The 137,348-nt window shown below is 43.2% G+C and overlaps 2 protein-coding genes and 2 non-coding genes across 6 annotated transcripts; 3 read left to right on the forward strand and 1 right to left on the reverse strand.

Annotated features, from left to right (window-relative positions):
* Positions 1–1,594: 1,594 nt before the first annotated feature.
* On the forward strand, positions 1,595–40,548 carry LOC143987868 (A-kinase anchor protein 7-like). 3 transcript variants are annotated; one of them, XM_077487016.1, is made up of 7 exons: positions 1,595–1,809; positions 4,380–4,503; positions 6,830–6,888; positions 10,254–10,414; positions 17,527–17,639; positions 31,092–31,236; positions 39,830–40,548. In XM_077487016.1, exons 1-7 carry the CDS (start codon positions 1,610–1,612, stop codon positions 39,853–39,855), a joined length of 828 nt encoding a protein of 275 aa, XP_077343142.1. In that variant the 5' UTR covers positions 1,595–1,609; the 3' UTR covers positions 39,856–40,548. The 3 variants fall into 3 exon arrangements, with proteins under 3 accessions (XP_077343142.1, XP_077343140.1, XP_077343141.1); XM_077487014.1 differs by lacking the exon at positions 6,830–6,888 and adding an exon at positions 8,192–8,328; XM_077487015.1 differs by lacking the exons at positions 6,830–6,888; positions 39,830–40,548 and adding exons at positions 8,192–8,328; positions 31,483–31,903.
* A 1,166-nt stretch (positions 40,549–41,714) lies between these two features.
* On the reverse strand, positions 41,715–112,713 carry SMPDL3A (sphingomyelin phosphodiesterase acid like 3A). The gene is made up of 8 exons (XM_077487013.1): positions 112,453–112,713; positions 98,609–98,822; positions 80,676–80,820; positions 69,315–69,411; positions 64,566–64,744; positions 54,327–54,507; positions 50,525–50,649; positions 41,715–45,308 (listed from the first exon to the last, which is right to left on the reverse strand). The coding sequence occupies exons 1-8, from the start codon at positions 112,547–112,549 to the stop codon at positions 44,982–44,984; spliced, it is 1,365 nt and encodes a 454-aa protein (XP_077343139.1). The 5' UTR covers positions 112,550–112,713; the 3' UTR covers positions 41,715–44,981.
* A 7,934-nt stretch (positions 112,714–120,647) lies between these two features.
* Positions 120,648–120,766, forward strand: LOC143990744 (5S ribosomal RNA). The gene has a single exon (XR_013277449.1). It is a non-coding gene; the product is annotated as a 5S ribosomal RNA (ribosomal RNA).
* Positions 120,767–121,298: 532 nt separating this feature from the next.
* On the forward strand, positions 121,299–121,439 carry LOC143990671 (U4 spliceosomal RNA). The gene has a single exon (XR_013277398.1). It is a non-coding gene; the product is annotated as a U4 spliceosomal RNA (small nuclear RNA).
* Positions 121,440–137,348: the final 15,909 nt, after the last annotated feature.

The following is a 137,348-nucleotide window of genomic DNA, read 5'->3' on the forward strand; positions in this document are numbered from 1 at the left end:
TTTTTTTCACTTTAATCGTCATTAAAATCAGTGCTCCCGCCAAAACTGTAGTTTTTAAAACTTTTTTTTGCAGTGACCCATGTCCCCTGAGGCAGGAGGCAGGTCGCCAAACCCTTTTTAGCACACTATCTTGCATATTAGCCGTTAAAATTAGCATTTTCCAATTCGAACGTTCGAGTCCCATAGACTTCAATGGGGTTCTAACGTTCGTACCGAACGCGGGGGTCGTTCGCAAGTTCTGGTGCGAACCGAACCGGGGGGTGTTCGGCTCATCCCTACTAAGCAGCAATAGCCTCCTGCATCCTAGCTACAGTATACACTAAGCAATAGCCCCCTGCATCCTAGCTACAGTATACACTAAGCAATAGCCTCCTGCATCCTAGCTACAGAATACACTAAGCAGCAATAGCCTCCTGCATCCTAGCTACAGTATACACTAAGCAGCAATAGCCTCCTGCATCCTAGCTATAGTATACACTAAGTAGCAATAGCCTCCTGCATCCTAGCTACAGTATACACTAAGAGGTAATAGACAGGTTAATGCGGTTGGTAAGCGGACTGGTTGGTGAGTTGAGCTAGGAATTTCTCTTGTTTTGCCTTGCATGCGTTGCCCTTCCACGTGCTCCTTGCTGTGAATGCCAGGTATAGGGGCCATTTTGTTTGTTAGCAATATTCCCTTGCCTCCTAGCTTCAGAATTCATTAGGCTTCCTGTATCCCAGCTACAGAATACAATAAGCAGCAATAGCCTCCTGTGTTCTAGCTACAGAATACACTAAGCAACACTAACATCCTGTGTCCTTGCTACTGAATATAACAAGTGGCAATAACATCCTGCGTCCTAGTTACAGAATTTAGTAGGCGCCAATAGCCTCCTGTGTCCTAGTTACAGAATTTAGTAGGCGGCAATAGCCTCCTGCGTCCTAGTTACAGAATTTAGTAGGCGGCAATAGCCTCCTGTGTCCTAGTTACAGAATTTTTTAGGCGGCAATAGCCTCCTGCGTCCTAGTTACAGAATTTAGTAGGCGACAATAGCCTCCTGCTTCCTAGTTACAGAATTTAGTAGGCGGCAATAGCCTCCTGCGTCCTAGTTATAGAATTTAGTAGGCGGCAATAGCCTCCTGCGTCCTAGTTACAGAATTTAGTAGGTGCCAATAGCCTCCTGCGTCCTAGTTACATAGGCGGCAATAGCCTCCTGTGTCCTAGTTACAGAATTTTTTAGGCGGCAATAGCCTCCTGCGTCCTAGTTACAGAATTTAACGGGCGGCAATAGCCTCCTGCGTCCTAGTTACAGAATTTAGTAGGCGGCAATAGCCTCCTGCGTCCTAGTTACAGAATTTAGTAGGCGCCAATAGCCTCCTGCATCCTAGTTACAGAATTTATTAGCGGCAATAGCCTCCTGCGTGCTAGTTGCAGAATACAATACGCTGCACTAGCCCGTGTGTGTGTTTTAATGCATGTTCTTATTGCCAGCAACATCCTGTATTGATGATACCTTGCCCATATGCCCCAAGGGTCTCATTAGTAAAATCCTAATCGATTTCCAAGCTGGAATATAACATAATCAGGAATATTTCATTTCAGAATGTCTCTTTATAGAGCATAGATTTGATGAACACAAGCCATATTGTACACAGAGATATGAGATATCCGATCCCATTCATTTCTGTCACTATCACACTCTTCTCTCTACTTCAGTCTCTGCTCTCGCCCTGTCGCCCACCGCCTGCTTGTACTGCGCATGTGCAGTGCACTAGAACCCGTTCGGAGAGGAAGTTGTCATCTTGCTGTCACCGCAGCTCGGGCGTTCGGTAAGTAGAGCGCTGTACATTAATGCATGCTAGACAGGTCAGCTTTCATCAGTGTCAACAGCACTGTCTGCTAACTTTACTCTCCAGCTCTATTCTGCCAATTCTGATTGGTTCAAGCTTTAGCCCCGCCTACCTACCATCTGCTCCTGACAGTGCTTTGTTTGGTAATAATTGTATCGTCATCGTGTCATCATTGTGTCATCATCGTGTCTCTGATGATGAAAAGGGATACTTGTGTAAGGAGCTAGACAGTCTACATGTAGTGAATGTCTATATACAAATAGACATTGATGGGTGAAGAATGAATGTAGCACATAATATAATGTAATGTACGTCATAGGCTGTGTGCTAGGGCTGGATCACACAAAGCAATGACAGGCTCTTCTCTTGTATCTGTACATCAAGCCGTTACCTGTCGTGAGAGACAACATTAGACGCAGATTGCATTGTTGCATGAGAGCATCTATGGGAACAGCCGTGACACCTATGGAAACATCCGTGGCGTCTATGAGAACAGCCATGGTACTAGCCCTGCATTCTGGAGTGGAAACCTGGATACCCCATTTAAACCCTGTAAAGGGAAAAAGCACATCCAGCCAAACACGAAAGTGTGAGGCATATACAGCGGGTGAGTGTAATCACATAAGGGGAAAGGAGTCACATCTAGAGCGGTGTGGTGGAGGAGTGTAGATGTAATCTGCTGTTTATTCAAGAGACACTGGTTAAACGTTTTTTTCACTATTCCATTATTTGGATTATGATCTGAAGATTCAACGTATGGACTATGATTTTACTGGGATACATTATATTCTCAGGAGCTTTTCACAGTGGTGTTGGTAACAATGTTCTTGGGAAGTGGACATTGTTTGATAGAACTTGAAACAATTCATTTGATTCTCGTTACTTGTTTATTTATTTTTAGTGTTGAATAATATTTAGTCACAGGATATTTTTTTCAACAGATCGTATATATTTGTTATCACTATTCATCTGGTGATATGCACTATATAATAATTTGTGTTAATTAATTTTGATACAAACTATTAATTAATTTTTTCTATTTTCTGTATGCTCGGGGCAGGGCTTGCACAGTGTAGTAACATTTAGTAATTCATGTTCACTGGATTGGGTCTATTATCTTTAATATTTTTGAATTCACTGGTGTGGATTTATATTCACCGCCGCTTTTTCTACTGTTTAGATAAGGAATACTGTACACATTTTGTTTTTTTAAAGTGGCGGCTTAGTGTATAGGGTTTTGTTTAGCGCAGTGGTGATACACAATAGATGTACTGTGACCTACTGAAGCAAAGCATGATCCCCTCCCTTCAGAGACTGGGCCGCAGGGCAGTATTCCAACATAACAACCCCAAACACACCTCCAAGACGACCACTGCCATGGTAAAGAAGAAAAAGGTAAAGGTGATGGACTGGCCAAGCATGTCTCCAGACCTAAACCCTACTGAGCATCTGTGGGGCATCCTCAAACGGAAGGTGGAGGAGCGCAAGGTCTCCAACATCCACCAGCTCTGTGATGTCGTCATGGAGGAGTGGAAGAGGACTCCAGTGGCAACCTGTGAAGCTCTGGTGAACTCCATGCCCAAGAGGGTTAAGTCAGTGCTGGAAAATAATGGTGTCCACAAAAAATATTGACACTTTGGGCCCAATTTGGACATTTTCACTTAGGGTTGTACTCACTTTTGTTGCCAGCGGTTTAGATATTAATGGCTGTGTGTTGAGTTATTTTGAAAGGACAGCAAATTTACACTGTTATACAAGATGTACACTCACTACTTTACATTGTAGAAAAGTGTCATTTGTTCAGTATTGTCACATGAAAAGATATAATAAAATATTTACAAAAGTGTGAGGGGTGTACTCACTTTTGTGATATACTGTAGCTCCGGCTCCCTAGGCTCTTTCTCCAGTTCTGGTCTGTACCAAGTTATGGACCTTTCGGCTGCAGAGCTGGAGGAAGTAGCAATGAACTAGGACTACAGTCTTACCAGCGATTAAGGCAGGTGCAAAGGGTAGCGACAGTGCCTTTTCTTCAATGTTGTCACATGAAAAGATATAATAATAATAATAATTTACAAAAATGTGAGGGGCGTACTCACTTTTGTGAGATACTGTACATTGGAACAAGTGCAGTTTGCCCTCATTCCTCAGCAGCTCTGACGGTGAATTTTCAATCTTGGCACAGGCTCTCTTCTGTCCCCTGCAGGCTGGAGGGAGGAGAAAACGGAATCCTCTTTGCAGTAGAAACTGGTCTCTGCTCCTTCTGACAGGAGTGATGCTACAGTCACTCCTGTCAGTGCGGAGCAGCCAGGGCACTTACCCTGGGATAAAGGTTTTACAAGAATAATCATTGTGGGCACCCCTGTCAGTGCTAAATTATTTGTCCAACCCTCTTAACTGATACATTTGCAGGACAGCGTGTTCTGTTGAAAAACAACAGACTTGCTGGCCAGATCACCCGAGGAACAAAGGGTCTGTTCAACAAGCATGGTTCCTTATGATACTTTTTTTATGCTGTATCTTACACTAAAATGAAACTTCTTTTTATTTAGGATCAAAAAAGAGAACAAGGAAACAAATCACAACATGTTTTCGAATCAAGAAGGAAAAAAAAAAAAAAAAAAGAAACGCTTAGTTGCCAATTATTTTGTGTCTCTTCCGATTACAAATGAAAAGGTATATCTTCAACAGTGAATGTATAATATAGCACTTCTGTTCAAAGTGATGTATAAGTCAACAAGATGGATGCAGTTATAATCACTACTCTGTTGACAATAAACACAAGACAGATTGCACACTCACAGTACACATCTGAGACTTTTTATTTTAAAATCATATGCTGTATGTGTTAAGGATCAGTGCAGGAATAACCTTGTGCAGTGTAATGAAGGTGGGTGCTGTTTTTTCCAGTTCTTCATTGATGGCATAATGGGGTTGATCCAATGGTGTTTATTGAGTAGAGCATATTTGCTTGCATTTTTACTTTGCATGGCAATTTTCACTTAGCTTAGTTATATTCCACAACTTTCTAAAATTATAAAAGGGGACACCTTTAGTACACCTTTAGTACACCTTTAGTACACGGGACACATCCCTGCCATGGCCCTGGTTTTGCAGACCACAAAGATCTAATATGCAGAAAATGATGGGCTGAACCACACAAATGCTGTTTTGACCTCTATTTTTCCCTAATGCCGCGTACGTACGGGCGGACTTTTTTCGACAGCAAAGTTCCGACAGAACGAATCCGTCGGACAATTCGATCCTGTGTGGGCTTAATCGGACCTTTGCTGTTGAAAAATCAGACAGACTTTAGATTTAGAACATGTTTCAAATCTTTCCGACAGACTCGAGTCTGGTTGAAAAAAACATTTGTCTGTATGCCAGTCCGACGGACGCATACCGACGCTAGGGCAGCTATTGGCTGCTGGCTATGAACTTCCTTATTGTAGTCCGGTCGTACGTCATCACGGTCGAATCCGTCAAACTTTGGTGTGATTGTGTGTGTCAAAGTCCGTCGGGAAGACCGTCAGACCTAGTCTGTCGGAAAGTCCGGTTGCATGTACACGGCATAATATTGACTTCTCAAAATAGCAAAAAAAGATGTATAGTCCTCCAAATGAGAGAACGTTGGTAGCTATGGCTTAGTGAATGTGGTGAGAATTCACTATGCACAAAATACTCAATCAATGGTAAAAAGTGAAACATTCAGGTTGGGTTCACACTGTGTGCAGCCCATGACACAGCAGGGGTTCCAGTGCATCCCTGTTCTCAGTTTCAGGTCCAGATTTTTGGGCGAATTCAGACCTGAAACTGAGCCAAAGGACTCTTCTGTGCGCTCCGTGGCCACCCCGGAGATGTGTGAACCATTGAGAGCCAGTCACACTCTCCTGTCATGTGAATTGAATGGGGAATCTCCAATAAATAAGCAAATGCGTGGCTCCCCTCAAAATCCATGCCCAACCATTAATCCAAGCATGCAACCCCCCTTTTCTCCCGAACAATACCAAATCACTTGCACCATGAAGGGGGTGCCACCCCCCCCGCATGTGAATGAGTAAGGGCTACAAAAAAGACTTAATCTAGAAATAAAGATACCCAAATGTTTTACGAGACCATATTAAAGAAAATAAAGACCAAAACAAGTCCCTCATTGTGGCTAAATTTAGGCATTGAGGTAACCCCTCCACTACTTACATAGCCATGTAAATGGACCAAGTGATATAAGTGGTTGGTAAGGATGCGGAGGGTGCAAGTACCCGCTGCTTCCTTAGCAACCAATGACAATTGGAATCTGTCACACTCATCTGTGCTGAACACCCAAAACATTCGGTGTTCAGACAAACATCTGAACAGCCAGTGTTCTGACTGAACTTGTGTTTGGGCTCAACACTGAGTTCATCCCTTCTTGCAAATGATTGGATGGTGGAAGTCAGCACAGTTTCACCTCATTCTCTTGCAAAGCAGATGGTTGCTTTGCTAAGTGAACAGCCTAGATACTCTTTTAGTAAACCAACCCCAATGATTGCTACCCCATGTTTGTAGAAAATATAGTACCATGATCACAGCCTAATGTTTTATAATCTTTGGATATTTCTCTAACAGTTGCAAAAAAAATGCAATATATTTAAAGCCTAAGTTGAATTAAAAAATATTATGGCAGTTGGGATAGGAGGGGCGGGGCTCGGTGGAGAAAGAATTTTATCAAAACCAAGAGACACATCATACAGATAGTACGTAAAATCGCTTATGCTGTTTTTTTGGTTTATTTTATCTAAACTTAGGCTTTAAGGCCCTTCATTTTATAAGGCTGATTTCCCCCAAGTGGGAAAAGTGATTTGAGCAGCACAGGTTACAGGTATATTGGGATAGATTTTACCAAATACGCGTATTGAGTAGAGAGACAGCCATGGAGATTATAAATGTCCAAAAAAATCTGGAAACTGTTTTTTGAAGCCCAAACCTGGCCAAAGATTATGCTACTTTTTACCTTGCAATGCAGGTATTAGATGCGTCCAAAGGCGTGTCAAAAAGGGTCTCCTCCAGTAGTGAGATACAAGGGTGGGTTGCAAAGTAATGTCCACAGTTTTCTGTGGACATTAATTTCATTAATTTATTTATTTTATATTTGCCTGTTGATCCTTTATTATATTTTTTTGGGTGTTGCATAGCTTGATTTACTTTAAAGCTTCACTTTTACTATTTCCCTTATTTTGTATAATTTGCATGGACATTAATTTTTTATATACGTATATATAGTTTCATGTGGTCACTCAACATAAATGGTCCAGATAGGACGTAGTATATTTTAGCACCTATAGGGTTCGCAGGCACAAATTGCACTTTATCACTGGGCACCTTGCTACTATTATGTTGCACTTTACTATAAAATATTTTATTATAAAACAACATTTATATTTTATCCACCCTAATTATTCATTATACACAATTGTATATCACTGACCCTCTTTTTATATATGTGACTATTGTGATACAGACCTAGTATAGGTATATGAAGGGAGTATATTGCATCATAATAAACAGATGATTCTTTTAGACCCTTAATTACAGTGTGGTTTTTCTAAAAAAAATTATAACTTAATACGTAGAACTACTTATGAGGTATATATTAATCTCTTGCAGAAACTCCTCTGGGGGTTTTTTCATTGGGGAGGCTGCAACCAATTTTGTGTGACCTAAGCGCGGCTTTATATAATACTAAAATCGTTGCAAATTAATGCCCCGTACACACGATAGAATTTTCGGATGGCAAAAATGTTCGATGGGAGCTTGTTGTCGGAAATTAGGACTGTGTGTAGGATCCATTGGACATTTTCCATCGGAAATTTCCAACACACAAAATTTGAGATCTGGATCCCAAATTTTCCAACAACAAAATGTGTACACAATTTCGACGCACAAAGTTCCACGCATGCTCGGAATCAAGCAGAAAAGCCACACTGGCTATTAAACTTAATTTTTCTCGGCTCGTTGTATGTGTTGTATGTCACTGCGATCTTGATGTTCGGAATTTCCGACAAGATTTGTGTGACCGTGTGTATGCAAGACAAGTTTGAGCCAACATCCGTCGGAAAAAAAAACATGTATTTTCATGTCGTGTGTACAGGGCATAAGAGGGTTTTTTTTTCCAATGACAGGTAAACTATGGAGGAGTTTCCTGTGACATCACTGCTCATATTTCATGTTGGCCAGTATATTCTCTGAGTGGAAGCAGACCTGCCTTTCTACATGTGGTTATTTGGAGAAAAAAAAATTGCAAATTTATTTCCAGATAGAAAAATGCAATTTTAGTTACATAGATTTCAAGTGAGAGAGAGAACTGTCACTTTATTTTCATGCTTAGATTCTTGAAAATATCCAGATTTTTCAAGACCATGTTGTACAAAAGGATGACCGCTTTTCTTCAGTGATGAAAAACAAGGGCTCGTATCACCTTACTCTCTGCCTGATGCAAATCAACAGAGAAGAAGATGTGAGCACGTAAGGATTCTGTAGTCAAATAAGCTGTTATGGTTATTTATTTTTCTCTTTCCAAAGAAAACTGATACCATATAAAAAAATTAAAGCTTTATATTAATAATAATAAAGGACTACATACATGTTAACTTGAGATGTGAAAGCAGATGGGTCCCCTTTGTTATTGAATGGTAACAAATGGGGTTCATGTATAAAGGAACCTGCAATAAAATCAGTGTATGTTGCCTAGAGCAATGGTCATCAACCCTGTCCTCAGGGCCCACTAACAGGCCAGGTTTGCAAGATAACTGAAATACATTGCAGGTGATATCATTTGCTGCTCAGTGATTGTAGTATTCTAGTCTGCATCTCCCCAAGATAATACATAAAACCTGGCCTGTTTGTGGGCCCTGAGGACAGGGTTGATGACCACTGGCCTACAGGGACTCGTTTCTCCCTTTCTTTTTGAAACCTACATTGAAACCAGAAGGAATATGTTTGCTTTGAGCAACACATAGTAACATAGTTCAGTGGAAAAAATACACACATTTATGGAGTTCGGGCAATAACAGAAAACCTCTATATACAGAACACTATACCCACCATTCATCCAGAGGAAGGCAAAAAAAAAAACCTGTCCACCATGACCATGGTCCAACTTGCTGCAACAATAAAAAAAAAAAGCTTCCCATTAGCCTATAGAAACTCAGTATTCCCTAGATTAACAAACCCTAGTGTTATTACTTATATATGGTAATATCCCATTATAGTTTGTGCATTTAGGAACACATCCATCTCTTTTTAAAAACAATATACTGAACTGGCCAGAACTAGTTCCTGAAGGAATGGCTCTTAGCCCTTGTACACACGGTTGGAAATTCCGAAGGAAAATGTCCGATCGTACCGCGTTGTCAGATAATCCGACCGTGTGTGGGCTCCATCTGACTTTTTCCGTCAGAATGTCCGACCAACAAAGTTTGAGAGCTGGATATAAAATTTTCCGGCAACATGATCCGATTGGACTTTATCCAATCGTTTTAAGAGAATTCCGATCGGACAAAGTGCCACGCATGTTCAGATCAAATTACGAGACCAAAGCTATTGGCTACTAGCCTGAATGTAGCCCCGTCGTAATGCCCGAACGTCATCACGTTCCGTACGATCGGATTTTCCGGCAACTTTGTCCGACCATGCGTATGCAACACCAGTTTCGGACAAAATCTGTCTGAAAAAATCTGCCGGATTTGTCCGACCGTGTGTACAAGGGCTTACTGTAAAGAAGACGTTTAGTATGTGAAGGTTAAGCCTGCTTTGCCCCCATGTCCTCTGTGAACAACACTTTCTCCAGTCCCCCATATCGTTTTTGAGAACTGGTGCCCAAAACTGAACTGTATATTCCAGATGGTGTCTTACTAATGATTTGTACAGGGGCAAAATGATATCTCTCCCACATTTTTTATTTCAAACATGAGGGGAAAATCAATAGGTTCACATACGGGCCTGTGTGGATGATAAGGCTGCCACCTCTTTTGTGAAAACAATACTGGACTTAATATCTTTTGCCTTTTAATTACTTTGCAGTCCAGTCATATTTTTACCATCTTGGCCAGAAAAATACCAACCAGGTGGGAACCCAAATCAATAGGCTTTTGTTCACATGGGAATTGCCCTTCTCCTCATACAAGTCTATGAAAGTGCAAAAGCAGCTTAAAGCTGGTTAAATACCAGTCAGCTGTTTTCTCAACAGGGCCAGGAGGATCCGTTCATAGCGTCTGTATCAATCTCAGAAAGCCAATTTACAAACGCCAGTGTTGTCATGAAAGGAACCATCAAATTTTTTTTTCTGTGCTCCCCTGTGGTGAATAGTGTGGCCAGGGAGTAAACGGAAGGTAAGTATACATCTGTTGAGTTGCACTCACATGCATTTTATCTATTTTTTTTTTTCCTAGAGCAATTGATGCACTTTTGGAGAGTAAGGTGAAGATTGAGAACATTCTGCAGGGAAAAAATTTGGTCCTTCAGTTTCTTGGTGTATCTGATTTTTTTAATCAAGTTGTCTTTGCAAAGATAGCTGAGGATTCTTCAAAAGCTAAGCTTAAAGAAATTACTGGTAAGAGTAGACCACAAAAAAAAAAAAATCAGTAAATAGTGATAATTTAGGTTTCGTGTTTAATGTAGCACCTGTTGATATGTTGCACCCCTTTCATATTTCCATTTTTATTTAGAAAATAGTATTCCATGGGACATCACTAATAGGGCTGCTTCTTCTTTACATAAATACTGGGTGTTATTTTTTTAACCACTTGCTTACTGGGCACTTAAACCCCCCTCCTATCCAGACCAATTTTCAGCTTTCAGCGCTGATGCACTTTGAATGACAATTGCGCGGTCATACAACACTGTACCCAAATTACATTTTTATAATTTTTTTCCCCCAAATAGAGCTTTCTTTTGGTGGTGTTTTATAGGGGTGTAACGGATCGTCACCGATCCGTGATCCGAACGGGTCAACCCGCTCGGATCGGCACATGCCGCGATCCGCCGTCTCGGCCTTAGGACAGGCCACGGCTTCGGCCTAGCTCCGAAGCGGCGGCCATCTTTCTACACCCAGGCTGTTTACACTGATCGCTCCGATGGATGTCATGACGCCGGTTCCTCTCTCCCCTCTCTGTACTAACCTGTACAGTGGAGGGGAGAGATCCTGAGATGGAAGCAGCCATCCCTCCATACCCTGCAGTACCCTGCCAATACTCTAGCAATACTCTGCAGTACCCCAATACTCTGCAGTACCCCAATACTCTAGCAATACTCTAGCAATACCCCAATACTCTTGCAATACTCTGCGATACCCTGCCAATACTCTAGCGATACCCTGCCAATACCCTGCCAATACTCTGCGATACCCTGCCAATACTCTAGCAATACTCTGCGATACCCAGCCAATACTCTAGCGATACCCAGCCAATACTCTAGCGATACCCAGCCAATACTCTAGCGATACCCAGCCGTGCCCAGCCTTACTCAGCCATGCCCAGCCTTACTCAGCCGTGCCCAGCCATACACAGCCGTGCCCAGCCATACTCAGCCATACCCAGCTATGCTCAGCCGTACCCAGCCAATATTACAGTGGGGGAGATTGTGGATATTATAGTGGGGACTATATGGTGGTGGAATTTTCACAGGTTTTTGCAAATTAAATTATTATTTGCTGATCTGAGGAACGATCCGATCCGTGAGTTTTTTGATCCGTTGCACCCCTAGTGTTTTATCACCTGTGCGATAAAAAAAAAAAAGTAAAAATACAGGTTAAAATAAATAAATAAATATATATATATATATATATATATATATATATATATATATATATATATATATAATTTATTATTTTGTTCTAAAATTTTAAAGCGGGTGATTTTTGTCCGTCATTGTACGCTGATGAGGTGGCAGTGATGGGCATTGATGGGTGGCAGTGATCGGCACTGATCGGTTATACTGATAGGCAGCACTTCTATGGGGCACTAATTGGCACCACTGGTGGGCATTGATAAGTGGCACTTGTGGGCATTGATAGGTGGCACTTGTGGGCACTGTCAGATGGCATAAATGAGGAAGACCTCTTCCCTTTGGGACCGATGTCCCATTAAGATGAGCCAGTGATCAGCGTTTTTTTTTCTCCTCTGCTGTCAGCGTGAGGAGAAAAATTTAATGATCACGAGCTTTTGTTTTGATCATGTGATCAGCTGTCATTGGCTGACAGCTGATCACATGGTAAGGGACCGGGAATGGCCCCTTACTTGGATCAGTGAACACCCGAGTCTCAGTGACTCGGTGATCACAGCGTGCTCCGTGTGCACCCTGTAGGGCGTGCACAGGGAGCGTGCACAGGAGAGGCCGTCATATGATGGGCGCTATGGCCGTCATTCGGCCATAGCGCAGATGTCAAGTGGTTAAATTAGGAAGTGTATAAACTAGAACTTCACTAACTGAAAAATAGTGATAGGGGAACCTTTGTAGCCAGCATATACCTGATAACTATTGCTTTCTGGTCAGCAGTCCTTTAAAAAACACATTCACATTCCTAAAATAATCTTTTTCCTGCTGTCCCTCACCCTTCTGAATCGAATACCTTATAATGATTCCCCAAGCTTTGTACACATCCTTCTTGGCAATACTATTTCCCTAATGGCCATGCTTGCTCAGTTGCATCCCATAAAGATGAATGGCGTTATCCCCCATACGGGCCTCAGCGCAAGTGTGAATGAGGCATAATAATAAACTAGATCGCTAAAGACGGCAAACACAGCAGCTGAAGGAAGATACATGTTTTTATCCATACCGTTTTGTAAGAAGCCAAAAATGTGTTTTACATATCATTTTGTATATACAAAGGCACAAGACTAGACAGCATAAGGACATCTAGTGCCCAAAGAACAGCTACAATCATTTAAAAAGCAATATGAGATACATTGTTCTGAGGCCACCTAGTGTTCATTTTATGTAGTTGCATAAATGTACAAACAAAAGGCAAAGTTATAGCTTTATAATATAAAAAGAGAAGGGCACTTTCTGTTTGCTTTCATCAGTATTGGAGGATTCTTGCATAAATGTAGTGCTACACCATTCAGATGCATGCACTACCTGTGTCTAAACTCTATTGCTCACTATTACACTCCTTCTCTTACTGCTCTGCTTTGCAGTGTTACCCTTCCAATGTGAGCCTTTTTTCTGTTCCTCTGCTCTCATTTTTAGCATAGATCCGACTGTCACTTGTAAGCACAGAAGCATTCTATGTTTACAATGACAGCTTTCCTCTCAGCGGCTCTCACAGATCCCTGCCTGCCCTGCACTCATGACAGGTACAAGGAAGATGCAGGTGCAGTGTGGTCATAGGTGGAGTGGGGCATCATGTGGTAGGCTGTACTGTGATCCTCATCTGTGCCAGGTGCACAGATGCCAACCAATGATCTTGCTGCAAGTCGGAGAAAGGCAGAGCCGCCTACACTGCAGAGAGGTACTAGAGCCGGGTCGGATAATTTTTGACAAGGAGAGATGTGAGGAAGCTTTGAGATGGGAAAGATGAGGGCTGTGGAGGATGGTGTGTGCAGAAGTGGGGGATGGGGGTGCAGAGGTCAGAACTGAGGAAGGGTGGAAATGAGATGTGGACAGCCTGTAAAAGAGAGCTGAAATCTGCACACTATGCAGAGCACACCTCTAAACCCTGCACTCCTTAACCCTAAACTTTTGTATATAGTACACCCCCCAACTCTCCAGCCTGTACGTAGCACAACCCTGAGCTCTGCACTCTGTACATAGGGCGCCCCGAAACTGCTCTCTGTACATAGTGCATCCCTGAACTCTGTACACAGTGCACCCCTGAACTCTGCACTCTGTACATAGTGCACCCCTTAACTATGCATTCTGTATATAGCGCACCCCTGAACCCTGCACTCTATATATATCACACCCCACGATCTCTGCACTCTGTACATAGCGCACCCCTGAATTCTGCACTCTGTACATAGCGCACCCCTGAACTCTTCACTCTGTACATAGCGCACCCCTGAACTCTGCACTCTGTACATAGCGCACCCCTGAACTCTGCACTCTGTACATAGCGCACCCCTGAACTCTGCACTCTGTACATAGCGCACCCCTGAACTCTGCACTATGTATTTAGCGCACCCCTGAACGCTTCACTATGTATTTAGCGCATCCCTGAACGCTGCACTCTGTGCATAGAGAACCCCTGAACTCTGCACTCTGTATATAGCGCACCCCTGAACCCTGCACCCTCTACGTAGTGCACCTCTGAACCCCACACATAATGCTCACCTGGTATTCATTGTCCATTTAAGATCCTTCCACTGTTAGTGCAATTTGACCACACCTGCCATTTGATGCAGTTCAGTGTGGGGGTATTGTGGTTGAGTTTGAGAAAAAAAAAAGCTCTGGATACATTTATATAGTCTTATGCCACGTACACACGATCAGACTATCCGCCCGTGTGTGGGCTCCGGCTGACTTTTTTCCCCCAAAAGTCTGGCGGACTTAGAAAGTAGTTTTGACTCAAAAATTGTCCGCTGGACTATGAATCCGGCGGACAATCCGGCCGTGTGTGTGCTAGTCCGCCGGACTTTTGAAATGAACGGACTTTCCCGCAATGGAGAAAAGTCCGTTCATTTTGAACACAGCTCTAGGTAGCCGGGACTAGCGAAGGAAGTGAGTGTTGCCGCCTTCAGCGGCGAGATTGACACGTCGCTGTCCCCGTCACCTGGTATGGACTTAAAGGGGAAGCCCTACACTGAAAAAATGCCCCCCCCCCCGTCCATATAAGACCCTTATCCAAGCACTCAGCCCGGAAGGTCAGGAAAGGGGGTGGGGACGAACGAGCGCCCCCCCCCCCTCCTGAGCTGTACCAGGCCACGTGCCCTCAACATGGGGGGGTGCTTTGGGGAAGGGAGGGCCCTGTGCCCCCCCACCCCAAAGCACCTTGTCCCCATGTTGATGAGGACAAGGGCCTCTTCCCGACAACCCTGGCCGTTGGTTGTCGGGGTCTGTGGGACGGGGGGCTTATCAGAATCCGGGAGCCCCCTTTAATAAGAAGACCGGGCCACCGCCAGTAAAAGAGCTGGAAGAAGGAGCGAAGGCCCGGCAAGAAGAACCGAAGAGGGGGATAAGACCCCCGAAGTCGGAAGAAGAGGCGGCGGCGGCAATAGAAGACCGGGCCACCGCTAGTAAAAGAGCTAAAGGAAGAAAGCAGAGGCCCTGCAAGAAGAACCGAAGAGGGGGACAAGACCCCCGAAGAGGGGAACAAGACCCCCGAAGTCGGAAGAAGAGCCGGTGGCAACAGAAGACTGGGCCACCGCTAGTAAAAGAGCTAAAGGAAGAAAGCGGAGGCCCGGCAAGAAGAACCGAAGAGGGGGACAAGACCCCCGAAGTCGAAAAAAGACCCCCGGAGCTGTGCAATAAATAATTTTAAACCCTTGTGTGGTGTTTTTTTTTTTTTTTTACCAGGTGAATGGGTAGGGGTACATTGTACCCCATACTCATTCACATAGGGTGGGGGGCTGGTATCTGAGGGCCCCCTTATTAAAGGGGGCTCCCGGATTCCGATAAGCCCCCCGCCCGCAGACCCCGACAACCAACGGCCAGGGTCGTCAGGAAGAGGCCCTTGTCCTCATCAACATGGGGACAAGGTGCTTTGGGGTGGGGGGTCTGCAGGGCCCCCCTTCCCCAAAGCACCCCCCCCCCATTTCGAGGGCATGCGGCCTGGTACGGCTCAGGGGGGGGGGGGGGGGCGCTTGCTCGTCCCCACCCCCTTTCCTGACCAGCCGGGCTACGTGCTCGGATAAGGGTCTTATATGGACCTTGGGGGGGACCCCCACGCCGTTTTTTCGGCGTAGGGCTTTCCCTTTAAGTCCATACCAGGTGACGGAGCCAGCGACGTGTCAATCTCCCCGCCTAAGGTGGCGACATTGACTTCCTTCGCTAGTCCCGGCTACCTGGAGCCGCGTTCAAAATGAACGGACTTTCCTCCGTGTGTGGAGGTCCGTTCATTTTCAAAAGTACGGTGGACTCCCGCAAAAGTCCGGTTGTGTGTGGGCAGGTCCACTTGTTTGGAAAGTCCGGCGGACTTTCCGGCAGTTTCTCCGCCAGACTAAGTCCGCCGGATAGTCTGATCGTGTGTACGTGCCATTACAGATACAACTGGCCCTTTGAGGGCAACCATAATGCTATTGCGGCCCACGATAAGTTTGAGTTTGACACCCCTGTTTTACAGGGTGACAATGTTGTAAAATTCACTGTAGTGTTGTCACCCTGAGAGGCACTGTACCTGTTTGGACTACAGGGCTGCTCTTCTAAGCATGCTGAAGAGCAGGGTTATTAGCATTGCACCTTCACTGCAAACAAGCATTTGTCCAGTGGCCTACCCTGCATTCAAAGGAAGTGACACCATGTGCTCTGTTAGCCCTTGTACACGCGGTCAGAGATTCCGTCGGAATGTGTCCTATTGGACTGTTTTGTCGGATATTCTGACTGTGTGTGGTCTGCATCGGACTGTTTCCGTCGGAGTATCCAAGTTTTCCAACTTGCCGGTAAAATTTTCCGACAAAATGCTCCTATCGGACATACTCCGATCATATGTAGCCTACTCCGACGGACAAAGTGCCACGCATGCTCAGATCAAATTCCTAGACGAAAGCTATTGGCTACTAGCCTGTACGTAGTCCCGTCTAACAAAATAACGTCATCATTATGTACAATCGGATTTTCCGTCAATTTAGTCCGACTGTGTGTATGCAACATCACTTCCGGACCTCTTCCGGAATTAATCCATCGGAATTACTCCGACGGATTTGGTTGTCGGAATCTCCGACCGTGTGTACAAGGGCTTAGTTCCCTCCTGCTGAATCTAGCAGTGAGAGGACATTGACAAAGTCACAAATTTATAGACAAGTAAAAAACAACGTTGGGCCACATAGGAATTTACATTTGATTACTGTCCAATCCTAACTCATAACCCATTATAAATGACCCCCAGTGGTATCTTCTTTTTTATTTGTGAAGCCATCAATTCAATACCTATGTTTTCAAAGCCTTCCTAAGAACACTGAATACTACCTAAAAACATAACTAATGACATTTACTCTTCAATAAAATAACACACCAGTATAAGTTGACATCCTAACCAGCATGTGCAACTAGTTCTCACGATCGGAATTCCCGTCAGGAAAAAGCTCTGATGGTTTTCCCGACGGAATTCTGCTCAAGCTTTCTTGCCTACACACGGTCACACCAAATTTAGTTTAGAATGCGGTGACGTACGACGGGACTAGAAATAGGAAGTTCAATAGCCAGTAGCCAATAGCTTCTGTCTCGTAGTTGAATCTGAGCATGCGTGAGTATTGGCATGTCGGAATTGCATACACACGATCAGAATTTCCGATAGAAAGTTTTTCCATCAGGAAAATTGAGAACATGCAATCAATTTTTGGCTGGTGGAAATTCGGACAGCTAAATTCCGATGGAGCATTCACACGGTCACATTTTCTGATGAAAAGCTCTCATCGGTCTTTTTCTGGTCGGAATTCTGATCGTGTGTACGCGGCATTAGGGGGCATTTTCCTTATTTTTTCAAATGTTTTGTGCTAAGAATGGATACTTTAAAAATATAGTTGCACAGTTTGTTTTTTAACGCTGTTTTCTTTCTGTAACGTGCAGATACTGTAAAAAATACATTCAAAGAAAAAGAGCTTTTTAAAGTGGTAAATAAAAGTTCTATACCACATTTGACACTTATGAAGATGGAAAGTGCACCAGACTTACAAGAGCAGGTGAGTCTTTTAAAGGGGGGTTCTAGAGGTTTTTTTTCACTATCATCTTATCACTTAGTTTCATAGTAAGGTTGAATAAAGACACCAGGTTCAACCTGAGTGAGTGTCTACAATTGTCCCTATCCCTGTACATTGCACACCCACATTGGTCCCTACCCTCAAGGAGCCCACAATCCAAGGTCCCCATTCATATACTAGGGCCAATTTTGGACAGAAGCCAATTAGCCTTCCTGCATGTCTCTGGATTGTGGGAGGAAACTGGAGTACCCAGAGGAAACCCACACAGGCACAGGGAGAACATGCAAACTTCAGGCATGTAGTGACATGGTTAAGATTCAAACCAGCGACCTTTCTTACTGCTAGGTGAGAGTGCTGAACACTACACCACTGTGCCACCCTTCTTCCACATTCATCTGCCTTTCTCCTGTCCACCAACCCTAGAACTATAAAACTATAACAGCAACTCCAAGGCAAGATATTGATGGATTCCTGGGTAGTGCAATGTCATATATTTGCTGCATTAAAACTTTTGGTGCTGCTCAGGGAGGGAGGGCTCAGAATGGTCATGGCAGCTGGGCTAAAGCTACCTGCCCACCAAGAATCCTTGTCATAGCTGGTATTTAATATAATAATATAATATATATATAATAATATATAATATGAAATAAGCCATTTAATCTGCGCTTATTTTAATTTTGCTATGGAAAAGTAAACTAAATATTGTTTACTGGAGGTACGAAGCATGCTAATTAAAATTACCTTCTTTTCTATATTGAAAATATTATCTACTACGAAGGGGGCATTTGCTTAGAGCTTTTCTTTGCCTATAAACAAAAAGTGCATTGGGGGTTATTTATGAAAGGCAAATCCACTTTGCACTGAAAGTGCAGTTAGAAGTGCAGTCGGTGTAAATCTAAGCCCTTGTACACACGGTCGGAGATTCCGTCGGAATGTTTCCTATCGGACCGTTTTGTCGGATATTTCGACTGTGTGTGGTCTCCAGTGGACTGTTTCCATCGGAATATCCGACGGACCAAGTTTTCCAACTTGCCAGTAAAATTTTCCGACAAAATGCTCCTATCGGACATACTCCGATCATGTGTAGCCTACTCCAACGGACAAAGTGCCACGCATGCTCAGATCAAATTCCTAGGCCAAAGCTATTGGCTACTAGCCTGAACGTAGTCCCGTCTTAACGAAATAACGTCATCACGTTATGTACAATCGGATTTTCCGACAACATAGTCCGACCGCATGTATGCAACATTACTTCCGGACCTCTTCGGGAATTAATCCGTTGGAATTACTCCAACGGATTTGGTTGTCGGAATCTCAGACCGTGTGTACAAGGGCTAATGGGTAGATCTGAAATGAGTGGAAGCTCTGCTGATTTTATCATCCAATCATGTGCAGGCTAAAATGCTGTTTTTTATTTTCCTCGCATGTCCCCCTCGGATCTACAGCGAATTTACTTCCAAGTGCTCTTGCAGTGCAAAGTGGAGTTTCCTTTAGTAAATAACATTGAAACATGCTACCAAAAAGTGGTGGCTGAAGTGGTTGGTATGTGAGTCTGAATCTAGGACAGAGGAAGGGATTGTTTTCATGTGTTCTTATGCCCCGTACACACGATCATATTTTCCGACAACAAATGTTGGGTGTGAGCTTGTTGGCGGAAAGTGCGATCGTGTGTGTGCTCCATCGAACATTTGTTGTCTGACTTTTTGACAACAAATGTTGGCTAGCAAGTTCTCAAATTTTCTCAAAACGAATGTTTATTGTCAGACTTTCCGATCGTGTGTACATCGGACAAAAGTCCATGCATGCTCAGCATCAAGTACGAGATGGAGATATAACTAGCGTTCGTAATGGAGATATCACATATGTCTTGGACATCACTACGTTTGTAAATGTTGGCCAACATTTGTGTGACCGTGTTTATGCAAGACAAATTGAAGCCAACATCCCTTGAACAAAAATCCACGGTTTTGTTGTCGGAAAGTCTGATCGTGTGTACGGAGCATTACTCTGTGTTTAGTTTTCTCCTACAAGTATACAGTATCCAAAACCAAAGCTTGCTTTTTCATTTTGTATTGCATAGTGAGGGTTAGAACGTGTTTCTTTCTTTTTCTTTTTTTGTCATCCGTTGCCCTTTCCGATGTGTGAGTTTCTTCCTAGACAGTTGTCACAGAATTGGTGTCAGTCTTTTTAAGATTTCCCCTCTAATTTTGTTCATTCCTGGTTATATTGGTAATAAGGACAAGGGAATGAATCTCCCCAACAGGGTGGATTTGATTTAAATCAAGTCTACTTAAATCGCAATTTAAATCATGATTTAAGTCATTAGCAAAAAGGCTTGATTTAAATCAAGTCGATTTAACCACTTCAGCCCTGGAAGAATTTACCTCCTTAATGACCAGAGCATTTTTTGCGATACGGCACTGCGTCGCTTTAACTAACAATTGCACAGTCATGTGACGTGGCACCCAAACAAAATTGATGTTCCTTTTTCCTCACAAATAGAGCTTTCTTTTGGTAGTATTTAATTATCTCTGCGATTTTTATTTTTTGCGCTATAAACAAAAAGTCTGACAATTAAAAGAAAAGAAAAAAATATATTTTTTACTTTTTGCTATAATAAATATCCCCCAAAAAAACATTGATTGGTTTGCACAAAAGTTATAGCGTCTACAAAATAGGGGATAGATTTATGGCATTTTTATTATTAATTTGTTTTTATTAGTAATGGCAGCAATCTGTGATTTTTATCGTGACTGCGACATTGCAGCAGACAAATCGGACACTTGTGACACTATTTTGGGACCATTGACATTTGTATAGTGATCAGAGCTACAAATAGCCACTGATTACTTTATAAATGTCACTGACAGGGAAGAGGTTAAACACTAGGGGGCGATCAAGGGATTAAGTGTGTTCCCTCAGTGTGTTCTAACTGTAGGGGGGATGGGCCACCTACAACATGACAGAGATCACTGTTCCCGATGACTGGGAGCAGTAGATCCCTGTGATGTCACTAGGCAGAACAGGGAAATGCCTTGTTTACATGGGCAGCTCCCCGTTCTGCCTCTCCATGTCACGATTGCAGGCCACTGACAGACATCGAGTCCGTGGGACCTGCGGGCATGCTCCTGCGGTGCCAGGTGCCGCTGGCGAGGTGGACACACCCGCTAGCCTGCGATGATGGAGGGACGTACGGGTACGCCCATTTGCGCAGCCGTGCCATTCTGCTGACGTACATCATCGTGCAGCAGTTGGCAAGCAGTTAAATCATAATTTTTAACTGTCTTGGAGCGGCAGCTCTTCAGACCTCCTGTTGACTCGCCGACGCTCCCATTCGCTTAAATGGGACAGCTGGTGATGCGGCAACAACAAGGTGAGGGAAGTGGTGGCAGCAGGTGAGTGGATGACCGCTAACCTGCGCTCCCATGATGGATCTGAAATGACAGGTGCTCTTTAAATGTATGAACTTAGTCTTGCTGGTAGTTAGAATCTTTAATATTTGCAAACAAAATTAAGGTATCAGAACCGATTCAATCGTACAGTTTATAGTGTACATAGATTTGCACATCAATGGGATAAAGGAATGTTGCTGAACTTTGTTTAATTTCATAGATATTTCATAAATAGAAAACTATCTTTTAGATTAGATTTTTGCTCCAAATGCATTTTATTAAAATAAATTTGATAAAAATCAAAAAAATCGATTTAAATAAAAAAAAAAATCTGATTTAAATAAAAAAATATCCTATATATATATATATATTTTTTGTTTTTAAATCATTGATTTATATCCACCCTGCTCCCCAATAGTGTTACACACAGCAGTCAAAACCTGACAATTCTTATAATCCCTCACCACTCTATACACATTTAAAAAAAGTTTTTGCCTTTAGTTATAATCTTAAAGGATAAGTTCACTTTTTAGAAAAAATATATAAATGCTATTTTTTTTGCAGGTAACAAAATGTGCATTTTTTTTTCCTGAAGCCTGTAAAGCAGATAGCTGTTGCAATGCAGGTCTTCTGCAGATATCAGTGTATCTGTGTGCCCGTATATCCCATACTGGTAGGCAGATACACTGACAGGAAGTATATTTCATTGAGAACTACAAGCCGACAGCTGCAAAGAGTGTAGAGGATTGTAGTTCATTCACACACAGAGTGACAGCTAGTACAGAGAGAACTTCTCCCCGTACTGCTGTCATAGGGAGGGAGGGGGATCAGACAGCAGCTGTGCATTGGAAACATCTTAATGTTCCACTCTAAAACTGGATGGAACATGTAATATCCCAAAGGTGAACTTATCCTATAAAAATTGATAGTTTTTTTTTTTTTTCCTAATCATACAGTACAGGACACAGGCTTCTTTTAGTTGGTATGACTGCATTATATGCAGCTACCTTCAGGTGATTGGACATTGGCAAATAGAAAGGCTGCAGGGACCTCTCTCTGTATAACCCCTCCCACTCCCAGCTAGCTTCAGTATTTTTTTGCTAGTGTCCTTAGGTGATTGACCTCATCTACGGAGAAGCATACCTTCTTACCTACAGGTTTTTTCTCTTATACTCTGGCTGATTTCTTCCAAGATGATTCTTCAAAACACAGCCATCATAGCCACTGCAAGTTTTTATGCAGCTTTCAGATCATTTGGCTCCTCAGCAGAACCTTGGAGGTCATGCCTGGTGGAAGATAAGGGGCTGGATTATAATGTTTCCTTCCACTGGATATTGCTGTTGGTGCTTTACAGGTTCAGAGCCATGGTTTGCCTGGTGCAGATCCCAATTTTTGATGACCCCTCTAGGTAAAAGCACACCATGGAGGGAAAAACCAGGATCCCTTTGAAACAAGGAAAACAACATGGGAAGGGAAAACATAAAGTGGGGAAATATAAGAATGGTGTAGGCTCCCTCACAAAAGGCATTGTTATAGGATGCTCTATGACTTATTTAACATTTTGTGTCTAGTTGGTAGACTTTGCTAGGTATGCACTTTTTGTGTAACATTCCCGAAAGGTTTGGAGCGGTGGGTTGCTTCCATTTGCTCGTTATAGTAATTTTTACGGCTATTAAAATATGAGATACTATAGTAATATATTGTGGATGGAATTTATCCAGAGGACAAGCAAAGGGGATGGTGGTGTGAGAATCCCTGTGATCTATGAGATCAAGGTGAAAACAGAGTTCCAGAAACATTTTCTTGCAAGCCCATAGGACGTGGTGATCCGATGGAACATTTTTTTATAAATTTTTTGCTATAAAAAGCTTTTATTAATGATTTTTTATAATGAGAGCATATACTGTATATGGATGCTAATACAGAATAGATCCTCAAGTGGGCACAGTAGGTTTGTTTAGCCGAGAAACAGGTCAACTTTTTCTGTGAGGATAAGTTTTCAAAAAACAACAATCTTTGACAAAATATTATAATTTGCACTAAACTGACTGACAAATAAAATTTTAAGTGTAGCAGGGGATTTTTTTTTTTTCCTACAATTTTTTTATTGATTAAAGAGATGAAGTGATATACAATAACTTGAAAGGTAATGATTATCCTCAAGTAAAAGCTACATTTAAGGAGTGGTATATAGTACCTGGTACAAAGCCAACCTGAGTAGTATTGTAGCTTGGTATACATATAAGGAAAGAATAAAAGGGTGGGGGATAAGAGGGAAGCAGTGATAGGGGAGAAGGCACGGGGTAGAGTAGCACGTTAGTACTTAGTTAGTTAGTCCTAACTCAGGAGGCTCTGCTTAGTCCAAGGGGGGGAGGGGTAGGAGTGTAGAGTCTCTCATGGGGCAGTGCAGCCAGTAGGATGTGGTATTTAGGTGGTGAGTAAAAAGAGCTAAATGGGGCTCTGGGGTCTGATAGCCAAAATTGCCAGTGATTGTAGAATTTGTCTTGTGTCAGCTGTGCTTTGGCAAATAAGAATTCCATCGATAGGTGATTATTGAGTATATCAATGGTGCTGCGGATTTTAGGTGCATCAGCCATTTTCCAGGAATGGGCAATAGAGAGTCGGGCAGCAATTAATATATGAGTGATGATAGGATGATATTTTAGGGGTCAGTTAGAGAGACCAAAGAGAGACATCTGGGGGGTTAAGGTACATTGGGAGTTAGTGATGTCTTGAATAAGGGTGGATATGCCGTCCCAGAGTATTTTCATTAGTGTTTCCCAGTGGGAAATGTTCCTAGAATAAATGGTAGAGGTACGTATTGCTTGGTACCAAGAGTGGGGAGGGATCTGAATTTTGTAGTGTTGTTTCCCAGTAAGCAAAGGATGGTGAGTGCACCTCCTGATTAGGCTTTAGTGGTAACCTATAAAGGTAGGATATTCTACCTACTTTGTCCTTGGGTCTCATGAAGAAATTCAAAATGTCCCTGGTGAGGGTGGTGTGTGAAGCTGAGATGGTTGTGAGAATATGGCAAATTCTTAGATATAGATAAAAGTCTCTATTAGGGATATCAAAGTGGTCCTTTAGCTTGTTGAAGGGCAGGAGATGATTTTGCTGTAATAGATCACCAATCTTTTGGAGACCTTGTGTGGCCCAGCTTTGTAGGGGTAAGTCCGGGGATAGCAGAGACATGGCTAATATTGGAAGTTTCTGTAGCGCTTGAATGTGTAGCCCAGCCGATGCTTGAAGAATTAGCATTAACTGTTGGAAGGTAAAAGCGAGACGGGTGGTATCCCATCCATACGGCAGCTAAAATTGCTGAGGGGTTCTGGGTTATAGCCCCAGTTTCAATCTGGATTCAAGGTTGCAAAGAGTCAGTTTTCCATAGTTTTTTTAGTTTGGTCCAGTATAATTGCCTTGTAGTAAGTCCTAAGATCAGGGACTCCAAGACCCGCATATGCCTTGGGAGTGTTGAGTAGAGAGGATTTGATACGCGGTTTGTGTGCAGCCCAGATAAAGTGATTAATGGTCTTTTGAAGTGTGGCAATATCCATTTTCAGAATTGAAATTAGCAGAGTCCTGAAGAAGTACAAGATGTGCGGTAGTAGAAATATCTTGGATAGGGCTATACGCCCTGCCCAGGAGGCATTAACCGAGAGGAGTGTTTTGGCTGTTTCCTGTAGTTTTTGGCCCAACAGAATAATATTAGTATGAAGAAACATAGCAGAAGGGGAGGTTAGCTGAATACCCAGTGCATGGATGAGTTGGGGGACCAGGAAAAGGGAGAGATGGTTGTAAAAGGGTTCTAGAGTTCCGGGAAAAAGGAGACACCCAGCATGCTGATTTAGAATGATTCAATTTGTACATGGATACGTGACTGAATTGCTGTAGTAGATCACAAAGTGGGGGTATAGATTTCAATGGAACTGTGAGCCAGATGATTATGTCATCAGCATAAAGGCCAATCTCGTCTGAGGTTTGGTCAGCCGATAAACCGGCTATGTCGGGGTGTGATCTTTTGGCTTGTGCTAGTGGTTCAATTACTAGGGCAAATATTAGAGGGGGTAGAGGGCAGCCTTGTTGGGTTCCATTTGTAGTAGGGAAGGGAGTGGACATTATGCCCAACATGAGGACTTTCGCGCTGGGTGTGGAATATAGGCCTAAGATGGCTTGGAGGAGGGGACCTTGGATGCCAAATTTTTGGAGGACCGAGTCCAGGTATAATCAATTGACCCTGTTGAACGGATTCTGCGCATCTAAAGAGATCAGCAGAGAAGGCGTGTGTTGATGCTCTACCCATTGAATAAGATATATAAATCCGTGAGTGCCATCTAAAGGCCTGCCTGAAAGGAATGAAACCTACTTGGTCCGAATGGACGAGATTGGGCATATAAGTTGCTAAACCGGTAGCTAATACTTTTGTGTAAAGCTTAAGATCAGTATTCAGCAGGGATATTGGGTGATAGCGGGGTCTTGGAAGGGTTTACCCGATTTATGGATGGTGGTTATTACCACTTCAAGGGATTCCAACGATATCTCCCCAGTAGATAGAAATCTGTTAAAAACGTTACATAGGTGGGGTACTAATTGGTCAGCAATTGTTTTGTAATATTCATTAACAAAACCTTCTGGTCCCAGGGCTTTGTGTGAAGGGAGATCTGTGATAGCTTTGAGAACCTCTTGGGTGGAAAGCTGAGACAAGGAAATTAATAGGAGTTGGTGCAAGGAATTCATGTATCATCTACTGAGTAGGATGGGGAGAGTGACAAATTATAGAGTTTAGAATAGAGGGATCTAAATTAATTTAGCTATGTTTTTTGGGTTTGTTAATTTATGTCCCTGCTTGTTGAGAAGGAAGGGGATTCTAGTTTGTGTGGCTCTACATTTATACTGCTGGGCTAGGAATTTTCTAGTTTTATTTCCCTGAGAGTACCAGGTCAAGGGAAATCGCTTAAGATATAAAGTCATATCCTTTCTGCAAGTGGGGGCTAAGATCGTTCCTCAGTTTACTCAATTCCTCAGACATCTGACGGATTTATGGGCATTCCAGAGTACAATAGGGCTGCTAATTGTGCCAGTATTGATGGTAAAATAAGAGGATATCTCGGATCTAACTGTTCTCGAACTTCTGCAGCATCAAGGATTGAAGCATTCATATGCCACATAGTATGTCTCGCAGTAGAGGGGAAGGTAGAAATAGTGATGGTTATTGGAGCATGGTCCGATAATGTGATAAGTCCAATTGTGAATCTGGTGATTTTTTGCAGTAGTGCTTTGGATGCCAAGAACAGGTCGTTGCTTGAGTACCGTGTTGACACCTCCAAGAGTCGTACAGATCTTCAGTGGAGAGCAGTGAGGATAGAGCTGTGGACTTCCTACGTTATGTATTAGATGAATCCATCTCGAGATCTATAACTTTGTTAAAGTCCCCATAAAATATAACTTGGTCTCTAGGGTAGTGTTGGATTTTTTGCAGTATATTCTTATAAAAGGATTATAAAAGGATTTGTGGTGGGTGTTGGGGGCGTAAATATTCACAATGATAGGAGGATGATTATTGAAGGTGGCTGATAAAATCAAGTTCTACCTGAGTAATCCTGATCAATATGAGTGAGAGTAAAGGATAGCACTGCGATCATGGCTCCCCTCGCTTTCTTGTCAGCCCGTGCTTGGAAGCAGTGTGGAAACAATTTTTGGGAATATTGGGGGTGTTTGTATTCTGAAAAGTGCGTCTCTTGAATGCAAAGGATGTCTGCCTTCTGGGAAATAGTCCCGCTCCAAAGAAGTGAGTGCTTGAAGGGGCTGCTGAGGCCCTTAGCATTCAGGGAGACTATTGTAAGTGTCAGGGCTTAGATGAGAATGAGTCTGAGTATAGGAGATGTAATGGTACTGAGGTGGACAAGCTTTGACTATTAAGGAGAAAAGAGAGGTTGAGGGTAGGAACAAAGCTGTTGCAAAGACGATGCTATATACAACATAAGCGTGGGTTGAGCAAGACTCTGTGTCATAGGGGTCATGATCTGCACACACCATAATCAGTCAAATCTGATTGAAATTATAACTCAGAAAAAACAGAGTAAATATTTGTGTGTGTGTGTGTATATATATATATATATATATATATATATATATATATATATATATATATATATATATATATATATATATATATATACATACATACATACATACATACATACATACATACATACATATATACATATATATATATATATATATATATATATATATATATACACATATATATATATACACATATATATATATACACACATATATATATATATATATATATATATATATATATATATATATATACACACATATATATATACACACATATATATATACACACATATATATATATATATATATATATATATATATATATATATATATATATATAATTTGAAGCGTGGAGGGAAGAACATAAAAGCCTTCCGCTCCTCCACTACTAAATCAAACATTCAACAAAGGTAGCATCCAGCCTTAGGTACTTATTTCTGTGGTAAAGATGGATATGTGGGTATACTGTAGTCATGGCGGAAGTTGTCAATTGCAAGGATTGTGGATTTTAGATGATGGTTAAACCCCAATTGTTGAGCTGTTTGACATCTTCCTTCGGGGTCAACATGATGTCTTGCTGATTGCGGTAGGTTACTCATAGCTTTGTGGAATAGCCCCATTTGTAGGCTATTTTATGCTCATACAATACCGAGGTGACCAGAGCAAAGGCTTTACGTGCTTGGGAGGTAGCAGCAGAAATGTAATTGTAGAGCAATATTTTGGTAAAGGATTCCGGCAAAGAGTGCAGGGACCTTGCTGCATGCATTATATCTTCTTTGACGTGAAAGAAGTGTATTCTTGCTAGAATGTCTCTGGAGACAGAAGGTTTATGTGGTTTATGGATCCTGTGCATGTGATCAATAAGCCTTTCCTTCATTGTAAGCCTTGGAATAAGTTTCCAAAAAATCTGGTGTAGGTACAGTACTATTTAAGGGGTGGCAAGGGATTTGGTGACCCCCCCCAAATTTGAATATTGTTCTGTCGCAAGCGATCTTCAGGGTTTGCGATTTTTAATCAGAGCATGTGGATAGTATTGGCTTGGTCACCCTGTATGTCCACAATAGCATCATGAGCTTTAGTGGCTTCAGCGAGATTTTGCTCAATATGGTCAATACATTCTTCTACTGAGCTAACTCTGTCTTGTAGTTGATTAATGGATAATTTAAACTCCCTGTGAAGATGAGCCTCTAGGGATAATAGCAAGGCCTTGAGAGAATGTTCCAATGCAGAATTATCAGTGGTAGGGTATGCTGCAAGGGACTGTATGGGTGGTATGTCTGCCGTGGAACTACAGGTTCAATCGCCATATTATTTCTTCATAGGTGGCTGTTTGTCAGGGGAGTGAGCGGGAGAGTCAGCCAGTCTCTTACCTCTATCCCCTGGAGAGCTGGGGTGCCCAGGGAGGCGATCTGCCACGACCTCCATGTCAGAGGGAGTATCTGCATCCCCCTGTTCCGGCCGGTGTTCTGTGTCTCCTTGCACCCGGATGGCGCCATGTTGGTTCCCCTGTTGTGCAAGGTGCATGTAGAAATCAAAGAGCCTGCGGGATCCCTGGTCATGTAAATTTCTTTTGGGTCATAGTTCGGGGGATGCCCAGAGTATAACCCTCCATTCTGGAGGATGCATTCTGGGTATGGGGAGGCTGGAATTGCTTTTCTTTGCTGAGGAGAAGCGGAGCTGAGGATTCAAGCTGCCATCTTCAGCAGTGGCTAGGCCATGCCCCCTGATAGAACATTTGATGTATACATTTAGCCTGAGGGTCATGAGTACAGCGCTGAGATTGCTGTAAATATAGATCCCTTTATGCCAAAAACATGGAGTTTTTCTTTAAGGTATCCCCAGTGCACCCAGTCAAAGGCCTTCTCAGCATTTAATGTTAAGAAGGCAGCAGGTTTATTTCCGGGGGTTTTCATTACTGTGAGAAGGTCTATCATTCTTATAATGCCATCTGGGGCTTGGTTACCTTTTACAAACCCTACCTGGTCCTCATTAATTAGTGAGGGGGTGATAACAGCAAGGTGGTTGGCTATAGTTTTTGCAAATAACTTTAGATCCGTATTAAGGAGTGAAATGGGGCAACAATTTTGTGGGTATAATGGCTCTTTCCCTGGTTTTTGCAATGTGACAATGACAGCTTTAAGCATTTTGTCAGGAAAGGATCCAGAGGTTGCAGCAGCTTGAAATACTTTTTGTAGGTGTGGGACTAGCACTTCTTGGAAGGATTTATAGTATTCTGGGGATAGCCCATCTGCTCCTGGTGACTTATGATTAGGCAAAGATTGAATCACTTTGTTGATTTCATGCTGAGTTATAGTTAATTAAGCACACTCAGAGTGTCTGCGTCTAAAGATGGCAGATGAAGGGAGGCTAGAAAAGTGTGTATGGCCTCCGCTGTGGGTTGGGTGGTTAACCCATCTTTTTTGCAGGTTATAGAGAGCCTGAAAATAGTCTCAGAAAGAGACTATTTCAATATCTTTTGGGTGTAGGAGTTTGGCATTAGAGGCAGGTTTTAGTAAATACGGAATGGCTTGTTTAGTTTGTCTGGATTTCAGTTGAGGAAATAGGAGTTTGCCTGCTTTATTCCCTTCGGAGTAGTGGGAATTTTTGTGTTTCCGTAGTAGTTTTTTCAACATTTAATTCTTAAGGGTCTCTGCTTTTAGAAAATATAAGGTTTGCAGTTTTAGCTCATCTTGAGGCCTAAAATATGCATTTTAAGGTGTTGAAAAGCAAAAACAGCTTTGGCAGCAAAGGGGTTAAATATGGCACAGAAACAAGGATTAGACAAAAAGAAGAGGTGTAAGCCAAGACTTAACAGACTTAAAGCAGTAGTAAACTCTGTGAAAAAAAAAAAGAAGTATTCCAGCCCTCTGCAAGGCAATGGTATAATGTGCTAGTATGCATCTCATACTAATACATTATGAAAAACCTACCTTAAAACAAAGCCCTCCAGCAGCATGTTGTCACCGCTGACAAGGCTTCCATCTTCACCCGATCTTTTTCCAGATTCCTGGTTTCCGGCTGTTTAAATGGCCAAGCCCTGATGATGTCACTCCCACACATGCGCACTCAGTATGCCGTCCCTTGAAAGCAAAGTGCTCATGTGCTGGAGACGTCAACGGCTGTAGAAACAGAGAATATCAGTGGACGTTTAGGTGATATTCTTTGTACCTGGTACAAGTCACCAAGCAATGTTTACTACCCTTTAAACAGAGAGAAAATGTTTATCACTTGCAGGTGAAAAGGTCTTGAAGTAGAAGTTAAATTACAATGCACTTATTGTAAGAGCAAGGTTTAGTGTACGGCAGTACCCAAATGATAAACAAGACTCCCATTTCCTCAGAAAGCATGTAATCTTAGAAATAAATTTGTATATCTCTTCTTTATGTGTATGGTAATGTATATAATTCCACTTGTTTTCTACATCGATCAGCCACAGCATTATGACCACGGACAGGTAAAGTGAATAACATTGATTATCTTGTTACAATGCTATCTGAAATTGGTCGGAATATACTAAGCAGCAACTGAACATGCTGTTCATGAATTTGATGTGTTGAAACCAGAAAAAATGGGCAGAAAAAAAAGGATTTGATTTTGGTAAGAGCCAAATTGTAATGGCTAGATGACTGGGTCAGAGCAGCAGCTCTTGGGGGATGTTCCCAGTCTGTAGTAGTCAGGATCTACCAAAAAGTGGTCCAAGGAAGGAAAAATGTCCAACTGGAAACAGGGCAATGGGTGACCAAGGCTCAATGATGCACGTGGGGAGCAAAGGCTGGCCCATGTAGTCCGACCCAATAGAAGAGTTGGGTGTCTCTACAAGGTGCTGGCTTACAAGTTCTCCAAATACCAATTTAATCAACCATATGTGGGTTGTGCAGAATGATAGGTCTGATCGGTGTATATATTTGCATACTTTAAAGATACATGGAGTGATGTTAATTTATTCTCTTTTTAGGGAGTAATAATTTACCCTAGTTTGTACGGAACCTTCAGGAAACATTATTTTGGAGACGAAACAGTGTCCAGACTTGATCTTTGCTCAATGGACAAGGCAAGACAGCCTGATGGATACTATCACACTGAGGCTTCCATCTTCATTGGTAAATTCTACTACAGTATTATACCTTATACTATGCTGCTAGGTATCGATCAAGGGACAATACTGAGTTTCTTGTATTACAATTGGTGGAAAAATGCAACTAGTATTTGCTGTAAAAAGGACATTGTTGAGCCCTTTTTCCCGGAAAACTAGTTGGAGCTGTTTGGCCGATCAAAATGCTTTAGTATTGTCGGGGGTTTTTCTGGTATAAAATTATTAATTTAATTAATATTAATTAAATCTGCAGCCTGACTTAACGTGAACCCCAAACAGCAGGTGTTTACAAGTCTGAAAACGAAAGATCCTTGAAGGGCTGATTTCCAAAAAACATATAGAAAAGGCTCAATTGCAATCAAAGACACTCAATGCTGATGAACACTGGGAAGATTGGATATTCAAACAGAAACCAACCAGTTTATAACTGAGAAAGACAAAAGTTATTTATTTAGCTGGCAAGAACCAATACTCGTTGCCTGTTCAGCTGTTCTCATTGTTTCTCTGTCATAAAACAAACTGAGTTGGTATACAAAGAATTAAACTTTCTGTGAATTTCTCCGTAGAGGAAAAAATCGGGAGAGGTCAGTTCAAGTGTAATTGATTTTTTTTCACTATTTCAACTAAGAACAATTTTTGAATTTAAAAAATTGTTTAGACTTCAGGGACACAATTGGAACTATATATTATATATATAAATAAATATAAGTTGTTCAAAAACATTTCAATTTATTTATATACAGCGCACCATTCTATATAAAGGACCCAATTATGACAAGAATTATGGTACTGTGTGTATACAGTATATTGTAATACTTAAAATAAAATTAAAATATGTCTTATTATTACTATAATATTAATATACTATATATTATTACTACCTCAAAATTGATCTCTGGATACAGCATGCATTTTTAACAAATGTCCCTTGATTGAATTTATGGTATATTAAAAATTAACATTGCAGGTTATATTATCCAACAGGGAACCCCATTCCTACTATTATGAGGGTATTATATCTAAAATTAACCTATGGGTAAAAATAAAATGTCCCAGATAGGGTTGATCTGATGAGATCCAATTTTCAGAGACTTTAAAGAGGAATTCATGGTCTTTGAGCTCCATCTGGTTAAACAGGTATAGTCAACATCTAAGTAAACATTAGGCGAATCAATAACAATGCTTTTCAATCAAATGTGTGTAAGTATTCTGAACTATACCTTTTAGGCTAGGCCTTATCTAAGGGTATTTTGGGAATAAAAGTGGAAAGATCAGAGAGGAAAGGGATCATCACTTTCTCGACCCAAAGAGGACCGTCTTTCAATCGAAAGATGCTTTCTTAGACACCCGTACTCTCTAGATCTAAACATCCTCTCGATCAGTCAATCAATCTCTTGGAAGCCTTGTGTACTCTCTACAGGTCATCACATAAGCAGCCTTATGAACACCTGAGTGTGGTCCTATATTCCACCACAATTATCTTTGCTGGTAAGGTATTTAATAACCACTCCTGCAAAATTTGTACCTAAATTCTGAATTTATCTGAATTCGTATTTCATTGTTGTGTATGATAGACTGGTGATATTAAACCCGAATCACTGGTGTCATCTCCACTGAAGAAATCAAGAAATTCAGTTGGGCTTTGTCAGTGTAACTAGTGACATAAGCTTGAGCCTTACATTCTGCTGCAGGGAATTTGAGGGGAGGGTCTGACTGGGATGGACCTTGTTGTCTTCCAGTATAGTCCAAATTGTATTCTTAGACGGTGGTGATGATACGTACTGAATGAAAATGAAATATAATTTACCCCAAGTTCCTAGGCCTAAATCTATAGTTGTACTCAATACTGTTGACTCAACATTTATATGTTTGTGTATTGCCGATAAATCAGACGTATATATATATATATATATATATATATATGTGTGTGTGTGTGTGTATGTGTGTATGTGTGTGTATGTGTGTATATATATATATAAAATGTATGTGATTGTTAGTGACTTGATGGTGAATAAATTGGTTTTTCATTGATAATTTTATTGTGAATCTCTTCATAGACTTAAGAGAACTCAGGAAATTAATCAAGTCAATGTGGTTTATATTTAGCAAATTTATTTTATGCTAATTTGTACCCTGGGAGGCTGAAGACACTGTTATACATTAAGTAATTCAATAATTAATATTGCTGTCTTGATTAATTGTTTAAACTCCTTGACAGTATGTTTTGGAAATCAGGTATTCACTTGCTACATTCTTATTCCAGGCCATTCACTCAAAATGTCTAGAGACAGCTAGACAACTAGTACTTTTAGGTGGAGGTCAGCATTGGTAGTCCCTGTAAATTACTCTTTGTGTAAGTTTCCTTTAAACCTAAACTCCAAGCAAATAAGACACACAGATTAATGCAGCTCTATATTGATTAATAATCTATCCCTAAATGTATTACAAGTTAAATATGGTGCCAATCTTTTATTTAACTTTCTGTCACTCTGCTAGGACTGCAAGCGGCTGATATAGAGACAAGCTCATGAGTGTACCACCTTTCAAGGTGGGTGTGGTGGGGAGACCTATAAGTATTTCTTAAAGTGGTGTTCCGCCTGGGGAAAAGAAAATAAGTCAGCAGCTACAAATACTGTAGCTGCTGACTTTTAATATATGGACACTTACCTGTCCAGGGAGCCTGTGATGTCGGCTATCTCCTGGAAGTGTGAAAGGGTACCTGCCCAAAACAGGTATCTGATCCCTCCCCCCTGAAAGGTGTCAAAGGTGGCACCAGGGAGGGGGGGGGGGCAAATAAGCAGATGATCTACTTTTGAGTGCAACAGAGAAAAATCTGATCTTTTCTACTGGTAGGTAGAGGTTTGTGGTGTGTCAGAATTGCATAAATCTCAGAACTGAATGGGCAAAAATGCAAATCTTAGTGGCAGGGAAAACATATCCCTTACATGACTTCCATCTGTTTATTTAGATACCTGCTTGAAGTTCAGATTTAAATTGGTAATAAACCCAAAAGCAAACATTTATGATATTGCGGCTTACCAATTATTAAATGTGGTGGCTGCATTCGTTTTTTTTCGGGGGGGTTTTTTAGACACACTTTCCTGGTGATCTGGCCAGTAAGTCTGTTATTTTTCAACAGAACAAGTGGTCCTGCAGATGTAGCAGTTAGAGGGTTGAGACAAATTAAATTAATTTTCATTCTCATCGGAGTAGTTCACTATGCTACTCTGGGGGGTGGCCAGGGTTTTTTTCTTATATTTTCTTTTTCTTTCTATTGCTTATAAGAGTGACAATCACTGGTATAACCAATAGATTTAGCTGTCATGAATGGCTTTCATTCATGACATCTTGCTTACTATTGTGATCTGTGATTGGCTACAGCTAATCGCATGGTGCAGGATGCTGTGACTGGCACCATGTGATAGCTGTGGGCCAATCACAGGATCACAATAGTAAGCAAAACAGTCATGAATGGAAGCCATTCGTGACTGTTTTATTGTCACTGTAATCATGTGATTTCTGTGACCAATCATAGCAATCACATGATACCCAGCCCTCATAGTGGCCGGTAACCGAGTGCCGCGATCCGTTGTGCCATTGCTCATGTGCACCATGATGTACCAGTATGTTACAGGGTCTGATTATATCATATTAAGAATACATCCCTCACATTTTGTAAATATTTCATTATATTCTTTCATGTGATAACACTGAAGAAATTACACTTTGCTACAATGTAAAGTAGTGAGTGTACAGCTTGTATAACAGTGTAAATTTGCTGTCCCCTCAAAATAACTCCGCACACAGCCATTAATGTCTAAACCACTGGCAACAAAAGTGAGTAAGTGAAAATGTCCAAATTGGGCCCAATTAGCCATTTTCCCTCCCCAGTGTCATGTGACTCGTTAGTGTTACAAGGTCTCTGGTGTGAATGGGGAGCAGGTGTGTTCAATTTGGGGTTATCGCTCTCACTCTCTAATTTTGATTATGGCTTACAGCTAGTGAAAACCCAAAATTCAGTATCTCAGAAATGTTGAATATTCCATAAGACCAACAAAAAAAAAAGAAAAAAAAAAGTGGTTTTAATACTGAGATGTTGTCTTACTGAAAAGTATGTCCATGTACAGTATAGTATGCACTCAATACTTGGTCAGGGCTCCTTTTGCATACATTACTGCATCAATGTGGTATGACATGGGGGCAATCAGCCTGTGGCACTGCTGAGATGTTATGGAAGCCCAGGTTGCATTGATAGCAGCCTTCCACTCATCTACATTGTTGGCTCTGGGGCCTCTTATCTTCCTCTTGATAATACACAGATTCTTTATGGGGTTTAGGTCAGGCGAGTTTGCTGGACAATCAGTCAGTGTTTCCATGATTATTAAACCAGATATTGGTACTTTAGGAAGTGCGGGCAGGTGCCAAGTCCTGCTGGAAAATGAAATCGGCATCTCCCTAAAGCTGGTCAGCAAATGGAACAAAGAAAGTGCTCTAGAATTTCCTGGTAGAGGGCTGCACTGACTGCTTGAAATATACCACTCTGTGTGTAACGCATCTATATAAAATATGAAATATGTGTAAAATGGACCCTCGCGCCACTATGTACTAAACATAAAATAGATCTATGTGCGACAAAATAGAATATATAACGAAATATAATGAAACAACCTGTGGAATAGAAAAGTGCAAGTGCTGCTAAATCAAACAAAAATGCAGCGGGACAAAATAGTAAACACAAACTATCACTAAAATAAATAAAAAAGAGTCCCGCGCAAATAGTACCACAAAAAAAAAATGAATAATATATATAAATGTGAAAAGACAAGAGTCAATGAAAATATTTCAAAATAAACACACCAATAGTGTAAGTGTGTAGTGAAAACACTGGAGAAAGAACAGGACCAAATGTTCCAAAAAAAATATCAGGCTCCCAGAACTCTCACCTCAGAGATGGAATAATAAGGCAAAAGAAAATGATTCCAATGGACTTCTCCTTCACTTCTCTGTGCACAATCACCAAATGGTATAAACTTCTACCACTAGAGGGCCGATTCAACCTCTTATGAGTAATACTGCAGCATATGTATCCTCGTGGTATGAAACTTAAAGAAAACACAGAGGGGAGGGGGGAAGGGAGAGAGAAAGGGGACTCCAATAGTGTAGTGGTTTCCAAAACTGAATACATTTATTTAAGAGAAAGCAAATGGACTCTCACATTTAAAAAGAAAGTATCAAACAGAAAGAGATCTGGCGTGTACAGCCAGTCTTACGCTTGTTCCGGTATTCCTACGGCCACTCCCTACGCGTTACGTCACCAAGTGACTTCTTCATGGGGATGACGCTAGACCGTTCGTAATATGCTTATATACGAGAAAACCGGAAACGATCGGACCGGAAACGTCCGAACGACCATTTTGAAAGAGGTAAAAAACGTCCGAACGACCATTTTGAAAGAGGTAAAAACAATAATGTTGGCCGGATGTAGTAACTCCGCCATCTTGCTCCTCCAAAATGGTGAAAGGGAAGTGTATGTATACCACCATTTTAGACCGGAAATGATACTTCGGCCATCTTAATACAATATGATGTACAGAAAAATATACATTCTCCCTTTAAAGAGCAAAATAGATCCGAACGAAATATAGAATCCGAACGAAATATAAATACTGAAGATAAAGACAAAAAAGCCTAAAAATTGAAAAATAGCATATATCTATCAGTTTATGTTGAAAAATGTCAAAAAATATATATGTAAAAACCGCAATAGACATGAATGTATAAATATCATGATATACAAATAAGAATATATAAACAATGTAAATAGAGAATAAGATATCCTAGCGATTTAAAATATTACGTCACTATATAAAAAAATGTATAAAATATACATAGCGACAATAGATAAAAAATATATAAAAATTATTAGAATATATATAAAAATAGTAGATGTATTGAAATATAACTCAAACTGTTCACCAAATAAAATGCCAAAAAATGACGATGATGGCATACCGGAAATAGAGCAAGACTTTACATAAAATATCCCATCATAATAATAATACAAGAGGATAAAATGTATACAGTATAATGCATAAAATTAAAAATTATTTAAAAAACAATTAAGATCAAAATCGACATTTAAACCATCAGGATAAAAAGATCTCATAGTAAAAATCCACCTAGATTCCTTCTGACTGATGGTTCTAATTTTATGGCTACCCCTCCATGAAGGATTAAATCTTTCAATACCCCAAAATTCTAAATGGGAAGGGTCCCTATTGTGAACTTGATCAAAATGTCTGGAGACACTGTGGAAAACCCTTTATAATATTTTGTATGTGTTCTTTTAGTCTTACTTTAAGTGCTCTTTTTGTTCTTCCAATGTATTGTATCATATGTGTTTCTCCGGTAATAGTACTGGTAAAATCAGATCTTTTATTTTGAAATTTCTTGGCATGTCGACATGTGAAGCAATTCTTGCAAGGGTAGAAACCTTTTCCAGTAAAAAAAGTGAAATCTCTTTTAGGGGGTGGATCAACCACGGATTTAGCTATAATATCTCTCAACATGGGAGCCCTTTTGAAAATAATATTAGGTTTTTGCGGTAAAAGTATAAAGTTTTGGGCAATCTCTTACCGCAAAAACCTAATATTATTTTCAAAAGGGCTCCCACGTTGAGAGATATTATAGCTAAATCCGTGGTTGATCCACCCCCTAAAAGAGATTTCACTTCACTTAAAAGATCTGATTTTACCAGTACTATTACCGGAGAAACACATATGATACGTGATTTTATTGGATGCCATACAGAAGGCGTGGTATATTGTTTACAATGTAGTTGTAAATTACAATACATTGGAAGAACAAAAAAAGCACTTAAAGTAAGACTAAAAGAACACATACAAAATATTATAAAGGGTTTTCCACAACACAGTGTCTCCAGACATTTTGATCAAGTTCACAATAGGGACCCTTCCCATTTAGAATTTTGGGGTATTGAAAGATTTAATCCTTCATGGAGGGGTAGCCATAAAATTAGAACCATCAGTCAGAAGGAATCTAGGTGGATTTTTACTATGAGATCTTTTTATCCTGATGGTTTAAATGTCGATTTTGATCTTAATTGTTTTTTAAATAATTTTTAAATTTTATGCATTATACTGTATACATTTTATCCTCTTGTATTATTATTATGATGGGATATTTTATGTAAAGTCTTGCTCTATTTCCGGTATGCCATCATCGTCATTTTTTGGCATTTTATTTGGTGAACAGTTTGAGTTATATTTCAATACATCTACTATTTTTATATATATTCTAATATTTTTTATATATTTTTTATCTATTGTCGCTATGTATATTTTATACATTTTTTTTATATAGTGACGTAATATTTTAAATCGCTAGGATATCTTATTCTCTATTTACATTGTTTATATATTCTTATTTGTATATCATGATATTTATACATTCATGTCTATTGCGGTTTTTACATATATATTTTTTGACATTTTTCAACATAAACTGATAGATATATGCTATTTTTCAATTTTTAGGCTTTTTGTCTTTATCTTCAGTATTTATATTTCGTTCGGATTCTATATTTCGTTCGGATCTATTTTGCTCTTTAAAGGGAGAATGTATATTTTTCTGTACATCATATTGTATTAAGATGGCCGAAGTATCATTTCCGGTCTAAAATGGTGGTATACATACACTTCCCTTTCACCATTTTGGAGGAGCAAGATGGCGGAGTTACTACATCCGGCCAACATTATTGTTTTTACCTCTTTCAAAATGGTCGTTCGGACGTTTTTTACCTCTTTCAAAATGGTCGTTCGGACGTTTCCGGTCCGATCGTTTCCGGTTTTCTCGTATATAAGCATATTACGAACGGTCTAGCATCATCCCCATGAAGAAGTCACGTGGTGACGTAACGCGTAGGGAGTGGCCGTAGGAATACCGGAACAAGCGTAAGACTGGCTGTACACGCCAGATCTCTTTCTGTTTGATACTTTCTTTTTAAATGTGAGAGTCCATTGCTTTCTCTTAAATAAATTTATTCAGTTTTGGAAACCACTACACTATTGGAGTCCCCTTTCTCTCTCCCTTCCCCCCTCCCCTCTGTGTTTTCTTTAAGTTTCATACCACGAGGATACATATGCTGCAGTATTACTCATAAGAGGTTGAATCGGCCCTCTAGTGGTAGAAGTTTATACCATTTGGTGATTGTGCACAGAGAAGTGAAGGAGAAGTCCATTGGAATCATTTTCTTTTGCCTTATTATTCCATCTCTGAGGTGAGAGTTCTGGGAGCCTGATATTTTTTTTGGAACATTTGGTCCTGTTCTTTCTCCAGTGTTTTCACTACACACTTACACTATTGGTGTGTTTATTTTGAAATATTTTCATTGACTCTTGTTTTTTCACATTTATATATATTATTCATTTTTTTTTGTGGTACTATTTGCGCGGGACTCTTTTTTATTTATATAAAATATGAGTTTCACTTTTTGAATATACCGGTAATTACCGAAATGACATGTTGTACTAAACTTTACAAAAAAGCTTTTTCTACAGACTTGATTTTTTTTTTTTTAGGTTGCTCATCTGACGGTCACACCTGAAGAAGCCTTATGGGTCCTAATGAAGACAGTAACATGTTCCATGTTGCATCCTACGGCATCATGCGCACTGGACATTTTATCAGCTGCTCCTAGGGGTGTCTGGTGTGGGGAGTCTTTTTTTCCTGCATGTTAGCCTATGTGTCCATGCACACATGTATATGTGAACACTGGCGAGGAAGGCTCTGTCTCTGCTTCCCTCTTGGGAATCCATTTTTTATATTAAGGTTGACTTACAACCACTATCATCTATCACGTTCCAATCCTCCCCCCTTCTCCCCTCATTTGGGCCACTACTGGATGTGTGTACTGGAGGATCTTTAGATGCGTTTATTACTCCCCCTTTTTGGAGTCTCCTGTCCTTTACCTGTATGTTTTTGAGGTTCATACATACTACCACCCTCATCTTTATATAGACGAGCCTTGTCTTAGCTATGAGGAATAAAATCGTCATAAGCCCCTGATGAAGCATTTCATAGAACGTGTAACATGTAGAGCACCTCCGAGCTGAACCATCTATAATACACTGTTTCTGCAAAGGATTTCTGTGATTCTATTGTATTTTATCCCTATACTATATAAAATGGGAATGTATGAATCATTTGTCTAATTGTGATATAGTAGACAGTGTAATCGTCATGCTACAATTATGGATGTTTTGTCATTTTTAGAAATAAATATTGTTTGAATTTACAATTTCCTTGTATGTCTATGCCTAAAACGTTCATCAAAGTCAACAGTAGTTATTCTCTCCTTTAGTAATATTATTGTCTGTTACCCGCCACCTGATTGGCTGGAACAGGTGCTGTGATTGGATGCCTATCAGGAGGAGAGGACGGGAGGGGATGCATGGAAGACACCGCTTGCCGCCGTCACCCACTGCCCCACCAAGACAGGGTAGGTGCCGGGCAGACAGCGAGTGGGCGGGGGGGTCACAGTGGCGGAATTTGATGGCACAGTGGCAGCATTCAATTGGGCACAGTGGCAGCATTCGATGGGCACAGTGGCAGCGTTTGATGGCACAGTGCCTGCAATTGATGAGCACAATGTGGCTGCAATTGATGGGTTTTTTTTTTCAGAATTTTTCAGTTTGTTTGCACCCCCTCCCAAAGATTTTGAGCGCTAGCCACCACTGGTCGGCACGCAAACCAATCAATAATCGCTTATTGTGTTGTTTTTTTTAACCAAAAATATGTAGAAGAATACGTATCGGCCTAAACTGAGGAAAAAAATGTTTTTTTTATATATTTTTGGGGGAAATTTATTATAGCAAAAAGTAAAAAATAATGATTTTTTTTTTTAAATTGTCGCTCTTTTTTTGTTTATAGCGCAAAAAATAAAAACCCCAGGCCTGATCAAATACCACCAAAAGAAAGATCCATTTGTGGGGAAAAAAGGACGTCAATTTTGTGTGGGAGCCACGTCGCACGACTGCGCAATTGTTAGTTAAATTGATGCAATGCCAAATCACAAAAAGTGGTCTGGTCATTGGCCTGCAAAGTGGTCCGGGGCTGAAAGTGGTTATTTGGTTAAACATGTGTTAACAATTGGCGTGTTTAGAGCTTGAGCGTCAATTCATTTCAGTGGCCAGAATAAATTATTATTCTGCTCAAAGAATTGAATTAATGCCCAAGTGCTTGACGCCTGTCAATGTGCCAAAACACATTACACACTTTTACGTGTGTCAGGTGTTCTTTCTGCCAAAAAAGCTGCTGCCCAGAAAAAAGGTTTCTGGGAGAGTTTGCAAAATGTCCTGTGTGCATATGGGCTACATATGTGAGTGAAGTGAAAACAAGAACAAGTGAAACCTAGAACAAATGTGAAGTTGTTGCCAATACCAACCAGTCATTTTTCCTGCATCATTTTATGTTAACATTTATTTAAAGTGATATTAAAGGCTCATGATTTATTTAAAAAAAAAAATACACATTATACTTACTTGCTATGTACAATGCTCTTGTCACACACAGAGTGCGGCCCCCCGCTCCCTCTTCAATATTTGCAATGTTTTGTTATATCTATAAAAAAATGTTTGCCTTTCATTTCTATTTTAGAATTGAATGGGCTGTTTTAAAAGGGGGGGGGGGGGGTCTACAATTATCTTTTATATCATATTATATTATGTCAGCAAGTAACTAGATAGGGCAGCCTCCATATTCTCCCAGTAAGGGTAAATTCACACCACATGCTATGGCACTGCCTTGGTTGGCTATTCCATCGCAGTCCCACAGTATGGACAAGGCAAAATGCCTTGTCTCCTATGTGCCCGGTTTACACCTCAGTGCCGATGTGGTGTGTGGACATGGTGCGCTGAAAAAAAAATACTGCGTGCCGTACAGTTTTTTTTTTTTAACAATCTTTATTTTATATATTTTTTTTCCATTTTACACAACATATACACATAAACAGACTAAGCAAACATTTCTTGAATGCATTGAAGGTGCAATTTTACAATTAATTCATAACTATCTATCCTATAAGTATGTGCTTATATCTATTATTTTCCCACTCACTCTAGCAATCTAATCTCATTCAAACCTGACATCCATTAACTCCAACCCACCTAATCCACTACAAAAAAAAAAGGGGGAGAGAAGGGGAAGGGTAGGGGAATAGAACAGAAGCTGGGACGGAAGGGAAGGCAAAGCAAAAAGGCCCTGTAATATTGCTCTACAAATAATTTGATAGAATTGCTGAGGTTCCTCCCATGGTTGCCATATCTTTAAGGTTTGTTCCCTTAGACCTGCATCTGACATTATCATCAATTTCAGGCACTGTATTTTGCTCATCTCACACACCCATTCCTCGATTGAAGGATCTGTAGTTTTCCTCCATTTTGGAGCTATAACAGTCTATGTCTTAAAATATCTTTTCTTATACAGTATCTCACAAAAGTGAGTACACCCCTCACATTTTTGTAAAACATGTATTATATCTTTCATGTGACAACACTGAAGAAATGTCAGTTTACTACAATGTAAAGTAGTGTACAGCTTGTATAACAGCGTGATTTTTTTTGTCCCCTCAAAATAACTCAACATACAGCCATTAAAGCAGGAGTCCGCCGGGAGTCCGCGTTTTTTTTTTTTTTAAAAGCCAGCAGCTACAAATACTGCAGCTGCTGACTTTTAAAATAGTGACACTTACTTGTCCAACGCGCCCGCGATGTCGGCACCCGAAGCCGATCTCTCGATCGTCTCTCGGGTGCTGCCGCCGCCATCTTGGGTATGGGAATCAGGAAGTGGAGCCTTTCGGCTTCATTTCCCAGTTCCCTACTGCGCATGCGCGAGTCGCGCTGCGCAATAAGGATGGACCCGCTGCCTCTGGGATCTGTGTGTTTCCCAGCAGGCAGCGTGGGACTTTCGGAAAGGGGCGTAATCTACGCCCCTTTCCACAGAGAGCTATCCCGGAAGTGGGTTCAGATACCTGTACTGTACAGGTACATGCACCCCCCTCCCCCCTGAAAGGTGCCAATTGTGGCGCCGGAGGGGGGGGAAGATTCAAATGAGCAGAAGGTCCACTTTAGGGTGGACCTCCGCTTTAATGTCTAAACTGCTGGCAACAAAAGTGAGGGCATTATTCCAACATGATAATGACCCCAAACACACCTCCAAGACAACCACTGCCTTTCTAAAGAACTTGATGGTAAAGGTGATGGGCTGGCCAAGCATGTCTCCAGACCTAAACCCTATTAGAGAATCTGTGGGGCATCCTCAAACGGAAGGTGGAGGAGCGCAAACTCTCCAACATCCACCAGCTCCGTCATGGAGGAGTGGAAGAGGACTGCAGCGGCAACCTGTGAAGCTCTGGTGAACTCCATGCCCAAGAGGGTTAAGGCAGTGCTAGAAAATAATGGTGGCCACACAAAATATTGACACTTTGGGCCCAATTTGGACATTTTCACTTGTACTCACTTTTGTTGTCAGCGGTTTAGACATTAATAGCTGTGTGTTTATGTTATTTTGAGGGGACATCAAATCTACGCTGTTATACAAGCTGTACACTCACTACTTTACATTGTATCAAAGTGTTATTTCTTCAGTGTTGTCACATGAAAAGGTATAAGTAAAATATTGACAAAAATGCGAGGGGTGTACTCACTTTTGTGAGATACTGTAGCCTTCATAGAGCCAGGGATCATTGACAAAACTGAGACTAATGCCGCGTACAGACGACCAGACTTTCCGGAAGACTAGGTCCGACGGTCTTCCCAACTGACTTTCGGCAGAGTTCCAACAGACCTTCCAAATGAACGGACTTGCCCACACACGAACAAACTAAGGCCATTCGAAAGTCCATTCATTTTGAACGTGATGACATAAGATGGGACTAAAAAAGAAAGTTCAATAGCCAGTAGCCAATAGCTTCCCTTGCGTCGTATTTGGTTCATCGAACCAGCATACAGACAAATGGTTTTCCTGATAGGAATTGAGTCCGTCAGACAGATTTGAAACATGTTCTATTTCTAGATCTGTTGAATTTTTTTAATGAAAAACGATTGGATTAGCCCACACATGATCGGATTGTCCGAAAGAATGATTCCGTCGGATCTAGTCTGCCAGAAAGTCCTTCGTGTATACGCGGCATAATACGTCTGGTTGTACGCTTTATCCTGTGATTGCTTGATGTATGTTAGTACACTTTTATTTAATGCAGCGCAGTGTGAGGCAATCCACTGCCTCTCACCACGTGGGTAGCAATTGATCCTTATGAGATGTCTGTGTGACATCTCAATAAAGTTCATTTTCAGAAAAAGGCAATTCGCCAAGCTCAACACATCATCACTGGGTTGATCTCAGTCCGATCACGCTGCATAGCAGTGGCTGGTATGAACCAACCCTAAAGGTTTTATTTAATTTTGAGGCCACGGATAGATGAACCTAGGCTAGTCCGAACAGCCTGTTGTCCAGCATCCGGGCAAAACTGGACTAAATTTCATGATGCTCATTATGAAATATGGTCGTTTATGTGGAGTGATAGAAGATGTTGAATATCAGTGATGAGGCTCTCCTGCTGACAACAGGGACTATAATATAATAAAAAATCATTGTTAATGCAAATATTTGGCTACATTCTGATTCCGAAAAAAAAAAAATCTATTTCATTTACCATTCTATTTGATAATTTTTCTATGGTATCATTAAATAATTGTCCTCTGTTTTATTCATAATGCATTGGAAATAAGAGCTTGTATCAACATGCATTATTGCACATATTTGTCTCCATTTGCATGCTCCATCACAACCCTCAGGTGCATCAAAGTTTACTAAGTAGTTCCTGTAGTAGTTTTGGAATTTAATACTTTTTGGCTTTTGAAATTGTGTGACAAGTTCATACAAACTTTCAGGCTTGAGATCCTTTATGCCATACTGTTTGGTCATAACATATTCCAGCTTCCATGTAGCTTCTTGTTTTAAGTTTGCATCGGTGAGATTTAAGTAGAAATGACATAAATCCTAAAAAAAATTAAATAAAAAAATTTGAAATTATATTTTTCACAAGCCTGTAATTGTAAAAAAAAAAAAAAAATGTTAGCAATGGACTGCTAATGTCCTGATGGTAGCTTCCATACATTCCTATCTGCCAATGTGAAGGTCTGTAGAGAGAATCTGCAATCTTCGATAGTCTATGTTTTTTTCTGCCCAAACTGAGTATTTGGGCATAGCAGTGGAGCAGGGAGGATGCTGCAGGTGTGTGCAGGCACTTCTTTCTGACTGGCAGCATTCTTTTTCTAATAATACAGTTGCTTTTAAATATTTAATCTTAAAGAACTTTACCCTGCCTGGCTAAATGTTATCTAATGTTTGTCCCTGTACGAGAACGAAAAAAAAAATACCAATCCATGAGTCCAGCATGATCTTGCTTCACTTCAAAATTTCTCTTTGTCCTGCCATCTTGAAACTCTCATTCCTGCCCCGTACCAGAACACACCGATCAGTACTCGGAGTCATTGGCTGCAAGTACTGATCAGATGCTGCTTGGCTGCTAGTTTTCCAGCATGCTCCAGCATGCTCATTCCACAGTAGCTGGTCTTGAGTCTGACTTCTGTTGGGTGAGGAGCTGTGCACACAGACTGAAAGTTGACTGATTTCCCAACATTTTTACATCCGTGGGTGCCTAGCTTAGCATTGAATAACTACTTGCAATTGTGTAAGAGGGTGGAGTGGAGGAGCAGATGAGAGGCGCTAGAAACTTCTAGACTTGCAAGTGTAGTCAGATGTAGGAAATTTCAAACACACTCATTAGCTCTTGGCTGTAATTGACCAATTGGCCAACCTCAGGCTTTGGTGTGAGTAGCAGTTCAGGAAGCACTACTACAGAGTAGCCCCAATCTTCTTCGTCTTGGGGCCCCGCTGGCACTCCTGGCCCCTTCCCCATGACCAGTGCTATGGGGGCATTGGTGTGTGCTCACTCCCAAGCCATGCTCTATGCATCCAAAAAGCACATAGAGCTACGACTCGGCGCAACCCCCCCCCCCTGCTCTATCCTCACTGGCTGTCATTGACAGCATTGGGAGCCAATGGCTCCTGCTGCTGTCTCAGCCAACGAGGAGAGGGCATCCTAGGACAGCCGAGGCTCTCGTGTCGTGCACATCGCTGCTGGATTGAGAGAGGGCTCAGGTGAGTATTACGGAGACTGTGGAGGGAGCAGCGCACAGATGGGTTTTTACCTTCATGCATAGAATACTTGAAGGGAAAAACCTTCATCCTTTACAACCACTTTAAAGCGGTAGCAAACTCTACCTACAAGTAAGCTTATAATAAAACTTACTTAATATGAATAACGGTGCACATTTAGGAGATATTAACATTCTTTGCAGCCAGTGACGTCACCCACGCATTTGCACTGTGCTCTGAATGGAGAACACACTGAATGTGCCATCAATCCAGAGCACTGTGTGGTGACCGTGACTCCCATGCATGGCTTGGCCAATCAAATGGCCGGCAAACCCGGAAGAAAGACCGGGTGACGATGGAAGCCCTGTCAGTGGTGACAGTGTGCCGCTGGAGGGAACCATTTTAAGCCCCAACATTCGGCCCATGTGTACTGGAATCGGTGTGACTGAAGCCGTCCTTTGAGTAAGCTTCTGTCAAAGGGGCATGACCAAAAAAGCCAAAGGCTGTGAGCACTGACCAGAGTGTTCTGGTGGGGGGCTGCCCCCGTCAGAACACAATAGCACAGCAGGGGAGATAGCTGTATGAACATCAGAGAGTTAAAAAACTGACTCCTCCTGAGCTGTCAGTTTCTTTTTGTTCAGCCTGCTGAGGTGAAATAAAAAATAAACTACTGGTGTGTACCAGGCTTTACAGGTAAGTCTTTCATAATGTGCTAGTACGCTATGCATACTAGTACATTATTCCATTAACTTGCAGGGGGACCAGATTTCCTTTTTTTTTAATTTTAGGATTTAACTAGCACTTTATAAGGAATTGACAGCCAAATGCTGAACAGAAAAATAAAAGTTTCACTACACTAGCCTCGGTTCTCAAACTGAAAATTTATGATTTAAATTTTGTTCTAAATGATTAAAGGTTCCATTAGAGTAATTGCCAGAAAGCATTGCAAATTACTCCGTTTGCAGTCATTTGAATGTGCAGGTTAATTCAGGCCAATTATACACTGGTGTTTGCTTCTATATAATGCTAACTTTTAGCTTATTTTAACAATGAGGTTCTAATGAGGAAATCGGGAAAAGGAACTTTCAATAGTCATACTCATTTCATGCCGAAAAACAAATAATAATTACACTCCAAAGTAATACATCTTTTTGTGTTCTGAACATGTACTATACTGTGAACTGAGTATGTAGAACACTGGGAATGGCCACTGATAGAGAGGGGGGGACACTTATCAATTCTATCACACAGCAAGGCTGTGCTAAACAGGGGCAGCGAGATCGATTGTACTACAGAATTACTATGTGGTTTCAGTGTAAAGCTTGGTATACACCACTAGTTTTCTTTTCGTTCAACAAAAAAAAGCTGACAGCTCTGGTCGGAGCCGCTGTACTAACGATTCAATGTTAGTACAGCAGTCTCCCCTGCTGTTCTTTGGTGTTCTGATGGGGATGGCCCAACCAGAACACCCCCCCCCCCCCCACACACACACACACACACACACACACACACACACTAGAACACTCTAGTCAGCGCTCTAATGCCGCATACACACGATTGGAATTTTGGTCGAAAAAAGCTCTGATGGTTTTCCCAACAGGATTTCGCTCAAGCTGTCTTTCATACACACGGTCACACCAAATTCTGACTGTCAAGAACGCAATGACATACAACACGTACGACGGGACTAGAAAAAGGAAGTTCAGTAGCCAATAGCTTCCGTCTCGTGGTTGAATCTGAGCATGCGTGAGTTTTTGCGCACTGGAATTGCATACACATGAATGCATTTTCGGATAGGAACTTTTTCCGAACCAAAAAATTGAGAACATTGGCTTATGCCACATAAACACAATCTGAAATTTGGCCAGCAAAAGTCTGATGGAGCATACACACGATCGCATTTTCCAACCAAAAGCTCTCATCGGTCTTTTGCTGGCCGATCGTGTGTACGCGGCATAAGCCATTGGCTGAGGGCACTGATCAGGAGCTGGACGGCTGCTGGTTTTCCAGCATGCTCGTTCAACAGAAGCTGGCCAAATGGCTTCCATACACAGAGGAAAAATGTCGGGCAGTTTTTATTGAACCAGCTGATGTCGCCAGTTATTCAGCCCATGTGTACTAGGCTTTAGTCATAAATTCCTCATCTGCGTTTTTAATATGTTTGCTAGTACGCATGCACAGGCTTACACAAATACAGGTGTAAACCCCAGTATAGACGTGTATAGCCATTCATATATATGGGGAGGCTGTATACAGCACCAGCAGGGAAATGAGCCTGAATATCACACTAAGCAACCATGTGCATGTCTTTTTTGGTCTCTGCGATTATATATTTGTCGCAGATCTATGCAAATCTGTTGCAGTTGACTCCCACTTATTATAGGCCTAGAGGTCACAACTACAATGTAAACCTATTGAGACTTTGCTGAATGAGAGGGAGCCTGATTGCGCCCAATTGTTCACTAATTTACTTTGCTAAATTTCCCCCACAATGTGTCTAACATAAAATGAACTTATGTTTTGCCCATGCAGGATAAACCAACAGCTACACTTAACTAATACCCTTCCCAGGTACACCTACTTACCTTTCTTTCACACCTTTGTCATTCTGCCTGCTAAAGCTAGCGGTTACAGTTTGGGAGGAGTTGATCTCCTGATCGACTCCTCCCAAATGGGACAGTTGGTATATTTTTGCTTTAGAGCTTGCAGCGCCAATCAGAGTATTTTGGCAGCAGATGAGTCCTGTTGCCAGATTACAATAGCGCAGTAGTGGGATTCCTCCACCTATCTCAAATGTGTGGATGGGGGATCTTTTTTTTTTTTTTCATCTGATCAAAAAAAAAAAAGATCAATCTATGGCCAACTTAGTTGGAACAAAACACCCAGTACCTCTAGGCAGAAGGAATATGTGACTCACTGTAGCTTCCTCACATGTTACAATGGTTATGCTTGATGACTGGCTGCTCCGGCACTCATGTCAATTACAGTGGGGATGGGGATTGAGTACTTTCTTCTTTATAAAACTGAACCATGTGAAAACGGTAGCAGAAATGGGTCGCCCAAAGCAACCAGTCATATAAGGTATATGATTTTGATAAGTTTCCTGTGGTTTATATATAACAGTATGTAAATTTTCAGAGATGGGAAAAATGAACACATGAAATAGCACATAAAGTATAAAAGGTAATGACATCCCCCTGCCAGGCCTACAAGAACTCAGACCATGAAGATTAATATGCAAAAAATTCAACTTTTAAGATAAGATAAGATATTTTAAGATAATCAGCTTTTATTTATTCATATAAAACCTTTGTATATAGTGCTAATACATTTAACACTACCCTTCCCCCAGACTGACAATGCTGCTGTCTGCAGTGCCTCTCATGCTCATTCATTATGTCTGGCTGAGGCAGGGTTCACACTGCCGTGACTTTTCACACGACTTCAGAGTTCAAAGTCCCATTAACGGCAATAGAACTGTTCTAATCTTGGTGCGAAGTCACAGCGACTTAGAAATAGGTTCCTGGACTACTTTTGGGGCGACTTCATCATGACTTGCATTGTCTTCTGTTAATGAAGTTGCGCAGTATGCCGGTTGTTAAAGTCACATGACTTGATGTGAACCGAGACTAATAAAGGAGGTGTATTATTGGCTAGATCACCAAGTGAAAACAGAGGGGGAAAAGCCAGAGAAAATAAAATTGATGAATCCAACACATCTAATGATTGGTAAGCTTCAATATAATATGTTTTGGTTTTTAGTTTAATACCACTATAAAGGCTATATAAAAGGTTTAGAGCAATAAAAACTTTTAATAGTAAAGCAATACATTTTTTATAGTGAGCCTTGCATCAAGGCAAAAAGAGGGACAACTGTGGAAGAAAGAGGGACAAAGGGATTTGGTTCCAAGAGGTGGACAGTTCTTTCAAATGAGGGACAGTTGGGAGGTACTGTATATATACACATTTTTATTTTTAAAACAAATTCCCTTTTTTTTATTGGTCACATTATGATTCACTTGTGTAACATATGTGATGTATTCATTTGGACTCACCAATAATGTGTAACAGCCGGTATCATACTGGTATAGACGGAATCCTGGGTTATTGGACTCCTTCTCTGATGCAGACTTAATGGGTGTAACAGCTGGTGTAACAAAGACAGATCCAACTGGTTTTTCTGAAATAGTATGCAATCAATATTTAAACTGATATTAGTAATTATAAAAGATCCACTACAGATGTTAGTTTATTTTGATGAATTTAAAGGCCAGGTTTATCAAATAATAACATTTTAGTTTTACATGGTTGCTGGTAGCTGAATCATGTGCTGGCTTTTTACATCACTTTACCATGACAAATTGGATACAATGTTTAACAAAAAATGAGTGTATGCTGTAAATTGCCTCCGGCACTGTTCCTGTTTCCTCTTGCTTGAGGCCGCCATTTTGCTGAAGCCCAGAGCAGCCACTATTCTCCTTATTGAGAACTCTCCCCTTCTCCTTAAAGAGGACCTTTACCTCCCTTACCCCCCCCCCCCCCCATTTTCTTTTTCTGTGCCCCCGCTTAGCTGGTAGTGGCACAGTTCAGACACCAGATCTAGTGTTGTCCCCATGACATCCTTCTGTCAACAGACACCGCTGGGTCCCACGCCACCATTTTACTTGTGATGTTATTGAGAGGCTTGTCGGCTGGGCTACCCCCCCTCACTTCTGAATGAATGACTAAAGGCCTTCTGGGATATGTGGCATGCATGTGCGTATCCTTGAATAAGCACATCATATGTGATGGCATATCCCAGGGCAGGAGGCCTAGAGAGTACTATGCACACCATTCATCTAAGCGAATGACGTGCATTGAAAGGCAGGGCCACGCTGTTTCTTAAAAAAAGTTGTAAATAAAAAAAAAGCAAACACTGCCCGATTCTAGTAAAGGAGGGGTGGAGAGGGAGATAATTTCTCTAGAGGGTAAAGGTGTGCTTTAAGCTGGCCATACATGGCTCAGGTATTTCTTTATTCATTAAACTCCCTGGCGGTATGATTATTTCAGATTTTAGGTGCTGAAAGCGGTACAATTATTTTGCCTGGAAATTTGGCATTTTATATTGTAGTCCTGTAATTCTTAGAAATAATTCACTAAAATCTGTCCAAACCAGAGTCTAATAGACATCACGGGTATTATGATAAAATTTGAAATATGAAATCATAAATTATATATATATATATATATATATATATATATATATATATATATTAAAATAAATAGCTACAAATAATTATAACACATAATATAATAATAATAACAATTATTCAATAATGTAATCAAATCAAAAACACTGAAATATGCTGAGTTGCAGAATTGTCATTACTTTTAGTGTTTGATGACATATTTCCCCACAAATTACTATCGCTCAATTCTGCGAGTGATTCTAATTTATTATCGCTGTTTTCTAGCTAGTCTATAACCACTTTTGATGTAAACGGACATTTTTTGGTTGCTATGGACAATCTCCAGTTTCCAGGCATAAAGAACAGTATTTATAATATAAAACTGTATGCAGGGCACTGGACAGACCACTGGGGACAAAGAGGATGTGTAATTATTTGATACAGTACTGTAATCTGTAAGATTACAGTATACTATATCTATACTGTGTATTTTACTTTTTGAATTTGGCGCCGAACTCCATCCCCGTGCGTCGCAATGCTCGCAGGGAACTGAGCTCGGCGATGTGACAGATCGAGTGGAGGACGGCTCGCTGATCACAGCGGGGGGACATCGCTGGATCCAGGGGACAAGGTAAGTAAACCCCTCCATGGATCCAGCGATGCGATCCCGAATCTGGCTCGGGAATACCGCTTATGGTATTTAAATCTTACCCCGAGCCAGACTCCGGAATACCGCCAGGGAGGCTACGCTGGCTTTTTCGCAATCAAAGAAAGTCAAAGTGGATGAGGAAATCCTTTGTCATTATATTCTGACAGCGGGACTCCCCCCACCATCAGAACACATTGATCAGCACTGCAGTTGATTGGCTGCATCAAGCTAAAATATACCAACAAGTCCATTCGTGAGAAGTCAATCAGGAGATTGACTTCTCAGGAACAGGAACAGCCATATATGGATCAAAATTCGTCCGGTTCAGGCTGAGTTCCGATCCTTGTATGGCGAGCTTTAATAGGGTGCTCTAGGGTGCCCCATCAGGGTTGCCAGCCTCAGTAAAACCAGGGACAGTATGTAAAAATCTGTGGGTTTTTTTTTTACATCTGTCTCTGAAATGTCCCTTACCAACATCCTTTTGGTCTAATAATCCTGAGATTACAGCTGCCCCAACTCTCCAGTACCTTCTCAGCCAATAGAAACATGTCTGTGTATACTGTGTGTACATGTATGTGTATACTGTGTGATTGTATACTGTGTGTGTATACTGTGTGGCCCCATAATCTCTGATTGCTTGGGGGGCCCATAATCTCCTATTGCCCCGGGGGCCCCATAATCTCCTATTGCCCGGGGGGCCCCATGAGTTGTCAGTCCGCCCCTGACCATATAGGCCCTTATTTTTAATGTTTTACATAGTTATACCTGCAAAAGAGGTCATCATGAACTAATCTATCAGGGCTTTCTGACTAATGTTACACTTTAAATAATGGTAAAGTGGTTTACAGTATCTATAGGAGTTCCTAGATCTACCTAAATGCTACAACCAGGCTATTTGCTATATCATGCTTTTTCCAGCAGATTTCCCTTGAAGTGTCACTAAACCCAGGACCCTTCATTCACTATATATATATATGGTCTCACACAGTACACAGAACATGGAAATGTAATTATTTTAGTAAATACAAACTGCTAAATACATTTTCTCATCAGCAGTATATAGAAGTCTTATGACTTCTATCAATGTCCAGCTGAACACTGGTTAAAAATTGTAAGAGGGGTTTTCATTCTTTTCTGACTGTCCTATGAGGATGCATCTCTGTCTGGACAATGCTGATTGGACCTGGGCTGATTGGCCCTGTGGTGATCATATGCAACCCCCCCCCCCCAAAAAAAAACCTTTCTAGCGAGACACACCAAACTGAGGTGAGCACATGCAGAGTGCCTCCCAGGTCTTTGTTCTATCAGCAGATTGATTGGGGACAGTAAAAGAAGAGGAGGGTCAGAGAAGACAGGATCAAACAGCCTTTTTACACAAAGCAGAGGATTAACCCCTTAGGCTCCACAGTGAGTATAACAAGCATGCTTTCCTGCATATAGAGACTGATTTTACGGTTATGGGTTTAGTAACAAAAACAGCCATGAGAGGCCATTTGAAAGATCATGTTAAGGGAAGACAATGTACTGAAGAAGATTCTGTGAAAAACCAATCAATTCAATGAATGTATTACCTTTAAAATGTGGGTGATATTGTTCTCCAAGTGAAAAATCTGTAGTTGCCAAAGAGGAGCACTACAGGACCAACAGTAGGAAGGAATAAAGAGGAGAAGCAGTAGAGAAGATGGTAGCAGCTTAGGAGTGGCAACTAGAATCTGGACCCATCAGTGCTGGAGGGGGCCACACAAAGAGGTAAGTGCGCCATTTTGTGAGATGATGATGAGAGCCTACCTACCCAATGCAAGAATTTTGTTCCATTTTACAAAGTCAACACACCAGGTTATGGATACTTGTTTTTTTGTTTTTTTTTAAACTTCCAAGGTTATTTGAATAACCTACATGGACAAGTGAAAACATAAAACTATGCTCTTCTATTAAAGATAATTTTTCATGGAATGTGGTTCTAATGAAAGATGCAGTTGTACAAGAAAATCACAAAATTCTATTAAAATTATTAGATGTATTTTTCCATAACAAAATCACCTTTTTTATCCAGAACAACCATAATACTGTCACGGTGAGTATGTCCATAAAATTGCCCATCAATAATGTCACTATAATTGCGAAAGATTTCCACCAGCCTCTCATTGAAATGGCTTCGCATTGCAGGTATCATTTCTGTAAATGGTAGGTATCCAATAGGAACATGTGCAATGATATATACCTAAATAACAATATACAAAACAAATGATAAACATGGGATAGTAGTAGATAAACAGAACAAGCAGTGATAACTAAATAGTACAGTAACTGACTACAATCAATCGGGTTTTGGATTACTGATGTCAGCTCACTTAAGATTAAGAGGAAACTATGATATTTTGGGGGTCGTTTTAAATTTATTTTAGTTGTTAAAAGTTTTAAAACTGATGTTTTATATATTTTTTTTTACTTTTTACACAATATCATTATTATACAAGTAAACATTTAATACTGAGTGCACCCATGACAATAGTGTTATGATGGGGTGCTGATAAGTATTGAGCCTTACCCAGAAAAAATTGAGAAAGGAAGCTGTAAATTGCAGGATGTACTGGGCAATTTGTCTATATTCAATGGTGAAAAAAATCAACTACTTATGATTTTAACTTATCTTTCTTTTTCAGGTCCAAACTGAACATGACAGCACCTCCAGAAAAATCCTATGTGGAAGAGCATAGGACCATAATCAAGTTCCTGTATCTCTAATGCCGCGTACACACGACAGGACTTAAGTCCGGCAGACTTTCGACGGAGTTCTGACGGAGTTCTGACAGAGTTCTGACGGACTTTCCGAATGAACGGACTTGGCCACACACAATCACACCAAAGTCCGACGGATTCGAACGTGATGACGTATGACTGGACTAGAATAAGGAAGTTCATAGCCAGTAGCCAATAGCTGCCCTAGCGTCAGTTTTAGTCCGTCAGACTAGCACACACACGAGCGGATTTCTGGGTCCGGCAGAGTTCTGGCGGAAAAATTTGAAGCATGTTCCATTTCTAAAGTCTGTCAGACTTTTGCGAATCAAAAGTCCGTTGCAGCCCACACACGATCGAATAGTCTGCCGGAATCATTCCGTCAGACTTTTGATGTTGAAAAGTCCGGTCGTGTGTACGGGGCATAAGGGAAAGGTGCTAAGCAGATCCATGATGAAATGTCACAAAGTTTGGGTGTCAGTGACCCTTTATATTAAGGGTATTGAATTCAATCGCAGCATCGATGCATCACTATTCAGACGTTCATGAAGCTGCACCGATGCTGCGAGTCGGCCGTTTCGATCTCTAATGACGTCATCTGTCTCTCTGTGCAGTGCTCTGCCTCTCCAGGAGAAACACAGAGGCAGAGCCTGCATGGCGGATAAAGCCCCCTCCCCTTCAGTAAAGCAGAAAGTCAGCTGATGAGCTGACAGCCAGTTCAGTACAGACAGGAGGAGCTTGAGGAGACCCAACATCAGGAGAGGCTTCCCTGGAGGAACTGGAAGGAGAAAACACACTGAGCAGTATGGAGGAGGGGGGAATTGACTGACAATGAGAGCTGGTGAGTGCCAGTGTCACTGATCTACTCCCACCACTCCCATCATCCCTCTGCCTGATCCCACCATCACTCCACCTCTAAGACCCTTGATGATGTCAGACCTGTGACGAAACGATCATCAAAAAAGGGTAGCCATGCCCACACGTCCTGCGCATGTGCGATCACAATTTAAAACCACATACAGGTTTTTATATCTGCTAGCAGTTTTTACGTTTTCAACGCCGTTTTTTATTTTAAACACTATTTGTACATTGGAGACTCGGTGGAGTTCTTTTTACAGCATCTGATCTTATGCAATATAAAAATTTTTGGTGCTAAAACATATCACGCGATTTGGAGCAACTTTTTATTTTGCATGAGCCTTCACGCTGGAAAATGTTTGAGAAGTTTGCGGTGACTGATCACCTGAGCTGCGGAGTCTGCAGATAGGAGACACCCAGTTTTTCACATCTGGTAGTCTGGAGCCGGAATTTGTGACACTATATGCGCTGTCTGACCTCCCCTAAACAGGGGGTTGTTGATGATCTGGTAAGCCCCCATCTTATTAGTGGTGATTGAAGGTGACGGGTCCCACGTGGTCAAGTATATTATTTTTATTCAATCGAGTTACACTATCTGTTGGATTTTTTTTTTTTTATATTTCTATGGACATTCATTCATGATTTATGGACTCACATATGAAATAATTTTTATTAATTTTTAATTGCACATTTATATGTTAATATTGATTTTGTTTGAATGCCACTTTATTTTGGTTTTGGATTGTCACCATTTTGGCACGTTTCACTTTGTGTGATTATTTAATCATTATTTATTGAATAAGCGCTGCACTTTATTTTTTTCTATGCATTTTTGTGCCCAGTATTTGGGTTATGGTGTTCAGCTGCTGTTAGTTGTTTAAGTTTAACTGAGCGCAGATATTTACCTACTTACATCACTCCACCTCTGATCCCACCATCCCTCCGCCTCTGATCCCACCATCCCTCCGCCTCTGATCCCACCATCCCTCCACCTCTGATCACACCATCCCTCTGCCTCTGATCCCACCATTCCTCTGCCTCTGATCCCACCATCCCTCTGCCTCTGATCCCACCATCTCTCTGCCACTGCAGAAGAATTGAGTTTTTCTGACTGCTTGAATTTTTGAATAAAATGTTTTTAACTTGCACAGTAATCGTGATGCATCGCGGATTTGAATCGAATCGTGGACAGGATAATCGTAATCGAATCAAATGATGAGACCAGTGAAGATGCGCACCCCTACTTCATATGCATCAGTAAAACGTTGGTTGGCCAATTTTAAAACTGCCCATTTTGGTGTTAAAAGTGAGAAACCCAGTGTAATGCCGCGTACACACGACCAGACCTTCTGGCAGACTAGGTCTTCCCGACAGACTTTCGGAGGACTTCCGACGGACTTTCCGAACAAACGGACTTAGCCACACACAATCACACCTAAGTCCGATGGATTCGACCATGATGACATACGACCGGACTAAAATAAGGAAGTTTATAGCCAGTAGCCAATAGCTGCCCTAGCGTTGGTTTTCGCCTGTCGGACTAGCATACAGACAAATGGATTTTTCGACCGGACTTGAGTTCGTCTGAAAAATTTGAAACATGTTTTAAATCTAAAGTCCGTCTGATTTTTCATCAGCAAAGGTCCGATGAAGCCCACACATGATCGAACTGTCTGCCAGATTGGTTCCATCGGACCTTTGCTGTCAAAGTCTGGCCGTGTGTGCACGGTATAAGGCCTGTTTCTGTTTCTGTGGCTGCAAATGTGAAAGCCACCCATGACAGGATCATGGAGGGCCACCGAATATCAGCCAAAAGTATTGCTACATATCTGGAAATATCACGCAAGAGAGTTGGTGTCATTATCCACAACAACTTGGAAATGAGAAAGCTTGCAGCAAAGTGGATCCCAAAACTTTTGACAACTGAACAAAAATGACAATGCCTCGTCACACACTGCAGATGAAACAATGGTAACACTGACCTCCTTAGGCTTTCAAGTAATGCCCCATCCACCCAATTTGCCTGTCCTGGCTCCTTCTGACTATCATCTGTTCCCCAATCTCAAAAAACACCTGAAGGGACAACGAGTGGGAGTGTTCTGGAGGCAACTAATGCTGCAAATGAGTGGTTACACCAGCAGTTGGAAGACTTTTATTTGCAGGACAGATGTTGCAAGTGAAAATTGACTTCCTGGGGGAATTTGTAGAATAGTGTCGCAGTTACAGCTTTGTATTTCAATTTTTTCTGGGTAAGGCTCAATACTTATCAGCACCCCATCGTACAGAGCATAAATGTGTTTTCTACAAAGCACAGCAGTAGCAGTTTTCCTTTGGGATCGCTTTCTCTCAAATGGAAACTCCATAGCATCTCTAAGAGCAGGAAGGTAATTTCAATGTGGGAGGCAATGATCAGTTGTAGAACTTTCCCCCAAATCTCCCTCTCCCCTTCTAAAGCATTTCCCAGCATTAGCACAGATAATGTCCTGTTACTTTAAAAAAGGAAGTTTAAGCTAGATTTCTAGATCAACAGTTTTGTTCTGTACTTGCAACATTTGAAAAGGGTTTTATTCCCCAGACATACACTTTAAAGATTTGACTGGTAAACAGGAGTGAAGAGCTCACGCTACTGTCTGTAACTGTGTAAATGAAATTTTCATATGCAAATGTAAATTTTAGCCATGATCTTAGATAAGAAAGATAAATACTGTGCATTCCTTTAAAACACATAGGCTTTCCTTGAGCTCATTTTCAAGTGAGACATGGCATTTTAGACACTCTTTTATCAATGCTGACATGGACCTGCAGTGGATTGGTATAAACTCATATACACAAAGTAAATAGCAGTTTAGGGTTAACGGGATGGGGTAGATTAAAGGATTAATTTTTAGGCTTAGGTCTTCAGCTAACTTTCATTGTGAAGGTTACGGTAACTGAAAACTGCGGGTTTATTTTACAAGCTTTAAGGCTGGGTTCACACTGGTGCGATGTGGGAAACCCTGCGAATCCTGTGCGGATTCCCACATTGCACCTGAATTGCAGACAGTTCACACTGACATCTGCGAACCGCTGCGGGTGTCAATGTAAAGTTAAAGAGGAGTTCCCCTTAAAAAAATATATATTAAAAGTCAGCAACTACAAATACTGCAGCTGCTGACTTTTAATAATCGGACACTTACCTGTCCCAGGGTCCAGTGATGCAGGGGAACAAAGCCCCACTCGTCTCCTCTCCTCTCGGCGGAGCCGGCATTGCAACTGTGGGCACCGGCTGTGGCTTCACAGCTGGCCACCCTCTGTGCATGCCGTGATTGGCTGCTCAGTCATCTGGGACCTGTCACATGTCCCAGATGACTGACAGGAGGGAGGGGGCAGAGCTGAGCCCTTCCTGTGCCGAGGGGGAAGTGACGTCAGGAGCCCAGGCACTGACAGAGGCAGATTACGAGGGACCCCCTAGCAACAGGTATTTAGAGGTGAGTTAAAAAAAAAATATTCCAAATTTTATTTTTTTAATTGTAATCATTTTTTTTTTTGTGTGTGGAACACCACTTTAATGACTACCCCAGATTGGTTTGCAGATCGCGTCACAAATTGTGAAATGCAATCCGATTCCAGTGTGCACCAAAAAAAAAGGGTCCTGTACCATTTTTGTCCAAATGCAATGCAAATTCAGCTAAACAACCTAAGTTAAAGGGATTGTAAAGTAAAAATTTTTTCTTAAAATAATAAACATGTTATACTTACCTCCACTGTGCAGCCCGTTTTGCACAGAGTGGCCCCGAACCTGCTCTTCTGGGGTCCCTCAGCGGCTGTCTCTGCTTCTTCCCGCAGGTACTTCTTACGTTCATGCGAGCTCCCTCGCATGGTGAGAAGCACCTGCAGGCGCGCTCCCATGATACAGCCGGTGGCTCGCTGTATCACACGGCCCCGCCCCCAGCACGCCGCATCATTTGATGTGATTGACAGCAGCGCGAGCCAATGGCTGCACTGCCTTCAATCCATCCACTCCAGCCAATCAGTGGCCAGGCTGAGCGGTGAAGAGGACGGCGGGGGCGAGCGCGGGACTTTCAAGGGGTGAGGTAAGTAAAACGGGGGGGGGGGCTGGGGGCGCCGGCACTGTGAGATGTTTTTTCACCTTAATGCATAGAATGCATTAAGGTGAAAAAACATTTACCTTTACAACCCCTTTAAGTGAAGAGACAGGTTGTGTTTAGCCTCATACACACGATGAGAACATCGGACAAATGATCATCTGTTTTTTTTTTTGCATGCTAGTCTCATATTGAAAATGAAGACGTTTCTAAAATTCTTGTATGACAGAATATAACTTCAGAAGTGATGTAATGTGTTGTATTGTATTGTAATATACTCTGTTGTTTCTGAGCATACATGGTCTTGGTCTTCCGATTTTTTTCGGACTAATATCCTGTACACGCGGTCGGACTTTCCGATGGAAAATGTGCGATCGGATTGTGTTGTCGGAATTTCCGACACACAAAGTTTGAAATCTGGATCTAAAATTTTCCGACAACAAAATCCAATCGTTTAAATTCCGATCATGTGTAGACAATTCCGACGCACAATGTGCCACGCATGCTCATAATAAATTAAGAGATGAAAGCAATTGGCCACTGGCCTCTTTATAGTCCCGTCCTACGTATTGTACGTCACCTTGTTCTGAACGATCAGATTTTCTGACAATTTTGTGAGACCGTGTGTATGCAAGACAAGTTTGGGCCAAAATCCGTTTGTAGTGATTAAGTCTGTACTGATTAAGGGAAATGGTTCATTCTGGTATCATATGAGAAAAATATTTGTGTTTGTACCTTCGGATAATTTTGCAAGAACTATCGTGGTCAGCTCCTGAAAGCTGTGTACTAATGATCAGATTTTTGGATTTTGGGTGTTGAAATGTAATACTGTATGTTGGATATAAGGATATTCAGCATTATCCTGTTTTTTTTTGATTACCAAGTGACTGTGTTTTTGATGGGGCCCTCTGTACCCCAGATAGTCCTCTTGACAGTGATCTATAGCCACTCCTGCCTGCATTCCAATCAATGTCAGTACCGTATGTCAAAACAATTAGTAGATCCAAAGTTACTGACCAGTAAAGTTACATGAATAAAGTCCTTTGTGATGAAAAAACAAAGACAATTGAAAACAGTTGAGTGAAACAATGAAGGCTCATTTAGAAGCCCAATGAGGTAATAAAATGAAAGCAATTCCAATACCAGCTGAAGTGAACAAGTAGTTTCAAATCAAGTGCTCAGAAGACAGCCACCGTGTCCCAGTGAAGTGAACATTTACTGGAAATGATGGCTGCCATTACAGCAGCATGCACGCATTGAGGAATGTATCCATTAAGCCAATCCAGTGACAGTAATTCATGAGGGTTATGCTGTGATAAATAAAGCTCACCAAGAACCAAAGGTAATCCACATAGTATAGTATTTATTATTCTCTCGATGACCAGGCTGCGGGCCTCTTTCTTCCCTCCGATGGGATAAGTGAAGGAGATAGATTTTTCTGAACTGTACTTTAGTCTGGGAGGATTACGAGACACCCCTCCAAAAGTGACCAGGTAAAACAGTTCACATTTATGTATTTAAAAATATGTATTCGCCTGTATGCAGTGATGTAAGTAACTTAGTTAAAATAAACAGAGTTACTTAACGCGGTTACTTTAGAGGTAAAGAGCAATCTAACTGATTACTCTTCCCCTCATGGTAACGCCGTTCCCATTACTTGGGTGGCATTACCGCAATTACATCTACCGCCCAAGACCAGGTAGATGGGACTAGCAAGGGAAGTGAATGCCGCTGCCTCCATCAGCGAGATTGACACCTCGCTAGCCGTCGCCATGTATGGATTTAAAGGAGGGAAAAAAATGGTGTGGGGGCCCCCCCAAAGTCCATACCAAATCCTTATCCGAGCACGCAGCCCGGCAGGTCAGGAAAGGGGTTGGGGACGAGCGAGCGCCCCCCCCCCCCCCCGAGCCGTACCAGGCCGCATGCCCTCAACATGGGGGGTGGGTGATTTAGGGAAGGCAGAGCCCTGCGGCCCCCCCACCCCAAAGCACCTTGTCCCCATGTTGATGAGGACAAGGGCCTCTTCCCAACAACCCTGGCCGTTGGCTGTCGGGGTCTGCGGGCGGGGGGCTTATCAGAATCCGGGAGCCCCATTTAATAAGGGTGCCTCCAGATTTCGGCCCCCTACCCTATGCGAATGAGTATGGGGTACGATGTACCCCTACCCATTCACCTGGGGAAAAAAGTGTTGTTAATAAAAAAAACACAACACAGGTTTTTAAAGTAATTTATTAATCAGCTCTGGGGGTCTTCTTCCGTCTTCGGGGGTCCTCTTCTGACTTCTCCGCTCTGTTCGGCCTCTTCTCCTGGTGTCCGGCCTCTTCTTCTGGGCTCCTCTGCTATCCTCTGGCAGCTCTTTTACTAGCGGAGAAGCCCGGTCTCCTCCGTCCTTCTTTCCCCTTCTCTATTCTTTCTTCCTTCTTCTTCCAATGTTGACAGGACGCTCTCTCCCACTGTAATTCTGTGTGAGCGCTGCACGATCACTTATATAGGAATGGGACGTGGTCACCGGGTGATGTCACTTGTTGGCCCCGCCCCTTATAACGTCAGGTCCCAAGGCATGCTTTTGACGTCAGGTCCCAGCATGCCTTGGGGCCTGACGTCATAAGGGGCGGGGCCACCGTGTGGATTACATGGTGACCAGGCCCCATTCCTATATAAGTGATCGCGCAGCGCTCACACGACATTACAGTGGGAGAGAGCGTTGTGTCAACAATGGAAGAAGAAGGAAGAAGAAGAGGGAAGAAGGACGGAGGAGACTGGGCTCCTCCGCTAGTAAAAGAGCTGCAAGAATATAGCAGAGGAGCCCAGAAGAAGAACCAGAGAGAGCGGGAGAAGACGCCGGCGAAGAGGCCGGACACCAGGAGAAGAGGCCGAACAGAGCAGAGAAGTCAGAAGAAGACCCCCGAAGACGGAAGAAGACCCCCGGAGCTGATTAATAAATTACTTTAAAAACCTGTGTTGTGTTTTTTTTATTAACATTTTTCTCCCCAGGTGAATGGGTAGGGGTACATCGTACCCCATACTTATTCACATAGGGTAGGGGGCCAGAATATGGGGGCCCTCTTATTAAATGGGACTCCTAGATTCTGATAAGCCCCCCGCCCGCAGACCTCAACAACCAACAGACAGGGTTGTCGGAAAGAGGCCCTTGTCCTCATCAACATGGGGACAAGGTGCTTTGGGGTGGGGGGGGCTGCAGGGCCCCCCTTTCCCAAAGCACCCCCCATGTTGAGGGCACACGGCCTGGTACAGCTCGGGGGAGGGGCGCTCGCTCGTCCCCACCCCCTTTCCTGACCGGCCAGGCTGCATGCTCGGATAAGGGTCTGGTATGGACGTTGGGGGGACCCCCACGCCGCTTTTCCGGCGTAGGGGTTCCCCGTTAAATCCATACCAGGCGACGGGGCTACCAAGGTGTCAATCTCGCTGATGGAGGCAGCGGCGGCGGCATTCACTTCCTTCGCTAGTCCCATCTATAGAATATTAAAAAAAAGTCAGTTACTTTGCTAAGTAACTAATTACTTTTCTAATGTAGTAACCAAGTTACTAACGCAATTACTTTTTGGGAGAAGTAATTTGTAACTTAACTAATTACCTTATTAAAGTAAGATGACCAACACTGCCTGTATGAATGAAGATTGGTAAAGCCTTTTTAGGAGGTGAGTGAGCTAAAATGGTCAAAGTCAAGACCTGTTGCCTGTTCAGCATATTAGAGCAGTTCTTCGTTACAGATTTTTCTATGAATGATACAACAACACGTGTGACACATTCATATAACAGCATGATTTGTAAAATCCCTCCAAAAAAAGGCAATACACTTATCATGAGAAAACTACAAACACCACCATTAATGACCTGCTTCTAAAAAATGTTAGTTACATGGCCTATATGCTGACACTTCAATTTCTGAGTTTCTGACATTGAACAAGTTTGCAGATTAAGGCTGGGTTCACACTGCTGCGGCTACGAGAACCGGATGTGATTCGCACCGCACTGCAGTGCAAATCACATCCGATCTCTGTGCGATGCGAGTTCAGCCATACAGATTGTATGGCTGAATTCGCATCGCATCCACCACAAACTCGCACAGGACCCTTTTTTTGGTCCGCAGCAGAATCGGATCGCATGGGTGTTCACACCATGCGATCCGATTCCTGTGCGAGTTTGCAGATCGCACTGCGATATGCGAATTGATCTGGGGGTGTCATTAACGTTTCACTGACACTCCCAGCAGTTCGCATAGGGCAGTGTGAACTGCCACCAGGAGGCATGCGATGCGGGAACCCGCCGCGGATTCGCGGCGTTCCTGCATCACTGCAGTGTGAACCCAGCCTTAAGCAGCATACAGAAAAGACATGGTAATGTATTAGGGGAACCATTTCCCTGTGGTCAGATATTCTAACCATGAAATGTGTTGTTTTTTTGTTATTCCCATGCACTATATTTGAAATGCTTGTGCAAATTACTTTTTTGGGATCTACCATTTTATTATAAATATGCAGTTTCTACCATATTCCTAAAAGCATTTCTCTAATAAATATTACCTTTAGTTATTACCATTTAAAGTATAAACAGTTATTAACACACTACTGTCTATTACCTTTTCATTGTTTTGATGAGAAAATTGAAGTGTCTCCTCCAGCCATTCTAACTGATCAGCTGGGTCAGTAATGTTGAATGTCACTATATTGGGACTGTAATAAAGATTTGTGTTTAAACTGATTATTCTTAGAGGGGTACCAGATGTGTTTGACTTGTAGATCTGAGAATAGTATCCTCCTGATTGGGGAAAAAAATTATAAGTATTAAGGACAATGAAATGGATATTTTCTCCATAAAACATTTAGAAATAACAAAAATTTAGGGGAAGACTGGCAAGAGGGCAAGGAATACAAATACTTGGGCCACTGCTATTATGAGCAGAATATGGCACAAGCAGGGCAACAGGGCCTCTTTCAATATGCAGATATTCAGCCAATAAAAACTACCAGAAGAACTGCTCAAACTCATGAACACGCCACCACATCGCCACCTATCACGTATCTACTACCTACTTTCCCAACCTTCCTCTCAACAGAAAACAGCCTCCATGGCATCCTGGGAGCTTTCGTTGCAGGTCACATCTTCTCTGTCCCAATGGTGCTATGCTACTCGACTAACTCTTATACCCTGTACACACAGTTGGACATTCCGACCACAAAATCAGTCAGATATTTTCCGATGGATTTTGTCCTAAACTGGTGTTGCATACACACATTCGGACAAAGTTGTCGGAAAATCTGATCGTTCGGAATGTGATGACGTTCGTTCGTTACAACGGGACTACGTTGAGGCTAGTAGCCAAAAGCTTTGGTCTCGTAATTTGATCTGAGCATGCGTGGTACTTTGTCCGATCGTAATTTTCTACAAACGATCGGAAAAAATCCGATCTGATTTTTTTGTCGGAAAATTTGAGATCTTGCTCTCAAATTTTTTCCGTCTGAATTTCCGACGGAAAAATTCAGATGGAGCCCACACACGATCGGATATTCCAACAATATAATCTGATCAGACCTCTTCCGTCGGAATTTCCGACCGTGTGTACAGGGCATTAAACATTTCAAGTGCCTATCTCATTGGGAATCATTTTAAAAAAACTCCTCCACAAGTGGTACCTAACACTGGATAGACTAGCTACCATTTTCCCCAGCCAGTCCTCTCTATGCTGGAGACTATGTGGAGCCATAGGATCAATCTCACATATTTGGTGGCATTTCCCTATTGTTACCCACTTCTGGTATTGATGTATTCTCCTTGGCTTCATCCAATATTGGAGTAATAATACAACCAGACTCTAAGCTGGCCTTACTGGGAATAGGCCTGGATTCCTGGCCTCTTAAATTTCATACAATTGTCACACCTATTTAGAGCAGTCGGGCTGACCCTTGCAAAAAAATGAAAACAAATCATCCCCCCCGATTAGTCAAATATTATAAGAATACTAAATGAACATGCTCTCTTTAAATATATATTTGCCACAGCCAACCTCCCATTAGATAAGTTTCTTATCAAATGGTCCCATTGGATCTGACACCCTTGCACCACATTGCCACTTTAAATCATACCTAACACTTTTAATCACCTCTGCCATAGAATCCATCCTTCTCTCACAGGCACATCTAACATCATTACCATTTCCTTTCCTTTATAGACTGTCATACCCACCTACCCCCCTTTCTTTTCTATTCCCACTCTCCCACTTCTCTCTATTAGTCTCTGGTGTTCTTGATATATCCCTACTATACTCAGGCAAAATAACAAGTTATATCCCTGCGGTTAAAGCTTAACCTGACTGTATTTACTGAATAACTCTTACCTGTTACTCTTCACTATAATGCCATGTTATTTTCTTTGAAATATATCTTATGATAAAGGAAATATTGGAAAAATGTATACATAGAACTGATACAGCTCTTAGTTGATATCACTCCAATCAATATCCTTATCTTGATTACTCAATTAAGTAATTAACTTAATTTGAGTCCATGTAAAGGTTTTGTTTTAAAGTGGATTTAAACCTGAAAAAAAATAAAAATAATGAAGACTTCTACATGGTACAGTAGACGATGCCAAGTCATCTGTGCCCAGTCTTGCCACGCAGAGTTCATCCAGCTGTGAGCAATCCTCTTGTCTTTTAGACAAGAGGATTTAGTAAGCAAGATTAAAAATTACACACCGATACGTTTGTGTCGCCACTTCTACTGCTGTGACTGACATCTGATTTCTTTATCTCATGCATGGCATGAGAGTAGAGAGTGTGATACGATTTCCCGCTTCACATCCCTCCTCCTTTCTTCTCCAGCTCTCCCAGGATCAGCTGCTCCACACCTCAGCATGATTGGGCATGCTGAAGTCATGTGATGCCTTTCCTGAATTTTGACTGGATATTACTCATCATGGGACATGATCAGTGTCATTGAGGAGGATATTCATGGTGTAGTCAGCTCCCAGAGTCAGCAGAAAGAGTAGGGAAGTGTAGAGGTGGGCAGGGAGCCTTGTGACGTCATGACTCTGCCCACAGAGCTCTGGCAAAGAGGCCCACAATTCCAGAGTTTTGCAGGTCTCCTACTGCTGAAGGGGGTGACATTTGCAAGGTAGAGATACCTGCAAGAGGCTTGCATGTATATAGACATTATACATATATGCATTAAAACTGTGCCATTAGTTTATACTGGGTGAGTGGTGGGTTTACATCCACTTTAATTGAAAATCTGATGAAGCAACTTCTGTTTTATGCTGTGATCTTTTTCATTCAATAAAACATACATTTTTGAGGAGAAAGTCTTTGGGTTTTTGCATTCATTTTTTTTTTTTTGTAATTTTATGGCCACTGAAATGCATTGGCTGTTTTTAGACATTTGCAGAACAATTACATTAGTTTCATTTCTGATCAATTTAAGTTACTTTTCAATTTGTTGCATTCATAATAAAATTTGTATTTGAATAAAAAATATCAAATCCATTAAAATTAATCGCGAAGAACAGCTGGTAGTTAAGGAGCGGGCGGCCTGCATGCTGCCATGTCCTTGACAACCATGACTCATCTGCTGTTAGCAGGATTCCGTGCTGACAGCTGAATGTAAACAAACATTGCCGGCTTTAAATTAAAAAAAGAAAACAGCGTGGGGGTCTCACCAATCCACACCAGGCCCTTCAGGTCTGGTATGGATTTTAAGGGGACCCCAATGTCAAAAGGTAAAAACAAAAATGGCGAGGGGTCGATGTCAAACCTTTTTCTGAGCATGCAGTCCGGCTGGTTAGAAAAGAAAGGAGGGAAAGAGCAAGCCCCCCACCTCGAACCAAAGCAGGCCACATGCACTCAACATGGGGCGTGCCTTGGGCAGGAGGAGGGGGGGGCATGGGGACAAGGTCCTCTTACCCACAACCCTGGGTGATGGCTGTGGGGGTCTGCAGGCAGGGGGCTTATTGGAATCTGTAAGAGGCCCCAAGGTCCTGGTTTCCCCCTATGTGAATGAGTATGGGGTACATAGTATCCTCCTTGTTCACCAAAGAAAGTGTCAAAAATAAATAGAAAAACAATGTCCCAAGTAAATCCATTGTCAATCATGACATATGATGATGAAGAGGTCTGCACATGTTGCTTGCCTCCTAGGAGCTGACATCTCTGGTTCTCACTGACGGTAAACAAAGAAGGGGAAGGGGCCACCGATGACAGTGGGTGACCCAACCCCTTTGTTTATTTACTGTCAGTAGGAACTGGAGATGTCAGACACCGGGAGGCAAGCAACTGGTGCGGACATCTTAGGGGGCATTGTTTTTTATTTTTATTTTTAATAAAGCACTTGTAAAAAACTGTGTTTGTGATTTTATTTATTTTTGACACTTTTTTGTGAGTGTGAGTGTGAGTGGAGGTGCTTGCACCATAACTAGCAAGTTAAAGTAACTGCTAATTCATCAAGACTGATCCTTATGTAGTCTTTCCTATAATGTCTGGCATTTTTTGTCCTTATTTTTCCTGGTATTGATACTTCAACTTTAAAATTGTTGATGTGCATTTTGTGGTTTGGTAAAATATTGCAAAAGAGCTGAGGGAAAAAATTCTTCTTTCACTATGTGGTAAGAGAACAAGACATTATGCTTATTCATATACTGTTTTTATTCCTGTGGATAACCCTGATGTTTGTTATCACAGAAAAAACAGAGCATATGATGTTTTTTTATTCTCCATGCTGCAATGCACCACATTTGTACAGCGCCCCCTGTTCTCACTGAACAGTGTGGGCTGGCATCTGAGCTTTGCCTGAGCTCAACGGTAGTAATAGCCACAAATTGGGCTTTATCAAGAGAGGAGCAGAGAAGCTGGAAATCAAGGAATAACGAAGGCATTTCCTTTCATATTTATATAGCAGTTAAGTGGACAAGTCAATATGGCATGCAGCCTACACTAGTAGCTTGTAGCAATAGTTTTTACCTAAAAAAATAAGTCATATTACACAAGGAACAGAGAAGAACATCATTATATAGGTGTGTCCAGGACAAGATAATATATAAACATGGACCTGGCTTACATGTATTGCATCTTCATCATTGTGGCCTATGTTATACCCTAGATCTCAATGGGAATCTGTATCTGCTGGGCTTTTTTTTATCAACTTGCTATGCATCCTCCTTGATTAGCAGTAAAAACATACAAAACATGAAGGAAGGAAGTACAAGTCAGATTATTAGATTGTGTAAAATTGGACATTTCAATACTTTTTTTTTTTTTGTTTGTTTCCTCCTTTGACAAATCCATGTGTTACAAAGCCATGATCTTAAACCCTCACATAAACCACGAGTAATGTTTTACCTTTCCGGAAAGTTGTGAGAGCTTCCTCACACAGCCAGGGTTTCCAAAACTCTGCAACTGCGGTGTAGACTTCACTGCCTGATACGGGCAGCTGATCCTAATAGTACAGAAAAAAATAATCTTCTGTCAGGCAAACTCTCATATATAAACGTGACTTTTATATATATATTTAACGTGTGGTATTAAGTGTAAAGTGAACTGTCAAAACTAAGTTTATAAATTCATAGACATATATGCAAATACCAAATGTGTATAAACAATTGATACAAAATGACAAAAATAACTTGAAACAAACCAGTGAAACAAAGTCTGAAAAACAAAAGTCCTAAAATGAAATAAAAAAACAATTTATTGGTGCAAAAAAAAAAAAAAACTCTAATAAGTGAGGTCAAAATTATGGTTATGTTAAAAACAACCTTAAAAACAAAAACACGTGTGTATAAAAATATAGTCCATCTGTGAATCTAAAAAAAAAAAAAGTGTACAAAAAGAGGCCTACAGTACATTACTCAGTGCCAAATATTAGCCCACCAATCTGAGCCCAGTGGAGTTTTGAAAATGGATCACAACATTTGCCTGCTTTCTCTGATGGTGATGGGAGTCTGGTCGAAGGAAATGCTTGAATAAGGCTATCTTTTTTTTCATCTGTTTGGCGAGTTTAAACCCCATTAGGGGAAGAGTGTCTCACGTGGTGAAAACTGGGAGTTGGTGTAGAATGCAAATATAATCCACTGCCTAGGATCACCCACTTTTACAGACTCAATTTGATACATCATCAGAGTGTATATGTTACATGTTTGTGGAGTTGGACACTTATCCATCATCATCGCTGCTATAACATTTGGACTGTTTATTAATTAGATTGTCTTTTTATTATATATGTTATTTCCGGTAGTTTCCATCTGTGAATCTGAATCTGTAATGCTTTGTACACACGGTCGGAAATTCTGACGGAAAAGGTCCAATCGGATTATAGAGTCGGAAAATCCAATCGTGCATGGGCTCTATCAGACTTTTTCCCACCAATAGGGTTGCCACATCATCCCTTTAATCCAGGACACATAAATTACACAGGTTCTGAGGCTGATTTAATGCAGATAAGGCACCAAGTGGGTTTAATTACCTAAATCAGACACAGAGCCTGTGTAATTAATGTATGTCCTGGATTAAAGGGATGATGTGGCAACCCTACCCACCAATCCAGGGATTTTTTTAGTGCTGCAGTCTTTCTATATATATATATATATATATATATATATATATATATATATATATATATATATATATATATATATATATATATATATATATATATATATATATATGCACCCTTTTTAATTGTACAATATATATTAAAGTGAAAAAAACATTTTCAATGAAGACTTCTACCTGGTACAGTAGAGGATGTCAAGTCACCTGTGCCCAGTCTTGGCACGAAGAGTTAATCCAGCTCTGAGAAATCTTCTTGGATTGGGCATGCTGAAGTCATGTGGTGCCTTTCCTGAGTTTTGACTGGATGTTAGTCACAACTCCATCGACCAAGCTCCGGCAAAGAGACCCAGCCACCAATTCCAGATTTTTGCGGGGCTCCTACTGCTGAAGGGGGTGACATTTGCAAGGTAGATATATATACATTAACCACTTGCCAACCACCGTGGTGTGTAAATGGGCATACCTGTACATCCCCTTTAAGAGCCGGATATAGCAGGTGCACGTGCCCGCCGCATTCAATGTGACCGTGCCCGCGAGGTCTTCCGGCGATTGTTTCACGGAGCCTCAGAATGGGGAAGTGCCTATGTCAAAAAGGCATTTCCCCGTTCTGTCTTCAGGAACAGTGATCACTAAGAATGAGCTCCAGAATGTTTGCACAGCCCACATGCAGAGCCCGCCAGGAAGTCAGCACTGCGCTAATCAAAGGCAGTGAGACATTTCCCGATCTCTGCAGCCACGCATTGGGATAATGTCTCACTGCCTGTGATGAGCGCAGCACAGTGCCGACTTCCTGGTGGGCTCTGCATGTGGGCTGTGTGAGCATGCCGGAACTCATTCTTAGTGATCGCTGTCATGTGACTAGTAGCGCATCCCCCCAACAGTTAGAATCACTCCCTAGGACACACTTAACCCCTTCATCGCCCCTTATTGGTTAACCCCTTCACTGCCATTGTCATTTACAAGGTAAGCAGTGCATTTTTATAGCACTGATCACTGTATAAATGACAATGGTCCCAAAATAGTGTCAAAACTAAAGTGTCCAATGTGTCTGCTAAAATGTCGCAGTCCCGATAAATTGCAGATCACGCCATTACTACTAAAAATAAAAATGCCATAAAACTATCCCGTATTTTGTAGACACTATAACTTTTGCGCAAACCAATCAATATACGCTTATTGAGATTTCTTTTACCAAAAATATGTAGAAGAATACACATTGGTGGAAACTGAGGAAAAAAAATGGTGTTTTATATATTTTTTGGTGATATTTATTATAGCAAAAAGTAAAAAATAATGTGTTTTTTTCTAAATTGTCACTCTTTTTTTGTTTATAGCGCAAGAAATAAAAACCACAGAGGTGATCAAATACCACTAAAAGAAAGCTCTGTTTGTGGGAAAAAAAGGACATCAATTTTGTTTGTGTACAACTTTACACGACCGCGCAATTGTCAGTTAAAGCGATGCAGTGCAGAATCGCAAAAAGTGCTCTGGTCAGGGAGGGGGTAAAATCTTCCGGGGCTGAAGCAGTTAATACTGTGCCATTCATTTATACTAGGTGAGTGGTGCATTTACATACATTTTAAAGTGCACCTCTATTTATGTTTAAAAAAGTGAAAGGTAACATTTTCAATAACACTTTAATACTATAATCCACTGCAATATCAAGAATTAAGAAGAAACAAAATCAAACTATCATATGGCATGAAAAAGGCTACATTTGCTTTTTGGAAGTGATTGTAATAGCTGACTTTTCATCCAGCGATTGATTTCCTAAAATTGGCAAAATAAAACTGAATATAACTATTGCATCACTGGGACTTACAATGTGATTATATGAAGATGAACCTCTCATCAGAACCTATAGGAAATGGAACTGGCTACAGGAAAGTAGGAAACAAGTAGAATTCATGTGTAATGGCAGGAGGTAAGAGTCAGTACTTGTATGTACCTTATGTGTAGGGTAGAACGTATAGGTGGCCCTTTGTAATGCTCTTTTGGGCATCTAGATGTTCCCATAGCTGAAAGCCTAGGAAGACTCAGGAGTAAGTAAGATTATGTGGCAGCTATATCTCTGCTAGGAGAAGGGCACCCTGGGTAAGGATATATTAGGTAGGCAGAGAGCATCCTGGGTTAGTTGCCATGAGGAGAATGATTACTGGTTGTCTCTGTGTGAGTGGACCAGACCAGAACAACATGTGGGTAATTGGGTCTTATTCATTTAGGAAGTTCTGTAACAGTTGAAAGACTGTATTTTATGGGACTACTTTTATTTCTCTGCTTTGGAATGTGGGACTCTGGGACACCCCTCCTATGGATAACAGGCTTCCCGTCTCTCCTTTAATTCTCTTGGAACTATGCTTGGATTTTTTGTAACTTAAAGTTGAGTGCTGCCACTTTTAAGAGGTGCTTCTATTGATTCTGTAAACTGTTAAAAGGCATTCCTGGTGTAAACTCGTCCTTTTCCTAACATTTAGATGGGGCTCTCTTCTGAAAACTAAACTTGTTGCCCAAACAGGGTTCATTGGTTTAAGGCAGGGGTAGGCAACCTCGGCGATCCAGCTGTGGTGAAACTACAAGTTCCATGAGACATTGCAAAACCCTGACAATCACAGGTATGACTCCTAGAGGCAAAGGCATGATGGGATTTGTAGTTTCAAAACAGCTGGAGTGCCAAGGTTTCCTACCTCTGGTTTAAGGCCTAATACAGGTGTGCAGAGAACTACCAATGCAATTGGTACCTGTTAAGCAAGAACAGGTTATCCCATAGGTGTCCACACAAGCAGGGTGGAGTAGGATAACTCCCCTAGGGGGCCATGAACATTATACACTAATAGGACAAGGCCACTACCCCTGGGTTTGGACAGGAACTGGCAAAGAGTGGATGCACCCTCCTGCTACACAACATATGTAACTAAACAAGTGTAGCACCCTCCTGGGTCAGGTAAGGCTGTTAGGTAAATTTAGTTTAGTTCCACTGTCATCCGTGGAACAGGAGATGATTGGTTAGGGCTGATCATGGTTTCACAGACTGCTTCTTTGCTACTTTCCCCTGTATCCTGGAACTATCTGGAGTTTTCCAGAACATAGTGGGTGGGAAGGTAGAGTCTGCAGCCTGAATATTTAGGGGGCTTCTGCCAATCCACGGGGAGGTGTGCCACAAGGTGGGGGACAAGCCCTTAAATAGTTTGTGCCTAAGCAGAAAAGGAAGTCTGCAGCATGCTGGTGTAAGGAAACATTCCAGGGTCCAGCCAGGAAGAAACCCCTGTTGAGGGGTCTTGCCCTTCTGGGTCCAGGGAAGGAGCCAGCAAAAGGCAAAGAAGGTCCCAACCAGGCTTAGCTGGGGGACCTGAAGAGAAAGAATCCCAGGTATCCAGGGGTCAGGAGAGAGCTCACAGGAGGAAAGTTGGAAATTGAGCTGTGGGAGAAACCCCAAGTTGTCCTAGAGGCTGAGTGAGTCTATTTCTCCATCACAAGGAAGCAACCACTGAGATATCAGAAGGAGGCAACTGATGATCCTGTGGTCCTGAGTACAAAACCTCAGTTCTGTTTAGTGCTTTATTCTTCAGATGAAGGATCACAGGCAGCTGGAAGATTCTTTGGGACTTGTTACTAAAGAAAAATACAGTCCGAAGTGTAGCCGTGCAGCCAAGCAGGGGTGTAATACCATCGGATGTTGTACAGGCGTAGCTGAGGCAGTATAAGCCTTTTTGTGTTAAGTAAACTAGTGCAGCCAGAAAATGTGTACTTCTCAACCTGCCAAAACTCAAGTTCTACAGTTATGGGGTATCCTAGGCTCCCTAATTCCATCCAAGTTCAAACAAAAAAAAGACAACAACAAAAAAATACCATAGGCAGCTTCTTGAGCCAGAGAGTGACAGTCGGAAATGCTGTGTGCCTGGCTGTGTGCGAGCTAAGGTGAGGAAATAGGCTTAATCTACCAGTGACTCTTTAGGGGTGTGTTATACATGTATAGTATAGTGGACACTTAGCTTTCCCATTTGCATTGTAATTGTTTCAGTCAAACAACTTTTTTAGAGATCAGAATCAAAGTAACAAAAAAAAAGATGATATGGAGCTGAAATGACTACACACATATGAACTCTTGTTCCTTCCTCTCTTGGGCACAAAGGATGGCTCATCCATTGTCATCTGATCTGATGTATACATTTATGGTACAACTTGTTGTCACAGCTGCGGCTCAACTCAAATGATGAAAGGGTGAGGCTTAGTAATAAGGAAATATGACTTTATATCACCAGGACTCAACACAAAGCATCTTGGGAAAAAACAATCTACCAATGATAAAGTGAGGTTTATTTACTAAAAGAGTTGTGTGACCATTCTGTATACTTGCCATGAATTGAAAAAGGATTGAAAAGTGACAGTTGTGTGCAGTAAGTATCTTTTGGTAAAGTGTATCTATGGCCAAAACTAAAACAAAAAAGGTGTTCAGAAGGCAATTTTCCAGAGCTGGAAACTGTGTATAGGCAAACTGGCTCACTTACATGGGGGAGTTTGACAGACATAGCCAGCTGGCAAACTCTGCATGTAGCATTAAAATTTCCACACCTCAATGCACAATACTGCAGCTACGATAATGTCTACCTATCAAGCAGCACCATGTCCGCTTGTAGTAGGTATTTTTACCGCACTCTAGATGTCTGTATGAAAGCATGCTTAAAGTGGTTGTAAAGCTTTGTTTTTTTGTTTGTTTTTTTAAATAACAAACATGGTATACTTACCTGTTCCTGGCTCCTCCTCTTCTCGAGTGCCCCCACGAAGAGCTGCTTCCCATGGGGGCACACGTGCAGGTGCTCCTGAGTCCTGTTGCTGCGTCCATTGACATAGACAGCAGGACTCGTTCCAACCCCCCCAGCTCCCATGTCACTGGATTTGATTGACTGTGGCTGGAGCTGGTGTGCTCTTGCCCGTTGCTGGAACAATCGGGCTCAGGTAAGAAAAGGGGGGGGATCTGGGGGCAGTTGCAGGTCAAAAGTGTTTACAACCCCTTTAAATAGATGTTCACTTCTGTTCTGGATATACAGTATCTGCAATAGGAAAACACACAACAAAGGGCTTCTAGCATTCCTTTTTTTAACTTGATCTCTCCCCGTGGCTGCCTTATGACCCTTTAAAAGTTTCTAAATGCTGGGAGGCAGGCATTCTGATCACGTAATCACTGTGATTTGCTGTCACAGTGGTCACATGATCGGAAAGTTCCTAATTGCAAGTATGTATGCGTATGGATATTCCCTCTACCCATCATTATTCATTCGCCTTAATAAAGGCGTGAGGTTCCCCCCCAGGTCCATATCAGTCCCTTCAGGTTTAGTATTGATTTGGAAGGCACCCTCATGCCAAAATCCATACCAGACCCTTATCTGAGCAGGTCGGGAAAGGGAAGGGAGGAGCCCCCCCCCCCGAACCATACCAGGCCGCATGCCCTCAACATGGGGGGGATGGGAGCTTTGGGGCAGGGGGGCTCTGCGTCCCCCACCCAAAAGCACCTTGCCCCCATGTTGATGAGGACAAGGGCCTCTTCCCGACAACCCTATGTTGATGATTCCCTGCAGTGGGGTTGTGACTGCACCACTAGTGTTAGATGCTTGTTTTGATCTAAGGGAACAATAAAAGAGGATATACTTACTCAATCTTCCACTCTTCCCCACAGCTAAACCAGTCCTGGCAGCTTCTGCAGCTCCATGCTCCACCAGTTCTGATGCCATCAAAATCAGGGCAGGGGAGTGGTGGATTTAGTTAGTAAAACTGTTTCTCTTCTCCCCTAGACAAAATGATCAACTTGCAGTGCAGGCACAGCCACAGTACAAGGGATCATTTTTAAATATGTCCAAGTTGGGCTGTGATAGTGGTTCTGTTTGGTAATAAAGTTTATTAGTTAAAATGTATTTAGGTCCAATAAAAGGGCTCAAGTTTTCCCACAACCTTTGTCATGTGTTTACTTTGAGGCTGTCATTTTGTTATGGTATGATGGGTGTTAATGAAATGTACAATGCAATGCAGTGACTTCCTTTTGGTGTCCAACCACAATGTTTTTTTAGTTTTGTGTAGAATGGGCTATGGTGAAACCTCTGCCAGGTTTTTATTGCTGTCTGTGTTATTGTAGGGAAGATTACTCTTGTTTCCTGTCCCGGTGACAGGGAAGTGCCAAAACCACTTCCTGATGGCATACACAGCTCAATGTACACTGTGAAGAAGATTGCGTGTAGGAAGGTTAATAGCCTTTATTTCAATTTTGCAATAAATTCATCCTTCAGATGGATAGACAGGGTAAGGTGCCACAGATATCTATGTATTAAAGTGGATGTAAACCCAATGTCATCCTTTCTAAACTACTGCCATAGGGGTTATCTAGAAGGATATACACGCCTCCTGCCTGTATCTTTACCTGTCAAATGTCTCCCCTCTGTCTGCTATGAGACCTGAAAAACTGCATATTCTGTGGGTGGGTCTGTTGTCTGGAGCTCGGTGGGTGGAGTCATGATGTCAGTAGGCTCCCCGCCCACCTCTACACTCCCCTTGTCAATATGCATATTCTCCTGTGTATTTCTTACACTGAACTTCTGCTATGATCTCTAACATCCAGTGAAAAGACAGGAAAGTAACCACATGACTTCAGCATGCCCAAACATGCTGAGGTGGGGAATATCCAATCCTGGCAGAGCAGCAGAAGAAAGGAGTGGGAGGGAATTAAAAAATAATGTATGTGTCTTAGGCTAGTGCATGAGATATGTAAATCACCTGTCACTCACAGCAAGGGGGAGGATTTGACAAAGTTTTTCTCTGTTTGTCAAGAATTATCTGACTGAACAATTAAAAAGGATTACTCAGAGCTGGATTAACTCTTTGTGGCAAGACTGGGCTCAAATGATAGGAAATCTTATACTCTACATTATGACATCAAAAAAATAAATAAAAAATGTCGGATTTACATCCACTTTAAGTGTGACATGATAGAAATATGTACGTAAACTCAAATCCAAGACCACTGTTGTGGTATTCACACGAGAGAGAGATCCAGGTGGTGCCTAGAGACTTTCAGGGGGCCACAAAATACTTCAATCTATGTACATAGTCTCTAGTGACATCTAGTGGTTACTTTGACAATAATTTCTGTATAAGTATTCTCGTACACAACAGAATGCATAACCTATATGGACTTCTCATTTTGCAAACCTGAATCATTTTATTTTATGATTTGAAATGTAATAAACATGTTGTATTACATATAAATTGCACTTGGGGGCTAAAAATATGCATGCATTATACATAGTAGGGGGAGTACAAATGTGGGAAACAATGATGGAGAAGGATTTGGGTGATCTGGTAGATCACAAGCTTAATAATGGCATGCAATACCAAGCAGTGGTTTCCAAAGTGAGCAAAATACTTTCTTGTATTAAAAAAGGTATGGACTGCAGAGATTGAGATATCATTTTGCCCATGTATAAATCATTAGTAAGACCTCATCTGGAATATGCAGTTCAGTTTTGGGCACCAGTTCACGAAAAGTATATTGAGGAACTTGAGAAAGTTCAGAAAAGGGAAACCAATTGATAAGAGGCATAAAGGATCTCGGCTAAGAGGAAATATTAGCTGAACTGAATCTATTCTCTCTTGAGAAGAGGAGATGGGGGGGGGGGTGGTTACATAAGTAGTCTCTATAGTGAGCTTGGTGTAGAGTTATTCACCTTAAGGTCATCACAAAAAAAAGGAAAAGAGTTTTAATATCCAAATACGGAAAGTATGAACATGGTGCTGTGAGGGTCTGCACCAGAGAGACATCCATGGAGGCCTGTGTGCTATGTCCATCGAGGCAGTGGACTGAGCCACTGAGAGCCTCTTGTGCTGCATTCTGTGGGGTACAGACCTGTCACTCCTACCTGTATGTGCCCCCATTCAGAGAGGCTGAACCTGAGATAGCGTGAGCTTTTGTGTAGGGACCAAAGCTGGAGGGACCTGTTGTCATGTGGGCCTACAGTCAGTGAGAGTCTGATCATGAAGGCCTGATTGTGAGGACTGAGCCTTCTAGGACAATCTTTTGCATACAATGGAGTGATGAGCGTAACAATCCAACTTAATCCCCTACTGCCCACAGTTAATGGCAATAGAAACTGCTCCTTACTTAACAGCCGATCAGTCATTCATTCTACACCTTAAGGGACAGCTTCACATGGACCACCTTACAGATGGGCCCCAATGATAGCTGGCTTAGTACTGCTAGATAGACACCAGGTATTTTATAGCTATCTCCAGGGGTACCGCTTGTCAGGCACACATACATCTACCCACTATTAGGGCAGTAAGTATAGTGTGCATTCGAGAAAATTTATTTTTGGCTTACTTAATACCAATGCTTTTAACCCTGCTTACATCAATTAAAATTTGGTTTAGCATTTCTGCAGTTCAGTTGCTTGCCATATTATGGGTCAGGGTTCACTTTATCTAGTACAGCATATTTAAACATGTTCAGTTGCCTGTTTAGTGATTCATGCATTGTCAAATTTGCCTTGCCATAATACAGCTAAATAATCTTTCATCAAGTTTCTTGTGACCTATTTCTGTGTATTATTACAGACTGATAGCATACTAACACTTAAAGTGGTTGTATGCTCCCTTTTTTAACTTTTACCTACAGGAAAGCCTATAATAAGGCTTACCTGTAGGTAAAAAAAATATCTCCTAAACCTGTACGGTTTAGGAGATATTCCCCTCGGTATGCGCCGCTGACTGCAGCGGCGCATGCGCACAAGGGGGTTCTCGCCGTGAAAATCCGGCAGCGGCCGACCGGCCGGACTGAAATCTCCCGCGCGCATGCGCGGGAGTGACGATATCGCGGCTCCGGCCACTCACAGTGCTGGAGCGGCGATACCCGGAAGAAACGCCGAGGGAGCATGTCAGCTCCCTCGGCGTGGATCGGGCCAGATGTCGGGGCCTCGTTCTAAGGTAAGTATTTCATAATGAGCTAGTATGCGGTGCATACTAGCTCATTATGCCCTTTGCTTTGCAGGTTTAAAAAAAAGAAAAAAAAATTTGCGGGTTTACTACCGCTTTAAGCAAGCCTATAACCTATAACAAGGTGTATCAGAGCTGACAAAGCAAGTCGTGGCAGAGGACAAAGGACCCATTGTTTGCATGCTTCTATACTGCAGGAGATGTGGAAACTTGAACTTAAATTAAGATTTTATGTAAATATTTTCAGTAGAGTATTATTTATAATGAAAGTGACATTTTTATTTTAAATTAACTTAAACTAAAAGCCGGCTCTGAGATATTTTTAAATGTCCCACTGTAGTCTCATGGGGATGATGATACTGATTTATGGTATGTACAACGACCTCTGTGATATAACTGGACATAGTATGATGTATGGAAGGGGGAGTATTTGGGCTGTAATTAAGTGAAGGGGAAGCCCTATAACGGCTGATGACATATCTGTGCAGGGCAATATAGGAAGGTACTTCATGGGGGCATTCTGTTATTGACCTGGGTCTCTGTGATCCACTGTGAGCTGTGACAATATGGGAGGGGGTTTGGGAGGGTGGGGTGGGGGGAGGGGTGGGCTGGGTGGTAGTTAGAAGATGTTAATGTTAGTCAGGAATGACTGGACCCTGCGCGGTTCTTCTTTTGTGGTTTTCTTTTTTAATTTTTTGTTTTTTGTTTTTGTTACAATGTAAACCTCAATAAAAAGAATTTTATAAAAAAAAAAATGTCCCACTGTAGGCCTAAAGAAAAAAAATGTCCTCAGTAATTTGGATTTAAAGACATAAAAGACATACAGTTCATCCAGAACCCTGTGGCATCACATTATTACTGGCCTTAAGACTTACGCAAAAGTAAATATTGCAAAAAAAAAACAAAACAACAAAAAATATTAAATATCGCCGGGTGACCATCAGAGAGGTTGAGCACAGAGTTGAATTTTAAAATCGCCCCTTGAACTTTACTGACAAAGTGCAAATGTATCAACATCTGTCTTACTGATATCACTCTTGTAAGAGATATGGTATACTTGTGTCTTTGAAGGCAAACTATTTATATTTTTTGTTTTATGAAGAGTTAATTTATTAGTGATTCTAACTTCATGAGGTGTAAAATTCAAATGCCATTACATTTAATATTAGAACATACCTGTGGCCAGTAGTCATGGTTTCCAAGTGCAGGAAATACAAGCATGTTGGGTAAGAGCTTGCGAATGGTGGTGGTCATGTTTTTAATTACTTCTATTACTATTTTTGTTGATAGTTCATTTACAGGAACATGAGGGGGACTATCCCTGTAAAAAAACGGAAATAAGATATAGGTTACATACATGTGTTTATTAACGTTATGGCTAGGTATGGGCCATCACAAAGCAGGTAAATTAGTGAGCGACAATTTTTTTGTAATTTGCCCCAAATATATTGACGCAGACTTATTAGGTCTGCTAAGAAGCTTACAGTCTGTGAATTAGGATGTCCTAGATTCTGTGATTCTCTGCAGCTCAAATAGATCTGTATGTAAATATTCAACTAAATTATGCAACTTGCACAAATTACAGATTTCTCCCTTTAACTAAACGAGGTCTGCTGTGTTTAAACAAACAGTATGTTTGTTGGGACAGTGAACAGGCATATGGACATTTAGTCATTTTTCAAATATCCTAAAAGGATAAAGAGTTTCACACTTTGCATTCATATTTTGTGTTCTTAATTGCATTTATGTTCATAAGGTGTACAGTATATAATAAATATGTTTCTAAATTAGAGCAATAGGAATAATCCATACAAGCCTTGTTTTGGTGGGTTTAGAGGTTTTACAACTGGTGGGTAAGTTAATTGATTAGCTGAATTCAAATATGAACATTATATATAGGGTATACTGTACTGAACCCCATTATGGGTTCATCCTAAAAGCTAATATAGACAATAATCTGATCTTTATAATTAAAATTATGCTGCTTATGTGGGTACACAATAGATCAGAAAGTTTATACACTGCCTTTGGAGGTGAACACAGATATAGAATACAAAGAATTTGATTTTTATGCCCTGTACACACGACCGGTTTTCCCATCAGAATAAACTCTGAAGTTGTTTCTGACGGCATTCCGCTCAAGCTGTCTTGCATACACACAATCACACCAAAGTCCAACCGTCAAGAACACAGTGATGTATGATGGGACTAGAAAAGGGAAGTTCAATAGCCAGTAGTCAATAGTTTCCTTCTCGTACTTGCTTCAGAGCATGCGTAGTTTTTGGTCCGTCGGACGAGCGGTTTTCCCAATAGGAATTGGTTCCGTTGGAAATATTTAGAACATGTTCTATTTCTAGGTCCGTCAGAATTTCCGACGTAAAAAAGTCTGATGGGGCATACACACGATTGGAATATACGATGAAAAGCTCCGTCTGACTTTTTCTATCGGACATTCCGCTCGTGTGTACGTGACATTAGGTTGTATGTTTCTCTTCTAAAGTCTCCTCTAATCAATCATTCTCATGAGCTAACTAGCCTGAGTTTGGTTTGCGTGAGGATTTGCCATACCAGCCTGAAATTTATGAACTCCAAATATGGTGGCCAAACCCCATTAAAGTCAATAGGAGCTGAATCTTGTATTTTTATTTTCAAAAAGATTTTATTGAGGTATATCACATTAACATACATATGACATAAACATAATGTGCACTACGTGCTGTGAGGCATTGAATGCTAAAACAGGTTGTTTGTTAACACACTGAATAATCAGACTGAGGGCAGAGTGCCCTTCTGCTGGATCCTGCGGTCTCTGTGTGGTAAGGTCCGGAAATTCTGGTAGTGTCTCATCCCCCGCAGACACCCCTATGGGCTGTGTCCTGGGGGGGATGCGACACCATAGAACAATGCAGAGACAAATCTGACAGTGGAGAAAACTTAGTCCCAAAATGTGAGAGAGGTTACTGAGTTAATTATCCAGGAGCTTCTAGTGAAATACAGCTAACTTATATACAACAGGCAAGAAAGAAAACAATACCCAGGTGACTTTCACTGCCGGCTCTGTCTGATCTGGGTAAGATGCCTAAAGTGGTCATGTGAGTTTTATAAAACTTGGATGTGTTAACCAGGAAGACCAGTGTTTGTTGAATCTGGGTTCTGTCAAGTTTACTTTAGAAAAAAGAAATTCCAATGCGACAGTGTTCATTAAGGGTAATTATGAGCTCACTAAGGGTTGGGGGAGGGGGGTTTTCCACGCACGGGCTATGAGTAGGTGTGCTGAAATTAGTACATGATGTACCAGAGGTAAACTGGTGGTGGGCCAGTGTTGGGAGTCCAGACCAAAGAGAGCCATTCGTGAAGTCAGCTGCTGTGGGAAGTTGGTCAGGGACTGTAAAAGAGAAGAGACTTGGTTCCAAAAGGTAGCGATAATAGGACAGCTCCACCAAATGTGGAACATATCCCCTGTTGAGTCCCAATTCCTCCAACACTTTGGGGAATGGGTGGTAAAGATGGTTGCTAACTTGTCGGGTGTATAGTACCACTTATGGAAAATTTTCATGAGCGTTTCCCAATGTGTGACATTTTTGGAAATGACTAGTGGGGTACGTAGAACCCGATGCCAATCTTCCAAGGAGAAGGTGTGTTGTAACTTTGATTCCCAGTAGGTCACATTCGTTGGTTTAGGAAATGTAGTAGGTCTGGAGAGAAGGGTATAAATGAAGGATATGCCTTTGGTAGTACTAGAGGGGTGGTTGTAGTGCTTGAGAAGATCTTTGGAGGTGGTTTCTGTAGAGGTCAAAATTTTTTAGAGAATATGTCTAATTCTGAGGTATATGTAAAAGTCTTTATGCGAGAGTCTGAATTCCGAGTTCAGTTGTTGGTAGCTCTTTAGGTCCGGCCAAAGGTAAAGGTCTCCAATGGTTTTGATTCCAGCGTCAAACCAGTGTTGAATAGAGAGGTCTGGGGATAGTAATTGTAGTGCCAAAAAAGGTAAACTTTTCAATGAGTCTCCATGGATGCCTCGATGGACATGGCCTATTGCAGACCATTGCGTTAAACAGACACGCACTGTGGGAAGGATTGACCGTGTGATAGAAAGAGACATCCAGATTGCTGCAAGAGTCAAATGTGGACTATTGGGAAATGCCACGGATTCTATTTGGTGCCACCTTGCGCCTGCATTCTGAGACCAGAGTTGCTTTCCTTGATCCAGTATGATGACCTTGTAGTATCTTTTAACGTCTGGTGCCCTCATCCCACCAGAGACAGTGGGTGTACACAGGACGGAGAATTTCAAACGGGGCTTACGTCCTGCCCATATAAATGAGTCTAGGATGTGAATCTTGTATTTTTAAGGACATTTCAGGACATTTGCAGAATGCCTTAAATCTCCAAGTAAAGTGTAGGTTCTGCTACAGCAAAAATTATGTAGCAAAGTGGTCAGTGGATCCTGGACCATATTTGATCCATGTCAGCTAGCCTTACCAGCTGGTTTGTAGAAATTCAGCAGCTGGCTGGGTTGCTGTAATTTGCAGCAACAGTCCAGCAGAAGAGGACCAATGGCTCAGGTCATCATGTGTGTCAGTGGGTCAGCAGGACGTCAACCATTGTGAATGAAGATGGATCTACATCAATATATGATGTGACTGACGATTGATTGACACTATGGTACATTGGTACATGGAGTTTTTTAGAGCGGGAGTCTGCCGGGACTCCGCGTTTTTTTTTTTTTTTAAAAGCCAGCAGCTACAAATACTGCAGCTGCTGACTTTTAAAATAGTGACACTTACCTGTCCAGCGCGCCCGCGATGTCGGCACCCGAAGCCGATCTCTCGATCGTCTCTCGGGTGCTGCCGCCACCATCTTGGGTATGGGAATCAGGAAGTGGAGCCTTTCGGCTTCATTTCCTGGTTCCCTACTGCGCATGCGCAAGTCGCGCTGCGCAATAAGGATGGACCCGCTGCCTCTGGGATCTGTGTGTTTCCCAGCAGGCAGCGGGGGACTTTCGGAAAGGGGCTTAATCTACGCCCCTTTCCGCAAAGAGCTATCCCGGAAGTGGGTGCAGATACCTGTACTGTACAGGTACCTGCACCCCCCTCCCCCCTGAAAGGTGCCAATTGTGGCGCCGGAGGGGGGGAGGGTTCTGATGAGCGGAAGGTCCACTTTAGGGTGGACCTCCGCTTTAAATACGGTATTACTTTATCAATGGTATCTGTGAATTTTGTGCATTTTTTGTGAATTAGTGTCAAGGGATACTCAGTACCCTTTACTCCTTCACAAGGCAGATCTCTAAAGGGAGCCTCCAGATTCCAATAAGTCTCACCCATAGACCCCACATCCATTGTGCCAGGAATATAGGGATGAGGCTATTGTCCCCATCAACATGGGGATGTGGTGCCTTGCCAGGGAAGCCTCCAATGACAAGGTACCCTACCAAAGTTGATTGCATGTGACCTGGTATGAGTCAGGGGGTACATGCTTGCTCCCCCCCCCCTTTTCTGGCCAGTCAAACTGCATGCCTGGATAAGGGTCTACTCTAAATTATGGCAGGGGCACATCAATTTCATTTTATTTTTTGTTTGGTTTGCTTGCCAGAGGTTCCCTTCCAAGTTAATACCAGACCCTTATGAAGGTTTAGAAGCTGATATGGATTTTGGGGGGACCTCATTTCATTTGTTGATCTATTGTCAATAACGATAACATCCTAACGACATGTTGATAAGAGCATTACAATCTGCATGCGATCCCCTCTCGCCGGAAATGACAGCTGCGCCAGGAAATCTGGCTAATGTCATTGACCAAATATCATCATTACCATATTGGTCAACTGCGCTATCTGGAATACCAGCACCAGTTACTACTTGAAACAAGGCAGTAGTCAAGTCAGAAGCTTTATTTAGGGGCAGCAGCAATACTGACACTTTTAGTCACTGTTCTTGAACTAGTTTAGATTTTTGACTTTCTGACTCTTTAAAACTTGGATAACAAGCCACAGCTGTAGCCAGCAGTGCTCTCTCTCCCTCTCTCTCTCCTCACAGGACTCAGAGGCAACAATGGTAGCTATTAATTCCGGCTGCTGTCAATCAAATCCTGCGAGAAGGGAGCAAGGTCTATAGACACACACAATCTGGCTCAGGATCGAGCCTGCATGAATTCTCTTGCTATGGGGGAATTTGGAAGGGAGAAGGGGTCAAGAACCCCAGAACCCCAGAACCCAAGAACCCCAGAAGAATAGGTTCAGGGCTACTCTGTGCAAAACCAATACACAGAGCAGCTATGTATAACATCTTTATTATTTTAAGCGGATCAGCTGCAGAATAGGTAAGTATAGCGTTTTTTACTTTACAAGGTTAGATAGATTAGGTTTAGAATGTGGCAGAGAGCAGGTTTAGCGTTAGTTAGGTTTTGCCTGAACTTCTACTTTCAGAGCCTTTTAGATCCCTGATGCATTCTTCACAAATCCTGCCTATTTATTGCTGGTGTTGCCAGTGAACTAAACCTCTGATTCTAATAGTACTCGGAGCTAATGACCCTAAGGTTTTTGAGGTTCATTAATTTTAGGATAGATTGGTGAAGATTACTGATCTCCCACCTTTCTCCATCTTATTATGCAGTCATGGGCTTGTTTAAACCCCTTGATTAGCAAGATGTACAGTAATTATTCTTAAAGGTCAAAATGTTTAAACTGCTGAACTTTGAAATCCCTACCATAAACCAAACCTATGTGTCTGGACTTGAAATTTCCCCTGATGACAGTGTTTTTCTGTGGTCTAAACCTGCTACTTCTGCTTTCTATTTAATGGTAATCTCTCATATATGGAAGAAATGCATTTGAAAGGTTCGAAAACTTGAGACATTTATTGGGCCATTGCATTCTAAAACCAAGACATTTATTGGGCTATTTCTCCATCTATTATCAGTCCCAGTTTAGCTAGCAGCTTATAAAAAGCATTGAAGGAATTGGTGATTTTAAGAGAATGTCAGCAGGAAGCCCCAATGACCCAGGTGTAGACCAATGTAATTTGCTATAATAGCAAACCAGCACATGCAGACTTGCAGAAGACTGCATCAGCCGAATATGCAAGTTTGCAGTAGGTTATATAGACCCAGCAAACAACTGTTGACTACTGGCCACCCAGCTGACTATGTAGGCAGAAGTAATAGAAAAAACAAAAAAGTTTACTTTGGGGCAGAGGAGCAGCTAATATCAGGTGACTGGATATGTCATCTATTCTTAGGCCCAATCAGGTCAAGTCACATTTATGAAAGAGGTGTCTTGATTATAATGAACAACAGGTGGTGTTTGTGGCACTGCCTAGTGATCCTTGAAAAAAAAACATTTTTAACTGCCCCAAAAGATGCCAAAGACTAGGGATGAGCTTCGTGTTCGAGTCGAACATACGTTCGACTCGAACATCGGCTGTTCGCCCGTTCGGCGAATTCCGAACATTATGGGCCGTTCGCGCCAAATTCGTGTGGCGCTCACGGCCCACAATGCACTGCGTCATCGCAGTGCATTGCTGGCTCATGATTGGCCAAGCATGCACTGTGACCCCGCATGCTTGGCCAATCACAGCGCCAGCAGCGAGGAGAGCCATGATTGGCCACCGGCAGGATGCCTGTGGCCAATCATAGCTCAAGCTGTGTAGTACACGCCCCACACTATATAAGGCCGCCAGCACGGCGGCCTTGTGTAGTGTGTTGGCGTCTGAAGCAGTTAGTGGGTGTTCTGTGTACCTTCAACACAGTACACACCGATCGTTATCGGCCGATTTTCGATCTTGCTCTTCTGTAGTGGTTGTTGTCTGCTTGCCCTGACCGCAGTATACACCGCTATATTCACCTCACCTATATAGCTAGTGATCTATCTTTTATAATAGAGCTTGCAGTCAGTAGTGTTAGGAGCTTGTGCGTGCTGTCTGCGTGCTCTGTACCCAGTACACACCACTATATCCACCTACATAGCTCTTCTCTATTTGAGCCCACTTGCCATCTGCAGGAGTTATTGGAAGTTGTGTGTGCCTCCAGCACAGCACAGTATACATCTGTATATACCCCTTTATCTCTGGTGTTCTGTAAAAAAAGGCATCTGCAGGAGTTAGTGGGTGTTTTGTGCCTCCAGCACAATATACACCTGTATCTACCCTTTATTGCTGTTCTCTAATAGAGCCATCTGCAGGGCTTAGTGGGTGTTGTGTGACTCCATTACAGTATACCCCTTTATCTCTGGTGTTCTATAATAAAGGCATCTGCAGGAGTTAGTGGGTGTTGTGTGCCTCCAGCACAATATACACTACCCAACTGCTGTTTTACCTAACTCCCTTCAGGCCATTACCATGTCTGGAAGGCCAGCAAGGAGAGGCAGACAGGAGCGAGCCGATAAAAGAGGGCAAGCAGGCTCTGTGTCTAGAGACAACAGTGCTGGTCGTGGACGCGGTGCATTGTCATCAGCACGTGGCCATGGGACACGCTTGTCCTTCTTTTCGGCAGCTGGACATGTTGAACCGCAACATGCCAATGACTTGGTAGAGTGGATGACCAAGCCCTCTTCATCCTCCTCATCCTCTCTCACCCAGTCTCAGGGTACTAGCAAAGCAGCTGCCAACGCATCGTCTTCCCTCGTCTCAGTGTCATCATCAGTGACTCCTTCCCTAGACCCACCAAGTCCTCCTGAGGAGTCTCCTGAACTCTTTGAGCACAGTGTCGGGTACATGCTATAGGAGGATGCCCAGTGTTTTGTAGCCTCTGATGATGACACTCAGCTAGAGGAAGGCAGTAGCGTGAATGCAGAGAGAGGGGATGCTCAAGAAGGACAGCAATCTGGCAGTCATGTTCCACAAGCTGCAGCATATTGCCAGGTTTGCTACAGCGATGAAGAGGGAGGGGATGATGAAGGCACTGACTCCACGTGGGTGCCTGGTAGGAGAGAGGAGGAGGAGGAGGAGGCACATGTCCAACGAGGCAGGATGCCCTCCGGGGGCCAGCTTAGGGGCAGCACACCGACTGAATCACACCGCAGAGCTCCGCCTGTGCAGGGCGCTGCCTCTGCGCGTTATTCTAAAAGTTCTTTGGTGTGGGCCTTTTTTGAGACGAGTGCATCAGATCGCACCGCTGCTATTTGCAACATATGTCTCAAGCGTATCTCGCGTGGCCAAAACATCAGCCGCTTGGGCACCACATGCTTGACCAGACATATGTTGACCTGCCATGCAGCTCGTTGACAAGCGTACCTCAAAGATTCACACCAAAGAACAAAGCGGATCTCTCCTTGCTCCTCATCAGCTGGCATCTCCAACCCCACTAGACCTTCAGTCCTCTCTGAAACCTGCCCTGAGAGGAATGAAGGTGTAGAATTAGGTGTGTCACAGCCAAGTGCTTCCGGGCACTCTGCTAGCAGTACACCCACGTCCGATTATAGCAGGCAAATGTCCCTGCCCCAGCTGCTGGACCGGCGAAAGAAGTTCACTCCCAGCCATCCATATGCCCAGCGGTTGAATGCTAGCCTGGCTAAATTGCTAGCACTTCAACTGTTGCCTTTTCAGTTGGTAGACTCGGCCCCCTTCCGTGAGTTTGTACAATGTGCGGTTCCTCAGTGGCAGGTCCCCAAACGCCACTTTTTCTCACGGAAGGCGATTCCGGCTCTCTACCGGCATGTGGAAGGCAATGTCCTTGCCTCGCTGGACAGGGCGGTCAGTGGTAAGGTGCATATTACCGCTGACTCATGGTCCAGCAGGCATGGACAGGGACGTTACCTGTCTTTCACGGCCCATTGGGTCACTCTTCTGGCAGCTGGGAAGGATGCAGGACAAGGTGCAGTAGTGTTGGAGGTTGTTCCGCCACCACGCCTCCAAAATGCTACTATTGGTTGTGATACACCTCTCTCCTCCACCCCCTCCTCTTCTTCTTCCTCCATGGCCTCTTCCAGTGCTCTGTCCTCAGAACCAGCGGTGCTCCGTAGGCGTTCCAGGGGCTACGCAAGTACGCAGGCAAAACGATGCCATGCCGTGCTTGCGCTGGTTTGTTTGGGGGACAGGAGCCACACTGGGGCGGATGTTTTGTCAGCTCTGCAGGGGCAGGCCGAGAGGTGGTTGACCCCACACCAGCTTAAGCCAGGAATGGTGGTTTGCGACAATGGCACCAACCTCTTCTCCGCCCTCCAACAGGGACAACTGACCCATGTGCCCTGTGTAGCTCACGTCCTTAACCTGGTGGTGCAGCGGTTTTGGGCAGGTACCTGGGCTTACAGGATGTCCTGAAGCAGGCCAGGAAAGTCTGTGTGCATTTCCGCCGATCATTTAATGCCTGTGCTCAGCTGGCTGAGCTCCAAAAGGAGTTGAACCTGCCCAAGAACCGCCTTATATGTGACATGCCCACCAGGTGGAACTCAACGTTGGCCATGCTGCAGCGGCTGCACGTGCAGCAGAGGGCCATCAATGAGTACCTGTGCGACTACGGCACCAGGACAGGGTCAGGGGAGCTCGGTTTTTTCTCACCACGCCAATGGGGCATGATCAGGGATGCATGCACTGTCCTGTCACTGTTTGAGGAGGCCACAAGGATGGTGAGCAGTGGCAGTGAATGCATCAGTGACACTGTACCTCTTGTCCACCTCTTGGAGCATACGCTGCGTGGAATAATGGACAGGGCACTTGAGGCAGAACAGAGGCAGGAAGAGGAGGACTTCCTTGCCTCTCAAGGCCCCCTTTATCCAGACAGTGTTCCTGCTGTGCCACCCATCACACAGGAAGAGGATGAGGAGGAGGAAGAGGAGGAGGAGGATGATTGTGTCAGCATGGAGGTGGAGGCTGGCACTCAGCATCAGCAGCAGCAGCAGCAGTCTTGTAGGGATGATTTACAGTCCCAAGAAACACGTGGACTTGTACGTGGCTGGGAGGAGGTAGCTGCGGATCATGTTGTCCTTAGTGACCCAGAGGACTCCAGACCGAATGCCTCAGCTAACCTACGCTGCATGGCCTCCCTGATCCTGCAAAGCCTGCGGAAGGATCCTCGTATTCTTCGGATCAAGGAGAGGGACCATTACTGGCTGGCCACTCTCCTTGATACACGGTACAAGGGTAAGGTTGCCGACCTTATCTTGCCATCGCAGAGGGAGCAGAGGATGAGACATCTCCGGGAGGCCTTGCAGAAAGGTCTGTGCAACGCGTTCCCAGAGACTGGGAGGTTACAAACTCCTGGTCCTGGACAACGTGTTGCTGAGGCATCAGTCAGAAGGAGCGGTGGAGAAGGTGGCCGTCTGACTGATGCTTTCAGACAATTTTTTAGTCCGCAGCCCCAAGGTTTGATCGGTTCCAGCAACCATCGCCAGCGTCTGATTTACATAGTATAGGAATACCTAGGGGCAAGGTCAGACTTGGACACCTTTCCCACCGAAAATCCTCTGGCTTACTGGGTCTTGAGGATGGATCACTGGCCAGAGCTTGCACAGTATGCAATTGAGCTACTGGCCCGTCCTGCATCCAGCGTTCTTTCGGAACGCACCTTCAGTGCTGCTGGTGGCTTTGTTACCGATCACAGGGTGCGCCTGTCCACCGAATCAGTTGATCGACTGACCTTCATCAAGATGAATCAGTCTTGGATCACCCACAGCTACCAAGCACCTGAAGCTGATGTAACCGAATAATTTTTTTTGAAATCTCACATCCCTTCAAGACTGCCTATGCTGATGCTGAGTGACTGTCCTGTTATGTTGATTGTCTATCCTCTTCCTCCTCCGCTGATATGTTGGAAGAACATTTCTGGCTCTGGGTGATGCCAGCAGCCCAATTTTTCTGCCCCTGTTTAACAGGGGCATTTAATTACAATTTTTGATGCAATGCTTTGCAGCAGGGCTAATTCCTGCAATAAAAATAGAGTATATGGGAGAGGTTGCAGTGTGGTGGCACCAGCACCAGTGCCTAAGGCCCAATTTTTCTGACCCTGTTTAACAGGGGCGTTTAATTACAATTTTTGATGCAATGCTTTGCAGCAGGGCTAATTCCTGCAATAAAATTAGAGTATATGGGAGAAGTTGCAGTGTCGTGGCACCAGCACCAGTGCCTAAGGCCCAATTTTTCTGCCCCTGTTTAACAGGGACATGTAATTACAATTCTTGATATAATATTTCACAGGAGGGCCCGTTCCTGTGCCCACCCAGAGTAACTGTGAGGACTTATAGTGTTGTGGCACCAGCACCACAACCACCAAAGGTCAGTTTTTCTACCACTGTTCAACAATGGCATGTAATTACAATTCTTTATATAATCGTTCACAGCAGGGCGCTCCAGCGCCCACCAAGAGTCAATTTCAGGGCTTATAATGTTGTGGCAAAACCAACACCTTGTTCCGCCATTTCTGCAGAGCATATAGGGCAGGCCCCTACTTTCAAACATCCAACTTACAAACATCTCCTACTTGCAAACGGAAGGAGACAACAGCAAGTGAGATGAAAAAAGATGGACAACAAAACAAATTAATGCAGGGGTGATAACCCTTCCCTATGTTTTCCAAAAAGCTTAAAAATAGTTTTTTTGACTGGAGCTACACTTTAAAAATGTACCAGTTGAAAATTACAAACAGATTCAACTTAACACAACAAACCTACACAGTCCCTGTCTTGTTTGCACCGCCTGTATACTGCTGTTCTGAGTATATAGGGCCTGGGGGCCACACGCATTTCCTTTTTTTAATATGGGTACTGGGTTCCCCTTAATATGAGTACAAGACCCAAAGGGGCTAGTAATGGGCAGGGAGGGCTACCCATGCCATTTTTCTCAATGATTTTCAACCATATTGCAGGAACCAGATATAACATTAAAACCACAAGCAGTTTTAAATGATGTTATTTCCGTTTAATGTCATTTTGTGCAGGGACTGTTCTAAACACGGGAAACACGTGGCACTTCACAGGCATACTACAGACAGCCCCCAGGCACCATATTTAAAGGAATATTTCACTTTTTTTTCACTTTAATTGTCATTAAAATCGGTGCTCCCGCCAAAACGGCCATTTTTAAAAACATTTTAGGCATTGACCCATGTCCCCTGGGGCAGGAGCCAGGTCCCCAAACCCTTTTTAGGACAGTGTCTTGCATATTAGCCGTTAAAATTAGCACTTTTAATTTCGAACGTTCGAGTCCCATAGACTTCAATGGGGTTCTAAAGTTCGTACAAATTTGGGGTCCGTTCGAAAGTTCTGGTGCGAACCGAACCGGGGGGTGTTCGGCTCATCCCTACCAAGGACTATTAAAAGCTAAAAGCAGAGACTCTTACAAAGCCAGGGGTTACTAATTGGGTAAGCTCAGTATGCACATAACTAGACTAATCCAAAGGAAAACCTGCTCTGTTTACAAAAGCATGACCTCTTCCATCTAGTATAGAAGAGGTTGCAGACTAAGATTTTGTTAGCCCCACAAATAGTGGAAAGAATCACAATGAAATGGCTTCTGAGAGCCTTACCTTCAACCTTACAGCAATGGTTGACTATGCAAACCCCACATCATCTGATCAATAGAAGGAGATTATTACTATTATTATTATTATTATTATTAATATTATTACAGGTACTTCTATAACGCCATCGATTTACAGAGAACTTTACATATTGTACATTCACATCAGTCCCTGCCCTCAAGGAGCTTACAATCTAAGGCCACTAACTCACATTCATACAAATACTAGGGGCAATTTAGACAGGAGTCAATTAACCTACCAGCATGTCTTTGGCGTATGGGAGGAAAACAGAGTACCCGGCAGAAACTCACACAGGCACAAGGAGAACATGCAAACTCCAGACAGGTAGTTGTATATTGCAGTTGATATATTGTAGTTGATAGTTGCAATGTATATGGCTGCCGAAAAGCCCTGCTAGCATCCTTACGATCCTCAACACAGAGATTGTATCTTCTGTCTCCCTTTTAGTGTTGTACTAATCTTAATACTCACCCCACACATTACAATCTGACTGTTAAACTTCCTTTAGATCTACCAACACCTACCGTATGTAGTTCAAGTGCCTGCCTATTGAATAGTTTAGGTAGATCCTGATATTCAAAAGTTTTGATAAATCTAAACTTAATTGTACAATGAAAATATTGCCAGAATTCAGTGTGTATAGTGAGCTTAAAAGAAGTGGCAAAGAGGGATAGAAAAACATTGACATATGGCTGGAAAATCCCAGCTGGCAATCCAGTAGGTCATCAGGGACAAATAAAGTGCTGATTGTGTAATAAAATTGGACAAATTGCTGGCTGTTTCTTCCTCTAGGCTAAGCCAGTGAAATAAACTAGACATATGCCCATTTTTCAGGGACTATTCATTCTGAAAAAAAACTGAGGAGACTAAATGCATCATTGAAGTAGACAAGACAATTGATCCCTACATAACCAATGAGAGCTCATCTAGGTTTACATATTCTAAAATAAGCACAGGGGAATGTCAAAACAGCAGATAGGTACTCCAAAACCCAAGTGCTAAGAAAATGTTTCCTCGCTTGGTTTGAATGATATACTCATTCAAGATAAAATCTGTGGGGAAATACAGGAGCAGTTCCCAAAATCCCAAACCCTGTAGAGAGTGGTATTAAAGATGGCACATCAAAACCTTCCAACGGCTGCTGAATTAGGAAAAAAAATGAAACAATGCACTTTTCTCTGGTTCTTTTGGCCATAAATGGATGTAGATGTTAGACAATAATATAAATATTATCTCGTGTGCCAGCTAAATGTTCCAATATCATATTGCTGTAGCATAATTAATCCATTTGCTTATCACCAGGGTGGATTTTGAAAGGTTTGTGCCTGGACCTAGTGAAGTCAGCAAGATGGCACCAATGTACAGAATTCCAGTATTCTTAGATTTGTTAAGGCAGTTCTTCAAGATCACTTTCAAGGAGTAATTTTACATTTTCACCAGCACTGGAATAATTAAAGAGATCCTGATAGATCAGGTACCAGCACTGGAATAATTAAAGAGATCCTGATAGATCAGGTACTACCTTCAAGTCTATGGCCATGAAAGAATTGTGTAATTTGTTAAAGAGTATGTACTTCTGTCTACCCAGTGAAGGCATTTTATAAAACGTGAAAGCGTTTTTTCACTATTAGCCCTTGTACACACGGTCGAACATTCTGACGGAAAATGTCCGATCGAACCGTGTTGTCGGGTAATCCGACTGTGTGTGGGCTCCATCGGACTGTTTCGGTCGGAATATCCGACGGACAAAGTTTTAGAGCTGGGCTATAAAACTTTCCGACAACATGATCCGATCGGACTTTGTCCGACTGTGTGTAGAGAATTTGGATCGGACAAAGTGCCACGCATGCTCAGATCAAATTCCTAGACCAAAGCTATTGGCTACTAGCCTGAACGTAGTCCCGTCGTAACCAAATAACGTCATCACGTAACGTACAATCGGATTTTCCGACAACTTTGTCCAACCGTGTGTATGCAACACAAGTTTCGGACAAAATCCGACTGATTTTTTTGTCGGAATGTCCGACCGTGTGCACAAGGGCTTAGAGGTACATGAACCAACAGGTTACAATTAGTGGGGGGATGTGATTGAATGTGAATGGTACAAAGTAGAAAAAGTGCTGGAAAAGCTGGCAAGTGCTGAAGGGGAGTTATACAACTCTAAGGATGTCATTTTGTGTATTATATACCCCAAAAAGAAGGGTCCAGAACCTGTTTTTAAGGTAATCTGGTTCTATGCTCACCTTTCCACAAGTGGCAATTCCTATTTAGAACTTATGAATGTTTGTGTTTTTGAAAGTTATGTTTCTGCGGCTGTGGACATTTAGGCACCTGTCACCACATATGATGTTCCTGTCTTATAGTTGCCACCTTTTAGGAAGACATACTTCAAATCCTCTTTACCTTGTTTACACACCCGGTAGTTCTCAACCACTAGTGGCTTTTATGAACTGTAATGCCCCGTACACACGACCAGACTTTTCAACATCAAAAGTCTGACGGAATGATTTCGGCAGACTATTCGAACGTGTGTGGGCTGCAGCGGACTTTTGATTTGCAAAAGTCTGACAGACTTTAGAAATGGAACATGTTTCAAATTTTTCCGACAGAACTCTGCCGGACCCAGTTCCTACTGAGAAATCCGCTCGTGTGTGTGCTAGTCTGACGGACTAAAACCGACACTAGGGCAGCTATTGGCTACTGGCTATGAACTTCCTTATTCTAGTCCAGTCATACGTCATCACGTTCGAATCCATCGGACTTTGGTGTGATTGTGTGTGGCCAAGTTCGTTCATTCGGAAAGTCCGCCAGAACTCTGTCAGAACTCCGTCAGAACTCCGTCGAAAGTCTGTCAGACTTAGTCCCTCGAAAAGTCTGGTCGTGTGTACGCGGCATAAGCCTTATTACCTCAGCAAAGTGTAATTCACCCTGTTACTGCAAATAACGACAGCCTCCCAGAAGACCTTAGCTCACTCTTGGAAATCTCCCCGTTTGAATCATGTTGAACCCAGTGACATCTGCTTTGATTCATGCTAAAATTGAATATTAAGGATAGGGTAAAGAACTATACCAAAATATGGCAGCTGTGAGTGGAACATTATGTTCCCCCAAATTTAAAACACTTTTACTACCCTGTTAACATCACCCTGTCTTCTGACACAAAACCGTCAACTCCCTGCTATGGCCTACCAAGCTCCCAGGATCCCCACCTCTTTATTTTCCTAGAACCCATCCCTCTTGCTATCCTTCCCTTTTCTCTCTTTCTTTCTCATATTCCTTTTACTCTTATTATCTTGACACTAGGTGTCCCTTTGTTGATTATCTTTGACCGAGCACCAGTTAATCCCACTTGACCACTTTAAGATTTTGAATCTGCTCCTAGTTACTTAGGTCAGTTGCGAATGCCACTATGTTTAGGTTTGCTTTCAAAAATTCCTATACTGGTTTGTACATATTAACATTATAATGTAAACTCTGTTATTTTATTCATTTTTGGGTGTGTTGTGTGTTCTTAGCTTAACTCTATGGGCCTATAATCCTTGTCCTTTTCTATCCTATAATCACAGAATAATCAGCTCTCAAGGGGGAACTCCAAGCCAAATTTTAAATAAAAAAAACGGCATGGGTTCCCCCTCCAAGGGCATACCAGGCCCTTAGGTCTGGTATTGATTTAAAATTCATACCAGACCCTTGCGGCCCCCACCCGAAACTAGACCCTTGCGGCCCCCCACCCCAAAGCACCTTGTCCCCATGTTGATGAGGACAAGGGCCTCTTCCTGACAACCCTGGCCGTTGGTTGTCAGGGTCTGAGGGCGGGGGGCTTATCGGAATCCAGGAGCCCCCTTTAATAAGGGGCTCCAGATCCTGGCCCCCCACATTATGTGAATGAGTATGGGGTACATCGTACCCCTACCCATTCACCTGGGGTAAAATCGTCATAAGGGGGCGGGGTCACCGTGTGGCATCACCCGATGACCACGCCCCATGCCTATATAAGTGGCTGCACACAGCTCACATGGCATTACAGCTGGAGAGAGCGTTGTGTCATCATCGCAGGAAGAAAAGAGGGAAGAAGGCGATGCAGAAGCCTAGGCCACCGCTAGCAAAAGAGCTGGAAGAAGATAGCGGAGGAGCCGGCAGAAGAACCGGAGAGCAGGAGAAGACGCCGGAGAGCGGAAGAAGAGGCTGGACACTGGGATAAGAGGCCGAACAGCGCGGAGAAGTCGGAAGAAGACCCCTGAAGTTGGAAGAAGACCCGAGGCTGATTAATAAATTACTTTAAAAAACCTGTAGTGTGTTTTTTTATTGACGCATTTTTTCCCCAGGTGAATGGGTAGGAGTACGATTTACCCCATACTCATTCACATAGGGTGGGGGGCTGTGATCTGGGGACCCCCTTATTAAAGGGGGCTCACGGATTCTGATAAACCCCCGCCGCAGACCCCGACAACCAACGGCCAGGGTAGTCGGGAAGAGGCCCTTGTCCTCATCAACATGGGGACAAGGTGCTTTGGGGCGGGGGGCTGCAGGGCGCCCTCCTTCCCCAAAGCACCCAACCCCCATGTTGAGGGCATGCGGCCGGGTATGGTCTGGGGGGGCTCACTCGTCCCCACCCCCTCTCCTGACTGCGTGTTCGGATAAGGGTCTGGTATGGATTTTGGGGGGACCCCCCACACCGTTTTTTCGGCGTAGGGGGGTTGACCCTTAAAATGCATACCAGACCTAAGGGCCTGGTTTGCCCCTGGAGGGGGAACCCATGCCGGTTTTTAATATTAGAGAGGCGACATTGTCCCTTCAATAAAGATGGAGATCTGACTTGGAGGCAACTTCCATTGAAATCAATGGGTACAAGTCGCCTAGAAGTCGGATTGAAGTCGTACAGGAACCTTTTTTGAAGTCAGAGTGACTGCTGTAGTGTACATTGAGACGGCTTCATTCACTACCATTGATTTTCTCAAATGTGTGTGTGACTTGGGGCGACTTGGGGCGTTCTGAAGTCGGATCCCGGGTTGCCCATGTGTGAACCGGCTCTGCCTGCAGATGTAGCAGGGTTTGTAAATTTTCCTGAGATGCCTCAGGAGACTTTGAAGTCTGCAGTGTTTAAACTGTGAGTTACATTTTGTTTTGTTGCACAAATATTAGAATTGCTAAATATTTGATTTAGTGGGGGTTGAAATGTGTTCAGTTATTACTTAGATGAGCGGATTTATTTTCTGCTAAAAGTTATATTACACCATTTTCTATAAGCTGAAAGTCTATGTTAGGCTGTCACGATGTGAAAACCAGACAATAAAAAGCAGACAGAGACCTAGGCTGTAAAAAATAAATAAAAAAAAACATGTTACTGCAGCTTTCCTTTTGATGCTAACCCTTCACAATATAACGTATTAATTTACAAGCTTTTACTTGTATCTGATAAAAGGGGAATACAAATAAAGACCATTCCGTTATTCTTCATTTTGAACATTACGCAGAATCAAAAGATAGATAAAACACGATAAATTCCCTTTACATTATTAGTTTTCAAATTCTAACCTGCTTTTCGAAAAATCACATCTGGAGTTGAATTAGCCATTACTGTTATTACGACTTCTCTTAACTATCTTTATAATTAAACTTCATAAAAGATATAGATACATTACCCAGTCCATATCATAAAGTCAACTTTTTGCTCAGAATCTTTTATGTACTGAATTGCTGATAAAATAAGTCCATATGGTGAATCACAAAGAAAGTCACCATAGATTCCAGGGTTTGAGGCGTTGACACCCTTAGAGGACAAACACACTTTGGTGTGATCATCGGTGAGGTGATAAGAGAAATCCAGGTGAAGGTCTGAAATATGCCAAAACTGTCCTAAATATGAAAGAAAATAAAAGGTCAAAGGTTTTTGATCTTTAGGACTTGATCAAGAAAAGGGTTATCATTAACTCTGATGGGTTTATCCAATATAAATTAATTTAAAGCTGAATTCCAGGAACTTAGCTACTTTGAAAAATGTGCAGGCATACTGTGTTAAGTCCCACAAGATGCATGCCATCTCCTGGACTTATTTCTATTTTAACATCTAATAGATTTATGGTGCTTGTGAAGGAGACAGCTCTGATGGGAGAAAAGCACACACAGAAGCTTTGCCTGCCCCTCCCCTCTGCTACAAATTCACAGAATCCATTATATTTTGTGAGCAGTTTCACACAATACAAAGGTATCTGTGATTGGGCAGTGAGGGGGCGAGCATAGCAGCTGCAATGACTCTGCTGCTGAAGGAGCTGAGACCAGAAGGTCCAGCATCAGAGCTCCCGACATGATAGTGATAGCTGTCTTCCAGGAGCTCCATAAACCTGTCAGATGAGATAAGAGATAAGTTCAGGAGTTGGCATGCAACTCTTTGGACTTAACTCAAAGTATGTCTGCATTTTACAAAGGAGCTGAATTCCTGGAGTTCAGCTTTAAATGTTTTGGTCTGTGTGTACAGTGTCTATAACAGTGAAGAACTCTCCAAAATAAACAATAATATGCAGCATCTCTATTTCCCATAAATCAGTGACCATAAACACCTGCTAGAACCCATTAAACACACTCTGGGGTGACAACTGCCTCTCACTGATGTGTGGGTGGAATTGCTATTCCACTAAAGAATAAACGATATTTCAAATAGTTTGACCAGTAATAAACCCAAAACCAAAATTGTAATATATTGGGGGCTTACCAACCATTAAATGTGGTGGCTGCATTTGTTTTCTTTTTTTTTAGGTATTTTCTCTCTGTTTTCCCTTGGTGATCTGGCCAGTAACACAGCTTCTGTATCACAGTGCCCCCACTTTAGATGAAATACTACAGGGGGCACCTTTGGGCAGCAGCATTGTCAATCTGGGGGCAAGGTGAGTGATAGATCTACTAGAAAATTTAAATACACTAAATAAACTGAAGTAAAACCAAAATAAATAGATAAAAAATGAAGTAAAGCCAACATGTTGAAAGCAGTTACAGTAAGGCCGCGTACACACGGGCGGACTGTTCGCCCAACTTTGTCCGCTGAACAGTGTTTGGGCGGACAGTCCGCTCATGTGTGGGCTTTCAGCGGACAGTTTCAGCGGACAGTTTGACGAACAAGGTTTTTCGGAATTTCCAAAAAACTGTCCGCTGAAACCTTGTTTCAGCGAACAGTCCGCTCGTGTGTAGGCTTGTTCGTCAAACTAAGTTCCGCGCATGCTCAGAAAGGATTTACACGCCGAAAGTTATAATGCAGTGTATAGGACGTCGTATTTTTCGTCCCGTCGTACGTGCCGTTCACGTCATCGTGCACAGTTTCAGCAAACTGTTCGTTCGTCGTGTGTGGCCATGTCCGTCCATGCTAATTTTGAGCGGACTGTTTGCCGAAACTGTTTGACGGACAAAGTTGGGCGAACAGTCCCCGCGTGTGTACGCGGCCTAACAGTTGTTTTTCCTTTTGGAATAAAGGATATACATAAATAAAAGCTAACCATTGTAAGCAACCCTGTCAGTTTTAAATTGTTTGTCTCATCACTGCAAACGCTACATCGGTAAGAGAGCTTGTTCTTTTGAACAACAATGGATATACTGGCTCTCAGTTTGCAGGTTCTGCACCAGGACCCTAGGTAGTTGTGCCCAGGTGTACCATTACAGTATGAATAAAAATCCACCCACGCAAACTGTTCTGTTGACTCTCAGAAATTCGTCTTCTGATTCTGTTGTGGCTTTGGGTCTGCCAGACCTCTTCCTGTCAGAGTTTCCTCCAGTTTCCAGATGCTTTTTGATTGTGTAGGAAACTGTACACACTGACACCTTGGTTTTCTTTGCAATTTCTCTAAAGGAGAGACCTACAGTTTTAAGGGTTATAACGATCTCTCGGTCCTCCTTTGTTAAATGCATTCTTCTTCCCATTTTGATTGCAATATACTATTTCCTGCAGTACAATACTGTCAACATGTTGCTTAAGAGGGTGTAGTAACACAGTCTATTTCAACGCTGCTTTTAGGCCTCATGCACACGGTAAGTTTGAAGACCTTTTTTCTCCTACAGGAGTTTTAAACTGTTTTTAGGGAAGGTTATACAGAGAGCTTGTAAGTATTTAACCAAAGTTGGGGCACCTGTAGGAATTGTTAACATTAACTTTCAAGGCTTAATTTATGTACATAGCTGCAGAACTGTGAGTTGTTAACCCATAACTTCTTCCCTGAAAAAGGCCTTTTTGTATAACTCTGAAATGTACATTATTTTCCAGTGTTTGTAGTGTGTTTCAACTCTGAAAAACAAGAAAAACAAGGGTGTTCTAAAACTTTTGACTTATAGTGTATGTATTTAGGACACTGTTTATGCTGCTAAAGCTTTATGCTTCCTGACATCACATCAGAAAAGAATGTCATGGGTCTTGTCTATAAATTCTAATGCAGATATATAGGTTGCTCTACTAAAATAGTTTTGCTCTGTGCAAAACCCTTGCACAGAGCAGGTAAGTATAACATGTTTGTTATTTAAAAAATCAAACCTTTACAATCCCTTTAACCACTTACAGACCGCCCGCTACAGTTACGTTGGTACTTTGAAGAGGGATAGCGTTGTTATGGCAGCAGAAAAATGCTGCTATAACCCCGGTATCCTCTTCTTCAGTGGGCGGTCCACTTCAAGATAAAAGTGGTCTCTGCTGCGGATTTGCCGCAAGATCACTTTTATCGTTGCTGAAGAGGGGGCCCCCCCTCCCGGAACGCTCTGCTGCCCTCCGCCGCTTACCCGCCAGAACACTCTGGTCCGCGATCTCATTCACTGAGAGCGCTGATCGGGAGCCGATCGGTTGCTGGTTTTGCTGGCATGCTTGTCCAATGGAAGCTTCTGGCAGAACAGCTACCCTACACACAGACATAATTTTTATTGAAACGCTGATGTCATCCAACATACGGCCCATGTGTGCTAGGCTTAAGTGATCATGCATGTATCTCTCATGTATCTCTCATAGAAATGGAAGGTCTATATGTACCTGTCATAAGATGTGAGAGCCCATTGTCTATTGCCCTTAAAAAGATTCTGGTTTGTCATAATAATAATCCGCAAAAGACTAAATAGCTGGAATCAAGTGGTCTTCCCAAGGGATCCAAATAACAGCTCCCTCACATGCAGTCTTTCCAGTGGATACCTTGCAGAGAAATTTAGTACCGGTGAATGGTATCCCAATAGTTTCAGGCTCAGTCCCAGCCTCCAAGTGAGCATTAAAGGCTCAAACCATTGAGATACGATTCACCAGTACTATCTACCCGTGTATTGAGACACCATGCCCCCAGTTGTTGCAAGTATTTGGCTAGTCACATGAGTCAAATACCTGTGTATCCTGTTGCATGCAGTGGTTCCTCCCGTTGGCTCATACATTCTGTAATACTCTATGATAGGGATGAGCTTCGTGTTCGAGTCGAACATCGGCTGTTCGCCCGTTCGGCGAATTCCGAACATTATGGGCCGTTCGCGCCAAATTCGTGTGGCGCTCACGGCCCACAATGCACTGCGTCATCGCAGTGCATTGCTGGCTCATGATTGGCCAAGCATGCACTGTGACCCCGCATGCTTGGCCAATCACAGCGCCAGCAGCGAGGAGAGCCATGATTGGCCACAGGCAGGATGCCTGTGGCCAATCATGGCTCAGGCTGTGTAGTACGCGCCCCACACTATATAAGGCCACCAGCGCGGCGGCCTAGTGTAGTGTGTTGGCGTCTGAAGCAGTTAGTGGGTGTTCTATGTACCCTTAACACAGTACACACCGATCGTTATTGGCCGATTTTCGATCTTGCTCTTCTGTAGTGGTTGTTGTCTGCTTGCCCTGACCGCAGTATACACCGCTATATTCACCTCACCTATATAGCTAGTGATCTATCTTTTATAATAGAGCCTGCAGTCAGTAGTGTTAGGAGCTTGTGCGTGCTGTCTGCATGCTCTGTACCCAGTACACACCGCTATATCCACCTACATAGCTCTTCTCTATTTGAGCCCACTTGCCATCTGCAGGAGTTATTGGAAGTTGTGTGTGCCTCCAGCACAGCACAGTATACATCTGTATATACCCCTTTATCTCTGGTGTTCTATAATAAAGGCATCTGCAGGAGTTAGTGGGTGTTTTGTGCCTCCAGCACAATATACACCTGTATCTACCCTTTATTGCTGTTCTCTAATAGAGCCATCTGCAGGGCTTAGTGGGTGTTGTGTGACTCCATTACAGTATACCCCTTTATCTCTGGTGTTCTATAATAAAGGCATCTGCAGAAGTTAGTGGGTGTTGTGTGCCTCCAGCACAATATACACTACCCAACTGCTGTTTTACCCAACTCTCTTCAGGCCATTACCATGTCTGGAAGGCCAGCAAGGAGAGGCAGACAGGTGTGAGCCAATAAAAGAGGGCAAGCAGGCTTTGTGTCTAGAGACAACAGTGCTGGTCGTGGACGCGGTGCATTGTCATCAGCACGTGGCCATGGGACACGCTTGTCCTTCTTTTCGGCAGCTGGACATGTTGAACCGCAACATGCCAATGACTTGGTAGAGTGGATGACCAAGCCCTCTTCATCCTCCTCATCCTCCTCATCCTCTCTCACCCAGTCTCAGGGTACTAGCAAAGCAGCTGCCAACGCATCGTCTTCCCTCGTCTCAATGTCATCATCAGTGACTCCTTCCCTAGACCCACCACGTCCTCCTGAGGAGTCTCCTGAACTCTTTGAGCACAGTGTTGGGTACATGCTCCAGGAGGATGCCCAGTGTTTTGTAGGCTCTGATGATGACACTCAGCTAGAGGAAGGCAGTAGCGTGAATGCAGAGAGAGGGGATGCTCAAGAAGGACAGCAATCTGGCAGTCATGTTCCACAAGCTGCAGCATATTGCCAGGTTTGCTACAGCGATGAAGAGGGAGGGGATGATGAGGGCACTGACTCCACGTGGGTGCCTGGTAGGAGAGAGGAGGAGGAGGAGGAGGCACATGCCCAACGAGGCAGGATGCCCTCCGGGGGCCAGCACATTGACTGAATCACACCGCAGAGCTCCGCCTGTACAGGGCGCTGCCTCTGTGCGTTATTCTAAAAGTTCTTTGGTGTGGGCCTTTTTTGAGACGAGTGCATCAGATCGCACCGCTGCTATTTGCAACATATGTCTCAAGCGTATCTCGCGTGGCCAAAACATCAGCCGCTTGGGCACCACATGCTTGACCAGACATATGTTGACCTGCCATGCAGCTCGTTGGCAAGCGTACCTCAAAGACCCACACCAAAGAGCAAAGCGGACCTCTCCTTGCTCCTCATCAGCTGGCATCTCCAACCCCACTAGACCTTCAGTCCTCTCTGAAACCTGCTCTGAGAGGAATGAAGGTGTAGAATTAGGTGTGTCGCAGCCAAGTGCTTCCGGGCACTCTGCTAGCAGTACACCCAAGTCCGATTATAGCAGGCAAATGTCCCTGCCCCAGCTGCTGGACCGGCGAAAGAAGTTCACTCCCAGCCATCCACATGCCCAGCGGTTGAATGCTAGCTTGGCTAAATTGCTAGCACTTCAACTGCTGCCTTTTCAGTTGGTAGACTCGGCCCCCTTCCGTGAGTTTGTACAATGTGCGGTTCCTCAGTGGCAGGTCCCCAAACGCCACTTTTTCTCACGGAAGGCGATTCCGGCTCTCTACCGGCATGTGGAAGGCAATGTCCTTGCCTCGCTGGACAGGGCGGTCAGCGGTAAGGTGCATATTACCGCTGACTCATGGTCCAGCAGGCATGGACAGGGACGTTACCTGTCTTTCACGGCCCATTAGGTCACTCTTCTGGCAGCTGGGAAGGATGCAGGACAAGGTGCAGTAGTGTTGGAGGTTGTTCCGCCACCACGCCTCCAAAATGCTACTATTGGTTGTGACACACCTCTCTCCTCCACCCCCTCCTCTTCTTCTTCCTCCATGGCCTCTTCCAGTGCTCTGTCCTCAGAACCAGCGGTGCTCCGTAGGCGTTCCAGGGGCTGCGCAAGTATGCAGGCAAAACGATGCCATGCCGTGCTTGCGCTGGTTTGTTTGGGGGACAGGAGCCACACTGGGGCGGATGTTTTGTCAGCTCTGCAGGGGCAGGCCGAGAGTCGGTTGACGCCACGCCAGCTTAAGCCAGGAATGGTGGTTTGTGACAATGGCACCAACCTCCTCTCCGCCCTCCGACAGGGACAACTGACCCATGTGCCCTGTGTAGCTCACGTCCTTAACCTGGTGGTGCAGCGGTTCTTGGGCAGGTACCCCGGCTTACAGGATGTCCTGAAGCAGGCCAGGAAAGTCTGTGTGCATTTCCGCCGATCATTTAATGCCTGTGCTCGGCTGGCTGAGCTCCAAAAAGGAGTTGAACTTGCCCAAGAACCGCCTTATATGTGACATGCCCACCAGGTGGAACTCAACGTTGGCCATGCTGCAGTGGCTGAACACGCAGCAGAGGGCCATCAATGAGTACCTGTGTGACTACGGCACCAGGACAGGGTCAGGGGAGCTCGGTTTTTTCTCACCACGCCAGTGGGGCATGATCAGGGATGCATGCACTGTCCTGTCACCGTTTGAGGAGGCCACAAGGATGGTGAGCAGTGACAGTGCATGCATCAGTGACACTGTACCTCTTGTCCACCTCTTGGAGCATACACTGCGTGGAATAATGGACAGTGCACTTGAGGCAAAACAGAGGCAGGAAGAGGAGGACTTCCTTGCCTCTCAAGGCCCCCTTTATCTAGACAGTGTTCCTGCTGTGCCACCCATCACACAGGAAGAGGATGAGGAGGAGGAAGAGGAGGAGGAGGATGATTGTGTCAGCATGGAGGTGGAGGCTGGCACTCAGCATCAGCAGCAGCAGTCTTGTAGGGATGATTTACAGTCCCAAGAAACACGTGTACTTGTATGTGGCTGGGAGGAGGTAGCTGCGGATCATGTTGCCCTTAGTGACCCAGAGGACTCCGGACCGAATGCCTCAGCTAACCTACGCTGCATGGCCTCCCTGATCCTGCAAAACCTGCGGAAAGATCCTCGTATTCTTCGGATCAAGGAGAGGGACCATTACTGGCTGGCCACTCTCCTTGATCCACGGTACAAGGGTAAGGTTGCCGACCTTATCTTGCCATCGCAGAGGGAGCAGAGGATGAGACATCTCTGGGAGGCCTTGCAGAAAGCTCTGTACAACGCGTTCCCAGAGACTGGGAGGTTACAAACTCCTGGTCCTGGACAACGTGTTGCTGAGGCATCGGTCAGAAGGAGCGGTGGAGAAGGTGGCCGTCTGACTGATGCTTTCAGACAATTTTTTAGTCCGCAGCCCCAAGGTATGATCGGTTCCAGCAACCATCGCCAGCGTCTGATTTACATGGTGCAGGAATACCTAGGGGCAAGGTCAGACTTGGACACCTTTCCCACCGAAAATCCTCTGGCTTACTGGGTCTTGAGGATGGATCACTGGCCAGAGCTAGCACAGTATGCAATTGAGCTACTGGCCTGTCCTGCATCCAGCGTTCTTTCAGAACGCACCTTCAGTGCTGCTGGTTTCTTTGTTACCGATCACAGGATGCGCCTGTCCACCGAATCAGTTGATCGACTGACCTTCATCATGATGAATCAAGATGAATCAGTCTTTTTTTTGAAATATCACATCCCTTCAAGACTGCCTATGCTGAGTGACTGTCCTGTTATGTTGATTGTCTATCCTCTTCCTCCTCTGCTGATATGTTGGAAGAACATTTCTGGCTCTGGGTGATGCCATCAGCCCAATTTTTCTGCCCCTGTTTAACAGGGGCGTTTAATTAAAATTTTTGATGCAATGCTTTGCAGCAGGGCTAATTCCTGCAATAAAACTAGAGTATATGGAAGAGGTTGCAGTGTGGTGGCACCAGCACCAGTGCCTAAGGCCCAATTTTTCTGCCCCTGTTTAACAGGGGCGTTTAATTACAATTTTTGATGCAATGCTTTGCAGCAGGGCTAATTCCTGCAATAAAACTAGAGTATATGGAAGAGGTTGCAGTGTGGTGGCACCAGCACCAGTGCCTAAGGCCCAATTTTTCTGCCCCTGTTTAACAGGGGCGTTTAATTAAAATTTTTGATGCAATGCTTTGCAGCAGGGCTAATTCCTGCAATAAAACTAGAGTATATGGAAGAGGTTGCAGTGTGGTGGCACCAGCACCAGTGCCTAAGGCCCAATTTTTCTGCCCCTGTTTAACAGGGACTAGTAATTACAATTCTTGATATAATATTTCACAGGAGGGCCCGTTCCTGTGCCCACCCAGAGTAACTGTGAGGACTTATAGTGTTGTGGCACAAGCACCACAACCACCAAAGGTCAATTTTTCTACCACTGTTCAACAATGGCATGTAATTACAATTCTTGATATAATCGTTCACAGCAGGGCACTCCAGCGCCCACCAAGAGTCACTTTGAGGGCTTACAATGTTGTGGCAAAACCAACACCTTGTTCCGCCATTTCTGCAGAGCATATAGGGCAGGCCCCTACTTTCAAACATCCAACTTACAAACATCTCCTACTTGCAAATGGAAGGAGACAACAGCAAGTGAGATGAAAAAAGATGGATGACAAAACAAATTATACAGGGGTGATAACCCTTCCCTATGTTTTCCAAAAAGCTTAAAAATAGTTTTTTTTGACTGGAGCTACACTTTAAAAATGTACCAGTTGAAAACTACAAACAGATTCAACTTAACACAACAAACCTACACAGTCCCTGTCTTGTTTGCACCGCCTGTATACTGCTGTTCTGAGTATATAGGGCCTGGGGGCCACACGCATTTCCTTTTTTTAATATGGGTACAGGGTTACCCTTAATATGCGTACAAGACCCAAATAGGCTGGTAATGGGCAGGGAGGGCTACCCATGCCATTTTTCTCAATGATTTTCAACCATATTGCAGGAACCAGATATAACATTAAAACCACAAGCAGTTTTAAATGGTGTTATTTCTGTTTAATGTCATTTTGTGCAGGGACTGTTCTAAACACGGGAAACACGTGGCACTTCACAGGCATACTACAGACACCCCCCAGGCACCATATTTAAAGGAATATTTCACTTTTTTTTTTCACTTTAATCGTCATTAAAATCAGTGCTCCCGCCAAAACGGCCATTTTTAAAAACATTTTAGGCATTGACCCATGTCCCCTGGGGCAGGAGCCAGGTCCCCAAACCCTTTTTAGGACAGTATCTTCCAGGCCCTGGAATTGTGTGTATAGTGCCTTTTTTTTCCTTTTTCCAGGTATTGCTATGTGTTGTTTTGACCCTGTAGTGCCTAAATGAATCCCTACTTTTGCTCATTTACTTTAATAAATAACATTTATACTGTAATCCCTATTCAAACTAGCTAATTACAGAGCCCCATTCCCTGTGCTTCTACTGTCCCCCATGTAATCAATTTGGGCTTTCTGACTGATAGTGTATGTATTTAGGACACTGTATATGTTTCTAAAGGTTTCGTCTCCTGACAGCACATTGGATAACAATGTCACGGGTCTTGTCTATTAATTCTGATGCAGATAAACAGGCTGCTCTACTGCAACTGTTTTTACAATACAACATTTTTTGATAAAGTATTTAAACTGGCTGACAAATCAAACAAAAATGTATTAGTAAAATAAAGGTGTCTATAGCCACCACATCTATAGCCAGTAGTCCCTAAGTGATGATAATACACATATCTCTAATAGGGCCATAGGAATGGAAGGTCTATAGGTACATGTCACATCATGTGCAAACCCATTCCCCTTAAAAAGATTCTGGTTGGTCATAATAATCAGAAAAAATGCCCAATAGCTGGCATTAAGTGGTCTTCCTAATTGATCCCTCACTTGCAGTCTCTCCAGTGGATACCTTGCAGAGAAATTTAGTACTGGCGAATGGTATCCCAATGGTTTATAGGATGGGAATGGGAATAGAAAACAGTGTGTGAGGAGCAACATTATGGTAGAGTGGGCCAGTGGAAACGTGTGTATAGTGCCTTTTCTTTCTCCAGGTATTCCTATTTGCTGTTTTGGTCCTGTAGTGCCTGATTTACCCCTGCTTTTGTTCATTTACTTTACAGCCATAGCCACAAGTTTTGAGAATGACACAAATATTAATTTTCACAGTCTGCAATGGCAGTTTGCATATACTCCAGAATGTTATGAACAGTGATCAGATGAATTGCAATTAATTGCAAAGTCTCTCTTTGCCAAGAAAATTAAATGAATCCCATGAAAAACATTTCCACTGTCTCCTACAGTTGATTCAGCTGTGAGGTAGGGGCACCACCAGTGCAGAGCTTGCTCTGGAATGGCAGCAGGCAGGTGATTTAGGCTGCATGCACAGTGAGGTGAAGACTTTTGGAGGATGGCCTGGTATCAAGAAAGGGCAACAAAGAAGGCACTTCTCTCCAGGAAAAACATCAGGGACAGACTGATATTCTGCAAAAGGTACAGGGATTGGACTGCTGAGGACTGGTAAAGTAATTTTCTCTGATGAATCCCCTTTCCGATTGTTTGGGGCATTTGGAAAAAACCTTGTCCAGAGAAGAAGGTGAGCACTACCATCAATCCTGTGTCATGCCAACAGTAAAGCATCCTGAGACCATTCATGTGTAGGGTTGCTTCTTAGCCAAGGGAGTGAGCTCACTCACAATTTTGCCTAAGAACACAGCCATGATAAATGAATGGTCCAAAAACATCCTCCAATCGTAACTTCTCCCAACCATCCAAGAACAGTTTGGCGATAAACAATGCCTTTTCCAGCATGAAGGAGCAACTTGACATAAGGAAAAAGTGACAACTAATTGGCTTGGGGAACAAAACATTGAACTTTTGGGTCCATGTCTAGGAAACTCCCCAGACCTTAATCTCATTGAGAACTTGTGGTCAGTCCTCAAAAGATGAGTAAACAACCCCCCCCCCCCCCCCCACACACACAAATTCTGACAGACTCCAAGCATTGATTATGCAAGAATGGGCTGCCATAAGTCAGGATTTGCAGGACTGTCTTTCCGAGCGGGCACACCTGGACACAGCCCAGGGGCCCTAGATGCACATGGGGACCCATCAGGGCTGGCCGGATCTAGGGCAAAGCTATTGGAATTGCCTCCACTCTGCTCGCTGTCACACACAGTCTCTTCCTAACCCCACGCCTGTGAAAGACAGAATGCGGGTCCAATGCTGGCATGTATTCTGTCTATCACAGGTGTGGGGTTAGAAGGAGGAGGCTGTGTGTGATGGCGAGCAGAGCGGAGGCAAGCTCATGTAAGCTGTAACAGCATGCTATCCACTCTGTGATCTCCGGCTCTCCTCTTCCTTCCTCTTCTACAGTGAGTCTGCAATGGGGGCACAATGAGGCTGCAAGTTGCAGAGTAAGGCTGCAATGGGGGCGCATTGAGGCTGCAAGGGGTACAGTGAGTCTGCAATGGGGGCACAGTGAGTCTGCAATGGGGGCACAGTGAGGCTGCAAGGGGCACAGTGAGGCTGCAAGGGGCACAGTAAGACTGCAATGGGGGCACAGTGAGGCTGCAAGAGGTACAGTGAGTCTTCAATGGGGACACAGTGCGGCTGCAATGGGGGCATGGTGAGGCTGCAATGGGGGCTCAGTGAGGCTGCAAGGGTCAGAGTGAGGCTGCAATGAGGGCACGGTGAGCCTGCGATGGGGGCACAGTGAGGCTGCAAGGGGGACAGTGAGGCTGAAATGTTGGCACAGTGAGGCTGCAAAGGGCACAGTGAGGCTGCAAGGGACACAGTGAGGCTGCAATGTTGGCACGGTGAGGCTGCGATGTGGGCACAGTGAGGCTGCAATGGGGGCACAGTGAAGCTGCAATGGGCGCACGGTGAGGCTGCAATGTTGGCACAGTGAGGCTGCAAGGGGCACAGTGAGGCTGCAATGGGGGCACAGTGAGGTTGCAATGGGTGCACAGTGAGGCTGAAATGGGGGCACAGTGAGGCTGCAATGTTTGCACAGTGAGGCTGCAATGTTGGGCACAGTGAGGAATTGTACTTTAATTCTTGAGAGTAGGTGCGAAAATTGGGACAGGCTTGTAGGGGCCCCAGTGCATTACTTTGCCCAGGGGCCCATGATGATGTTAAGATGGCTCTGAGAAGGTGGCCCAGAAGTTGATTGACAACATTCCAGAGCGAATTCCAGAGGTGTTGAAAAAGAGGGGTCAACACTGCAAATATTGGGGTTGATTTACTAAAGGCAAATACACTTTGCACTACACGTGCACTGAAATTGCACTTGGAAGTGCAGTTGCTGAAGATCTGAGGGGAAGATCTGAAATTAGGGGAAGCTCTGCTGATTTTATCATCCAATCATGTGCAAGCTAAAACGCTGTTTTTTATTTTCCTTGCATTTCCCCCTCAGATCTACAGCGACTGCACTTGAAAGTGCACTTTCAGTGCACTTGTAGTGCAAAGTGGAGTTGCCTTTCATAAACAACCCCCATTGTATCGTTGCATAAACTTAATGTAATTGTCAATAAAAGCCTTTGACACTTATGAAATGCTTGTAATTATACATCAGTATACTATAGTAACATCTTTATAATTCACCATTTTCGTTTTTTCGACTTTGTTTTGCAGTTATTATACTAGCACATTATTATTCTAGCACATTTTTCAGAAATTACTCTAATTTTTTCTGAGTTTGGACTCACATTCATTATGTGTTAATCCTTTTTTATTTGATGTGTTTCTGTTCAATAGTGACACCCTAATTTCTATCTCTCATCTTATTTATGGTATAGTCACTATACTAGCACATTTTTCCACATACCTGCATTTTTTTCAGAAATCTCACTTTTTCTTTGTTTCATTCACATTTCACCATGTATGAATCTCTGTTTATCTGATATATTTATGTTTAAGTCTTTTTGCAACCTTAGCGCTGCACTTATTTATTCATACTATAGTAACATCTGACAAAAAAGATCTAAAAACACTGAAGCAGCAGACTTTGTGAAAATTAATATTTGTGTCAATCTCAAAACTTTTAGCCACGGCTGTAGTAAATAATACTTATAATGTGCTTCTACTGCACCACGTGAAATGCGGCAGCTTCCATTGTTGACTTTCCTGGCACTTTCCTTTCTCACGCGGTGTTTGTGTTTAACAATCAGTCATGTATGTTATGGTTTTGCAACGTTTTAATCTGTATACTTTACACTGCCGTAAACTAGAGCTGGATAAAATCTATAGTATACAAAACAAATACTGTGAACGAAAGTTACTAGTCTGAAAGTGCTACTAGTCAGGCTTTACTGTTAACATGATTTACATTGCCATATAAAAGTCTACATATAAAAGTAAAAAAGTAATAGCGAGGAAGACAAATCAGCAAAAAATGAAATACATGCGTTGCAAAATCGACTTTCTTGCAGTGTGTGCGATAATGGTGTATAAAACTGTGGTCGTGAGCTTGGAGTGTTCGTGTCATCTGATTTCCATGGTTAGCATATCATGCTACAAAGTTACTGTGAGTCAGACAGTCACTGACCTGTAACCCCTTGTTGGCTGTCACTCCAGGAGTTCAATGGCAGAGCTGAAGTGACCAGAGGAGCCATAAGGAACAGGCAGAATCCGAGAGCTTCCATGTTCTTGTGCTGCAGACCGGTTCAATCGAAGGGAATATTCTGCACAAGACTTGCTCACAAAACTTCCTTGTTTACACACTGTGCTGTGGAAGTTCCTGAGTTACAGAAGATTAACCCTTGCATGTATGGTAGAAGAAGTGAGACAATTAGTCAGTGTAGGTTGGTGTTTGTGTGCAGTGGAAGTACTAAGGTCAGTTTAGTTTATGCAAGTCATTTTTGTTAACCTATAGTGGTATAATGAGGAACTAGACCTTTAAAGTGTTTGTTGTTCCCTCAGTAACCAAGATGTGTTCCCTCTCTCACAGATACTGTATAGTTCAACTCCATCACTTTTTTTTATAAGAATATTTGGAAACAGCTCACCCTAAATCCAGGATGCCCCCCCCCTGTTCCTTACCTATCGCACCCTGCATCCCCAGTAACCCCTTCACACCCACGCTATAGCCAAATAATGGCTACAACGTGGGCTTACTTTGCTGGAAGGCGATATTGATGTCCCCCCATGATTACACTTCCCGCAAGCCCGCTGCTGCACGTGGATGGCCCACTCTGTGATCGCCGAGTCCTGCAGACTGAGCTGATCACAGATTGGGGTAAAGGGTCAATCACAGTGGCCCTTTACCACATGATCAGCTGTGTCCAATGACATCATGAGGCAAGAAGAAGAGGGTCGATAACTAGCTTTTGTTAAAGGGACATTGATACTGATAATCAGGGCACTGATTATCAGTGTGCTAATTATAAGTGCAGTCCCAACAGTGCCCACCAGTGCTGCCAATCAGTGCCCATCAGTGCTGCCAATCAGTGCCCACCAATTCTGCCAATCGGTACCCACCGGTACTGCCAATTAGTGGTGCCAATCAGTTCCTCCTCATCTGTGTCACCTATCAATGCTGTCTACTAGTGCATATTAGTGCCCATCAGTGCCCATCAATGCCACCTATCAGTGCCCATCAGTGCCCCCTATCAGTGGCACCTATCAGTGCCAATCAGTGTCACCTATCAGCGCGCACCAGTGCCACCTCACCAGTGACACCTATCAATGCAGCCTCATCAGTGCCCATCAGGGAAGCCTATCAGTGCCCATAAGTGCAGCCTATCAGTACCCAGTGACACAGCAGATCTCAGCCAAAAACCATTGGCTGGCACCTGCTAACAAAATTGCTTTGTGTCCAACCGCAGCACAGACCAGCAGGGGCATGTGCATAAGTGCCCAAAACCTGGATGCAAGTCGGCAACATTTATGTAAGTTGCGGAGTCTGCAGCTGCCGCCTGGTCACAGTAAATCTAATGTGACCAGATGACATGTGGTTAAATGATGACGCTATTGCATATGTACACTGCTCAGTACTACTTCTTTTTGGGGGGGGGGGGGGGGTTTACCTTGCAAAGTGAAGATTGGAGAGTAGTTAAGCCTTTCCACCTTGCAAGGCACTTTTTCTCAATGTTGAGAGACAGGGGCCTCTTCCTCACTTCCTGTCCCCCAAAAGTTATGTGGGGTATGGGATGGGAACTTATCACAATCTGAAAGGCCCTTTAAATAAGGTGGCCCCCATATATCTCTACCCTCCCAGTGAGATGAGTACAGGAGTACATTAGTAACTCCTATTACTAATTCCCAAAAAATATATATTTATTCGGACACTGTGAAAAAAAACATAAAAAAAATTACATTGATGTAGCAATATGGACTATAATTGTCATGAACAGCTATTCCCTGCCCTATCTTATACAATGTTATCTCTCTAGTGCCCAGCGTTATCACACTGACCTCATATTTGTGAGCACAACCAAAGGGATTGTGGGATTGGTAGTTTCAACAGATGGCTGTTCCCCCGCATGACGCTTTGTGCTCTGTAACGGGGGATCATCACAAGCGTAACTGCTGCCAGAACGTCCATTTGGGAGTTGCTAGCTGGATGGCATTGGATCGGCCTCGTCGTAGGTGAAAGGACCATTGCCCACCTTTGCAAACCTTTCCTTTGTTTCATTGGGACACTGTGCACAGACAGCTTTACCTTCTCTTTAGCTACTGTCATCACAAGATATACTACCACTCCGGTACTACACCCTTTTGGATACAATTAATGAGCTCCGACTGCCAATGAAGGCCATCAGATCTGCAATGGGGACATTCTGTCATTGCTACTTGAAGGGCCCTTACACCATCCATGTTTAGCTGCATCTCTCATTAGGATCAGAGGTTAAGAGGCCGGCCTGTGTTTCTCTTTCTAGAAGTACTGTCAATATTGCGGCTTAACTTGTTTATCCTTTCAGGTTATGTCCAAGTGGGGGCCATGCTACATTTACAATTAAAAAGAGTGTAAACAATTCTAGCACCCTCCTGCCAGGCTGCTAGTTTTTTTGTGTAGGTAAATTTAGTGTTGCTCTCCTGTAACCAGCAGAGCTGTCTGTGATTATTGCAGGTTTCTCTATGCTCCACAGGTTGCTGGTTTAGCTGCTTCTCCCTGTCCTTTGGAGCTTTCCAGAGCATAGTGGGTGGGAGAGCTGGATGAGCAATTTGAATAGGTATGAAGTCCCAGCCAATCCCTGGAGAGGTGTATCCCAATAATGGTTGAGGAATGTATAAATATTCTGGAGCCCAGAGCTTAGGGTTCTTTTCCAGTAGAAGTTCCCAGTCAGAAAGCATTCCTCCCAACATTATGATATGGAAATGAGGGACACCTATTATCAAAAGTATGTAGGCATAGGACACACCCCATGCTACGCCCCCTTAAAGGAGAATTATACAAAAAAAAGATTAGTTAAAGCGGGAGTCCACCGGGACTCCACGTTTTTTTTTTTTTTAAAAGCCAGCAGCTACAAATACTGCAGCTGCTGACTTTTAAAATAGTGACACTTACCTGTCCAGCGCGCCCGCGATGTCGGCACCCGAAGCCGATCGCTAGGTCGTCTGTCGGGTCCTGCCGCCGCCATCTTGGGTATGGGAATCAGGAAATGGAGCCTTTCGGCTTCATTTCCCGGTTCCCTACTGCGCATGCGCGAATTGCGCTGCACAATAAGGACGCTCCCCGCTGCCTCTGGGAGCTGTGTGTTTCCCAGCAGGCAGCGGGGCACTTGCGGGAAGGGGCGGGCACTTGCAGAAAGGGGCGTAAGTTACGCCCCTTTCCGCAGAGAGCTGTCCCGGAAGTGGGTGCAGTTACCTGGATTATCCAGGTAACTGCACCCCCCTCCCCCCTGAAAGGTGCCGATTGTGGCACCGGAGGGGGGGGAGGGTTCCGATGAGCGGAAGGTCCACTTTAGGGTGGACCTCCGCTTTAAATCCATAAGTCCTTTTTTTTTTGTTGTTTTACTTCTGCTATTGTTTTATATTGGCTTTTATACAAATGCAGTAATTCAGAAATTGGATTAAAGGTTTAGCACTGGGAAACACTTTTTGAAAGCTAAAAAGTGAATTTTATATACAACTATGTAGATCAGACCAAAATGAGGAGGAATGAGGGACAGAGGGATTTTGTTCTAAATCAGGGACAGTCCCTCGAAATCAGGAACATTTGGGGGGGGGGATGATGAAGGATTTCATTGACTGTTCACTTAACATCCCTGCTGCTACGTGAACTGCAAGGCTTATCTGGCCTGGGTCATTGATACCAGTGCCCCAGTACTGCCCACTTATTTCCCCACTACTTAAAGTGGAAGTAAACCCTTTCTTTTGACTTTTACCTATGGGTAAGCCTATATTAAGGCTTACTTGTAGGTACAGTGAATATCTCTGTGCCGTCCCTTCAGAGCTCTGTGCCGCAAACCATGACTCCCGCACGCATGTATAAACAATATATGAAGAAAAAGACAACCCTTATATATAATATAACTTGTTTTGAGTCATTTTGTAAAGATGCTATTTGCCTGGCTGCTGCACTAGCAGGAATCAAACCTGGATCTTTAAAACAGTTGACCATAGTCGAGGGTAGCACTATATCCCCAAATGTAAATCAAACATCAATCATGTTGTTCAATGATGTAGAGCAATCAGCAATCATGGCAACTCTCCAGACTCCTGTTGCTAAATGACATATCCCTAGTAGGGATGAGCCGAACACCCCCCGGTTCGGTTCGCACCAGAACTTGCGAACGACCCCCGCGTTCGGTACGAACGTTAGAACCCCATTGAAGTCTATGGGACTCGAACGTTCGAATTGGAAAGTGCTCATTTTAACGGCTAATATGCAAGATAGTGTCCTAAAAAGGGTTTGGCGACCTGCCTCCTGCCTCAGGGGACATGGGTCACTGCAAAAAAAAGTTTTAAAAACTACCGTTTTGGCGGGAGCACTGATTTTAATGACGATTAAAGTGAAAAAAAAAAAGTGAAATATTCCTTTAAATATGGTGCCTGGGGGGTGTCTGTAGTATGCCTGTGAAGTGCCACGTGTTTCCCGTGTTTAGAACAGTCCCTGCACAAAATGACATTAAACGGAAATAACACCATTTAAAACTGCTTGCGGTTTTAATGTTATATCTGGTTCCTGCAATATGGTTGAAAATCATTGAGAAACATGGCATGGGTAGCCCTCCCTGCCCATTACCAGCCTATTTGGGTCTTGTACGCATATTAAGGGGAACCCCGTACCCATATTAAAAAAAGGAAATGCGTGTGGCCCCCAGGCCCTATATACTCAGAACAGCAGTATACAGGCGGTGCAAACAAGACAGGGACTGTGTAGGTTTGTTGTGTTAAGTTGAATCTGTTTGTCATTTTCAACCGGTACATTTTTAAAGTGTAGCTCCAGTCAAAAAAACTATCTTTAAGCTTTTTGGAAAACATAGGGAAGGGTTATCACCCCTGTATAATTTGTTTTGTCGTCCATCTTTTTTCATCTCACTTGCTGCTGTCTCCTTGCGTTTGCAAGTAGGAGATGTTTGTAAGTTGGATGTTTGAAAGTAGGGGCCTGCCCTATATTATAGCGGTATGTACTGGGTACAGAGCACGCAGACAGCACGCACTCCTAACACTACTGACTGCAAGCTCTATTATTAACCACTTGTTAGCCCAATGTTTGCATGAAGTGAAAGATGAAGTTATGCTGAGTAAATAGATATCAAACATGTCACTCTTCAAAATTGCACATGCCCGTGGAATGGCGCAAAACGTCGCTACTTAAAAAATCCCCATAGGCAACGCTTTAAATATTTTTTTACTGGTTACATGTTTTGAGTTGCAGAGGAGGTCTAGGACTAGAATTATTGCTCTCGCTCTAACATTCTCGGCGATACCTCACATGTGTGGCACATGCGAGCACATGGGGACATGGGCGCTTTAATTTTTATTTTATTTTTTTATTGTTCATTTTACTTTATTTATTTTAGTTTGACATTTTTTTTTTCCCAAAAATATATTTTTGATCACTTTTATTCCTATTACAAGAAATGTAAACATCCCTTGTAATAGGAATATGGGGTGACAGGTCCTCTTTACAGTGAAATCTGGGGGGTCAATATGACCCCACATCTCACCTCTAGGCTGGGAAGCCTGAAATAAAAAATAAAAAAAAGATTCTGGCTTTGATCGTACTGGCGAGTTGGTAGAAGCACCGGAGGGCGGTGAGGGGTGGGGGGCGTCTATGGCTGGGTATTTCAGGGTATCACCGAGTATGGCTGGGTATCTCTGAGTATGGCTGGGTATGGCAATTTATGGCAGGGTATTACAGAGTATTGGCGGGGTATTGGCGGGGTACTACAGAGTAATAGCAGGGTACTGCACTGCAGAGTAATGGCAGGGTACTGCACTGCAGAGTAATGGCGGGGTACTGCACTGCAGAGTAATGGCGGGGTACTGCACTGCAGAGTAATGGCAGGGTACTGCAGAGTAATGGCGGGGTACTGCACTGCAGAGTAATGGCAGGGTACTGCACTGCAGAGTAATGGCAGGGTACTGCACTGCAGAGTAATGGCAGGGTACTGCACTGCAGAGTAATGGCAGGGTACTGCACTGCAGAGTAATGGCAGGGTACTGCACTGCAGAGTAATGGTGGGGTACTGCACTGCAGAGTAATGGCGGGGTACTACAGAGTAATGGCAGGGTACTGCACTGCAGAGTAATGGCAGGGTACTGCACTGCAGAGTAATGGCGGGGTACTGCAGAGTAATGGCAGGGTACTGCACTGCAGAGTAATGGCGGGGTACTGCACTGCAGAGTAATGGCGGGGTACTGCAGAGTAATGGCGGGGTACTGCAGAGTAATGGCGGGGTACTGCAGAGTAATGGCGGGGTACTGCAGAGTAATGGCAGGGTACTGCAGAGTAATGGCAGGGTACTGCAGAGTAATGGCAGGGTACTGCAGAGTATGCACTGGTATTGCAGAGTATTGGCAGGGAATTGAGGGGTTAAATTCGGTGAGCAGCGATGTGGGCACTGCAGATGCAGCCCACATCGCTGCTGACACCGATCTCTTTCCCCTCCGCTGTACCGATCTGTACAGAAAGGGGAGGTAGGAACAGGCGTCATAACATGACGCCGGTTTGTTTCCAAGTGATCACTCCGTCATTTGACGGAGCAATCACGTGGTAAACGGCCGCTATGAGCGGCCGTTTACCGTGATGCGCCGGGTCCCATGGACCCGGCGGTCACGGATGCTCTCGAGTGCGCACACCTCGGGGCACGCGAGAGCAGAATTCTGGGAAGCCGTTAATTAACGGCCTCTCTGAGTTAAACAACCGCCCTGAAGCCGTTAATCGGCAATGGGCAGTTGTTAAGTGGTTAAAGCTAGATCACTAGCTATATAGGTGAGGTGAATATAGTGGTGTATACTGCAGTCAGGACAACAACCACTACACAGCAGCAAGATAGGAAATCAGCCAAAAACGATTGGTGTGTACTGTGTTGAAGGTACACAGAACACCCACTGCTTCAGATGCAAAGTAACACACTACAGGAGGCCGCCTTAAAGGCGGCCTTATATAGTGTGGGGCGTGCACTACACAGCCTGAGCTATGATTGGCCACAGGCAGGATGCCTGTGGCCAATCATGGCTCTCCTCGCTGCCGGCGCTGCGATTGGCCAAGCATGCGGGGTCACAGTGCATGCTTGGCCAATCATCGGGCAGCAATGCACTGCGCCAACGCAGTGCATTGTGGTCCGCGCGCGCGTCACTCGAATTTTGACGCGAACGGCCAAAACGTTCGGAATTCGGCGAACGGCCGAACGGCCAATGTTCGAGTCGAACGTACGTTCGACTCGAACACGAAGCTCATCCCTAATCCCTAGCACTGTTGTAATTTAAACTCAGTGGCATTGATCCCAGATGATGTAATAGACTACATTTGGTCATGATTAAATATGGTCAGTGTCGTCACCCAGGATTTCCGGTTATTTATTTACACTCCAGAAGCTGTGGATCTCATTTAGCAGCAGTAGTGAAGTGGGGATTCATAGTCAGGTGTTGGGTTGCCATGGCAGTGGGGAACATCATCAGGCTTCTGACCATTGTGATTGACGATGTATCTGCATCACTGGATGATGTGCTTGACATTAGCTTTACCTCGAGGGATGCTGTTTACATTTTCTTAATGTCATTTTATTAAAAGATTCGATTTTTTTTTTACTGCATGTTCATTTACATTTTCAATTTTTGGGGGTAAATAGTATGAGGGGTATAAATGTACCCTTGTATCCATTCACCTGCGAGGGGGTAAATATCAGGGGGACAACCTTACTCTAAAGGGGCTTCCTGGTTATCATAACCCCCCCCCCCAACAAACCTCAACATCCTTTTTTTGGGGGTCAGGATTTTGGAAAGAGGTCCTTGTCTTCAACACTGGGACAAGGCACTGTGCAGAGAAAAGGGAGGCTTTGCCATTCCAACCCCTCTTGCAAAGTATCCCTCAATGTTCAAAGGCATGTGGCCTAGTATGTTACAGGAAGGAAGGGTTAAATGCTTGCTGTCCTCCTTTTCCTGGCTGCCCAGGTTGAATGCCTGGAATGCCTTGCATTTTAGGCAGAACACCTTTTTTTCTATTATTTTTCTGTTGTAGGGACTATACTGTACTGTTCTGTAACTTCACACGCAGCTTTAAAGCATCCTCAAGCATGTTATTTCCTATTTTTTTTATGCATTAGGGCAGTAGAGCATAGTGTGGTGCTGGCCTACAGCCACATCACCTTGAATGCGCCCGATCTTGTCTGATCTCGAAGGTTAAGCAGGGTCGGGCCTGGTTAGTAGTTGGATGGGAGACCACCTGGGAATACCAGGTGCTGTAGGCTTGCCTATAACCACACCACCCTGAACAGGACTCATCTTTTCTGATCTCAGAGGCTAAGCAGAGCCAGGCCTGGTTAGTATTTGGATGGGAGACTGTCTGGGAATACCAGGTGCTGTAGTCTTTCTATGGATATGGCTGTAAATGACATATGCCGGCCATACACGGTTCGAATTTCGAAAGAATTTTCTTTCGAAAATCGCAGCTAAGAATTTTCGTATGAATTCCGTACCATTAGTGGGGCTGCAGCAACAGCCGATTTTCATGCAGAAATCAAATTTGAGGAATCGGACATATTGGAAATTTTTGGAAAAAACAAACGATATTCTAATCAATGATGGGAGAATCATGCGAGAAATGTAATAAGAAAAGAAAATTTACAGAGAGAAAAGAAGATTCCCAGCCACGAAAATTCTTTTTTGTAGTAACATGAGGTGAAATTGAAGGCTTGGTCGGCCGAATTTCGAAAATCAATGGTGGTGCCATCAGATCACCAAAAAAAAAAACTTTATGATTTTGAAAAGAAAATTCGTTCTAGCTTTGCGCAGTGGCAGTATCATAGCCAATGAGGTTCCCCTGAGGCGTGATTGTTGCTAATTGAAAACTTTTCCCAATACCCTGCCATGATGACTTGAAATACAGTCAGCACTGGCAATTTTTGAGAGTCTCTGAGGAGACTGAGCAAAAAAAAAAAAAAAAAAAAAATTTGTTCTAAATTCGACCGTACATGGCCTACATTACTCTAGGTGTGAGTGACTGACAGGTGATGACTGTTTAGCTGTATGATATCCATACTTGAGCCCACGTTCACATCAGGCTTTCTTTACATCTATCCCAATAATAGCCTGTCTTTGATCAGTTGATGAGGGGCTAGACCCGGGACATCCAACCACGCCTGCCACATTGAGTAAAATTTACGTGGAACTTTTCTGTGTTGATACGTCCATTTTTCTCTAATCAGTAGTTCGTTGACATTGTCCACCCATTTCCCCCTGGTGGGCACTCCTCTTGGACTGATCCACAGGGCAATTAGCTTGTGCGCTACATACAGTAGTCTCAGGATCGCTGTATGTGCTGGTGGAGTCAGTGTTTTATTATCAAGAGCTCCCAATAGACAGACAACTGGATCCCGTGGTACAGATGTCATATATGCTGTAGATATCATGTCTAGGACCTCCCTCCAGTACCTGAAAAGTTTAGGGCATTTCCAGAGCATATGAAGGAGATCACCATGGTCACATTCACATTTTGGCCAGAGGGGGGAGTCCCTGATACCCCATCTGTGAAGCTGCAGGGGAGTCCCGTAAGCTCTATGTAATAGATATAGATGAGATAGCTTTTGGGACACTGACACTGAAACCAGGGGAGCAGCTGAAAGGCATAGCTCCCAACTCTCCCCATCAATGGCTCCTGCATCGCTCTCCCAGCCTTGTCTACAGGGTAACCCGGAAGGATCTTGTATCTGTGCAAGGAGAATATTATAGCACCTGGAGATCATTCCCTTTTTAACATTTTCAATAAGAATGTTTTCTATTATCGCATGGTCAGACTGCTGTAGCGTAGTGGGTTTTGCCTGTGTTTGTATGGCATGGCGTCACTGCAGATATTTGTAGAAATTGTTGTGTGGGATCCCCAATTCTGCATGGATCTCAGAAAACTATTTGATGGTAGGGCCATATATTATATTATATTTTATGCCTGCTTCTTCCCAGTTCCTGAATCCTCTGAGTTTCAGTATTTCTCTATATTGTCTGTTGCGCCATAAGGGTGTGTGGGTCAGAAAACCCTTTATCCCCAACAACTTTCTAATATAGGACCATAATGTATTCAACAATTTCACAGTGGGGGCCCCAGGGTCTAAATGCATGTAACCTGCCTCCAGCCTTGTAGGTGTGAACTCATTTTCACCTTCTATATCCAGTAGTTTACGATTAGGATCAATTAGGTCTATTGTTCCCCAACCCCCCAGCTGTTGTAGCTGGGATGCAAGGTAATAGGTCCTGGGATGGGGGACCACCAGCCCCCCTTCATCTTTATCATATTGTAGTGTTGCTAGCCTGATCCTAGCTATTTTCTTGCGCCATATTAGTACTCTGAATTGGGACTCAATTCTTTCAAACCATCTGCAGGGGATCCACACTGGGGAATTATTAAGATATTGAGATGGGTCTGGGGTCACCTGAATGCCCAGATTACCTGAATGAGATTACTATCTGCACTGTCTCCACACAAGTTGTCAGTGGGGTGTCCAGGGAGTCTAGTGGCATCAATACCGACTTATCCCAAATAATAGAGAAGCCTGATAGCTCTCCAAAGCCCTTAATAAGGGTCATAACCGCCTGTAGGATATCTTGGGTGTCTCCTAGGTAGAGTAGAGTGTCATCAGCATACATGGACACAATATCTGTGCCCGTGGATCGCCGGAACCCTATAATACTAGCATCTCCCTGGATTCTTGCTGCTAGGGGTTCCAGAGCAAGGGCAAACAGCAGGGGTGACAAGGGGCACCCCTGTCTGGTGCCCTTGAACAATGGGAAGGGTTCTGATAATTCCCCATTAATTCTAATCCTAGCTGTAGGCTCGGCATACAGTAGCTGAATCCATTTAATAAAAGTGTCTCCTAGTCCCATACACTTCAGTACCTTCCACAGGTAAGGCCATTCGACGCTCCCTATATTTTAGGCTGTGGATCTCGTGGGAATGAACCCAGATTGGTCTTTGTGGACTATCTTGTGTATCACCTTAGATAATCTGTTTGCTAGCACCCAGGCCAGTAGTTTGATGTCAGCTGTCAGCAATGATATGGGTCTATATGAGCCAGGCGATTTTGCATCTTGGCCTGGCTTCAGAAAGACAATGATAATTGCCTTGTTCATGGAGGCAGGCAAAGACCCTTCTTTGAGTGCTTCATTATAGACCTTCAATAGCATGGGAAGTACCTGAGTAGAGTTTGTATACTTCACATGGAAGGCCATCCATACCTGGGAATTTATTATTTTGGGATTGTGTTAAGGCCATACCTAGTTCTTCTTCTGTCAATGGTGCATTGAACATATCTACATCTCCTGCTGCCAGGTCAGGGAGTTCACATTTCCCCAAAAATTCCTCTATTTCCACTTCCATGGGTCTCACCTTGGAGGTGTATAAGTCAGCAAAAAATACCTTAAAGGTCTGTATAATGTCTGAGGTTAAGGATTGTGAGACACCCTGAGCATCGCAGATGGTTGAAATGAGGGATGAGGACTGTTGTGCAAGCGCCATTACCGCTAACATGTCCCCCTCCTCAAAATGCAACTGATGCAGAAAGAAGCGTTTATTCTTGGCCAGCTGCAATGCCAGTTGTCTAGACATGGATTGTGCCGCCAACCATGCCCTTTTTGTATCCTCTGTAGGGTTGACAGTATATTTGTCTTCCGTCTCAGTGACCATTCCACGTACCATCATCTCCCAGGCCTTTGTGTCTGTTTTGATACGGGTTATTGATTTTATGAATTGCCCTCTCATAAAGGCCTTTGCCGTATCCCATACCACTCCCAATTTGGCTGTACCAACATTGTCCTGCAGAAATAACTTGAGCATGTCCCACATTGGGTCTGGTTCTGGGAGTAGCGAAAGCTAGAAAGGGCTAAGCCTCCAAACTGGACTTTTAACCATGTCTGTGAGTGAGATGGAAATTTGAAACAAGGAATGGTCGGAAACATGTCTATCAATATGAGGCTATGATACGCTGTATCATTTTATCATTGCCCAATCCCAGATCTATTCTGGACAGGCTTCCGTGTGAGGCTGAGTAACATGAGTATTTTTTTAGGTCTAGATGTCTACTACACCACACATGCGTCAGTCCCATCACCTCAAGTACTCTGGCAAAGGGTGTGTGTCCTTTTCCACCCAGTGAAATATTAGTGGGGATAGGTAATTTATCTTTGAAGTGGTTTAAGTAGTTATTAAAGTCTCCCACTGCTAGCAGGGGGACCTCTGGGTATTGTGCCATAAATCTCGCCAGGCACCTGAGGACCTCGGATGAGTACGGCTGCGGTACATATACATTAGCTAATAGTTTAACCCATGAATTTTACATAGCAAAAATATATATCTATCTCCCGGGTCTATAAGATTCTTAGAGCAGTGAAACCAAACCCCTTTGCGTATTAGTATGATCACCCCCCTAGAGTACGAAGAATATGTAGAATGGAATTGAACATCATACATACAGGGACTTAGGCTGGGGGACGGGTCCACAGAGAAGTGAGTCTCCTGCAAACATACAATACTTGCATCCATTGATTTAACATGTCTAAGAACCACTATTCTTTTCACTGGGGTACCCAGTATTCAGTTTAACCCCCATATGGGCATATTGTGATCAATAACAAGAGTATGCTCGTTGTCTGACAGGCCTCAGCGACAAAGAAGACAGTAGTTCTTCATAGAGAGTATACATTAGCAAGCATGTTATTATTACCAGGTGCACAAATGGTGATCTGTGTATAGTCCATTTTCACGGTTGTCAAATGTTGAAGTGCTGGTGAGTCAAAGTAAATACATGTGATATATCTGCAAACTTCAAGTCTACAAGTGGTCATTATGCAAAAAGTAACTTGTGGAACCAACTGGACTCCCAGCCACTTTGGCTGCGTGACAAACTGTCCTCTTGCATCCACTGTGGGGGGGGCAGTGGAAACTCCCGTTAAACCCGGGGGTTCGTTCACAGAGGGGTTTCACATCTGCAGTGCGTGTAGGGCACCCCGCTTTGTAGGCACTAAACAGTTTCAATTGTTCTCTTTCAGCCGCCTTGTCTATAATTATAGATAACTGAATGGTCAGCTATTAATAAAACATAAAGGGAGGATCAAGTGGTCTGAACCTTTGGTCAACAGCAATAAGGGGAGGCAACTTTCAAATGGCATGAAAAAAAAAACCCTCCCTCAGGCTGGGGCATTGCGTTGTGATTTATTGGCTTTGAGTGCCCTGTCCTACCAGTCCAGCCATTGTGCTGCAGATGCAGGGCGATCAAAAAAGTGGGTTTCCCCTAGTGCAACCACCCGAAGTCAGGCAGGGTACAGCATAGCATATGGCAGATTAAGTTCTCTCAACCTTTTCTTTACGTCAATGAATTTTTCTTGTTGCTTCTGCAGCTCAGCAGAGAAGTCTGGAAACAGGGATATCTTGGAATTGTAACGCACTACTCATGGTCCTGGCTTTGGATAAGATGGCGTCCCTGTCCTTGTAGTTAAGCAGTTTGAAGAGGAAGGCACCGGGATGACTGCCTGGTGGTAATGGTCTGGATGGGACTCTGTGCGCCCGTTCAACTGCAAACAGTGAGGAAAAGCTTCTTGACCTCTCTCTTCTTGACCTCTCACTTTTATAATACACAGGATGGGAGGGCAGACCACAAAAAGCTCACAAACTTGCCCAGAGAACATGGTAAAACATAAATCCATTCTCCCAGACTTGGACAGCTGAAGCTGGCTAGTTAATACTCAGTGGGCAACCTGCATGTATGCTGTGAAGTATATTACATACTCTGGACTCTGCATTTATTCATACATACTCTACCACTGCATTCTGTGCGATGTGCTGTAAATCATATTATGCAGACCTTTGTGCACTGTTTTGTGTGTTCTATACCGATACCTACTGTGCTCTTTATAATGGCCACTGCACAATTAAGGAGAGGGTAAGGAGAGGGAAACAGCCAACTGTAAAAAAAAAGTATAAATCCCTCCCTAATTCTATGGGACAATTTTGCAGAATAGATGGTTTGTTTCATAAGGTTCCCTCTATCTCTGTCCTAAAGAACAATGACACTTTTATTGTCCTTTACAGTATAAATTTGGTGTAAATGTAGTGCTTCTTCACTTGGGTTGGCTAAATGTGGTGTACCATGGCTGAGCTAAAATCTGTTTGTCAGGATTCTGCAGATTCTCCCTGTGATGAAGGTGTGGGTGGAACAGAACACACACACAGAGCAAGAGGGATTGTAGGACACATGACCAAGGGGTTAAAAAAAGTAATATAAGGGAAGGCCACAAGGCAATAATTCCAACACCCTGAGGGACATGCAAAAATATAACTGGGTGGCAATAGGGTACATCAATGGATAGTCCAGGGGCAAAGGACAGCAATATAGTACAGCAGAGACTTAGTTCAGAATCACAGGGCACAATCCGGGCACAGTGAGTAGCAGGCCACAATCTGGTACAGAAAAGTTCAGAGGCACAGGGCAGCAATTCAGCCAACATTAGCCTCAGCAGAGAAAGCCCAGGCAGAGTGGCCAGGAAAAGGAGATCATGAGGGCAGAGATCCTTCCCAAAGCCATTGTGGGTCTTCGAAGAGCTGTGTGTCCTGGTTTTAGCTTCAGGCCCACACAGACAGTAGATGAAGGGTGACCAGAGAATATAGTAACAATACCAGTTTCCAGAGTTCCACACAGAAAATGTCCCAACAGTGCAGAAAGCAAAAGTACTCTCAGCAGTTCCATGTATTTTCTAGTCTCCTAGTGAAACAGGCAGACAAAAGATCCCCTGTGTCACTGGGTAAAAGCTTAGAACAAGACAATTCCCCCTTCATTGTTATCTCTGGTACTTTGAATTCAGTGCCCCAATCCCAGTGTCGAGGTGTCAGGATAAAATACTCAAGCAGAATACAATAATTTTTGCACTTATTAATGAGAGCAGCCTCATGTGCCCCTGTGGGGACAGATAAGTTGACTTTCTTACAATCTGCATCTGGACTGGAGATTGTCAATTTCATAAAACAAAAAAGAAAAATCCAATATTTCTGACCTCCATTGCATTCCCTAAACCTGGTGGTTGATTACTCTTGGCTGTTGTTTATTTATCCAACCCAACCAACTACTGAGAAGCTAACGCAGAAGCTGTGGCTTGGGGGAGAATAAATATTTGGGAGAAGCTGATCAGGCTCTCACTCTCACCTGGGGCTTCCCCCAGGAGGAAGCCCGTGTATTAAGAAAGCTGCTATCTGTATTAGGCCCCAGCATGTGATAAGTGAGGCCCGGAACGGAAAAGACAGAAAAGAAAAAGTAGTGCAGGGCCGGGCATGACCGTGTGTTTAGGGAGACAATGCATTGGTTAATATGAAGAGATAAGAGGGGAGGGGACAGTGAGTAAAGTCCAAGGGGGAGTGGTAATATATAAGGAGGAGGTGGGACTGGGCAGGGGAACAGAAAGTTATGGAGAAAGAAAGGGGGAGGCAGTTTTTGCTCTGCTCCTTCAACATGGCTGAGATGTCACTCGGAAGAGGGTCTTTATGGATGACCAGGTGAGCTGATCGAGGCTGGGATGTGAGGGTTGCTGTGCATGCAGAGTTTGCGGCCTCTGGCACTCTGTTTTCACCAGGACCCTCATCTGGGGCCATGCGCCAGGCGAGGAGCCCTCTGGGGGGAACAATCCGGTCCCCCAGCAAAGAATAGCCAGCCGTCTGCCTGAGCAGGGTCTGGGCGGACTCCACGCTGCCAGCCCAGCTCAGTGGATGGGGCCACAGGCCGTTATGGTGCCGCATCCTCGCCCGTGAATCGTAGTATGGCCGTCGGGCTGCTTAAACAAAAAAAAAAACGTTTTTTAAGGGGGCAGAGCTCCACGGGTGGGCGTGGCCTATACGGCGGAGCGAGATGGCACAAGATGGCGGTGGAAAGACGAGGTTGACCTTCCAGGTCACAGTATGTGAGGGCATGTGTGGAACCATGGCAGGAGGCGGAGCTTCGGGGGTGAGACGGGCACTGCAACGGAGGGACTCCACGGCCCCCAGGATCTCTTTGTCTGGGGGGCTGATGACACCACTGGTCCTGGTCTAGGACGGCAGGTCGGTAAGAAAGCTGTCAGTGTGCGAGAGGAGGAGCTGCAGGGATGCAAGCCAGCGATGGAGGCAAGCAAGGCGGCTTTTGGGGTTCCAGTCAGCCTGGTAAGTCAAATAATGTCTAAATGTTTTTCGTTTAAGTTGTATTGCAGGATTTGTTGGGGGATTGGAAAGGGGAGTGCAATGTCGGCGGCAGTTGCTCCTCCGGGGACAGAGGTGGTGGATGCTGGCCCACAAGTGGCGGGCGGTGCACCTGCCAGTTTGGGGACAGTGGGGCAGTGGTGGGGTTGTCAGGTAATGGTAGGATAGAGATGGTAAGGATTGCAAATGCAAAAAAAATAAAAAATGTGAGATGTACGGGTGCTTTGAGGGTTCCCTGGGAACACAATTAAATAGGAGGTCCGGGATACGATTTTAAAAGGCAAGTGTGTGGAGATCTTCTCGTTATGGCCCCCTTTAAAAAAAAAAAAAAAAAATTTTAAAAAGGGGGGAATTTAAATTTTAAGTGTTTAGTGTCATGTAGGAAGATTAAGGGAAAAAGGATGAAGGTAAGAGGAGGTACCAATTGATTTTGTGGAAGGCAGTCACCATTATGCGATTGTCATGGGGGGGGAAGAACCCTAACATGGTTCGGCGTTGTTCTGTTATATGTAGGCCATTGGTAGGTGCACATGTTAAAAAGGGGGATCCGATTGGCTACGGGATGATGAGCAGTTTAGACCGCGTGGGTCGTTATGGCCGTCTATTCGTGGGGATCACAGGATAGTGGCCTCTGGATGCGGTTTCTGTAGTAGTAGAGGCCCCCGAAGCAGTTCCTTCGAGGGGGGTATACCCCCCTCTGGACGGTCGGCCGAAAAGAAAGGGGGGTGGGTTGACAGTGCAATGTGAGCGCCTGTCGGTTCAGTGGTTTTTGACGTTAAACACAAGTGTTAAAGGGGTGGGGGGACCCATCCATTGTGTTGTGGCTTCATGTGAGGACAATGTACAGGCGAGACTAGTCACACAAGGGATGACTTTTGGAAGGGGATGAAAAGGTTGCAGCCTTTCATAAGTAGATACGGAAATGGCGAGGCTGCTTGCCTCTGGGGTTTTTGATGGTGTCTACAGCGGGGGTGGTGCCTGAGAAGGAACCAAACAAGTTTCGGCTCGTTTCCCCACTTATCTGTAAAAAAATAAAAAATAAAGAGTTCTGTCATAATCCAAAGCCGTGCACTGTGTCTGATACGTCATGTACACAGCTATAAGGTGGGTTGGGTGTGACGGAAAAGGGGCGCCTATGGCAAACTAGGAATACGTGTTCTACTTGCTTACAGTTTATTCGGAGAGCTTTGGCTGCTGGATAGATGCTGGCAAGAGGAGTTTTTTACTTGGAATGATGCCTGCCCATGGGTTGCTCAATTTAGTGGGCCATGGTTAGATGTTTAGTTCTTTACTGGAGTGGGCAGGGTAGAGACTTGTCGGTCTCTGATTCAATCATACATGGCTTTGATGTTTTTGTGTATTGGGCCGCCTTCCTCCGATGTGTGCGCGATTATACTTTTTACATTGCAGCACATTGCAGGTAGGTTCATTAGTGCCATTGGCTGCAAAACACAGGGGGCCGACGAGGGATATTGTACTATTTTGTTCTGGCATTGTGATTGTTTCAGGGGTTCGGAGGGTCATCTGCCAGTGACCAAGTTGGAGGTACTATAGAAGGGGGTGTGGGAGGCCCAGAGACAGCGTGAGGTACAGTTGAGGACTTTGCATTCGTTGCTGGGTCAGTTCAATTTCGCCTGCCGGTTTTATTCAGATGAGTGGGTTTTGGCTGACGGCTGCCGTCTGCTACAGTGGGGGTTTCAGGCCCTGGCTAATTTAAACAGTTGAATGCGGAACATAGGGAGGGTTAGAAGGTTTGGTAAGAGTTCTTGGCCACATACAACGGACGATGGATGGATGCCAGGTCGATGGGAAAAGAGGTCACGAACACGGCGGGGTAAACAGGTTTGGGGGAAATTTATCTTTCAGGGGCAATAGAGTGAGGAAATTTGGCCCCAATTTTGTTGGGTGGAAGTGGAGTGTTCATTCGTAAACATGTGCTATTGGAATTTTTCCAGTGGTTTCCGGCTATGGAGCTGGGGTAAGGGTCATGCAGGAACCTGACACGGAGTTGAATTGTGATTATGTGGGTGTGGTTTACGTGGTCAACCACATGTCTGTATTGTCACAACTACGCCATTTTGTGTTGCGTTAGGTGCAGTTGAACATTTTCTAAATGCTGTTTATCTTGCAGGCTTCGGAAACACGGGGGGCTTACTCCTTGCATCTATTTTCGGTGGGATAGGTTCAGAGAGTTAGCCGGCCAGAGAGGGGGAGGAGTTCCCTACTCGGGCTGGATATGGGAGATGGCATTGGAGTCACCACGGGAGGTAACAGGGCGGTCAGCCAGTGAGTCCACATGGGTGGCTTACATGAAGGTATGAAAAGAAAGGTGAGTTGTTTGGTGCAGAAGTCTAAGGTCAAACATGGCTATGTGGGGGGTAAGGTTGTTGGTGGTACTGTGGTTCCAGGAACTTGGTAAACGGGGTCGGTATCTGCCATTTAGCGGAAACTGGTGGGTTTTTGGCTTTTGTTTAACCTGCTGTGCAGGGTGGATTGAAAAAAGGAGTTTGGGTTGGACAATTAAAAAAAAATAAAAAATAAAAATTATCAAAGGGTTAGAGGGGTGGAGGTGCTGCTGTTTGTGTTACCAGGATTCAGGGTAATAAAAAACAAAAAAAAAAAACAAACGGGACAAAATGGTTAGGGAGTTTCTAGGGTTTGGAACAGATGGCATGGGGGGAAGTTCATGTGGCACAAGGCTGGGAAGTATTGGTCGAGCTTCCAGTTTGGGTGGGTGTTCTGAAAATGCCACTGGGGCGCAAGGTTGGATGGTGAAGAATACGCTTCACACTCCTTCCGCATCGGGGCGGCTGTAGAAGCTGCCAGATGTGGGTTGGATGAGGTGGCGGTAAGGAGGAATGGTAGGTGGGAAGCAAAGCGATTACACACTTACCTATGCCTTCATGTGGTTGTGGAATAAATAAAAAAATTAAATAAAATAAAAAAAAAACACACGAGTGGGGGGAGTAGTCTGTACATACAAGCTGTGTTGTTTGTGGTATGGGGTACATTGGTTTACTTTAAAGTTGGTGCTGCCTTTGTTTTTTTTTCGTCCAGATGGAGGACTTATATGCCTTGTCTGGATTTTCTTTGTTATCTGTATCTTTGTTGGGGGGCCAGGAGAGCAGATGCAAGATCGATTGGCAGACAGCTGGGTAGTTAGAGGAGGGAGGCATGTGTTCACTGGCCAGGGGTATGGGGGTTGAGGTGGAGCAAGGTAATATGGGAAGTGGAACGTTAGGCACGGCGGGATAAACCGGCGGCTGTTTGGGTTATGCATGCAAGGGGTAATGCTTTTGGGTTCGAATGATCAGGGATCTCGGACATTAACCCCCCTGACGGTATTCCCGAGTCTGACTCGGGGTGGATTTTTTATACCAAGAGCGGTATCCCCGAGTCAGACTCGGGACTGCATCGCTGGATCCAGGAGGAGGTTTACTTACCTTCTCCCTCGGATCCAGCGTTGTCTCCCCGCTGTACGAGCGAGCCGTGTCTCGCTCGATGCATTACATCGCCGATCTCCGTGCCCTGCGAGCGTTGCGACGCACGGGGACGGAGATCGGCGCCAAATTCAAAAAGTGAAACAAACAGTAAACATACAGTATAATGTAATCTTACAGATTACATTGCTGTATGTAAATATTTCACATCCCCGTTGTCCCTAGTGGTCTGCCCAGTGTCCTGCATGCAGTTTTATATAATAAAAACTGTTCTTTATGCCTGGAAACTGGAGATTGCCCATAGCAACCAAAACTGTCACTGTACATCAAAAATGATTTTAGACCAGCTAGAAAACAGCGATAATAAATTAGAATCACTCGCAGAATTGAGCGATAGCGATTTGTGGGGAGATCCGTCATCAAATACTGAAAAGTAATGACAGTGACAATTCTGCAACTGAGCAAATTTCAGTGTTTTTGATTTGATTACATTATTGAATAATTTTTATTGTTGTTATATTATTATTTGGTACAATTATTTATAATTATTTATTATATTATAATTTTATGATTAAATTTTTCAAACTTTATCATACCCGGGATGTCTGCTAGACTCTGGTTTGGACAGATTTAAGAGAGTTATTCCTAAGAATTGCAGGACTACAATATAAAACGCCAAATTTTCATGCAAAATAATGGTACCGCTTTTAGCACCTAAAATCCGAAATAATCGTACCGCCAGGGAGGTTAAGTCAGATATTTTATGACTTCGTACAGTTGTCTAACACTCAGGTTGTGGCTCAGAATGGGGGGCCTGGTGATCAGGCAAGTAGAGGGGGAAACTAATGTGGGCCTGTAATTGAGGGTGTTAGAATACACCTCTAGGTAGTGGGTATTGTTTTCTGGGCTCTGGGGCTACAAGTTGGGATCCAGCGGGCCCTGGGGGTGTTGGGGAGCCCTTAAGGGTAAGGTGTTATCCTTGCGGGCTGTGGCGGTGTTTTGTTGGTCTTTGACGGTGGCATTAAACATATGTGATGGAAAGGGGTGGAGGGCTCATCGGTAGTATGTGCCCCTCTTGTGTATTCCAGCGAAAGGTTAGCTGGAATACTGTAATGGTTGCACTACGGGAAGGGGGTTGTCTCTGAGCTGATTATCCGCTGGAGGCCTATCGTGTGGAAAAAGGTCCCACAGTGTATTGGTGGAATATGTGTTGGAGTTCGGGGGTGCCGTCAAAGACCAACAGACTGGAGTTAAACAAGTTGTTACTGAGGTGATATTTTGGTATATGTTTGATATTGGAGTTATTTATATGGTGTGAATAATAAATAGGCTGCTATGGCCATTTATACTCCAAAATTAAGGTGTGGTCTCATCATTTTAGAAGGGTAAGAAATGGGGATGTTGGAGTACAAGTGGTATAGCAGTAAGAGGCAGGTTAGGTACCTCTGAACTACACTGGTCAAGTGAGGCCCGGAACACAAAAGACGGAAAAGAAAAAGTAGTGCAGGGCCGGGCATGACCGTGTGTTTAGGGGAGACAATGCATGGGTTAATATGAAGAGATAAGAGGGGAGGGGACAGTGAGTAAAGTCCAAGGGGGAGTGGTAATATATAAGGAGGAGGTGGGACTGTGCAGGGGAACAGAAAGTTGTGGAGAAAGAAAGGGGGAGGCAGTTTTTCCCACCCACCCTCCCTATATGTTGTCTGTGTTTGTTGGTTTATGTGTTTTCTTTCTTTCAGGAGCATGGCAGATGGTCGTCATGGCAGCTGTGGATTGGCGGTGTTTTGTTGGTCTTTGACGGTGGCAGTAAACATATGTGATGGAAAGGGGTGGGGGGCTCATCGGTAGTATGTGCCCCTCTGGTGTATTCCAGCGAAAGGTTAGCTGGAATACTGTAATGGTTGCACTGCGGGAAGGGGGTTGTCTCCGAGCTGATTATCTGCTGGAGGCCTATCGTGTGGAAAAAGGTCCCGCAGTTTATTGGTGGAATATGTGTTGGAGTTCAGGGGTGCCGTCAAAGACCAACAGACTGGAGTTAAACAAGTTGTTACTGAGGTGATATTTTGGTATATATTTGATATTGGAGCTATTTATATGGTGTGAATAATAAATAGGCTGCTATGGCCATTTATACTCCAAAATTAAGGTGTGGTCTCATCATTTTAGAATGGTAAGAAATGGGGATGTTGGAGTACAAGTGGTATAGCAGTAAGAGGCAGGTTAGGTACCTCTGAACTACACTGGTCATGGGTTGGAGACCTGAGTAGGGGACACCTATCAAAGCTGGGTTGAAGAAGGAATCCTTTACTAAAGAGTGTTGCAGTAGAGCTATGAAGAAGTTGCTGCCTGAACATTGCGAGAAGGACCTACTGTATCGCCTACAGCACCAGGGACCGTGGAACTTTCTGATTGAAGGTCAGAAGTCATATGGAGCAACAGAGCTACCATAACTGCTCTCTTTGTCACATGTTAATTTGGATGTCCCCAAATTTTCATTACTACTTTGTGGCTGCTATTAAAGGTCTTATTACTGCTAAGATTTTCTGGAAGCTGTCTAGGGTATCCTGCACCCTGAATCCTCCCTGCATTTTGCTCTACAATAAACAGGAACAAGACCCCTGGACTGGAGTCTGATTGTGTTGGTGAGCTACTGGGACTGGTCAAAGTCAGAAAGCCTCTGGACAAGTAGTTGGAGGAGCGCCTGGTGTAATAATGTACAAATCAAGCCAACGTAATTCTCTAGCCAAGTGAGACATTATTCCTGGCACCAAGCGCTCCTCCCTCCCCTTCAAATATCTTTTCTGCTGAAATAACCGCTTCAATGTACCACTAAGGTAGCACCCCATAACTCCAAGGGTAGTTTGACGTCAGAGGTAGATTAAAGGGAAGTGTTTGGTTCTGTGGGTTACACTGATGAATGGCTGTAAAGCATAACTTCACACATATTTAAAGTAGACTATAAAGCCCCATACATGCATACCCCACTTTTAAGTACACAAAGGGGTCTATTTACTAAAGCTGAAAAGTGGAAAATCAGGCTCAGTTCTGCATAGAAACCAATGAGCTTCCAGGTTTTATTACAAAAGCTTAATTGAACAATCTGGGGTCAGAAGCTCCTTGGTTTCTATGCAGAAGGGAGCCTGATTTTGCACTTTTTCAGCTTTAGTAAATAGACCCCTTTGTGTACTTAAAAGTGGAATATGCCTGTACACACACTATCAGATTTTCTGCTAATTTTTTCCTTCGGATTTACCAAAACCATATATTATGAGGTCAAACCTTGGGAGTTTCAATTTGTATGCAATCAGGCAGGCCCTTGCACTACATGGTTTTGGTAAATCTGACAAAAATCAGCAGAAAATCAGATAGTGTGTATGGGGCTTAAGTGTACCAGTTTGCTGAATGGGATGGAATTGTAATAGCAATATAATTGTCCTCATTGTAAAGATATAGTGCTGATTGTGTTTTTATGGATGTTTTGTTAGTACTTTAGTTAGTACGTTTTTTTTTTTTGTTAGTGTCACTACAGTACAGTACTGATTGTGTCTCTGTGGACATGTTTCTCAATCTCCCAGGACATTACTGAGTGTGTTTTTGCAGACATGTTTCTGGATGTATTAATACAATACTGTTTCAGTATCGTATGAGCACGTTTTTCAATGTGTCAGTATGGTGGTTATTTTGTCTTTTGAGGCACATTTTGGATCATGATTGTGTTCATACTGGGGATCTATTTATAAACAATAGTTGTACAAATGTCAAAAGCATTCATCCAGGCTGCACAAATTTTCTCTAACATTTTGACTTTTTTTAATAGCCAGCTCCATCTAGTGGCCAAAGTGCGATATATTCTTCTGAAATACTTCAATGAGAGAATATACCACATTTTAGCCACCAGATGAAGGTGACAATCATAGGAAATCATACTATTGGAGAAAATACTTGCAGCCTGGATAAAGGCTTATGATATTTGTCCAACAAATTTTTTAAAAATAGTCCCCTTTAGTGAATGGGGAAAGGGAAGCACGTGACACCCAACCTGGTGGAATAATAAAAGAAAATCAGCCCCTGCCAGCATCAAACATTTTAAGGATTTCTCTAATTTACAAACAGCAGTGAACAAAATATGGTTTACTAAGTAAAATGGCTCTGCTTGTCCCACAATCCAAGCCTTAACGAGGACCTTACAAGTTGGATACCTGTTAAGTCAATTGAATTTGAAAAGAAAGCTATGTTTTAGGAGCACGGATGAGCTGCGTTAATAATTCTAGCCACTTTCTGCTTTTCTCATCAACTAAGTACTAAATCAACCTATTACAGGTTACATCTGTTGCATAGCAACCAATTCATGCATGAAATCACCTCATTGGATCAGAGCCTTGAGCCGCAAGAAAATGTATTTGTTAGGTTGTGAGTTCCTTTAGTGCTCACACTTATTTCATACTAGTACTGTATTATTCATTTGTTGCTATGCAGATGTTAGGGATTAGGTATAACGGATCAGGCCATTTTAATCCTGTTAAACAACTCTGACTTTAATAAACCACCAGAGCTTTAAAATGTGCAGCAATGTATTTGTATTATAACTGCTGGGAATATTGTGGAAATATGTGTTTACTATACACATGGGAACTACACACAACTACTACATACTCTATTTTTATCATGGATGATGTCCATGTCATTTAATTGATTGTAAGGGGTCGTTTTTTTTTTTTTTCTAAAATAACAAACATATCATACTTACCTCCACTGTGCAGCTTGTTTTGCACAGAGTGGCCCCAAACCTTGTCTTCTGGGGTCCCCTGGCAGCTCTTGCGGCTTCTACCCACATCAGATAACCCCCTAGGACAGTGATGGCGAACCTTTTTGAGCCCGAGTGCCCAAAACCGCAACGCAAAACCAACTTATTTCTTTCAAAGTGCCAACACAGAATTAAACCTGCCAGCGGCTCTGTACAGAGGATGGGACTGATCACCCCTCTGAATAAATCCTAAGGGACCAAAAACCTACAATTCTAGCAGATTCGCTCAGAATGCAGGGATCAGCAATGCGTTGTGCTCATAATGCACTGACCTACCTGACACATGCATTCACCTACCTTACCATTGCACTCACCTGCCTGACCATTACACTCACCTCCCTGACACATGAACTCACCTACCTGACCATTACACTCACCTACCT

The sequence above is a fragment of the Lithobates pipiens genome, unplaced genomic scaffold, assembly GCF_037356315.1.
Source record: "Lithobates pipiens isolate NorthernLeopardFrog02 unplaced genomic scaffold, aLitPip1_a1.2 Scaffold_18, whole genome shotgun sequence".
Lineage (NCBI taxonomy): Eukaryota > Metazoa > Chordata > Amphibia > Anura > Ranidae > Lithobates > Lithobates pipiens.

Excerpts from the sequence above, each read along its gene's own strand:
- LOC143987868 (XM_077487014.1), top strand. The coding sequence starts at position 1,610 with ATGAACACAAGCCATATTGTACACAGAGATATGAGATATCCGATCCCA. Across the intron at positions 4,504-8,191 it reads TTCCGATTACAAATGAAAAG|ATTCTTGAAAATATCCAGAT; the intron begins GTATATCTTCAA and ends TTTCATGCTTAG. Across the intron at positions 8,329-10,253 it reads AGAGAAGAAGATGTGAGCAC|AGCAATTGATGCACTTTTGG; the intron begins GTAAGGATTCTG and ends TTTTTTTCCTAG.
- SMPDL3A (XM_077487013.1), bottom strand. The coding sequence starts at position 112,549 with ATGGAAGCTCTCGGATTCTGCCTGTTCCTTATGGCTCCTCTGGTCACT. Across the intron at positions 98,823-112,452 it reads CAGCCAACAAGGGGTTACAG|GACAGTTTTGGCATATTTCA; the intron begins GTCAGTGACTGT and ends TTTCATATTTAG. Across the intron at positions 69,412-80,675 it reads ACCATGACTACTGGCCACAG|GATCAGCTGCCCGTATCAGG; the intron begins GTATGTTCTAAT and ends CTGTACTATTAG.